This window comes from Melanotaenia boesemani, chromosome 16 (assembly GCF_017639745.1).
Source record: "Melanotaenia boesemani isolate fMelBoe1 chromosome 16, fMelBoe1.pri, whole genome shotgun sequence".
Lineage (NCBI taxonomy): Eukaryota > Metazoa > Chordata > Actinopteri > Atheriniformes > Melanotaeniidae > Melanotaenia > Melanotaenia boesemani.
The window spans coordinates 14,845,947-14,964,623 of NC_055697.1; the positions used below are offsets into that span (position 1 = coordinate 14,845,947).

General features: G+C 39.0%; 7 protein-coding genes across 16 annotated transcripts; 2 read left to right on the plus strand and 5 right to left on the minus strand.

Moving 5' to 3' along the window:
• The first annotated feature begins 442 nt into the window (after positions 1 to 442).
• On the plus strand, positions 443 to 11,727 carry lhcgr (luteinizing hormone/choriogonadotropin receptor). Its single transcript, XM_042010243.1, is given in 13 exon segments — positions 443 to 547; positions 660 to 848; positions 1,179 to 1,250; positions 3,737 to 3,811; positions 4,062 to 4,136; positions 6,046 to 6,120; positions 6,383 to 6,460; positions 6,640 to 6,708; positions 7,140 to 7,214; positions 9,411 to 9,599; positions 9,761 to 9,814; positions 10,559 to 11,570; positions 11,573 to 11,727. Coding segments are annotated over 12 exon segments (2,022 nt in total). The 5' UTR covers positions 443 to 547; positions 660 to 678; the 3' UTR covers positions 11,651 to 11,727.
• Positions 11,728 to 12,152: 425 nt separating this feature from the next.
• Positions 12,153 to 17,854, minus strand: gtf2a1l (general transcription factor IIA, 1-like). Of its 3 annotated transcripts, none has more exons than XM_042010244.1 (9): positions 17,690 to 17,854; positions 16,872 to 16,973; positions 16,628 to 16,751; positions 16,357 to 16,406; positions 15,296 to 15,389; positions 14,695 to 15,197; positions 13,403 to 13,648; positions 13,204 to 13,293; positions 12,153 to 13,131 (listed from the first exon to the last, which is right to left on the minus strand). In XM_042010244.1, the coding sequence occupies exons 1-9, from the start codon at positions 17,813 to 17,815 to the stop codon at positions 13,006 to 13,008; spliced, it is 1,461 nt and encodes a 486-aa protein (XP_041866178.1). In that variant the 5' UTR covers positions 17,816 to 17,854; the 3' UTR covers positions 12,153 to 13,005. The 3 variants fall into 3 exon arrangements, with proteins under 3 accessions (XP_041866178.1, XP_041866180.1, XP_041866179.1); XM_042010246.1 differs by having other exon boundaries at positions 16,872 to 16,992; XM_042010245.1 differs by having other exon boundaries at positions 12,154 to 13,113; positions 17,690 to 17,853.
• A 1,894-nt stretch (positions 17,855 to 19,748) lies between these two features.
• On the minus strand, positions 19,749 to 26,411 carry LOC121655518 (stonin-1). 3 transcript variants are annotated; one of them, XM_042010242.1, is made up of 4 exons: positions 26,225 to 26,411; positions 20,865 to 22,765; positions 20,301 to 20,503; positions 19,749 to 20,201 (listed from the first exon to the last, which is right to left on the minus strand). In XM_042010242.1, exons 2-4 carry the CDS (start codon positions 22,708 to 22,710, stop codon positions 20,136 to 20,138), a joined length of 2,115 nt encoding a protein of 704 aa, XP_041866176.1. In that variant the 5' UTR covers positions 22,711 to 22,765; positions 26,225 to 26,411; the 3' UTR covers positions 19,749 to 20,135. The 3 variants fall into 3 exon arrangements, with proteins under 3 accessions (XP_041866176.1, XP_041866175.1, XP_041866174.1); XM_042010241.1 differs by having other exon boundaries at positions 20,865 to 22,768; XM_042010240.1 differs by lacking the exon at positions 26,225 to 26,411 and adding an exon at positions 25,907 to 26,015 and having other exon boundaries at positions 20,865 to 22,768.
• Positions 26,412 to 29,542: 3,131 nt separating this feature from the next.
• Positions 29,543 to 39,291, minus strand: ppp1r21 (protein phosphatase 1, regulatory subunit 21). Of its 2 annotated transcripts, none has more exons than XM_042010437.1 (22): positions 38,601 to 39,291; positions 37,611 to 37,679; positions 37,094 to 37,258; positions 36,851 to 36,952; positions 36,583 to 36,747; positions 36,441 to 36,499; positions 36,174 to 36,268; positions 35,861 to 35,913; positions 35,538 to 35,687; positions 35,334 to 35,435; positions 35,148 to 35,236; positions 34,917 to 35,053; positions 34,659 to 34,751; positions 34,159 to 34,286; positions 33,476 to 33,625; positions 33,090 to 33,182; positions 32,455 to 32,709; positions 32,031 to 32,066; positions 31,814 to 31,930; positions 31,242 to 31,340; positions 31,013 to 31,141; positions 29,543 to 30,507 (listed from the first exon to the last, which is right to left on the minus strand). In XM_042010437.1, the coding sequence occupies exons 1-22, from the start codon at positions 38,655 to 38,657 to the stop codon at positions 30,478 to 30,480; spliced, it is 2,373 nt and encodes a 790-aa protein (XP_041866371.1). In that variant the 5' UTR covers positions 38,658 to 39,291; the 3' UTR covers positions 29,543 to 30,477. The 2 variants fall into 2 exon arrangements, with proteins under 2 accessions (XP_041866371.1, XP_041866372.1); XM_042010438.1 differs by having other exon boundaries at positions 37,112 to 37,258; positions 38,601 to 39,290.
• Positions 39,292 to 43,368: 4,077 nt separating this feature from the next.
• foxn2a (forkhead box N2a) lies at positions 43,369 to 64,429 on the minus strand. Of its 4 annotated transcripts, none has more exons than XM_042010317.1 (7): positions 64,293 to 64,428; positions 51,574 to 51,671; positions 50,848 to 51,425; positions 48,717 to 48,841; positions 48,442 to 48,491; positions 47,740 to 47,808; positions 43,369 to 46,916 (listed from the first exon to the last, which is right to left on the minus strand). In XM_042010317.1, the coding sequence occupies exons 3-7, from the start codon at positions 51,409 to 51,411 to the stop codon at positions 46,492 to 46,494; spliced, it is 1,233 nt and encodes a 410-aa protein (XP_041866251.1). In that variant the 5' UTR covers positions 51,412 to 51,425; positions 51,574 to 51,671; positions 64,293 to 64,428; the 3' UTR covers positions 43,369 to 46,491. The 4 variants fall into 4 exon arrangements, with proteins under 4 accessions (XP_041866251.1, XP_041866252.1, XP_041866250.1 ...); XM_042010318.1 differs by lacking the exon at positions 51,574 to 51,671 and adding an exon at positions 52,998 to 53,053; XM_042010316.1 differs by lacking the exon at positions 51,574 to 51,671.
• Positions 64,430 to 78,692: 14,263 nt separating this feature from the next.
• On the plus strand, positions 78,693 to 94,124 carry fbxo11a (F-box protein 11a). 2 transcript variants are annotated; one of them, XM_042010042.1, is made up of 22 exons: positions 78,693 to 79,068; positions 80,970 to 81,094; positions 81,231 to 81,312; positions 82,325 to 82,469; positions 84,059 to 84,188; positions 87,627 to 87,710; positions 87,798 to 87,930; positions 88,012 to 88,118; positions 88,251 to 88,362; positions 88,499 to 88,605; positions 88,993 to 89,130; positions 89,290 to 89,507; positions 89,602 to 89,782; positions 89,912 to 90,034; positions 90,303 to 90,388; positions 90,568 to 90,644; positions 90,776 to 90,919; positions 91,074 to 91,184; positions 91,352 to 91,459; positions 91,554 to 91,662; positions 91,759 to 91,857; positions 92,500 to 94,124. In XM_042010042.1, the coding sequence occupies exons 1-22, from the start codon at positions 78,975 to 78,977 to the stop codon at positions 92,627 to 92,629; spliced, it is 2,643 nt and encodes an 880-aa protein (XP_041865976.1). In that variant the 5' UTR covers positions 78,693 to 78,974; the 3' UTR covers positions 92,630 to 94,124. The 2 variants fall into 2 exon arrangements, with proteins under 2 accessions (XP_041865976.1, XP_041865977.1); XM_042010043.1 differs by having other exon boundaries at positions 78,694 to 79,068; positions 82,328 to 82,469.
• Positions 94,109 to 101,010, minus strand: msh6 (mutS homolog 6 (E. coli)). The gene is made up of 10 exons (XM_042010040.1): positions 100,568 to 101,010; positions 99,657 to 99,859; positions 99,347 to 99,531; positions 96,623 to 99,191; positions 95,922 to 96,205; positions 95,694 to 95,811; positions 95,517 to 95,606; positions 95,249 to 95,403; positions 94,373 to 94,572; positions 94,109 to 94,271 (listed from the first exon to the last, which is right to left on the minus strand). Exons 1-10 carry the CDS (start codon positions 100,828 to 100,830, stop codon positions 94,190 to 94,192), a joined length of 4,149 nt encoding a protein of 1,382 aa, XP_041865974.1. The 5' UTR covers positions 100,831 to 101,010; the 3' UTR covers positions 94,109 to 94,189.
• Positions 101,011 to 118,677: the final 17,667 nt, after the last annotated feature.

Here is a 118,677-nt window from a genome sequence, read left to right on the forward strand (position 1 = left end):
TTGTTTAGAGGAAGGACACAGATTACTGTAAAGAGGTTTTTGTTGCTGTTTTTTTTTTTTTTTTTTTTTTTTGTTTTGTTTTGTTTTTTTGTTTGTTTGTTTCGTTTTGGGGTTTGTTTGTTTTTATCCCCCCTCACACCTCTTGTAACCACAGTTAATGTTAACAGCCCTATTATTATCTGGCAGTAAAATTTAAACAGTTTATGAGCATTTGCTCTTTTTACAGTTGGAACGTGAAAAGCTGTTTTAAACTATCCAGGAAAATGCTCTACAGCTGTAAAACCACAAATGTAGCCCAACTTTGCAGTTAATTAGACCGCAGTGACAGTCACATCTCTACATCACTGTTGTGTTTGGTTTTTATGATCTCCTCCCACTAAACGTCACATCTGTGCTGTTCAGCTGTCAAAGAAAATTCCGCCCGTGTTTCACTTTGACGGGTCTCCCTCACGGCGAGCAACTTCAATTACGACAGCACCCGAAGGCAGTAGTAGTTCCTCGCGCTGATTGGGGGAGAGAGCTCATTTAGCCTTGTCTCTTTGCCCTGGTATGATAAAGCCTGATTTCCCCCCCCCCCCCCCGTCAGTGGTGTTCTATCCTCAACTTTGTGAAGACTCAGCTGAGTTTTTTGTATTAACTTTCTTGTTTTAATCCCGTAGTGAGCAGTGGCCTGGTGGCATGGCTCCCCGGGCGGTCTGGCTTCTGGTCGCGCTGTCCGGCGTCCTGAACGTGCGCTCCTGCGGGGCTTATACCTGTCCGGCCATCTGCCGCTGCACCGCCGACACGTTTCAGTGCAGCAGAGAGACTCAGCTGGCCTCCCGAACAGGAGTAACATCTGTGCGTCGACTGTAAGTAACCTGACTTTCTGATTTATCTGTCGCCTAAAGTCACAATAATCCTCCCGTAGAGCGTCTGTGGTGTTTCACACTGAACCTGAAAAGCGCACATGTGCTACTTTATCAACTTTTTTTTTTACTCCTGAGACTTATTGTGTCTGGCCCTATCAGTAACTTACTTTTCCCTCTTTTACTGTTAAATTCCTCTCTTGTCCTTTTAAAACAATAAACGAGGACTCGTGGAGTGAGAGTCAACTTTAAGAGACATTTTGTAGCTTTTTTTTTCTTTTATAAGTAGCAGCATAAATGTGGATTTAACCGCCTTACTCGTGAATCTTACAGAAGGCTCACCCATCTGCCCTTGAAACAAGTTTCCACTCATGCCTTCAGGGAGCTGATCAACATTACCATAATGTAAGTTGCTCTTTTTCCTTTTTTCTTCTCTTTTTTCTTCTCATACAGAAAGTCATCGTAATAAACTGATAATTAATGTTTAATATAGTTCAGAAATAAGGGAGAATAGGTGTCCCAACATGTTCACTGTAAATTATAATAAAATACATACATATAGCTACTTGCAAATTGGCTCAAACTGGTGTGCATGGAGCATGCACATGCTGTTTTGTATTATGGAATAAATACGGGTGAGTGTTGCAGCTTTAGTAAATACAGGACATGTACACGCATATAGCTGCTTATGACGCATTAAAATGACATGCATTTCTTATGCTTAGAAATTAATAATCGTATTTGAAATGTCGGTATAATAATGCTCAGGATATTTCTATTAAAATTCTGTTTTGTGAAATGTTCCAATAACTGTGAATCAACTGATAGATCATGTTTTTACCAAATGCTTGAATATTGATTGACCTGGTATAAGCAGCAGAGGTTGAGGAAATTAACATTTATTTATTGTTTTTCATTATTTTCTAATACAATATGCTGAGGTATTTACTTGTTTTACCCTGCATGTAAAGGGAAATGACCAGACTTCCCAGTCAAATCCACCCACATGGGTACATTTTGTCATTACGTTTTGAGCACAAAGGATCAGAATCATGCACAAACTCCATGTCCTAGCCTCTTTGATCAGCCTTAGACTTGAAAAGTAACAGTGAACTGGCCATATTGAACCTACTGTGACTCTATATAGTTTTTTTCAGCGCTTTTATTTTTAATAAAGATATTTTTTTTCTGTTTTGTACATGCTTTCACTCTCAAATCTTAAATGTAAAAGGTTTTACAGTACGTGCATATGACTTATTAAATTTACAACATAAGGAATTTCATTATCAGCATATTGGCTTAATTACAACTAAAGCTTTATTAATAGTTAATTATATATCAATATTTATTAATTTATTATTGTTTAATAAAAGCAGTAATGTTTGGTTAGTTCTGACCATCTGTCAATGATCCATAGTGAGAAAATGCTGGACATTTACAATTGTATAGACTCTATTAAATCAGCAAAGGATACAATTATTTTAAAGGAAAAAGAAGACTTTGATGGAGCATATATTTTAGCAAATCCACACCGGTCTTTGTGGTGGATTATCAGTGCTATAATAATCTAGGCACACCAGCATCCACTAAAATCCACTAAAAATGGCCTAAATAAATTAAATTAAGGACTTATGGAATGGTCATGTCAAAGCTGAGAATTTAATCATAATTAAAGGCTGTATGGAGATCAAATCAGGCAGTATGTGTAAGAAAACTTTCAAGATATCTTGTAACTATAGAAACTAAAGTGCACAAATGAGGGGGTCATACATTTCAGCAAGATGTCAGAGGCTTGTGGACAATTATATAAAAGTTATATCTGCTCAAGGTGGGGGGGGGGCTAAAAGTAATCCAAGCTTTTGAGACTTGGTCTTTGGAGAAGTTGGTCTTACTTTTTCTAGAAAAACTGTTACATCCAGCCATTTTCAAACTGAGGTGCTCTGTGTTTAGTGTTTGACTTTGCTCTGCTCTTCAGGGACAATCCTTATCAGTCTCAGATACTTACTGCACTTGAATGTGATTGGTTCATTATGTGCAGATTTAGTGTATATCTTGAAACGTTTTGGTTTTAGCCAGTATAATCTGTTCTGTAAGTCTTTGTAAATTTAGAATCTTAAAGCTGTGGTCCTTCATTTTCCCAGCCTGTAAAGCCTGTGTCAAGGTAGGATGACATTAGGAGCTCTGTGATTTGTCACTGGTGATGCATACTTGAAATCACAGCACCGCCTCATGTAAAAAAGCTTTTTTTGTAACTGTAAGCAGTAATTATGACACTATATGTACTGCAATCAGAAGAAAAGAAAAAAAAAGAGTATGTGGCACAGATGGAGTCCTTTAATTGTTTCTGGGTTTGAAATGGAAGTACTGTTACGTGTCCCAGGAAAAGTGTCGGCTGATTACAGTACAGCAGGAGTTGAAAATCATGATTACGAACAGAAGATGGAGAGCATTTTGTTAAGTCAGCTATCAAACAACAAAGTGATCAAGGACAAATTAAGAAGTCTTGTTGACTTTGTTGTTTCTCACCGTCTTTGTTTAGTCCTCTTTTTTTGAGCTGTCTTCATTTTAGTCTTCCTGGCCTGGATGCATCTGTGATGCATGTTTGGAGCCTTTCCAAACATGAGGTCAAGCATGTGTGTGTAGTGCCCTAGAAAGTGTGAATTGTCTGTGGTGGTGTTTTGATATTTCCCTCATGGCCTGAAACCAAGCATAAATCAACTCTGTCCTATTTTTACCCAGAATGCATTAAAACCAAAGCAATCCAAATCCAAACCTTGCACTGCAGATTTAGGAATAATTTAATCTGAGATGCTCCAAGAATAATTTGCTTAGGAGCTTCTTTTTAATTAATTTATTTTTGACTAATGTGGAGTAATTTCCTTGTGCTACAGAGAGATTTCCCAGAGTGACTGCATCACACACATCCAGAGACACGCCTTCCTCTCCCTCCACAGTCTGGCACAGATGTAGGCTAAGTGACACTTTCCCTTTCTTCACATGTCATATTCAAACATGATGAAAACAATTATTCATTGAAGCAGTTTTGCATTTTATTTAAGTTTCATTAAGTTAGTCTGTCAGTTACAAAAGCAGCATGTGTAATCCTTGACTTTTAGAGCAGCAGACGCATGAAGGGGTTTTTCTGTTTTGTTTGTTGACAGCTGCTTTCAACAGTAATGTAATTACTGATGTGTTTCCTCGCTTTTATTCCTGCAGCTCAGTGCAGAATATCAACAGTCTCAGAGTTATTGAAAAAGGTGCCTTCACTGACCTGCCGAGGCTGGAATATTTGTAAGTTACTTTGTTTTACATGCATATTTAATGTGTTTGAACAAGAAAGGCAACCAGTCTAATCCTCTGCTGCAGAGACTTGCTCAAATATGTGACTTTTTTGTAGTGGCGAAGCTAAAGTTTAGATAAATATCAAAGTATTGTTTAAAAATCATTTTGTTTAAAATGGTAATTGTGCATCATCCTCCAAGGGACAAATCTTATTGTTCAGACTTGAACAGATACACGACTATATGCAAGTGGCAGGAACAGTAATATGTAACCAACAGCTGACTGGATGCACCTGCAGGAATACAAACACACTTAAGAGTAAAAGAAATAAATAACCTGCTCTGCACCTGTATGCAAAGCAAAGTAGAGCAAACAGTGGAGATGAAGAAAAATGTGATCTGATCATTTTACTACAAATGAAAAATGCTCAGTTTGTGGTAAGGTTTGAGGATTCTTACATTATTGATCTGTTTCACTTTATCTGTGATAAGGCTTTTCATTTCTATTGGCAAATATGCCGCTGTTTGATGAGCAACTGCACTACCTCCTGCTGTATGAGAAAAAGTAGAAGCATCAGATTTGATAACTGAATAATAACCTTTTTTATTGTAAAAATAAAATGTCAGCCACACAGTCTAGAAAACATGTTAAAACTAGAGCTGTCAAATTATTAAAATTTTAATCAGATTAATCACAGCTTACAAATTAATGATTAATCACCATTTGCAATTATGCCCGATATGTATCAACAGAACAAGCCAATGCTACAAATATTTACTGTTAACTGACCTTCCCTTGGGTAAACGTCAGATGTCCAATGGTCAGTAAATGCAGCATGTAATGTACTTATATATGTTATAATCACTACCATATTCTGGATCATAATTCAGAATTCATATATCATCATCTCACCAACCATTACCATGGTGAAAATATCTCATAAAACCAGCAGATGTGACGACTGAAGTTAAACAGCCAACATTGATGAAGAAACGCTGATAAAACTGATGATCTGGATGGCTGAATATTAAACCAATTGTCTATCTCCAGCCAACTACTGTGTTAAAGAAGGTTCCTGCCAAAAGTAATACTCTGAGGCAAGTCCAGTCCTCAAGATCTACTATCCTGCAACTTTTAGATGCAACCTTTCCCCAATACACCTGAATCTGGAGAAGGGTTGCATCTAAAAGTTCCAGGATTGTAGATCTCGAGGACTGAACTTGGGCACCACTGGTAAATTTGTGACGTGTGAACCATGAACCGCTAGTTTCCTCCTTCTCAACTGAGCCATAAACACACGCAACAAGAGAGAAAAGCTGATCAGCTGATTTGATAGCCGTGTCTTAACTCACAGAAAAACATGAGGAGAGGAAGGAAACAGCCACGCTGCTCAAACACGGAGACGACCAGAGAGCTTCTGGAACAGACATGTTGGTACAAACGTTCCTGCAGGATAAGTTTAAAACAGAATGCGGGAAAAGTGCAGGTGTGGCTCATCTTTTCCATCTCGCCTCTCCCCGTCCCGCCATCATAACAGAGAAATGACGGCTGTATGGGGCTTGTCATGCCGCGCATGCGTTAAAAATATTAACGCAATTAATTACATAAATTAGTTACCGGTGTTAACGCGTTATTTTTGACAGCCCTAGTTAAAATACTTGTTTGTTGGTTAAGCAGAAGCTCTAGGTCTTTACAAATGACTCTGGTCATTACAGGATCCAAAGTTTTGGAACATGACCCATATTCAGACCAAAAAAAAAAGAATATCTGTTATTCAAAACTGCATTATTAATGCATGAAATAATGTGGATCTATTGATGTTTTATTGTAGATAATTCTTATACTCTGTGGCATTTTGTGGGTAGTTTGAAGAGTTATTCTAATCTGTTTATCACCTGTCTGTTGTTCATCCATACAGGAGCATCTCTAACACGGGCATAATACACTTTCCAGATTTCACAACTATCTCTTCCTTGGTACCAAATTTTATCCTGTAAGTAAAGCCGCTTCAAGGTAGAATGTCTTTCAACTGGACCAATGTCCTTCAGCACATTACAAGATTGAATGTTCTTCAGAACTGTTTATTCTGAGTTCAGTTTTACTTTTATTCCATTAATGTCGCCTCAACCCAGCTGGAAAATCGGTCCAGCTGTTCTACAATTCAAACTGCTCTCATTTGTGTGAATATGTATAATTTAGTCTCATTGAAAATGAAACTAAACAGCCCTAATGAATGGTATATCTGGCGCCTGCAGAGAAATGGCAGACAACATGAAGATCGACGACATTCCTGCTAATTCCTTTCAGGGCATCACAAAGAAATATGCTGACATGTGAGTACAAACCAGTAATTCCTTTTTCTTGAATTGTCTGAGCTAAGAGCAACAACGTGGCACGCTTAATAAGGGACGTATAATAATGTGTCTTATGTAATTGAATTTTCAGTTCTCTGACCCTGCTGATAGCTGCTTTTGACAACAAACTAGAATTTATAATGTTTTGTTCTTGACAGGAACCTGGTAAGAAATGGCTTCAAAGAAATAAAATCTCACGCATTCAATGGGACCAAGCTCAACACTCTGTAAGTAGTGTGATTATTAAATTTACCTCAAATAGCATCAATATATTGTAGCAAGGCAGCATCCCCCTATTAAGTACGCTGGGCAAGCTTTTACTGCACTAATCATGAAAACTGAGTGTACCGGCAAACAAACCTTATGTAAGACTAAACAAAGATTGGATGCCCTGTTGTTTTCTCGTCTTGCCCCGTAATGCTGAATGTTGATGAGGACGAGATATGTAAAGACACCCTGCAGTCTAAAAATAATGCTTATCCTCCTCAGTGTCAAGTTGAGAAAACAAAAAGTAGATGAATAATGGTTTGGGGGCATTGTTGGCCATTTTTGTGTCATCTTCAGTTTCCTTTCATGTTATGTTTTAAGTAGAAAAGCACAGTTTGAGCTTGAGGTTACATGTTTTAATTCTTTTTGTTTTTTATTGTGTTTTTTGTAGAATTTTGAGAGACAATACACATCTCAGATGCATTGAAGAAGATGCTTTTGAAGGAGCTACAGGTCCAAGTTATCTGTAAGTCACAATAAATTATATTTAATACTGAGGGGGGGTTATTTATATTCATAGCAAATAATCACACAACATCCCAGCAAGGCCATAGACTTTTGTCTATCGATCAATCAAACTTTATAAATAAAGCACTTTTTCATACAAAACTACAAGACAAAGTGCTTATAATGCAAAAGGTCTGCAGTTAAAAAAATGCACACAAATTAAGTGCTTTCAAGCCATTTTATGAGACGTTTGTAGCCAAAACATCAGTTTCAATGGCAAAAGTAACCATTAGAAGAGTTATAAGGTTGTGAAGGGACTTGCAAACACTAGCAGCTTGAGACTGAAATCATTAACTCTTCTCATAATTTTGAAAATGGCAACTATGACATGAGAGGGGCTTAAAGAGGAAGATGTTTCTGGGTAAAATCAAGTGTTTCAGTGGGTACAGGATGAGAAAAATGCTTTATTTTGTTTTATGAGCCATTTCTGCTCTTTTTAACTGAAGGATCTCAGTGGCGAGCAAAGCACACCAAATGTTTTGTTGTTGGCTTTACGAGAGATCATAATATTCATCATATCTCCTCTCAGCATCTTGAGAACTAAAAACCCTGGGAATTTACCATTACTTGAATTCTTTTTGCTACTCTACTAATCTTTGAGCTCATCAGCTAAATTTTAATTGTTAAATCAGAATTAAAAAAAGGTGTTAGAATTGGTTTATTTCTTTAGTTCCCTATGTCAGTAAATGAAACAAGTATGAAATATTTACTGAAATCCCATTTAAGCTCATTCATCCTGTTAACAGTCAGTAACAGAACATTTACAAGGCTGGTTTTTAGCTTTTAGCATTCCCTAAAAGATATGAATAATGATGAATAATCATCATGTGCATCATAATTTTTAAAATGGCAACTATGACATGAGAGGGGCTTAAAGAAGAAGATGTTTCTGGGTAAAATCAAGTGTTTCAGTGGGTACAGGATGAGAAAAATGCTTTATTTTGTTTTTTGAACATCACTGAATGTAAACAAATGGCAGACAAAAAAATATTAACAATAATAATAATAGTCTTGTTTTAAACCAAACTCTTAATTTCTTTAAACAGAAATGTTTCTATAATTCGTCTTTATGTTCCTTTCAGCTAATGTGCAGCAAAGTGGAGATGGGATGAAAGTTAACATAATGCATTACTGTTAGTTTCAACTGCTTTTTAATAAATTGTAACTTTCTATACTGATTTTGGACCCCAGGAAGATTAGCAACCACTGTTGTGGAAGCTAATGGGGATCCAAACAAATAAACAAATAAACTCAGCACAATAAGAAGTACATTAAGGTATTAATTCTCATGTAAAACATAGAGGATATTTTTGTTTTTTGGTTTTTTGGGGTTTTTTAAAGCACAAAAACTTGCAACTTGTCCTTTAACAGGAACTTACATTTCAACAGTTGCACATTATTAATAAGCTACATTGAGGTGATTATATTTTAACTGGGTCAAAATGCAAGATTACTATTCATAACAATGTTTATTGTTATATTATATATAGATTAGGGGGGTGACAGCCTGTCTGTGTAAACAACCAACAGAGAAGACTGCTAAATACTGATTAGCAAGCCAATAGCAAAGTCTGAAACACAAACAGCTTGCAAGGTCTCTTGATTGCAAGCAGCTCTGTGAGGTACATTTGAAATAGCTCCTTATCTTGCTTGTGAGCGTGTTAAAATGCAAAACACCCTTGATTTGCATGTGCGGGGTCCAGTGTGGGCACTTTTAGCTTAGATGAGAGTGCAAGTGCAGAAGCAATGCTGATGCTTCGTGGTGCTTTGGTTTTTGAAGAAAAGTATTCATTTAAATGTTACATATTCTATTCTGCAATGAAGCAAGTTTTTTGTTAAGATAGCAGCTCTTATAAAAACATGACAGTTTGTTTGCTTCAGTTGTAAACTGGGAGTTTGCTGTCACTAGAAATCAATGAGCATCTGTGGAGGATTCATCAAATTAGCCAAAGCCAGTTTATCGTCAACAAAATACCAAATAGCGTTTCTGTTTAACAGGCTGGTTTTGTAATTCTCCTACTGAATTTAAATTACACATGCTATATCATTTTTAAAACTTAGGGTTTTACTTGAATTAGAAGAGCTTTATTCTGGTCATCATTTTTGCCAATCCTTACTGAAATGCATGTCTACGTTCTGTGCGTGTGTGATTCAGGGATGTTTCCTCCACAGCTCTGAGTTCCCTCCCACCCAAAGGGTTGAAGCAGGTTCGATCTCTGAATGCCAGCTCTGCCTTTGCCCTGAAAAGCCTTCCTCCATTAGAAAACCTGGATGAACTGCTAGAAGCTGAGTTCACATACCCCAGCCACTGCTGTGCCTTCCATACATGGCGGAGGAAACAAAGGTAACCCACCACGGCTCCCAGCAATGCAACTAATCCATCCACATCTGCATAAACAACCAAAGCTCTGTCCCATGAATACAGATTATCTGTAGGCTGGTAATTAGCAGCAGAGTCCCACACTTTGTGCAACTAACCTTTTCTGTTCTTTTTTCTATTTAAAGGGAAAGTACTTCAAAGAACCTCACAAAGTTTTGTGATCTCAGTAAAACAGAAACGTAAGTAACTTCTCATTCTGAATCAGTTATTTATTGTATTGAGTTATCTTTAACTTGGAATAAAATGCAATAATCTCCACAATTATCCTAAAACAGATTAACTGACACAACTAGTATGTAGAAGGAATGAGATGTGTCCTAGTTCTCACTTTATGATTTTTACTTTGTACCCATGGTAAACGGAGGGAGAAGAGTAAGTAACACATGCAAAAACATCAAAAATAATCAGCTGCATGTTAATGTATTGCAAGAGCTGCAACATCCATCAATGTTACTTGGTAACATTCCAACAAGGAGCATTCATTAGTCATTATTATATGAGCATGTAGTTCCCAATCTGTTGCATCGTCTCTGAACCCCATTTTTATTTGTGAATAACCGTGTTGACTAAATTTGACCATGAACAGGCATCAAACTCCAAGTATCATGAAAACAGCACCAGTTAATGACATGTCCTGTTTACTAAATATCATATTCTTTATTCTTAATGCAAAAGCCAAATTAGTCATTTTGCATGATTTATCCAATTCAATGCTCTCTGGTTAGGCAGTTTTTGCAGCTGCTAACAACAACCTTCTATAATGTTTTTTTTTTTTGTCTTACAACTTGATCCTATTAACTCCTAGATGTTTTGGATGAGAAAATAACGAATAAAATTAGAAATGTAACCTTTAAATAAATCATTTTCCCTTGTCCATCTGTTTGATATTTTGATAGTAATATTAACATTTGTGTATTCTTCAGAGAGCGCACTGACGATGGCATGAATTTTATCAATGACATCAACTTTCACTATCCAGACCTGGAATATGATTGCCATAACAACCCCTTTGTCACGTGCACACCAAAGCCCGATGCTTTTAATCCCTGTGAGGACCTGCTGGGTTTCCACTTCCTGCGCTGCCTCACCTGGATAATTACAGTTTTTGCTGTGGCCGGTAACCTTGCTGTTCTGGTCATCCTGCTTATTAGCCACCACAAGCTCACCATCTCCCGATTTCTCATGTGCAACCTGGCCTTTGCTGACCTGTGCATGGGGCTCTATCTGATGCTAATTGCCTTCATGGACCACCACTCCCGTCACGAATACTACAACCATGCCACGGACTGGCAGACTGGCCCTGGATGTGGTACAGCAGGGTTTTTGACTGTGTTTGCCAGCGAGCTGTCAGTGTACACACTGACTGTGATTAGCCTGGAACGCTGGCACACCATCACCAATGCCATGCATGTCAACAAGAGGCTGCGGATGCACCATGTGACAGCCATGATGGGGGCAGGCTGGGTCTTCTCTTTGCTGGTTGCTCTGCTCCCTCTGGTGGGGGTCAGCAGTTACAGCAAAGTGAGCATCTGCCTGCCTATGGACATCGACACTCTGGGGTCTCAGGTTTACGTGGTGGCTGTGCTTATTCTCAATGTTGTTGCTTTCATTGTGGTATGCTACTGTTACATCTGCATTTATCGCAGTGTTCATAACCCAGAGCACTCCACCCGTCACGGAGACACCAAGATTGCCAAACGCATGGCTGTGCTAATTTTTACAGACTTTCTATGCATGGCACCAATCTCCTTTTTTGCCATCTCTGCAGCTTTGCGTATGCCCCTCATAACTGTGTCTCACTCCAAGATCCTGCTCATCCTTTTCTATCCCATCAACTCCCTCTGCAACCCCTTCCTGTACACCATCTTCACACGGGCTTTCAGGAAGGATGTGTGCCAGCTGCTGAGTCGCTGTGGCTGCTGCCATGCCGACACTGATTTCTACAGATCACAGACTCATGCCTCACAACAGGCCTGCATCCACAAAACAGCCCACAGAAAACCTCACTCAGTTAGCTTTTATGCTCATCACATAAAGATGAAGGGTTGCTTTCTAAGCAAGGGAGCCACATGATTGTCAGCATGCAGATCTTTTTTTTAAATTGTGAACTTAAAAGGATCTTGTGCATACTTGCTAAAATTGTAGCACTTGTTCAGAATTTAGGTCAAGGTGGACATATTGTCAAGTCTTGCATTGCAAGCATCAGATCCAATTTTATCCATTTTGCAAACTGAGAATTTCATCAATTGGAACCAGAAGACCTCAAGTTGAAAACAGGTGCTGCATCCTCCATTTTGCCAGATACTGTGATACAAGGATGATGACCAGAGCAGGGATGGAGAAGAAATTAAACAGTTTGCAAAGTACATCTAAAGCACATCACAGTATGATCATTCAGAATGAGTCATTTAAAGCTGCAGCCTTGTAAATTGTTGCATAGAGTGACATTTAATTCTCTTCAGTACAAATTATTCGTTGCTGTGTAAAATAAAGATTTTAAGCTTGTATACTATTAAATAATTTTGATTAAATGTTTTAGCTCAGATGTGTTTTAGTACCCATTTTTATTGTGTTGTACTCAGGAGACATATGGACTGGGATGCTTGAAACTGCAGCCACAACAACTCGATTAAACCTGGAGCCAAGTTAAGAAATCTTACTGTATATAATTTCTTATTTCCTGTACTGTTTTAATTTAATGAAATAAATGTGTGGTCAGTTAATTATGCTAAGCTTTGCTTTTTTCTACAAGTTCTCTCTCAAACAGCAAGTCTTGTACCTGATTCTTACTGGTTTATAAAGCTGCTGTATAACTTGTACCACTTATTTGCAAGCTTACAGTATAATTTGTGTTTTTACGTGCATTTTGATATATTAGATCAGAAAGAATGGTTCAATTTCTGTAGTGAAAAGGACACTTTTTAAAAAAAAATAAATAAATAAGGTCACCCAGGCTTTGTTCATGAACACTGCAGTTCAAAGCATTTAAAGCATAATTAAAAAGAAAAACACTGCAACACAAGGAAGTTTAGGAACACATTAAGAATTTTTTTAAACGCTATGACAGAGGAAAACATTTTGTTTCGCTCTAGTAATAAGGAAAACACATCAGCAAATTATAACAAATATATGCTGTTTGTCTTGGCAAACTGGAGCAAAGTAACTGGCAATAACATCAAACAACTTTTTGCTCTGGTTATTACATAATAAAGAAAAAAGTATTTGTAGACTTGCAGCATCTTAACTTCCTGCACTCCAAACTAAATTACACCACCACAGAGGTCTAAATTGACATTTTTCTTTCTTCCCCTTTCAAGTTGTCTTCTTTTCCAACAAGATTATCTGATTTGTTCAAGAGGATTAAAGCTCATTACCACTCTGCTTCCCCAACAGCTTTGGAGAACACATAGTCCCTGCCTCCGTAACACATCACCCCATCTTTCAGATGGAACTTCCAGCGATTCTTGCTGCGGTGAATCTGTAATATGATGAAAATCTTTATAATATTTACAGTTTGGATTTATTTGGAAGACAAATAATGGTTCATAGAGAGACTAAATGTTCTTACTTTGTCATACTGGCACACGATTAAGTTGTCTGTGTCAAAAAGGTCCGGGATGTCCTGCTCAACAACATCATCACCTGAATTCAGAGGGTCCTAATCAAGACAGCGCATTGAAAGAAATTAATTAATAAAACATGACTCAATGGATGGTCTCTGGGAAGTCAAAGACTTGGAAAAACCTGAATCAAGATCTTTTTCTTACCTCATCTTCTGCAATAGCGAATTCATTTGCTCCCTCGCCGTCGCTGCTGGAGGAGATGCTGCTGCTGTCGCTGCTGGCAATTTCTCCCTGAAGGGCTTTTATGGCCTCAGCATTGATTAAACCCAGAAAGTCACTCTCTTCCAGGGGGACCTCCTCATTCTCCTCATTCTCGTGGTCAGAATTGTCTGCAGGACCATCCAGCTGGACAATGTCTGACAGTTCACTGTAGCTATAGTCCAAGTCCAGCTTAGCACGAATTACAAAAAGAAATGTTGGTTAGGTCATGATTATGTAGTCAAAGAGGTCTTAAACAAACAGAAGTCTGTTCCACAGTTTATATGAATGGAAATCGTGTTTTTTTAAATTCCTTCATTTTACACAGGCTCATGGGTATTTGGACATTTCACGATTAGCAATTTCATAATCAGTTTCCTTGTTATTTTCTAAAAAATTACAATTAAATGTCTGAAATTAAATTAAACTTCATGCCATCTGTCCTTATTCAGTCAAGAGATCTGAATTTGAGTGATGAGAGTCATTATTAAGTTAGTGATTATAAAGTAGGAATCCAGTAGTGAAAACTGCATCCAAAGGCCTTAAAAAATGGAAGAAATTCAATAATGTCAGAATTATTTTCTAATGCAAATTCAAGAGACACTTTTATGTAAAACAGAGGATTTACCTCAAGATAAACCTAAAAGAAATATTACAATTAAACTGTGCTCAGTTCTGGACATATAAAAGCAAGATTATCATGAGCATGGAGGGAGAAAGGACAAGCACATGACCCAAAGCAGACCACATCATCTGTCAGGCGTGATGTAGATAGTGTTGTGGCCTGTACGTGTGCATGACTAGCGGTGAAACTGGGTCACCGGAGTGCATTGATGATGTTGGCACCAAAGCAGCAGGATGAAGTCTGTGTGTGCAGAGGTTGTGCTCCAGTTCAGACAAACGGTGCAAAACTGACAGTACGGCCCCTTACGGTACAAATGAATAATGACCCAAAACACACAGTGACAGTGATCAAAGGACTCCTTAAAGCAAAAGAACAAAATATTCTAGATGGTTGACTGAGTCACCCAATCTCACTTCGAGTGGGCATGGTTTTCATTTACATTTTCACACCACTGAGGACAGTTTGTGTGAAAAGGGGGGAAAGCATCACAAAGGTGGTGATGTTCAAATTAAAAGATTTTGGGAACACATTGTCAGGAATGCTTTGTAAGCATTTTTTTATTATTACATTTGATCTTATTTAAACTTACAAAAAAAAATATTTTAAAATTTACCCCAAGATCAGCTCCAGACTGACGGTCAGTGTTCCCACTTGATAGATTCCTTGTCCTTTGTGCCTTCTTTCTCTCCTCTTCGATCACCTGTTTCAGGATGTCATCTATATCTCTGCTTGGTGACGTTGCTGTGAAATTCTCTTCTGTGCCGAACTGAAAGTCTAATAGTTGAGTGCAGGAAGAGGCAGTCGTGCCAGCATTCCTGGGTTCAGGTTGTGGGCATGGCTCATTGTCTCCCAGTGTGAACTCTGGTTCTGCAGCGTGCAGAGGAAGGATGCTCTCTTGACTCGGGGGTAGACTAATCCTTGGATGTGTGATAGATGAGGTTGGAACAGAGGATGGTTCTGACTCATGAGGAAGAATGGGATTTGGTGGAACTGCAGGTGGCTGAGATGCAGGCGCTTTCCTCCATTCAGCAACTCTCTGTGTGGGATGGGATGCAGGCTGCTGGCCTGCTGGGGCTTGAGTAACCACCACGGGAACATTGACTTTGTAAAGATGACCTTAGTGGAACAGAAGAGTGGAATGTTATTTCTATCAGCTAGTCCAGGCTAGAAATACAAACAGAACTAGGTCAGCCAGAGTTAAAGTTGTTGCGTACCAGAGGCTGTTTGTAGAGTGACACCTGCTGGTATCTGCACAGGATATGCCAACGCATCAGGAATGGAAAAAGTAGCAACCGTTTCTGAAGTGTTCTGCAATTCAACATTATGTCAAAAGAAAAAAAATATAATTCAGCATATTAAATAGCTGCTATGCACAGTCATCGAAAAGAAAATTAACAGACTTCACTTAACGGGAATGTAATTCCAAAGAATTACAGTTCAGAAATGCATTGTTCTTACACTAAGAGTACATTTTAGAAGGCCCCACAAACTCTCAACGGGCTTTAAGTCACAGAGAAGAAGGGAGTCGAGTAATGACTCCATTTTTAGGCCTTAACTGGTTATGTAAGTGGTGGAGTATTTGGGTGGAGGTGATGCAGCATTGTATGAACAGAGATCATGGTCTCCTTAAAAGCTGCAGACATCGTCTTTTAGCTATGGGAGAACAAGGGCCCTCTCAAAAACTGGCTGAAAGGATTGGGAGTTCATCTTTAGTTCATCTTCAGCCTAAAAAGGTTCAACAGTTTCATCAATGACAGCAGCTCATACTAAAACCCTTACTTTAGTTTGCTAGGAACCTCACACAAAGGGGTGTCCTGTGTCCACTAATAATGTAGATGAACTGAGACAAAAAATGATCGCATTGATATTTTTTGGCTTAATCTTGACATTTCCACATTGGTGGGTTTTTGGGGTTTTTATTTCCTTGTGCATTTGATAACCTGTAACTCTCTAGGCTGTAGATTTGGAATATGGTGGCATTAGCTTTTGTTAAGACAATAAAAAATAATCTATTTACCAAGCTACTTATTTTTGTGATTACTTATTTGCAACAAATAGCCTTACAAAAATATGCTAAAAGTTTTTTTTTTTGTTTGCTTTTAATAGTGCAAACAGACTAACATTTATAAATGTTTTTTTTTTTTTTGTAGAAGAAAAGAAATTATTAACGTTTTAAAATAAAAAATAATGTTTTCTTAATGTACAATATGTCTCTGATGTGAGGAACCATGGTGGGGCAGAGAGGCAATGCACTGTAAATCTTAATGACACTTGCCGTGACAGGTAAACTGTGAATATTCTGGCTTGATGGAATGACAGCTGAAGCTGAGAGCAGAAAGCAAAGCAGGTGAAACACAAACACAAAGCTATCTTCTGATTCACTTAGGAAAACGAACTATTGATGTTTTTTTAACATAAATACATTAAATAAATGTGCAGTGAATTGCATTTTTCCAACTCATTACAGTAACAAAATGGCCACTCATACATTTAACTCAGAATAAGAATGTTGTCAGGCAGTTCAGTCTTTTGCAACACTGGTTTACCTGCGAGCACCTGGTCAGTCTGTCTGTAGTCGGCAGGAAGCTGCAGCACAAAGTTGGAAGAGTTTATTTTGTTCTTCCGGATGTCTTCCATTGCTTTAGACTGCATCACCTTTGACTCCCAAAGCTGCACACCAGAAAACACAGCAGTATGGTGTGCTGCATGCTTCAGTGTGTGCTAATTGCAGTCAAGGTGTTACGTTTAAGGTTTTTGAAGCATGGTTATGTTGGAAAAAAATATACTCACATGTCTTAGATCATCCAGGACCCGGTCCTCAAGCCCTTCATCTATGAAAAGCTCCCTCATACTTTCAATCACATCATCAATTATGGACAAGTAGAGTTTGGCCTGCAGTTGTAGGTAAAAGCTGCGGGTCAGAAGCTGAATGTTGTCCTGCCTGACTCACATCTAGTTTGTTTTCATAATTAACACAAATTTTACATAGGACGTCTGTTAAGGTTCTCATTCGTCCAGATCATGGTATCCAATCGAGCTAAAAGTGCGCCCTTTATAATTAAGAACACGCTAAAAAATAAATAGTTTTTTTTTAAAACCAACCTGGTGCATACAGTTAAGTGCAGTGAGGATTGTACTGAGCTTGGGGAAACAAAACAACCACTCCACAACTGAAAGGCTCAGCACAGGAGAGCCAACCCATCAGTCCAGGAGCCTGGTCATTTTCTTTATCTTTAATTATAACAGACACGCTTTCTGAGACCAAAATATTAAAATCTTGGACAAAGAAAACACTGATCACTCTAACGAGATTTCAGGTGAGTCGCGACTTAATAGAAGAGAAGCTTCTAGATGAGAGCGATACGTGTTCCATGAGCTGAGAAATGTAGACTCATATAATTAAGCTTTTTTTGTTTGTTTGTTTGTTTTTTATGCCAACCCCTATTAAATTAAATTAATGTCAGTTTAAACAGATTTAGTAAAAACTGCGTTGGTCTAACGGCTGGTAACAGAGCGCTGGGTGCTAATAAGTACACTGAAATTAGCTTCGTGATATATAAACGGCATTATTTGTGGTGGACACAGCTGCCGACTGGTTTGTCTCTTACCACCGAGCCTGTGTTGGTCATCATATTTCCAAAATGCTGTGTGATAACAGTGGACTTCTGTTTGGAGACATAACACACTGCAAACAAGGATGAAAACGTCACTGTCTCCATCCAGGAGACAATCATTATCAGCTGTGCAGAGGTTGGACATGGACGGATTATGAATCACAAGGTCACAGGGCACAGACGTGTAAAAGCCCCCTCCCTACCTACCTTAAAGCAAACAAACATAATGAACTCTTTAAACATTTTATGCTTCCGAATGTAAATGTTAGATGTTAAAATCCCCAAACAACATAAGACACTTTCAAAGTCCAGTGTTTTTGAGTTAGTTCCAAATAAAAAGTTAAAAGTTGCACCTTTGACACATTGCTGGGAGCACAGTAACTTTCTGGCCCCCTGAATGCACAAGATGAGCAGTTAAAACATTTATCTCCTTTACGAAAGTTCTGCAGATTTTAAACTTTGTGTTAAATAGATCCGTAGCAGCAGCAGGAGGCACGACCCCTGCCTCCTCCAAACATCTAGTTGGCGATGCTGGCACTCTTTCAACGCTTTAGGTCGACTCATACTTTGATGAGGCTGAGAGTACTGCAGCAACATGAAACACCTTTGTGGATACTGCAGTTTACTGTTGTTGCCACTTCACTAGTACAAAGCTTCTCTGAAGTATGACCTCAAAAGGTTCCATTAAAATATAAGTTACTACTTATTATCATAAGTATATATAATATACAGTACAACCACACTTTACCATCTTTTGTTTATTTCAATAGTTTAGACTTACCTTAGAGGTAGAAATTATTAGATTTCAACTTTTGTATTAGAAATAGCTATGGTCAGTTTATTGCCCCCTATGGTGGTAAATACGGTGAAAAAACCCAATATAAAGTACCTGTTGAGTTAAGAATTTAAAAAAAAGCTTTCCAACACCTCAGGTTCAGCACTGCATCACAATCAAATTATATTTTTTTCCCAAACAGGCAGTAACTTGAAGGTTCCTGCAGGATAAAGCTTTGGCTGAGAACACTCATCACTAGATGAGCCAATATGGAAGCCACCACCTAGATCCTAAAATCACTAGCAATACTGTTACATGTGTTTATTTAACATGTTGTAGCCATGTCTGTCCACAATGTGTGGTTATAGGCAAATTCAGTTCATGCTATGATAATCACTCATCTGTTCCTTTATGCTTTCCACCTTAAATAAAGAAAATACAGCACACCGCATGCAGCTCTTAAGGGAATTTCCTGAAAATTACATGCAATTATTTAGCAGGACTGTGCCAGTAACTGATGTCTTAGTCTCTTAACAGAGATGTACACCTGTATAAAACTGGTCATCAATAATACACTCAAGACATTTCTGCTTGATCTATTGTAAAATAAAAGTCATTAAAAGAATAGAAACAACTACAAGAAATTCAGGTTTAATTACATTTTTACTCTTGTACATAATATCCAGCTTAAGCTGGGTACTGCACACAGAAAAGTTATCACTGAAGCCCCTCGCCATATATTTTTTTCCCCCAATCCATCCTATTTACAACCCATAGGCAAAAAGATCTCATAATAAAGATTTGATTTGTTTAAATAAAATTACAGTCCTCCAAAAAAAAAAAAAAAAAAAAAAAAAAAAGACAGCCTTGGTCAGGAATTAAAGATCATTTCAAGAAAAGCAACTAAAGTAATGCGCCCCTATGTCACAACAGCACCCAGTGCTGCACTGCAAAATTCAGTCCTTGTTAGTTTATATACAGCTGCATTAATACTAAATCTATTTTTTTTAAATGCTTGGGAGATCACATTTGGCTTCATTTTAAATTGCACCAGCTGATTCACTTTGTAAACGCACATTTTTCTCATAATTTCATGATGCATGGAGTGAAAACATCAGGATTCACAGGAAAAAATACAATAAAGTTTGCCTGAATTTAGTAAAAATGCAAAGAACTGATCAACAAATCTGTCTGACAGTATTTGTTTTGAATCTTGCTGGACAACAAAAAGGTCTGACCCGACTTCTGCTAACAATTAGCTTAAACCAAAACAGCAGCAAATTTGGCATGCTTTTATTCAGGCTGACTATTATTCTGGAGGACAGTGCAGATGACGCAAGCTTATATACACAGTAGTATAAAGTGGAATCTTACAAGTAATAAATCTATTAACTGTAAAGTGCTAGCAAAAGGACAGAGTTAAACTGTTAATTAGATCTAAAGCTATTCAGTCTCAGTTTAAGGATACAAATTTTTGTTAACCTCCATGAAAAATACTAACAGGTTATGTTTACTTAGATGAATTTGACAGTGAGTAATAGCAAAAAGTCTCTCATCACTCTTATTTCATTCATTTTTTTTCTCCTCCCTTTCTAACTTTAATAAGATTTTGGGCAATATTTCAAACCAAAGGGCTCAAGTCCTCTACAAGAGTTTGTTTAGAAGTCACTGTGTCATGCAACCAGACTGCCTCTCTGATTCTGTCTCGATCCATTTCTTCTCCACTTCCACCTAATAAAAAAAAAGGAAAAAAATACAGAATGTAATCTGCATCAACATTAATATATACTATATACTGAACAATGTATCTTCACTGAGGAAAAATCCTACCTGACAATGATAGCGTGTCCAGCTGGTCACATGTTTCTGCGGCTGGATGTCGTTCACAGTGCCAAGAGACTTCACCCTGGTCTGCGACACAACTGCGCCCATAATTTCACATTCCATTGTGACGAAAGGGTACCAGTCCTTCGGGATCTCCTGATCGGATCCCAGCTCCAGTTTGCAGGAGAACGAATGGGGGTGATCCACCGCTGCAAAAGGAGAAAACAAAAGCCCTCTTGTAGTTACGATTGCTGCACTACAGTGAGTGGAAAACATACAGTGCATGTGCTGAGAAAAGCAAAGGGCTAATGAGAAAATGATGTGTTAGGATGCAGTTTACAGCTGCCCTGCGGTGTACAATAACTTATTGATTAAAAAAAAAAGGAACAAAGTAAAAACAATGTACAAACCAAAACCAAAACTTTGTGAATTGTTTCTTTGTTTCGGTTTCAGTCTGTTGTGAATTACATTTTGTAAAAAGTGTCTTTCATTTTGTTATTGTGCTTTCCACCTCAGTGCCAGTATAGTAGTAATACAAGACTATCTGTTAATCTCTGAGAAATGTGTTACCCATATTCTTGGCAGGCAGTCTATCAATCCTCCACATGATGGCAGAGTATACATTCTCGTACTTGACGGAGCCTATCGACACCTGCATCACAGGCTGTGAATCTGCAGCGTTAAAGGAGCCCAGGCAGGCATTTCTGTTCATCCTGGCCTTCAGTGACCTCTGCCGCAGTAAAGCCACAGTCTGTGTGACTTTGACCCAGTCGCCTGGGACTGGCACACGGATCACTACATTCTCACACACTGGGTAGTGTGTGTCAGACACCCTGAGCGGCGACAGGAAGGTGGCAGACATGTTGAGGAAGGCCTGGAGCTCCACGTAGGCACCTTGAACCGTAACCACAGCTTTGATTGAAAAGGGGATTTCTGTGCAACCCAAGACTGTGGTTTTGTACCGCATCAGCTCCACCCTGCATGCATCAGGAGGAGAGAACTTAATGAGTCGGGATCTCTGAAACTCTGTCTCATTCACACACTTGTGAAAATGGCAGTCGGCAATCTCCATCCAGCGTTCACTGCCCTCCTCAGACTCGTAGCTGGAGTCAAAGTGCAGCAATCCGAGATCGTTGAGGGCTAAAAAACAGTCCCCTTGCCCGTTCAGAAAAGCAAGACAGTGAATCTGGGTGAAGGCTGTCCGCTCTATGACTCCCCCTGACTTATCCAGCTGCATCCAGATGTGGTCGGTGATCTGCAATGACAGTTCCTGCTCCTCGTGGTGCCGCCTCTGCTGGTGGGGCACAGGCAGTTTGAAGATCTCCTCCTCCATGGAGACAACCAGATCCTCCATGTCATCATGCACCGTAGAGCCAAACTTGAGCAGCTGCTCTACCTCTGCTTCATGACTAACCTCCAGCTTTGGGTGATAGCGTTTCTTTTCTGTGTAGGAGAAATGTTCCACCTTGACTGTGAGGACTTTTCGGGGCTCGGTGTAGCTTTCCACTTTGAGATTGGAGAGCCTACACTGAGGGAGAAGCTGAAACTCCTTGAAAGGCTTCTCCAGTCCTTTCTCATAATACATCTGCAGGACACCTCCTGGCAACAAGCAGAGATAGATGGGCCCCCACTGTCTGGAGGACATGCGGTTCTTTTTTTCAGGAATCCTGAGCATGACAGGCCAGCCGTCCCTCTTCTGGCTACGAAAAAGGCCCCGAGGAACAAACTGAGATGACCCCTCACTTAACACCTCATGTCTGCCACTTAGTTGCTTGTCCCCATTGTTCTGTGTCTCTGCGTCGTGGTCTAACCCTGCTTGTAGGTCTCCTAGTTTGTTGCAAACAAAGGAGAAAGAGTTTTGGAATTGGTCACGTGGAGGCTCGCTACCATCTTTGGTCCGAATAAAGAAGCGTGGTAGGCTGTTGTCTGTGTCTGAGTCTGAGGAGGAGCTGCCCACATCTGTGCTGTGTGAAGAATCATCCCAAAAGGGGTTATAATGTCCTGAGTTTCCCTGGAAAGAAGGGAAAGGGCTTGGTCCATCTGAGATGGGACTCACAGGAGCAGGAGAGGAAACGGAGAAGCCTGACGGGCTGGAGAGACTCCGAAAGAAGACATTTTTGTCCCACGATTTGGAGTGATATGGAGATGCACTGTTAGGAACACGGCTAACAAGAGTGGAAGAGGGTGTGTTACGTGGTTGACATGATTTTCCACTAGAACTTGTCTGAGGGGACTCCAGGGCACCACTGAAGCCCAATGTAGTATCTTTGAGAGGAGGAAGCACTAACTTCAGCCCATTGGGACGTGGCACTGATGCTTTGATAAGACCTGGTGATTGCAAGGGCTTCTGAGGCGATGGGAGCGGCGTACTGTCGTCATCGAACGTGACCCAGTTGGAATGCTTCGTGGAACACATGGCTGAAGAGTTTAAAACAACAGCTCCTGGATTATTCGTCCACTGAATCCAAGGACTTCTGGAAGAAAACAAAACCAAGAGTTGGGTAACAAACTAAACTTCAATTTTTAAGATAAAATGTGAATCCTGAACAAATCAGCAGGAACAATTTCACTTATGTCAGCAGAAAATAAGAGCTTGAGGATATCAATAAAACATATTTCCTAAAGGTACTCTATTACAGCTTAATGAGAGTCTGGGAAGATGGAATAAGTTCATTTTTGTTAGAACTTTAATTAGCTGAGACTAAGCTGATGTAAAAACTTAAATAAGCCCTCCTGGTTGATCACACAAGCAGCAGTAGATGAGCTCAGATACCTCATTTTAGAGCTTTTTTTTTTCTTTAAGCTTTAAGAAAATCATTCACACAGGTATTTATCAACTGAAAACTCCCACAAGCCATAACACATCAAATATGGCAGCTTCTAAAATGATTGGAGGCCTCTTCAGTTTTGGGATTAAAAGAATACAAAACATGGAGGATAAAGCAAAAACGGTTCAGAGTTGTGGAAGTTAAAAGGCTATGCAAGTGTAAATGGTGTAATTTAGACATATTCTCCTTTTAAATGAGCATTATCTAAATGTTTTGTGATGAACTTGCTCCAAAATGTGTGAGAAAACAACAACAGCAGCAAGGATCCAGAATCATAAAACAGCATGAAGTCAGCTGTGAGAACGGGTTGTAATGTGGCCCAGCAGCTGGTACAGCATGAAGCTTGAAAGAAAGAAAAGGAACAAAGCTGGTTTAATGTGTACAGCATTGCTAGGGGATGAATAATAACATCGTTGTGGAACATATTTCAAAACAAGAATCAAATCATAAGGCTAATTTGACAGCAGTCAGGGGGTAAATATGCTGTAATCTTAATACAGTCTTGCAGTTAATCTTCCCGCAACTCAATCACAGTCTGTCTTTTGATGAGCTAGCAGCTCTGTTCCCGGGGACATCAAACTCAGAGGCCACAGAAAAGCCACTTTCAAACTGCTGAAGCTTCATTTCCTCATAAAAAAGAGGCAGAGCCTCAATTACAGCTCCCCTCCTCCCTTTAATATCACAGCCAAGACTTACATGGAGACATCCAGTGGAAAGTTCCTCTGTATATTAGTAAACAGGAAAGTAAATTGACAACTCTTCAAAACACTGGAGAACATCTTCCTAAGGAGAGGACATTTGTTACAGCACACACATTTCCACAAGTTCATCCATCCTCTCTGACTTATAGAAACCATCAGCTTTGATTCAAGTAGAGGGATGGGATGTTCACAGGGGGGCGATGGGGGCTGTTCACCCGACAGACTAATTTCCAGTCTGCTGTCTCTTTCTGGCTTCTCTCACGGGCAATACAGCAATGAGACACTGCTAAACCTACAGAGGACAAAAGAATACATTCCACACATTCCTCTGGGACAAGCAGCTTTTCACACAGGAAATACCATCCTGCTCTATTTGTGTGAACTTACAGCAAATATTATCACATTTCAAATAAGCAACTGATTATAAAAGTCATAAATTCAGTTTTGTCTGGCTGTTAGCTGTTAAATTTACAGAGGAAGGAAGCCTACAGGTTCAAGAAGTCTCAAAAACCTATCAGCTAGAAACTAATACAAAGATAAAATGCAAAGCAGCAACACTAGTAGAATCCGTCTGTACAGGTTTTTAAAATTATTATTAAATTTGACCCCTGCAGCTCAGTCCAGGCCACAGAAAATCTGATCAATTGTCATCACTGATCACTCTTAAACCTGCATGAATTAACTCAACTTCATCTGCAAATCCCTTTTTAAACACAAATGCATCTCAAAGCGCTTTACACAGCAAAAGTTAAATACATGCCGTGAGGGACGTTAACTTCTGACTTCAAATGTGTCGCAAAATCTAGCTGCAGTATTTAAATGGGCCAGTCGGACTCTTTAATGTGGAGCCCTTAAAGTTGCAAACTGATACATATGTTCAGCCGTCAAACACCAAGAGAGCTATTGCAACGTCATCTGAAATGGTCCTATATAGCAAGAGAACTTGAAAGCTGCATGGGGAAACATCAACACAACTATCTCTCAGTGATGGGAACTGATCCAGGGCTACTTTTGGTCCGATGACCGAAGGGAAACTCCAGTGGCATCAGAGCAAAACTGCTGAATTTTCAAACAAAAAATTGAACTTTAACTTGGCAGACAGATGCTTCCTGATAAAAGAGGACAAGTTCCTGTTGGATCTTCTGAATATTTCCTGTATATACATACACACACAAACACCATCAAGTGAACTGTTTTCTCTGGGTAAAGATAGAAATAAGCAAAATGACAAGCCACCCCCTTTAATTTGAGAATCAAGTACCACTGCTGTGACCACAATGACAATGTAATCTAGTGCAGCTCCGAAAATGTGATGACCCATTTCCATGGACATCAATGGCAACGTGCAAAGTGGGCTCCTGTCAAACAAAGTGGAAGAGAGAGTTTGGATCCTGCACCTTTTGTCTGCTCACAGACTGAATGTTGGGAGTGTTATAGTTAGTACTTTAACTCTAACATTCATTGCATTGACTAATAAAAAAATGGATTCTTAATTGTGAGTTTGTAACTTGTAAAATAAGTAATGCCACATCATCCTCTTCAAAATTTTAACAATTTGCAGGTATCATGTGTGCTGATTTATGCAGGGTTTGACTACATTTCCAACTAGCAGCTTTTGATTGCTAAAAGTTAGCTGATGTTGTCTAAGCCAGCTGAATTACCTCCTCCGCTCTTAGTAGTAATGAATAAGTGGTCTCAAAGAGTAAAGCACCATAAGAGGGGACTATAGTTGTGCTTTCTTAAATATGCTTTGTTGTGCTTTGCACCTCAGTTTGCGCCACAGTTTTAACATTTAACGTTATTTGTGTTTACTGTCTAACAAAAGACACCCAGTTTCACGTTAGAAGATTTAATGTCACTTTTTATAAAAGTTTCCAACTAAATCAGCAATATAAGCCAAATATCTGCAAATAAATTCAACCAAAAGATTAAATAAACCGTATTCTGTTACACATTTTGGTACGCTGTTGTTCCACACACGCAGATAGGAGGTCAGTAAATGCCACACAGACACACGAGTTAACCGGTAAACAACTTAGTTTTCTCGTCCGTGGGAGTTCGGACTGGAAAAAGCCGTCAGTACCTGCACGTTGTCATCCACAACAGAGGCCCGTGTACCGGACAGAGAGGCCCTCTCCTGGTCTGACTTCTACTTTGTTGTCTTTTTTTTTTTAGTCCCGACGCACACACTCGGAGTAAAGTTGTCATTCCGCGTTACTTTTATCGTACTCTGTTTTGCGCAGAGCCCAACAAGCACCGCTCATGTAGCCATGACTGACAGCACACCGAGTGAACGTCTACAAACAGACAGAAATCACTTTATTTTTGTCTACTGTAACCTTAATGCCATGGCTCTTTAAAAAAAACAACTTGAGTGCAAAAGCAATTAATAAATACTCACAAAAATTTCAGTAGTGGCCCTTTAATTCAGGTCATGACTGCTGTGTGACGGACACGTCTGAACTCCGATGTCGGCCGGTTTTGTTCAAAATGGCAGAGTGTAAATCCTGGGAGTTTTTCACAAGGCAGCGCTTCCACTCCCGAGTTTACAGACTGTCCTCCAACGGGACACAGCAGGACTGAGCACAGTGGTGCTGCATTCAGAACTGTGGGAAATTTAGGCGTCAGCAAAAGGGCGCAAATATTCAAGGGAACAGACTGTAAACTTTCCCCCGTAGGACTAAATAGTCACCATGCATTTAAAATATTTTTAGAGCCTTTCAGGTTTTTCACATTATGTTGTGTTTCACACTGATCTTAAAATGGATTAAATTTTATTTTACATCAGTTACACACCTCAAGTCTGCACACGCATACATTCACCAGACTAATCTAAGAAGACATACAACTGTTTATACAGTGTAAGATTTGACATTTATCACACTGAAAAACACTTCATAGGTCAAAATAATTGTCTTTACCACGGAAATATAGAGTTGTGCTAAAACGCTGATGTAGGAAAGAGTAAATAAACTATTCCTCATAATTTAAATCAGTGTTTCTCAATCCTGGTTCTCAGGGACCACCGCCCTGCATGTTCTAGAGGTTTCCATATATTAACACACCTGACTCAAATGAATGGCTCATTAGCAGGCTTGCAAAAGCAAGTAGTTCAATTAATCTGAATCAAGTGTGTTGGAGTTGGAAAGAACGGCGGTCCCCTAGGACCTGGATTTGTTTTTGTTTTGTGTGTGTGTGTGTGTGTGTGTGTGTGTGTGTGTGTGTGTGTGTGTGTCCAGCATCATAGCAGCAGAATGATGGTCTGGCTGCTGTGATGTGCTGGACAAATTTGCTTTGCCAAGCAGAGCTTTATGGATGTAAGGCTTCTCTTGATAATTGTAAGTATTATTCTTTATTATTCAATTTGTCTATTGCTGATTTTACATATTTATTTATTTATTTTTGATGGTGGTGGTGGGGGTAACGGAAGGATAAAATGAGAGTAAAGAGAAGAAGAAGAAAATAAAGAAACACCAGATATAAGGTAACAGCATCAGCTGTTCAATCTTAGCAGAAAAAAGCAGCTGCTACATCTGTATGAAAAAAACAAGATCTTCAAGAAAACAAAACTGACAATCATCAGAAGCTCCTATAAAAAGACAGACCAGGATTGAGAAACACTGATTTAAGTGGCCTAAAACAAAACAATCCATCATTATTTAATGTGAAAGGCTTGGAACCAGCAGCAGGCTGTTTCAATGCGACTGCCCAGCCAATCTGAGAAATCAGCGATGAAAAACTGATTACTTGGATATGTGAAAAAATATAAAATGAAACAAAATAAACACATTTGTCAGTATGAATGTGATCCATTGTTCCTTTGTGGCGATGGGAGAATTTTACTCAAGGATGAGCATTAGTGGAGGACTCTAAACAGAAGCTATTCCATACCAGGGACTTGTGTTGCAGAGAAGCAAAATCTTCTGATCTGGCCACAGTTCCAAACAGCTGGATGAAACCGAGCATCACCTCATTTACTCCAACCCCACAGTCAAACATTAATAGAGGGAGAGATGGGTGTAAAGGAAGAAGAAAAAATAGTGTGAAACTCAGGACTGTCTTTTTTAAAGTGTTTAAAATCTCACACTAGAGGTAAAGTTTATCATTCTAAAATAAAAAAAATAGCAACCTGAGATGTACATCCAAAAGTAAAAGCTATTGGTTGTTAATACAAATAGTTAGTCAGCCAATCAAATGGGAGCAACTCAATGCATTTAGGCATGAAGACATGGTCAAGACAACTTGGCGAAGTTCAAATCAAGAACCAAAATATCAAAATAGGGAAGGAAAGGGTATTTAAGTGACATTGAATATGACTCGGTTGTTGGAAAAAACATAGTCAGGTCTGATGACTCAATTTCAGCTGCAACATTCAGATGGGAGGATCAGAATTTGGAGTGAACATGAAAGCATGGATCCATCCTGCCTTGTATCAATGGTTCAGGTTGCTGCTTGTAGTGTAATGGTGTGGGGGATATTTTCTTGACCCATTTTGAGCCCTTTAGTACCACATGACCATAATTTGAACACCACAGCCTGCCTGGGTATTGTTGCTGACCATGTGCATCCCTTTAAAACCACAGTGAGCCATCTTCTGATGGCTACTTCCAGCAGGATAATGCACCATGTCACAAAGCTCAAATTATCTCCAACTGGGTTCTTGAACATGACAATGAGTTCACTGGACTCCAACGGCCTTCACAGTCGATAGATCTCAATCCAATAGAGCAGCTTTGGGATGCGGTGGAACGGGAGATTCTCATCATGGATGTGCAGCTGATAAACCTGCAGCAGCTGTTTGATGCTGTCATGTTAATATGGAACAAAATCTCTGAGAAATGTTGAATCTCCGAACAAGGTGTACCTAATAAAGTGCCAAGTGTATATTTCTTGAATATATCCTTTTTATCACCTCAGAGTCTATTTTTTTCTCAGCACTTAAGAAATTAGTAAAAACCAATAAATACATCTTCAAATACAAGGCATGTTTTAAAACCTTACCTGCCACATGGCACTGCATGCCTGAACAGATTGTGGCTACTTTAGTTACTTTAACCTCTGAAGTTGTGCAGAAGGCAACACAAATTCAGCAGATTTTCTCCTTCCAAAACAACAGCATTAACAACTGATCCTCATGCTTTCACATGTCCAGTTAACAGCACTGCGTCATTTCCCTGTGGTTAGGGTGTGTTACAGGCTTCTTTTTTTTTTAATTGCAGACCATTCTCAGCTCCAGCTTACTCCAACGTCCAGAAATGCAACACGTAATGTTTGGTCTCAAAAGTTTAAGAATTATTCCTAAAAGGAATGCACAAAGCATTTCAATGTTGAGCAAGGTCTTTATTTTCCTTCACATATATTATATGTGCTTTTAAAGAGGTTACAGTGTGAGACACTTTTTTTTTTCTCCCCATCAGTTTTTAGGGTGTTGGCGAGTCTGTGATCAAAGGTCTAGACTAGCAAACAAGGTTTGAATGAACTTCTCAGGATTACCGATAGGATTTTTTTTTCCTTTTGTTTACCTCATGTCATTATAAGACAGAAAGGTTGTATTTTACAGTTTATTCTGCCATGACTCACAAATTGTCTAAGCAGTGGTTAGTGTGGCTCAATCTCTGACACTCCCCAGTAATATAGCCACTGACTCAATGCACACAAACTGCAGATTCAATTTTTTTAAAAGTGTAAAGATTTGTAACCTCCAAATAAATGCATATTCTTGTAAATATATTTTAAGAAATTATACAGTACATTATGATTTTAAATGAATGTATATTCACATGAACCCTTTTTAACCTTATATTAGAGCTCTGAGTGCACAGCCACAACTGCTTTGGTGATTTAAAAAGAAAAACTGTTGCAGAGCAACTTTCCAGACAAAGATTGACATAATTTTCACAAGCTTCAGCTTGTCCTTCCCTTTCTATCATAGTAAACATAGTAAGTCAGCACTTCAAGGCAGGCATCTTTTCTTCTCTTCTCTCCCAGAGGACTCAAAATATCTCAGGAAAAAGTGTCTCTGTCAGCTGTTCCTTTAGATTTTACAGCCCTTCTTCCCAGAAGCTTGTGTTAGAAAGGGTGTTATGTTATAGGTGGATTTACAGGCCCCTGGAACCGCCTTTACCAATACTCTTAAACGTGATCTGATAAAAAAAAATTGTAAGGTCACACAATCAAACAACAGTCTAATCACACACAACCACACCAGCATTTACTCTGGGTTCGCCTAGAAAAGCAGTAAGAGGGCACAGTTTGATGTTCTCATACATACATGATGTCAGAAAACTACACACATTAACAGGGTTTGGTCTTCAAGTCTTGATGTCAGTTGAGTATTACAACTTCAGCTGTTTCAGCTCTTCATCTGCCCCCTTTCAGGTAAAAGAGGTTTCACACGTCAGGTAAAAACTTCCATTTGAATCTCGGAAACCACTTTAAGAAAATCATGTTATGTTTTAATAAGTGTTGTGACATGGAAAAGAGAAAAACATTGTATTTCAGTCGAGGCCCCCACACGTTTGCTTGTTTCCGCTGTGTGACATTGCAGAGATGTGAGGCTCTTGTAGTCGTCCTATAGTTTTGTTGTGGCAGGATTCTGTTGAGAGGCTCCTTGTGCAAGTCTTCTCCCAAGGTGGCCAAACTCTGAGGGCAGCTTTAGCGTCCCTTGTTCTTTTTGGCATTTCCCTGCAGGAAACAACAAACAAGTTTCATTTTAGGAAAAATTTCAAAAACAGGTTTGGTAGAAAAATCAAAAGGTCTGTGTTGCTTTCAGGTGCAGTAAGTCAAAAACAGCTTATATTTGCATAATCTTTCAAATTCTGAAAACATGCTGAGGCTGGCTGATGGCCTTTTAGAGAAAATCGCCACCTTCAGATCACAAACATGTTCTGGCCTGTGACTTCCCAACATGCAGCCATCAGTGTGCATACGTGCAGCAACATGCACGCTCAGAAACAGCCCTCTCTTTTATGGCAGCTTCAGCTTAACGACTCTTTCAGATGGCTCCAGCAGGTGCTTTTCCCATCAAACCCCCGGCAGTAACCACACTACACATGACCTCCTAGTTCACCTCATAACTGACAGAAACTTCACAGTCACATTAAAATGCAAACTGATCCTAATCCACTCCTCTTTAAAGGCAGGATGTGTAGATATATTTATATGCGGATTAGCAATACATCAAGACTACCTTGCTGCCCAGTTTGAGCGTGTCAATTTCCTCTCTCTGTTTGCTCAAAGTCTCATTCATGCTACACAGATGGTCGCTCATCATGCTAAGCTGGTCCTCGTAGCTCCTCTTCGTCGTAGTCAGCTCATCCTGTAAGAGACGCTACAGTTAGTTTGTCCACGGTTTGTGATTTGAAGGGAGGTCAACATCTATATTTTGACTGTAAACAGGAAGCTGTTTTGCATTTTACCTGCAAGCGTGTGATGTTTTGATTAGCCACTTTCACCTCTTCGCTCAGAGTCTCCCGTGATTTCTCTGCAATGGTTAATCTCTTCGCTAAAGCTCGACACTATAAAAGGAAAAGAAGACAGTCGTTCCCTGACAGATTCTCAGCTAACAAACTAAACTTAAAACGAAAGGTCGTTTTAGAAAAGAGGGTCCAAGTTTAAAAAGAGAAAAAGCATGTTCCTTATTCTACAAGACAAAATGCAGGAAATTAACCATCTATACATAGTGCATTAAAATAAAAAGAGCTGTGAATTCTCCAGAAAATTACAATACTGGGAACTAGCTGGGTAAAATATGCAGACCTCTGCCTTCTCACAATCAGCCCCTGGAAATTTTCAAAACTGCAATGTGCGTGAGAAAAGCTTTGAAAAGTGTGTGATTTGGGAGCCATTTCCAAATCATAAAGAGGAAGCGAGAGTCTTCATATCTCTTTTCAGAGGTCATGCAATGTTAGAGAGGCAGTGTGGGATGAAGAGATCCATTCTTTGCCATAAGATACATTTACAGAGATAAACATGCCAGAAAGAGCTTCACCTCAGAGTGAAAATGCACAGCTTTGCTGTCTGAAATCTGGAGCTGGGTAGTGAGCTCTCCCACTCTGGTCATGTAGTGAGTCTTTATCAGCTCCTCCCGAGACTCTTCGTCTCCCACCTGCAAACACAGACACAACATCCAGCAGGATAGGATTTTTAACTTCAGGGTTGCATTATTATTTAAAAAACTTTGCATAATTTGTTGTATTGCAACTCACATGTTCAACTGTAGGTGTTGTGCACAACATGCCCACCTGATGTCAAAATAGATAAATACATTAGACTAAATACATCAGAAAGATGTGGAAAAATACATTTCAAGCACAGACAGGTCTCTGCAAGGATGAGCAAAAGAAAACAAAGACTAAAACACAAGTAGGACATGTAAAACGAGACTTTAAAACAAACAGCTCTGGATTGTAAGTTTCCCTTGAACTTTGCACCAACTTGCATGCATGATCTGCCACATCAGCAGATTGGAAGTCTGAGTTTTATTAAGCAAAAATGTTCTAAGCGTGGGAGCTACAAAAAAAGAAAGGCTGATAATACTCCCTTTGTTGAAGCTAATCAGACGCCAGTGCCATGGGCATAAAATTTCCTCTCCAAGTGAAAGACAAACAGCAGCTTGAACAGTGACTGTACCAGGCTGGTGCACAGAGTCGCCTCCTTCCCTGTGGCTTTCTGCTCTGTGTCTGCTACCTCGTGGCTTTGTGAGAGCGTGCTGGCTGCTGCCGTTTGTGCGTTTGGACTTCCCCCCAGAGCTGCTGTAAGCTGTGCTTCCAGATCCGCAATGCGCTGGTTCTCCTTTTCCAAACGCACTTTCCCCAGCTGGGCCTCCAGGAGCCAGTGCTCCTTCTCTTGCTCCAGCCGAGCGATCTTCTCCTGGCTCTGCTGCACCTGCACAAGGCCAGTGGATAGAGGAGAGGAATGGACAGTGAGCTTATGGGAAGAGGGCTGAGTGGGGGATAGGAAAAGCGAAAGGGCAGTTGTTTTTAAGGAGGAAATAAAGAAACTATAACAAAACTGTTTTTTGATGAAATAAATTAAAACAGGTTTGCTCAAGACACAACATAGCTAATCTTCTCAGTTCTTCCCACCATGCCCCTAAAGAGCAACCCATCAGAAAAATCACATGACTGTGTTGCAAAAGTTTAAGGATTTCATTGTTTTTATGACTAACTTTTCTCAGTTATAACCAGTCCTCACCTGGTTATACATTACCTTTTAAAATAATCACTATTAAGATACTGAAATCACTTCTTGTAATTGTGTTTTACCTGCTGAGTGAGACCTTCTCTGCTTTCAGTGGAGCTGGTGAGTATTCGACGGTTTGACAGGGCTTCTCTGTATGGAACAGACTGGGGTCGGGTCTAAAGGGAGAAATAAAAACAGTAATATAACGATAGAGCAGTACACATTCTTAAAAAGAGACAAGCTAAATAAAACAGCAAACAGGCTTATTTTACTGTGGAAAATACAGTTAAAAGGTGTAAAAAGAAAATATCTACAAAAACTCTTACTGAAGACAGTTTTAGGAAGGTTTAAAATGCATCACAAGTGCACTCTTGGTAATCCTAAAGGGCAGAGTTTTTAAAGTCTGGGGGCTTTGAGTTAAAAGGCTTGACACCACACAAGACCTTTAGAATAACCAGCAGATACTAACCTTTTTGATAGCATGGATATAGGCAGCTGCTTTCTTTTTATTGGCCAGCATACTCTCTGCTTGCAAGGGGTTGAGAGTCACTGAGCTCCCTCTTGGACTGTAACCTGGTGATGTGAAGAAGTCCAAATTGTTGCTGAAGAAAGTGGCAATCTGTAGGAAATTATTGAGGTATTATTTATCATGTCATTCAAACAAAAGAAAATTTCTTAAGCTTAAGATACGATTTTTTTTATCTATATTTGTTAATGAGATCCATTAAGTGTGTTAAGCCTTTGAAGTCTAAAATTAACCAAAGCTCAAAGCAGAGAGGTTATTCCACCGTCATGTGTCCAGGATGATAAAAGTCTAAGTAATCAAGCTTTTTCCCTTCCTTCAGTATGCAGACACATCAAATGCCAACATGTTAGAAACTGCTGCCAGGCAGTGCATTTGATTCACAGAGATTCTCTAAGAGATGCTCTAACTGGTGAGCAGCTGTTCTAACTGTGATTTGGAGGGTATCTTCAAACATTTCAACAATGCCCACCTGAGTTCTGGTGTCCTGCATTATCATATTAGCAGTAATTTACAACTGTGGCCCTGCTATAGTGAAGACTAAATTCTATTTAACACTGAGCAACTTTGCTTGGACTGGATGGCTGGCTCTAGAAACCTGGCTGAAGCCTGCCCCCTGTTGGTCATACCTTGCCAGTGCTACTAGTCAGTGAACCCAAAGATCCGAGGAGGCACTCTGTGGTTGTACAGAGCTTCTGGGTGACTGTGGGGAGCTCCTGCTCAATGCTGGCCTTCTGATTGTAATGCTTTGACATCTCTAAACAAAAGAAAACAGTAGAAGATGAATTCATACCAATTTACTTGCTTAAATGCACCATAACTGTTGCATGTTCATCATCTTATAATGTCGAAATGCAACCATCTTGTGTCATTTCTTCACTTAATTATATAGAAATTACATGCAGCAGATTTTTGACAATAATTAAGACTTTTCCATTTGTTGCTGCAGTGAGAAAGACGCTGAGATGAAGCCACAGAATGCTTCTCTTCAAAAGCAGGCTGGTGGTTTATAGTAAAAACCCAAAACAAGTCTGACTGAATAACTAAAGCAGTTCAGCCGATGCGTGAAGGAACTGTCGTGCTGTGTGCAGATGATTCTGGGTCATAAATGGCAAACAGTGCTGCTCACCTTTAATGGCATCATGAAGACTGTGCAGGCAGGCAGCCAGCTGGGTGAAGACAGCTGAGGTGCTGCTCGGTGGCACGGCGTCCTGCTGAACACCTTTGGAACACGACACGCATTTGTAAAACAAACACGTCTTAATTCCTCACAGCACCTCTTCATCATAAAATAAGCAATTCCTCACTTTTCTTTTTATTAAAAAGAGAATGGAATTCTACAAAAATTTAGAGGCCAAAAAAAAAGGTTTTTTTCGTGCAAACTTACTGGGTAAGGCCAAAAGGTTTATGTAGCTCCGCAGCTTCTCAAACGCAGAAGTTACTTTCTTCATGTCGCTCTGTAACTCCTGGTTTTTTACAGTAAGAGCAGCAGTGCAAAGAGGTGCCTCGCACTCTTCCTCCAGGCTGACAAGAGAAGAGACAATAACTATCAGAACAACCTCCTCCACTCATCTCCTTCTGTCTCATACACACACACACTAAAACACACAGTGCTGACCTTTTCAGCTGGTACGGAAGAATCTTTTGTAGAAAGTGGGTGTAGGTGGAGAAAGTTTCAGCAAAATTCTTGAGTTTGACCACAGTCTCCTTTAATTCAACAAAAGCAAACAATAAATAAAAAAAAAATCAACAATTAAATCTGTGCTTTGCGTTCAACAACCCCCTCCCCCTGTCCAAAACTCACCAGTACTGTGACTGTGTCTTCTGTGATACTTTGGTATAACTGCAGAAAGCTTTCCTCCAGGGGGCGCACATAGGCTGCATTCTCAAGTAGATAGTGAGAAAACTAGGATAGGAAAAGAATCATACATCTTACATTTGTACAAGTAGCAATCATTATGGAGAACCAGTGTTACCAACTATCTTCAGACTTGCATGGATGTCTAACCTTCTGGTTAAGAGGAGAGATGGGCTCGAGGGAGGAGTCTAGTGGATAGATGTGTACTCTCTGCTCCGTATATGAGTGAAAGTTCAACAGAGCGGCAACGAGGTCCTGGATGAAGCTCAGTGCCTGGCTGGCAACATCCCGAGCCTTAAGCTGAATGGACAAAAATAAAACATAATCCACACAAAATAGTTCAAGTAAACAAACAAAAAAAATTGTTTTTGCTTTTAGATTAAATTTGAGTCTCCAATACTCTATTTGTGAATACACTAGCACTGTTTTTCTTAAACAAACAAAAAGCTATGAGTGGTAAACAGTTCACTCACCTGGTGCCTTCGATTGTGAGACGGCACATTTAGACTGTTGTAATCGCTAAATTCTGCAGATTACAAGAGAAAAGCAGTTAAACTTCAGCAGAATCTCAGCCCCCAACATGGAATTTTACTCATGTAAACACAATGTAGTTTAATTATTTAGCCAGCTGCCTCTTTCAGTGCAACATTTCAGTTTGGTGCAGAATTACAGACAGCTTACACCAGGGAAGCATGTTGTTAGTGCCAGTGACAAAGAAGTAAATGTTCTCAAATGGATGTGTACACGCAAGCAGTTTGTTTTTGTCCAAGTGGCTCGGTTACTCACTGGTGTCATTGAAGGGCACTTTCTCCTGGATTACACTGCTGCTTTGTTTCACCTGTCTGTTCAGCTCCGACTGGCACCGTCTCAGCTGCTGCTGGCTGCAGAGACACGGCAAAGATCTGCTTAGTGGATTACAGTCTGCACATCTTAACCAAGTCTGAGACTACTTAATCAATTTTACATTGTTATATGTCCATGCTAGAGGCTGTGTGATGGTGATTTGCTAACAATAATTTGGAGCAAGAAGTGGAATTTCTATGCCAGACATACCACTCTTCAGTTCGCATTCTGCACTCTTTTGCTTCCCGCTCCAGAGTTTGTGTTTTCATCTGTCAGAAGATATGAAAAGACCAAACATTTTTATAAACTTTATCAGCATTAAAATGCTGCATCCGGACTTAGAGATCCTCACCTCTAACCGTGCCTTGTCACTCTGCAGTTTCTCAATCGTCTCCACGTACTTTGTGTTTAGTCCGTCTACAACAGTCTGGTGCTGGTCAGCATCTCTCTCCAGCTCTTCTAGTCGAGCCCTCAGCTCAGCCTCCCTCCTCCTGTGCTGTTGGTCTGCTTCATAGAACTTAACGAGTAAGTCCCACAGAAAAAGGGTCAATTCCTATTACATACGACCTCACTTTAACTGTAAACACCGGGAAAAAATGTGTAATGACAACACCGCCTACTTGTATATGAAGTCGCTCATTTTCTTCTATCTTTTTCTGCAGGTCCTCATCAAAAACACTCTGAGTCTGTAGACCATGCTGTGAGGGAGAGTCTCCCTTACTCTGGAGGAAATGCAGATGTTGTTACTCTATTAATGCTGAGAACAATGTCTCATTATCTTAACTTGTAAATATCATAATCACTTAAAGGATATGCTTTCTTGAAACTCATATTTCCTTCTGCCCAATAGTAAAACCACTGACTTTTCCCCTCATGATCACCTTCCCCTTTTTGCCCCTGGCATCACTAGCAGCTAGCTCCTCTTGCAGCAGCTCCACCCTCTTGGCCAACTGTTGGTTTCTGAAGCTGAGGCTGTCCATCTCCTGCTCCTGCTTCCTCAGGCTCTGCTCCCTTTGTTTCAGCTGCTCCTGGGGGGCAAAAAAAAAAAAAAGTTAATTAAAAACTAGAACATATTTCTGTCTCTAAATTATAATTTCAGGCCCACAGAAAAAGGCTCCAGGATTGTTTATTGTCCCCTACCATTTAGGAAACAGAGCTGAAATAATACAAGTGGAATATTCATTGGATTACTGGATGTGTTTTTGCAAATTTGAAAACATATTCACCTTACAACTCAGTGATGCAATTATTCTAACTACCACAGTTTCTGATTTAAAAGATAAAGACATTTAATGTCTTGGCTTCATTGCCAACCTTATTTCAGAAATTGTAGATGTAGCTTAGCTTATAAATGAGTTTTTAATACTATAAAGAATTTACCTTTAGAGAGGCAGAGTTGGCCTGCTCATCTACAACTCCCTTTTTCAGCACCTGATTCTGAGCACGGAGCTGTGAAAACACACAAAGGAAAATACAAAGACATTATGTTGTTTGTTCTCAGGTTATATCACGCTAAGCTAACTGTGTCTTTATAAAAATACTTATTAAACCAAAACAGGAGCACATGTGTGACAGTTACATAGTCAGCACTTCCTGAGCAGGGTATGCTGCTTTGCTAATCGGGAGATAGGGAGCTGAACAGGAAATAATCACACTCCTCGAGGTGTCAGCTGACAGAGAAGCAAAGGGCACATAACTGTCCACAAAAAGACTCTAGCAAGCAACCACAGTTTAACTGTTTAACTATCAACAGTGTTTACAGCCCTTGAGCCCATGTTTGATACTTAAAATTAAAAATGTGGCATGCAAGGGCAAAAACATGTAGAGGCTCATGTTTTCTCAGCTAGGACAGTCCATTTGTTTTTATGTAGCCAGAACACAATGAAGCACATATGACAATTAGCGTGATGAAACACAACATTATAACTCCCATAAAATATATGATCCACCCAGTATAACAAAGACTAACTGTATGATAGTACACTGGGTAACATAAATGATTATACACTGTATATGATTATACACTGGGTCATGAACCAGACAGTTGAAGAAGAGCTTCTACCTTTGTTAGCAGAATTACGGCGTCCTTTCATTCTTTCACTCATGCTTCAACTACTTTAACACACAAATCACCTCAAAGAATGCTTTAACACACTTAAAGGACATTGGCTTTAAACTATACAACTGCTAAGGAATGTGCTGTGTCTGCACTATATATATTATATATGAGCGTGTGTGTGCATAGATAGATAGATAGATAGATAGATAGATAGATAGATAGATAGATAGATAGATAGATAGATAGATAGATAGATATCACACAAACATGTTAACAACCGCTTTAATAACAATAAATTGGCAGTGTTTTACCTTAGAATACTCCTGTGCCAGCTTGCTGTATTTTGTCTGCAGGTCTGTATTAGCCATTGTTGTTATCCGGTGACTAACTGATTGATGCTGAAATAAGCTGTCCTAGCTAACCAGGCTAACTGTTGGCTGTTTAATTTGCTTGTCAAAGACCGTAGCTCACGCGGGCAGTTTCTTGAAGTCTTGACAATGCTTAAGTTAGGATGTGACTTGGCTATTTAAGGCTCGTTTGTCCCCTGGTTTTATTAAATATACCGTAGCGGCTTGTACCATTACGTGAGGAAAAATTACCTAGTAAACATAGTTACGTAGGGACAGTCACAAGTCCCGAAAAGTGACCTGGGTGGGGATCATTTGATAAACGCTACTAGTTCCTTTCCAATGCTGGATGTTACTCCGGCTTGACAGCTGTTTTAAGTTAGCAGTGACAGAGCCTAAATGCTAGCTAGCTGGCTAGCCAACAGCTAACTAGCTATGTAGCAAAACAAATCCCGACACCATGCAGCTCATTTAGGTCAGTATTATCTGACAAGAGCAGTGCAACCAGCGGCGTCAGTAAACCCTTCTTTAAGAGTGAGGATGTTGCTGTTAAGCCAGTGAAGCAGTCTTAATTATCAATTCATCTGTCATTTTCTAGCTGTCCCGAAAAATCCTCTCTAAGCGAGAGCCGACCGGAGATAACAGCACAGGTCAGAGTTGAGAAAAACTGGTGATCTGTTTGAAACAGGGCGCCATCTAGCGTTTGAAGATGAGTGTCGTACTAAGTCCCACTCTCACAGTATAAAACTAGAAGCACTTAGCCAGACCCAAAAGCCCCAAAGGCCCAACAGCCTACCAAGTACCCCCTATATTTTGAACCTTCTGGAAATGTAGGATAAAATGTTAGAACACCAGACGGTGTGGTGTTTTATAACGTTTTGAACATGCACTGAATGCATGGGTCCTCCACCTCCATAGATACAAGAATGATCAGCTGACATCCAGCGCTGTTTCCTTACTTTAGCATTATATGATGCTTTTTTCCTATTGACCCCCCTCAAATAAGTAATAAAAAAGACAAATCCATAAAAAAATATTTAATTTGGTTAGTGAATGTTGCAAGATAGTGAGTATTTGAAATTTTCTATTTGAAAAAGAAGACCAAAGTAATCCCACACCTATCCGGATTCCCCCCAAAAATCTCATCAGTTGTTCCTTATTCCATATGGGAGATTTTCAGAAAATACTTTTTGAGTTATGTTGCTAACAGAAATACAGACAAACAAACAAATGTACACTGCCGAAAACACAACCTCCACCTTGAATGAATGAATAATTCATATGAATAATCAGCCCATTCATCTGGGGAAAAATACAATAAAAATATATCAGTTTATACAAATCTGTTAAACTGTGCTACAGTTGTCTTGGCCAGAGTGCGCTTGTGAATTAGATCTTTAATGTCAGTAACTTTCCTGATTAAATAAAGGTTAAATAAAAAAGAAACTGGCTACTCTGAATAAAATCAGACTATGGTTGAAATCAGCATGTTTTGAAGTTTATTTGACACCAAGAAGTCTTTGATGCAGTAAAGCAAGGTAGTTATTATGTTTCCAGTTAGGGGGACATCAGGTAAATTAGACCATCAGGTAAAATGAGCCATTTAAGGTTTGAGCCTCCTAGCTTTTTAAATTGTAACAGCCACAGGCTGCAAATGACTTAAAAATGTTGCAATATCTGTACCAGGCAATAAATAAATAAATAAATAAATAAATAAATAAATAAATAAATAAAGATTTGATTGGTCTATGGCTGCGGACGTGGGTGGGACAATGTTTTACATCCAGCCTGCTGAGGAAAACTGAGGTGACTGGTCTGGCAGACAAATTCTTCTTGATAAAGTTGATAAATCAGTAATTAACAGACATACATCTAAAAATTTTACCAAGGACAAATGTTGTGAATAACTCCACCAGATGTAATGTAAAACTTTACATTTTTAACTTTTCTTTTTTTTATGTAAAAGCATTTTTGTAGGTGGTTCAATTTACCAGAATACATTGAGCCATTGAGCTAAAATTAGCTATCCTCAGAGATGAGTTTTGATTTTTCCTCTGATTATTAACCATTCATATTGTAACATATGAATACATCACAGGATATTTTACATATCTGTTCTCATTTCCCTTCTAATTATGCATACCCACTGTTTGTATTTGCTAGCTTTGGTGCAGGATGCATCATGAGCTATGCACATAGAAATGCATGGTCACATGTGGTATCTACCACTTATTACCTTGCTTCTGGGTATCTATCAGCGGACAGAAGACAAGTATCAGATTGTGTTCAATAGGATTTTAAGCAAAGTTTATACCATAAATTGAAGCAAAATGTCTCAGAAAGTGTAAATGACAAATATGTCACGTCGGGCTCTCATGGGTTAAAAGAGCTTTGGTCCAGAGAAGAGGTTGGTGTTTCTGGGTTTATCTTCAGATGTATCTTCTTCTGTGCGTGACAGAGCTTTAACCTGCAAACTCTTCACAATTTCACACTGAGGATCATTTTTCTGCTGTTGTTCCACATTTTATTAAACACAGAACCTCTGCCCATTTAATCTGCCTATCTGAAATGCTCCTTTTATACCATGATGACCTGTTGCCAATAAACCTAATTAGTTCTCAAACGCTGATGCAAATTCTAGGGCCATGTTTTATAGTGAAAGTAAGAACATTTCCATTGAGACATAATTTTCACACATGGATTGGCCACCACAAAGTCCAGACCTGAATCCCGTTGAGAATCTTTGACTCTCCCATCATCAGTAAGATCTTGGAGAAAGAATAATGCAACATTGGATGGAAATTAATCTTGTAACATTGCAGAAGCTTTTCCAAACAATGACACAGGGAATGCTGCTGAAATCAAAGCTAAAGGTGTGTTACCCTTTCTGTTGGTGGTAACTTCTGTTTGGCCATGCAGTGTATTTTCCATGAAATGGTAAAATGTCTCAGTCTCAGCATCTGTTATGTTGTTTATGTTCTACTGGGAATAAAACTGATGAAATTTGGAAATCATTGCATTATGTTTTTGTTTACATTTTATGCAACATCCTGGCTTTTTTGGAAATAGGCTAATAAAATATATAATAATTTTTTTATGTAATATTATATTGTGTGATGTGTAAAATCATACTTAAAAAATGCAAAAAAAAAGCATTTATTTAATTCATTTTAGTCAATTAATTAAAATTAAAGGCTTTTAAAATTAGAAATAACTGTTTTGCATTGCAATTTCAGTGGCTCATTTTAGCTGATAAGGTGGCCCATTTTACCTGAACACTGCTCATCTTGAAAATGTGGGACAGCTGATGTTTCAAAACCTGAACAATATACGTTATTGCATAAATTCAACACGAAAATGTTAAAAAAAAAAAAAAAGTCAACCACAAACCACAATTCAGTGCCACATATTTTTTCTTAGTTTCTGAAGTGATTTACCAAAAAGTGGCCCAGTTTACCTGATGTCACCCTAATATTATCCAGTTTTTTGTTTTATATAAATAGATACTGGATGGATGGATGGATGGATGGATGGATGGATGGATGGATGGATGGATGGATGGATGGATGGATGGATGGATGGATGGATAGATAGATAGATAGATAGATAGATAGATAGATAGATAGATAGATAGATAGATAGATAGATAGATAGATAGATAGATAGATAGATAGATAGATAGATGTACTGTTACAAATGGTTGCTGAGTTTTAGAGTTTGCTGTAACAAAAACAAGGTCAGGAATCAGATGTAGGCTGTGTTACTCTGAAGGATAGTCTCTCTCATTTCCCTCTAAAGCGCACATGACCTCATTTGGACTTGAAGTGAAATGACATGTTGCTAATGCATCCATCACAACACAAATCCTACACGATTAATTTGATCTAATCCATAATAATCTGTTTAGATTTTCACCACATCATATTGCTGTTTTATTTCCTTTGCTGCAGACTCTCTGTTTCTGATCTTGAATGTATACAGGCAAAACAAAACTCTCTCACACGCACACCACAGCCAGCGGCTCCAGCATTGTCTGGTTGCCTGGCAACTGTCGGCGTGGCGTGGTTGCTAGGGCCGTGTGGGAGGGGGGTGGGGGGAGGAGGGATGCTGCTCTGATTTCCAGCTGAATTGAAGCAGCCAGTAGGGAGAAGCCCCCCTCTTCCAGTCGACACACAGGGCTCTATTGAACAATAGAGCTGTGCAGTGGGCCTGAGGCTAGTCAGACAAGCCCTTGTTCAGGGTCACACCGTGTTCATTCCACAGTCCTCCATGACTAATTAACTTACAGCAGAGAGTGTCGTTAGCACATTTGATGATGCGTCCATCACCAGCACAGCCTTGGAATTTACATTGATGTGAGGTGGATTTCTGGCAGCCTGCCATGTTGCTGCATTCAAAACACATGCTGAAGAAAAGGGGAAGTGAGGTGGAGTTGCTGCTGGTGCTGCTGAGCACAGCTTGTCCAGTCAAAACACAGCTGAACTGCTGGACTTGGTGAAAAAAATTTGCCAGGTGTAACACTGATATGTGAAAACTAAAACTCCAAGATCAGCATTAGTAAGAATGCCTATCTTGTGGCTTTCACAGAAGGTGGCAATGTTCATCAAAAATTAAGCTAAGTTGCACTACTAATGTAAAGTGATAGCACTCATATGTATGAGTTTGGACATTTAAGAGATAAACTGATCAAAAGAAACTGCATTGCAAACTAGAGTAAAGATACCCACAGCCATAACAAGAACAGGATTTTATTAATATTTTGTAATACCATATATAATGCAATTGCATATCTTTGGCGAAAATAAATCTTATAAACATTTTATCAACAGAGGTTAGCATACAAAAACCAAAAGGTGTGTCAGTCCAATAGACATGGCAAACAACAGACAAACTGATACTGGGTTGGCAGCTTTGTCAAATGCAAGAATTATTATATCCTAAGGAACTGCAACAACAACAAAAATAAAATAAAATAAAATCACATAATCAATGACAGCTGTTGAGCAATTAAGCAACTAGTTTGTTTTTATTTTTTTAGTTGTGTAAGTCCTGGGAGGCAAAATCATTCAGGTACCTTGTCCAAACATTAACTCTGTCACTTTGAGATCAACATATCCTTGTTTTTGCAAGTGCTACAGAACGCATGAGTGAGAGCTTTCCTCTGCTAGTCGTTCCATAATTTCACTGCAGTTGTCGCTATACTCGAATGTAGGTCTGACGCCACACAGCAGCTGCCTGGGGACTGAGTCAATCTGATCCAGTTTACAGTGGTAATCCAAACATTTCAGCAATGATGACTGGCAGAATCTAATCTGTAATGTGACTGAGAGCTAATATTACATTTCTGACTATTTAAGTCATAAAACCTAAACAAAAACCATCCACGTGAAAAATGTAAAAATGATTTAATCAGCCTCATAAAACCTTTACAGTACACGGGGAATGCCTTAGCTTTCATTTCTGTACCCCTGTACAGCAGTTTTGGCAACAAAAAAGTTTTCAGGATCAATGTTAATTAAATCTCTTCTATCCAGCCTAATGGAAAAAAAAAAGCAAAAGCAAAGACATCAAGAAAGTCTGGCAGTCACGGTTATATTGGGGAAGGAGGGGAACCTGCTCAAAAGACAATAAACATTGGCAAAATACTTAATCACTGTAACAAGAAAATAAGTGTATTGCTGTAAAATAAACAAAAAATTCGTAAAAAGAGTTCACAAAGGAAAATAAATGTGCCCAGTCATTTTTTTTTCACATGACCAGTGTCTGATAGAGTCTGCATTCAAAAATCCCATAAATTAAAGTTATAAATAAGGTGATGATTGATGAACAATAATTTGTTCTTTTTTCACAGCTAAAAAAAGACCAGTGTATGCAAGTATCAATTCTGAGAACTGCAGCTTGTTCTGCAATCAACAGTTCCCACTCTAAAGTGATCAAAATAAACCAAAACATTGGTAAAGTCACTATATGGAATAGCCATCTTCCAATCATTAATAAAGAAAATAAAACAACAACAGTATGGCAACATAATGACCATGGCCCTTCGCAATTTTAACATCAGTGGCACATGAAAATGTTTGGCACTGACTGTCCATGCTATACTAACAGTCACAGTGAAACTAGTACTGTTGGAGGAAACATTCGGTTTATTACGTTGTGCTCGTCCAAGCTGCCTTGTATTTTATGCTGAGAATGTGGCCTATCTAAAAGATTAAATGTCAATTGTGGCTAGCCAAACAAGTGGTCCGCAACTTCCCTTCATGCAATCAGCTGACAATAAACCTTCCACTTCGCAGTTTGAGAAGAGAATGTGTACTTCCTTATTTTCTTCTAAGGGGGAAGAGCAACAAACATAGCCAGCCAGCCAGCCAAAACTGAGGTCAGCACCCAAGTGGACTTCTCCCAATTCATGACTAAACTGTCCCACTATTTATCTTACTGTGGATCTGTACATATTTTGAACCATAACAGAAACATTTTCCTGCAAGAAGTGTACAAACTTGGCCCCCGGATAAATCAAATGTAGATCACCTGCATAATTTAGAATTTTTTATAAGTATATGGAACAAAAACCAAGAAGACAGAGAGACATAAACAAACTGCACACCCAAATAATGGTGCAAGACGTGTTAATTCACTATCCATCTCTGTTCCTCATCGTTAACCAGGAGCGAGCAGATTACAACACAGCCCCACAACAAGAGATCTGTCATTATACATGCTCATCATATTTAATGGAGCCATATTTGTAAGAAAAGTGACTATTTAAAGCTATTCCTTGCAACTTTCATCTCAGATTTAGGTTGAAGTCAACATGCACTATGATACACACATGCACACAAAATTAAAATCTATGGAGGATAACCTATGAACACACAGCAAACATCTGGCAGATGTTCACTTTGCATAGGTTGGCACCAAACAGGAAAAATAAGCTGTGTCTCTGCACAACAAATGTCAAAAACACAATGGTGAATAAGGATAAGGGACATGATAAGCACTGGATTTGAGCAAAAGAAAGGGGGGTGAAAAAAACAAAAACAAAAAAAAAACACAGCTTGTACTGTAATGGCTGCACAAAACCGAGCGAAGTACTATAGCTAACTTTGCAACTCAATTTGGCAGTGGCAGAGTAATACTATTTCCTCATCTTGCTAATCCTGAAAGAGCCAAAGCTCATGTGTAGTAAGTGTATCGCATAACAAGATCATAATACTACTCAAGTCATTCTCTTAATTGTAAAGTTGAACTAGCATACTTGACTCCAAAAAAACGCCACCAAGGAATAATGTCAAAAAAGTTAAGGTCAAGGATTAATTATTGCATCTCTTACAAGAGGATTTGAAATAGTGGCATTTTTTTTCTGTAGCACAAAGAGGAGAAACTGATAACACCAGGAGGTTAGATTTTGTCTCTTACAAACATGCACTCATTCGCTTCATAAATAGATTCACTTGGAAGAGGATACAGGTTTGAGGAGGAAGCATGCAACGTTTTGAATTATAAAACCTTCAGATTTTTTTTCCCATTTTGTCTTTCAGAGAAAAATTCTTGAATCACAATCTCCTAATCCGATAGAAGCAGGCAGGTCATTTTGGATAGGTATCTTGATGGTCCTCCATAGCCCAACCCCCCACCCGCCCCAAAGTTACTCTATATGGCTTTGTTCTCCTGTGTGAACGATACTATTGCCATTTGTTTTGTTGGACAAAGATATTCCCAAACAAATAAAAAGGCTCAAAATGGCCAGCAAACGATCAGGTAAGGAGAAGGAGGCACACTGGGATACACGATCAGGGGTCAGAGGTTAGGGTTCACAGGGTCCGGAGGAGTCTAGTTGGGGCAAAAGGGAGCTTCATTTTCTGTTAAGTTTTGTGCTCTTGACAGTGCGTTTGGAGCCCTCCATGCAGCTGCGTATACCAGCAAGGTGCAGCAAAGAGCCAGCAGCTTCCTTCAGCTCCTCATCCAGCTCCGGCTTGACCTCACGCCGTGCTCTTTTGTTAATGGGCCACTTGATGGCGGGCGGACGTCGAGAAGTTTGCTGGATGCCCCTCTCGTCCCAGAGGTCGGAGTCTTCGTCGCTGTGGAAACCCTCGCTGCCAGCGCGGCGAGACTGCCTGCGTTCACAGCCGCCTTCGTCCAGGGAAGAAAGAGAGGAAGAAGAGGAACGGGAGGAACAGCGCTGCAGAGCGACGCTGCTGTAGTTGTGGTCCTGCTTTGGATCGCTGCTAACCAGGACAGAGTCAGGTCGAGAGAGGTCCAGCGGGCTGTCAGAATTGCCTGAGGAAAACAGAATGAATTCAAGCTTTTGTACATTTAATTTCACAATGCAGATTTAGCTAATTCCATTTATAAGAAGCAGAACAAAGTTCTGTCTAAGCTCAGCAGCAAAAACATACTTTAAAAATAGTGCCCTGCATGCGCAAGAAAGTAGAATTAAACAACACAGTAAAAAGCCTGTCATTAATGGCAGCAAGTTGAATAGAAAGTAGGCTACATAATTAATTTTTCTGAATAATGATAGAAATAAGTTGAAAAAGTCAGTTAGGTTAATTAAAAAAAAAGATCTGACTTTGATTTATTCTAATTTCCCCTACTGGAAGGTCATTTTAAGGAGTTTACATTTAAGGAGTGCTAACTTAAAAGTTTTGTACCAGTAAATGCTTCTAGCCAATAAACAATATGGTACATAACCCCCAAAACAGGAAATTGCAGATTGAAACACTTTCTGTTTGATCTTATTTGTTTAATCAATACAAATTGTTTTAATTGTGAGCATTAGATGAACTGTTAGGTAGATTTTACCACTTTTAAACAAGTAGCTAGTTTCATTTTGCTAAGCTACATAAACAAGCTTCAGTCACAGAGACTTCCAATTAGTCTGCCAGTCTTTGAAGCAATAGCTACAGGAAATGTTACATACAATCAAGTCATTTTCTTAAAATCTTTCCAATGCAAGAGCCAAAATTTTGCTTTACATACAGGTGACATATAAAAAGCACACAAAATTAAAAGAAAAAAAAAAAGCAATGACAGGGTGGTATGTCAGAGGTAGGAGACAAAGAGCTAAAAAAAAAGTATGGCTGCTTGTGGATTCTCTTACATGGGTCAACGTGGTGCCCAGGGGCAGAGTTTAAGAGCATCATGGCAGTGGCAGCATCAATGTCAGACTCTGGAAGAGGAGAGAACATGCATGATGGTCAGTCCTAAAGGTATGAAAGCATGGTAGCATGGTATCTCTACTAGGACTGGGTGGCCAAGATTCTTTGGTAATTTTTAAAGAGGCACAAAATTGCCCAAATGATACTTAAAGAATGGACGAGATTTGAAAGGGATTCACAGAAACAAACCAGAGGATAAATTTAAGCCACTGATTGCAAGAGTGCATCCAATCTCTTCAGACCTGACAAAGTGTCTGAAAGCCTCATAGCTCACCTCTAGAGCTCTAAATTATTAATGATTATAGTGAGACTGAGTGCTCGACACTGAGCACCAGCAGAACCTCTGCCTGTTGTCAAGGTTACAACTTCAAGAAGCAAGAAGAGGAGGCGGGGGGAGTTGAGACATCAACTGCGACAGAGTTCTCAACGTTATGGTCTACATGAGGCATCAATGACTTGAAAGCAACAAATCAAACAAGGAGCTGAGGACAAAATGATGCTGAATGTTTTGGGACTGAAATGTGCAAAGGCAACATAAATAAAATACTGCACAAACACAACTGCACCTATACACTGATTCTTGCCGAGCAGGCAGCCTTCAATGTGCAAAGTCACACACTGAGATAATTTTTCTTCGGTCTCACCTTTGAAGGAGCATCCTTGTAGAAAGAGGTGACGAGGGGGTGAGGAGGCACTGCAGACAATAAAACAAAGACATGGCGGGTCAGAAATTAAGGTTGGAGAGGAGATTTTTCAAAAAGTGATATTTAAACTCCACGGGTGTTGAGTTTTGTAAGAGACACAATACTGAATAATAAAAAATTGCACATAAGTCTATTCAAAAGTTCATATTTGAGACAGAGCAGATCAAATTAAAAGCCAACACAAACTGGCAGCATCAAGAGGGTGATGACAGTACCTGGGTGGGGAGGCGGGTGGTGTGCAGAAGGCATGTGCGGCTGGGAAGTGCTGCTTCTTAAGAGCTTGGATTAGGTTGGGGCGGTACTCAGGGTCAACACACCAGAGAGAACCTTTTCCACTGGCCTGCAGAACACAGTGGGATCAGTCAAATTTTTATACCCAAAGTAAGCTTGAAAATTTGTTTTGAATGCTAGATTTAGGTGTTCTCATGTAGGGCAAGAAAAACCAATAGTACACAGAGTAAATTTAGTTTTCTGGCAAACTAAACTTCGAGTGTTTTCCACTAGAACTTACAGCATGCATCACAAAGGCTTAACAAATATTTTCACAGCATTTCTGTCCTCAAAAAAATTTGTCATATTTTTTTTTTATTATTACTGCATGCCTTCTTTATATTCAAATTGGTTGGCCTGCAATCGTTTAGCCTTCATGAGTGTATTGCTGCACTTTTTTATGTTCGACGGCTGCCAACTGTTCTCAGCATATAGATGGAAAACCAGCAGCAGGACTATCTCACTGTATCTCACTGCATAAAAGCACATAATCTTTATATATGTAATCCCTGTGCATGATGTAAACATCCCCCATCGTATTACCAGTGGTGAATATACTACAGAGTACCTTTACAGATTACGTGGGTCAATTTTAGTAATCTGTGCAGCGAGTAACTGCACTGTACTGAAAATGACAAGATTTTTTTATCCTTAAAAAAAAAAAATCACATATGACCTTAACCGTTTGCAGATTAGTCACCGTGGAAACGCACTACATTTCACAAATCACTTTCTCTAAACATAATCTTCACAGCCCCTTTAAAACACGAGATGCTTGAACCAGAATAGTGAAACAGAGTTTCAGATTAACACTTGCTGGCAGTCAATTTTACTGCTACATAAAACATATTTACACATTTTCCAGTAGTCTCTTTGCATCAACTGCAATACAAACTAAGGATTCTTAAAACCAGCCACTACAAACAGGGAACATTTGTTTGACAGCATAGTGCAAACAACAAATGTGATGCGAATGGGAGTGTGTGCCATTTTATCTGATGGTGGTGTATTCTTGCCCAGTATGGGATAACAAGAGTGAGAGAGGGAGGAGAATAACCTTGACTCAGATTACCAACCAGCCTTGATGCAGGAAGAAGGAAATGTCTCCATGGCAACAGAAACCACCAGCCAGTGTCATGTGAAACTGGTGCTGGTGTCTCAGCAGACGAAGGGCTCACACTGTGCACCTGCATGCTGAGCAGCCTGCAGCGCACTATGTTGTTACTGAGTTCTAAAAGCCGTCCCCTCTCAGGGTGGGAAAAAAATCAGGACTTGGCCAGGCACAGTCTTGGAACCACAGACTCAAACCAAATCCCCAAACTTCCAAGATGTGTTTCCAAGCTTTAGCTCTAAATCCTGCGTAGTCGGTCAGGTATGTTAACCATTATTTCCAAACCATCTTTACCCACAAAAAAAAAGGCAGAAACTAAATGACAACTGCAACCATCAGACAGAAAAAGAACATTTCACAACACATATTTGCCATTCTGTTTACAGGAATGCTTGCGTAGCCAATGTGGTAGGCATTTCTCCTTTAGTCACAACCATATGCGGCTTCTCTTTCATCTACACGGGAATGCATAAGAGATTGTCACTCTGTCGGAAAAAGTAAACAGACTTATTTCTGCACTCAAAGTTACATTTATTTCCTTCTCACAGTCTGTCATGGAGTCCTCTAATTCTCCAACCCTTTCCTCTGCTTAAAATAGGTGCGCTACCTTGAAGTACTTCTGGAGATAATGTCCTTTCTTAGTGTGCTGTGTTTGCATTTCCTCTGGAGGAGTATCTGTGACCTTGACCGGATTCCACTCTTATCGCAGCAAAGTTGGAAATCCCTGCAGCTGTGTTCAAGTCCTGAATATTGTCACATGAAACTGCTGCAGCTTTGCATGAAACACATGGTTAACCTGCATTGTTCTGCTGAACCAAGTGGACATACTTTTGTCTGCTGAATTGTTAATATCTCATTGTGAAACTAAATAAAGACAAATGATGTGACTAAAATTCTCTGTGCAGTTTTCACAGAGTGACTCTGTGTGAAGTACATGAAAAATAGGAAACACTTTGATGACCTACCTTCCCCAAACTCCTGTCAACCTTGCGGAAGCATTTGTTCAGAGACAAGTTGTGACGAACTGAGTTCTTCCAGCCGGTGGGAGCATTGGAGAAATAAGGGAAGTGCTCGAGAATCCAGCCATAGATTTCTTTAACAGGCAAAGACTTGCTGGGAGACTGCTCAATGGCCATGTAGATAAGCAGAGAAAATGAAAAAGGGGGTTTTGACTTCAATGAGTCCCGCTCCCTGCTTCTGCTGTGTGAAGAAGACAAGGATGATGACGACGGGCCTTGGTTTGACCCGTAGTCTCCTTCTATATCAAAGAGTGGACTGCCGCTTGGCTGGGCCTCGGGACCCCCCAGAGTGAAGTTCTGAAGAAGATTCTCGTGGAGCCAGTTGAGGTTGGTGAGTTCCTCATCCTCTGTACCTCCAGTACGATCCACGCTTGTCGCCAGTGGACTGGATGCGCACTCTGCCTCAGGCAGTGTTCCCACACCACAAACACCTCTGAGTCCTGTCCGCTCCTCTTGCATACCCGGAATTTCCGTTTTCTTGTCTGGTGACATCCCAATGATTGGACCCATTAAATCAAAGAGGTCTGGAGAAACAGAAAAAAGAGGAGATTGTTAATGTTAAATGGCTTAAAAAGACAAAATATTAAGTTTGACAGCCAAGACAAACAAAATTGGCAGTATGAATAACTGAATGTGACATTTTGGTATGATGTGCGCTTCCTAAACATTGACCTTGTTTTCTTAAGTTTCCCTAGAGGCGCTTCGCTGCAACTGTGACTGTCTGCCTCCACTGCACCTCTTAGCTGCCTCTCTGTTCCTCTTCTCCATGCCTGGTAAGGAAAAAGAGGCTCTCAGCTCTCATTCCTCTTGACTGCAAGCGAGGACCTTCGAGGACATCCTCTTAAGCAACTGAGCTGACTTAAGGCTCCACTCCTCAACACCCACCTCATTTCATACAAGACCCAGCTGCTCGTTATGTGTAAATGAGCATGAGACCATCCAGTGACTGCAGGAATGAGTAAAAAGCCATCTTAGAGAGTGGATGGCTCTTAAAGACTGAACCGCATTCAGGAAGGATCAAGTCTCAATTTGTCACATGCCAAATTAAGTAGCATAAAGAGGCTACAAATCCAAGAGATACCGGCCTTTTAATGGCAAAAAGAAATTCAATACGCCAGCAGTGATGTATCATTAACAAATTCCACACACCATTATTATTTAGACAGTGACAGTTTTTTTTTAAAACACAGCAGTGATGAACCATATAATCAAATCAAACCAATTTTATTTATAAAGCACTTTTCCTGCTTTACATGATAAATACGCACAAATTGAGCCCCACCCCCCACATTTACAGAAACACGAACTCCCTAACTTCTGTCTCTTTAAATAAATAAATACATGAATGAATGAATGAATGAATGAATGAATGAATGAATGAATGAATGAATGAATGAATGAAAGAAATAAGTTAAAAGTAATAAATATCTGGCTTGACACTGATGTGAGGAAACAATGTCTTGGGGATCTTATCACACCAGGAGCCAGCCCACCCATGTCCATAGACACCTGCCACTGCAACCACCCAAACAAGACGTAACATTGGAAAGAGGCCTCGCCGTAGGTTTTGGTCCTTACTCTTGGACCTCAGGGTCCGCGAGGGTTGACAATTTAAAAGTAGGCCCGATAAATAAGAAGGCTCATGACTATCAAGACATTTATGAACCACTAACTGAACCTTAAAGTCGATCCCGAAGCACATGGGGAGCCAATGCAACGATTTTAAAACTGGTGTAATGTGTTTGTCGCCAATATCATGCCCCAATTTCACTTTGAAGTTGCACAAAAAGAGCAATCTCCACATGATCCTGTTCACAAAGACACCTGTTTTGCTAAATATAACAGATTCTCTAAACCCATACAGTATGAGCAGTGGTCTTGTGCACTGCTCACAGAGACCAAGAGCATGAAGAGATCACTCTTTGTCTCCGCTCACAACAAGCTTTATGTCCTGGGTGTCACTATGACAACCACGCTGTCCTTTCAATTAGAAGCAGAAATTCCACAAATAAGATTCAGTTAGAAAAATCAGCAATCCGTGCTGGCTGACTTTGCCACAGTTGACCAGTACAAAGCCACACATTCTCCTGCTGTACCTGTGTGTGTGAACACCAGATGTCCAGGTTTTGAAGTGGGCTTGCGTGTTCTGGATCTGGATTGAAATTGGACGGTTGGAGAGGTAAAGAGGCACAGTGTGGTAAATAGGCACATCTTTTCATTTTTCTGATAAGAAAAGAAGTGGGTCAAAACTCAAGTGTCTGCACAGTGGCTGAGACAGGGGGATAGAGTGTATACACACATCAATTTGTCAAAGCCAGTCAGCGAGAACAGGAAGTAAAGAAAGGAGGCATTAGTGAATTTACAAAATAACCCTTAACTCTCAGTAAGGGGCTAAACATACAGAAAATATATTCTTTTTAGATTAAGAGCAACACTTAAATCTAGAATTTTTTAATTCTTTAAGTTTATCTTATAATACTACATCTTGCCTGATCAATATGTGGCATTTTGTCATCTCCCTTTATCTCTGATTCTGTTGATTCTTTGTCATTTGTGAATTGCATATACATCAGTAATTTTAATCACCAACAAAAAAGGAAGCAAGTCAATAACTTTCTCAGACCAAAGACAAAACAACAACAGCCTGAGCATAGGGTGAAAAGAGGCATGATTAATTTATAGATGGAAGCTAAGCAAAAAGAAATAAAGAAAGATGGAAAGACAGAAAGAACAAAACTAAGTAGCAAGGTGATAGGCTTTGCAAGTTACCCACAGACTAGGATGAATCACAGCTCTTAGTAAAGTAGAGCAATCAGATACGTCAGGCAGCACGAGGACTGCCCATTTATGTCAGAAGAAAATCTCCGCTCAAGACACAAGAACACAGACATACTTTGACATCACAGTTTCCTATTCTGATTTCATTTATTGACTGTAATGAGACCAAGCACAGAGACAAGTCTGCAGTTCCATATGAATTCTTTTGTTTCTAAAAACCTTTGTAGGCTATGTTTAGAGTGACTATACTGTACCATTATAAAATATTGAGATGAGTCATCTTCCTTTCATTGAATCCTAAAAAAAATCACATTTGCAGTAGCTGTGTGTACAGGCCAAAGGTTTGTATGAAAAATAAAACAGATTGATACAATCTGGAAAAAATTGTATAAACACATACTTTATGGAAAAGGACGATACAAAAAGTGTCCATATGAATTCCATGTTATGCATGAGAGAGAAAGAAAAAAAAACCTAACAAAAGCAAAAACAAAACAGAAAAATACAATCTGAGAGGTATCCAAGGTTCGTCTTTGTGAGCTTTAGTAAAGTCTAAATCCATGGCTTTGTTGCCCAATCTATTCTGATGACAATTAGGTCTCAGTAAACCATGAGCCCTAACAGGTGTGGTCAAATCCGGCCCAATACAAAATATGTCACCACGGCGGGTCATTTGAATAAAAGCTGCAGCCACAGTGTTCTCCAGAGTCAACTATAAACAAGCCACATGGTTGTCCCTTCTACTTCAGTAGCCCATAAATGACTGCCTGTAAACTTTATATGAGTTTTATGGCTGTGAGATACAAAGAAATCAAAAGAGGAGTGAAGGGATTGCCTTAAAGCACAAGGAAGCATTACTTCGGTCCTTCTGTCCAAACATGACTTCTCTGCTGGGTCCTTGGGTACCAAAGAGACTTTATCCTCATCCAAGTAGCTCATCATTTGAATATCAACAGAGGATGGAAGGATGGATTGATGGATGGAGAAAAGCTGCATTGCATCCAGCCAAACACAGGAAGTATTTTACTGTGATTGCAGCTGGTCAATTACCACTGCTTCTGCAATGATCGCAGTTATCATTGCTTTTATAAAAAGGCATCAAAGAGAGGCGGCTGAGAATGCAGAGAATAATGGGACACTGGTGAGTAGAGTAGATGGGAGAGTGAGCTAATAAGCCGGACCAGCCTGTTGACTGCTGCTCATACTGGAAAATACAGCAAAGCTGCAATAGTGCTGACCTGATGGCTCATCTGCAAGTTAAAATAGCCCTGTCCACAGCCAGTTTCATCATATTCATGTGCAAACAGGCAGGCTAACAGCAGGTGCCAAGGCACATTTCCCCCCCTTCCAAACTGCTCTTTTATCCTCTTAAGCACTTACCCTATTCAAAAATACACAAAGACATATGGAGATGGGTGTAAGTGGCAGATCAAGCAATTGATGCATCAGATATGTACAGGAGAATGTGTAAGGTGAGAATTGCAGCTTTCAAATAAAGAGGTACTGGTTTGAGATGTTTTTTCTGGGAGTGAATCTCATGATCAGGACTCAGTTGCCACGGCAGCCGATGTTGTAAGGGAAGCAATTGTGCTCATGTCTGTGCATGAAGAGAGAGCTAATGTGGGGAGATCAATACAAGCGGAAAATGCTGAGGCCAGCAGTCTGCTGCTGTTCTCCACAAACCTGTCTGACAAAGAGCAGTGGGAAAGGCTGTTGCCAACCTGAATGTCATGGCACTTCTGACTCAGTGCCATTAAAACATAATTATAACGTCTAATCCATGCACCAAAAAAATAAGCTTTGGCTAAACTAACTTTAACATATCAAACTTTTTTTTTTTTTTTATTAATCAAAGCAAAAAGATCCTGGTATTATGGAGGTAACTGCCTTTAGTTCATGTGCTCACACCACACCCTCTTCACATGAAATAAGCCAGTTGACACAAACCTGTTACACAAAGGTGTGTCGCAAAGCTCCATAGTGATGGCTGTTATTTGAAACCCTAACTGATATTTAGGTGACTGCCTGGTCTGACTGGAGCTCTAAAAATGTGAATGAGACAAAGGCAGATTGAGTTAGAGTGGGATAGAGGGAAAGGCTGCTCCAAAGTAAAGCTTACCAGTGGCCAGTTCTTTTATTCTACAAGAGGGTTAAATTGTGTCATTATGAAGCAAGTATGCATTCATGTGAAAGTTAATCAAGCTTTGATTAAAACATGTCTGAATACTATAAAAAAAACTATTTCGTAAATGCAAATCGTTTCATCAATGTCTGAGGTGAAAGCAAATGAAATGCTTGCACAACGCATTAACAACTGGCCCTGCACTCGGCCTAGACAATGGAGCAGTTGTTTTTACTCTAATCATGTTTCCGAAGTGCTCAGTATTCATCTCACAGTTTCAAACAGAGGACTAGAGGGAAGGAAACACCTCCTGCCTGTTGAGGAAGTTCATTTTCAGAAAACAAATTCAGACTTAACACAAAGATAGTTCGGCTTGCTCTACACCAAACAGAGGATTCAGGCAGTAAGAGGCCAAAAGGCTGTTTTAACTGAAGCAAAAGGATTTACTTTGGCAAACTATGAATTCCATCAGAAAGTAGCTTAGAGACTCCCATTCTGCCTTTAGCAGAATGCTATTAATACAATCACTCAGAGAAAAACAAGCCAAAAAAAATAAAAAATACAGAAAATAATTATTCTGTTCACCCACATCAGTTACATTAAATTCATTGTGGCTTCGAACTCAAGCACAAGACTGAACTTTGACTGTAAACAGAGGTGAGGCCATCCAAAGTACATGCCAGCCCCCAGCCAACACTGCAACCTTATCTCTTTGGTCATATGTCTGTAAGTTTGATGTACCCGCACTCACCACTGACCAATATACACAACAGCTTCAGCTGCCTGTAAATTAAGATAATTTTTTTAAATCCACAGAGGCCTTTTTGTAGAGTTTCTATATTTGTAAAGGAACAACAAAAATGCCTTCAACAATTTAGTTAAGGTTTTACCATAAGCCCTTGCAGGAATGTTCTGTGCACACAAACACTACAAGTGTTTCTGTGTGCAAGGAACCCAGAACCAAGAAATAAGGCCCTGCAACAAAATCCTTCTTTTGTGCATAAGAGAGAGAGAGAGAGAGAAAAGAAAAAAAAAAAAATCAAAACTGGGGGAAATATAAGCTCCTCCAAAGACCCAAAACAGATAATAAAATGAGGCACCTTGATTTCAGAGGGAAAAAATATTTACTGTGGCTAATGATATGAATAAATAAATGCAAGCAGGTGAAGCATATAATGAGCATGCAGTTAGATGCAGCAAATAAAATAAAATATAACATCCTGAGCTAGTTGATTTTCTGGCATCAGTAAATAGTTTATTGTGCACATTATTGTCCATCATATCGGTATTAAAATAAATTTAGGATGAACATCAAGCATTTTATCCCTTTTTTTTTTTTTTTAAATAAAGAACACTATGCTGTCTTGGTGACAGACAAGTACACAGTTCCTGTTATTTTAGATTTTTACTGTAAATATGATCTAAGTGGTGAGCTTTCAAGTGCAAAGCCAAGTGTAAAAAACTGTCTTGTCACTTTTAAGTTTACTTGTCATTTTAGCCAAACACCTAACCGACCCATTTAGCTGCAGCAGTTCTTTAATACTTTAGTTGGTATTGGTTCCAAAAAAAACAAAAGCTGGGGCAATAGCATATTCATTAATGTCCACATATCATAGAAGAGCTTCATCATTTACACACAAGCTGGTCAGTCTGCAGTGTTGTACTGCCATTAATTAAATAAATCCTGTTAATTCAGCCAACCGTGATGAGACAAAGACCCATTGTGACACAGGACACAACTGGCCTTCTCTCTTCCTTTCTCTCAATCAAGGAAACGGTCACGTCACTGTTGCTTTCACTGAGACGGGCCCTAATGGGCTGTGTCTTGAGTCCACCCCATCAGAAATGAGATAGACACAGGAACAGTCGGGGGTTAAAGAGAGGAAGGAAGAGGATGGAGAAAGATGGGGTAGCAGCTTGCCATAACCAGAGAATGACCACCAATCAAAGATGTAAAATGATAGATGGAGTAGATGGAATAAAACCACTTTATGGAAATAAACATTCAGAAATGCACATGTTTAAAAAGAAAACGGTTGATTTTCATATTTAAGGAAAAACTTCCTTAGTTCTATTTTTTTTTGTCAGTGTCTCAATAGGCTAATTCCAGTTTAAAATTAGTGTCAGCTGTGAAAATAAGTGGAAAGTTTAGAGCATAAAATAGATACCATTGCAAGCACTTAAGCTAATATGAAACACCCACAAAAGCAGACAAGTTAATCAGCACAGATACACAAATCCTGACAAAACCAAAGAAGAAAGGCAACACAAGGTTGAAAACATGCAATGTTTCTGGAGGCGTTCAGATTTGCAACTCAAATTCAGAGCTACCACCCATGCTTGATTAGCAGAATGTCACAGACAAAATGACAGCAGACTACATCCTCCTGGGGATGTCCCTTCTTAAAAAAAACAAAAAAACATGAGGGCTGTGTGAGTGATTATTCAAGCTAGCTGCAACAAAACTGCCTAAAGTCAGAGAGGTCAATGTCAAGACTCAGAACTAAAGCTTATTGATCAGTGACTGATCTCAAGTAAACATACAACTGTTTAGTTCAACAACCTACTCTGGAATAATGAGAAGAAGAAATTGGACTTATCCTATCCTTATCCACTATAAACTGGGGGTGGGGCAATTCACTATTTAATCAATTTTAATCAGTGCAACACATGATGATTATGATTTGTAAATTTTCAAAACCGATTATTTTGAATAAAATAATTTTAAAATAATTAAATGGCAGGAACACAGAACACAGAAAGAGAGTATAGGGCATGTTGGACAGTTGGAAAAAACTTTATAGCGATGCATTACTGCAGCCAAACTGTGTCTGAAACTGATGTCGGCTCGTGGGGTGAACTCTGAACTTAGCACTGCTCACTAGTGGAAGAATTTACTTAACAACCATGGCTATTTAATATTTTATTTGATAACGCAAAAGACGTCCAGAAGTATGAGGATGGCGATGTATGACAACGTTTAAAATGGACGTCTCAAGTTATATACGAAAGGGAGCACAAATGGGCCTGAAGTGTGGCAGGAATATAGAAGTTGCGCATGTCACCCGGACATATTCAGTGTCCAGCAGCACAAAGTAAACAACACAGTTACCAAGAAGTCAGCAGCTAGCCTTTCAGCCACTGTTACTGAGCGTGAGATTTACTCATCGGGGTTGAAGTCTAGCATTTGGAAACATTTTGGTTTTAATGGACATGAGAACGGACAAGCCCTGGACAAGACTAACTCCATATGAAAGCAGTTTAAAGCCAAAATAAAATATAACCGTAATTCTACAAACATACAGCTCATGTGTTCCCAGCCCAGGTTACTGGAGGAGAAAAAGCTGCAGGTGTTGTTAGCTTTACATACGTTGTCAGAATAACAGACCATAGCCTTGTAGGGCTGGGTAAAAAAAAAAAACAACAAAAAAAAACAAAAGACAATTAATCGATTTTAATTGATTCAGTTGATATAAATCAAATATCAATTCATAAAACTTTTTTCGATAATGTGAACCTACTCTTGCGTGACTGACCAAGCCTCAGTGAGATCTTAGCATATATATATATAAAGACGTCCAAAATCAGCATCTCTTGCCGAGATAATTTCAAGTTCAGATGTTTTCATTCACCAGTGTGGATCCATCTATAGTCGTTTGCAGTGTATTACTGCTCACATTAGCAACTAACGCTAAGACCGTGGCACTCATATTAGCAGCTAATGCTAAAGGACGCCATCACGTTCAACAACAGGAAATGGTGTCACCATGCACGTAGTTTAAAATAAATCTGATATGGTGATAATTTAAAGTTAAATTTCCCCTAGAACAGGTTTACACTTTGCCCATTTATCGAACAGTAAATAGTCTGATGCTATTTATCTGATTTACATCACGGCATGTCATAGCTGCTCTCTGTGTCTACTGCAGTAAGCACACACACACACATATGTGCACACACGTCAGAGGACAGAGTGCACACGTCAACCAGCTAAACCGATCCAATGTTCTTTGTAGGTTTTATTAACATCAACGCGTTATCTGAGATCTGAAATAAGACTATTTAAAGCGACTCCACTGAATGAGACGGTTTCATTAGAACATTTAAAACGTTTAACTTTTTCTCCTGTCCTGTGGATTTTTTATTTTTATTAATATATTTACTTATTTATTTTATCTATTTATTTATTTCCATCACAGCATTTCTAGCTCTGAATCTGGGGAAACACTGTATTGTTATGGAAATGAATGTAGATGTGTCAGATCAGATTATGACAGTAATCTGATTACTCAAAGATAACAGATTTTGATTGTCAAGTAAATGCACTCAATGTTTTTTAAAAAATTGTTATCGGAGAATGTCTTTAATATTCAAGAAAAATAGGTGGTGTTACAGAGTTAGCTGTAAATTAATCAATATTCAATCGAATTTAATAGAATCGAAATAGGCTGTTGTGAATCGAATCGATTCAGGAAATTAGTGATGATACCGAGCCCTATTGCCTTGTCCGTTTAGACTGCTTTATCAAAACAATATAGCTATGTATTCCTCTTTAATAGATAGGCTACAATGACATTTAATATTTTATTTGACAATTGTTATTTAAAAATTAATCACTACATGTTCACCCTCGCAGTTTGGGAGAAGGCACTGGATGCTAATAATACAATCCATGTTTAAAGGACATTAAGACCTCACTTGCAAAAAGAGTAACAGAAAGAATGTGTGATAAAAATAGTTTCGTACACTTCCTTTGGGTTTTAGGTGCATTTCCCTTCAAGTTTAGTCACACAAGAGATGAACTTGAGCAATGTGCAGTTATTATGCAATATAATACACTAAACTAACTTGTGGGTTCACAGACATTGCATTTGCAGATTTTCTGTTCTACGCGTCTTCATTAACCAAGGATAGCTATTCTGACACCTGTTGTTGCTCCTAACTAACACATTTTTCCTGTAGATTCCATGGAAAAATATGAACATAATATGAAAATTTTGTTTGATATGTGTTGGATTTATTTATGGTTTGACATAACTAAAAAGGGAGTTGAGATACTTTTGTTTGGTAACTTGAATTAAAGGATACTGAATGGATTAAATCGAAGCCCCCTGAATCTTAATCGGATCGTGAGGTACCTAAGATCGCACACCTCTACAATAAACATTTTATGAACTCTTCCTTTGACTGATAAAAATTAAACAGTAGCAAAGATGGTTATTCTTGTTGTTATTATAACACATCAATTTAAAATATTTCCCATTTCTAGAAGCTATTTAAAAAAGCATATGTCAAGATAATTATGGGAATATGTCACTTCAACAGAGCTACGACCAACTTCCTTATTCTGCCAACCTACACATTACAAAACTAAGACTTACTAGAGTGCAACTAATAAAACAGTGCAATCAAAGGTACAAATGACTATACTGAGAGGGTTTTCTTAGAACAGGTTATGAAGCTTTATGCCAATCGAGGAAAAAAAATGGTTTAGTCTGTCTCAAAAGTTTCTGCCACATGAGATCAGACTTCATAATGATTTCAATGCCACAGTTACTCCAATATCTAGAAAGAGTTTGGTGGATTTCAGAGAGCCTTTCTTTTGCCCCAGGTCAGAGTACACAGCCTGTGATAAGACTGATAACATGACAACACCATTTAAACTGCTGATTGTGGCCCAGTCTTGCGTGAACATAATGTCACAGTCACATGATACAGTTCAACACCCCTCCATTTTTTATTAAGCTCTTTCTGCCTAATATTTAAGATGTTTGCGAGACAATTAATTTACTATGTAAGTGTTCAGTTGTCTGGAAGTTGCTTCTGTGACATTTCATCATCATATATCAGAAAAACACTGCAGAACTCCTTCCTGTTCTGCCATCAGGACAAAACAAAAGAGCAACTACTCAGAAAAGTGCCACAAATGTGTGGAGCTGCTGAATGTAGTGCAACTTGAGATAGATTTAATATGAGGGAGTCTACTAGTGTGCTCTGTTGGTGAGATATACCAACATTGTGAAGGAAACCTACACTGGAAATTATGCATTATACTGAAGTATCAGTCTAACAGGGCATTATTCTCTAAAAGAAAAAAAAAAAAGAAAAAGAAACAGCAGACCTACACCCCAAGGCTGTCATACTGAGTAGTTGTAAATTTCACTTTCAAATTATCTGTAAAACTTTACCATTCTCGAGTCTGCCATTTTACCTTTCCAGACGTATGACACTGTGAACAGATCGGTAAAAAGAGACTGAATATTTACTAAACTGAGCAGTCAAAACTCCTATTTTACCTCTTACGATATAGAAAAGAAATTTAAACCATGACGTGATTTGGGATATGGTATCTACAGCACCTTCAGTGGCTGTTTCAAAACTTAAAATACCCAAAGACAATTAAACTTTACTGACCATATTTTGCATCCCTGTGCTCATAAAAGCCATTTTACATCTCAATAAGTACTTTATATTGGGTTACCACGAGTCTTATTTATAGAAATGAATGTCAGTAAAGTTAGCACACCCTTGTCTATTCTGGGAGGCAAAAGCACTTACCCTTCAGATGCTGCTGTACATTCAAACAAGTTCTCTGGTGGATATACCACAAACAACAGCAAAGACAACAGATGGTTGGACTTACAATATAACCATGGAAATTCTGCCCGTAAAATAATGGCAGATTGACAACATCTGTCTTTTTTTGTGTTACCCTGACCCTCAAGCTCCTGCTGCCTTTGTCCTTCATATATAACTAATGTTTTAGTAACTGGCAAGCCCAAAGAGAGGAACAACACAGCGTATGTTTTAACATAGATATTGAGATATGTCAGCACATATTGAATTTTAGATGTTTTGTGCAGTCTGATAAATGCAATACTGAGAGACAACAGGAAGAAAGACTCAGAGATTAAAACAGTGGACATGTCATATATTAAAGTATATGCAGTGTAAGAAAAAAATACTGTTTGAATAAATAACATAACCACCTGAATAGCTCCAAGGCAATGTATATTATTAAATTCATTACATTTTTATGGCTTTTAAACTAAATGTTTTAAACAGAGCTTTAAGATTAAAAACTCCTACAGGCTGTTGATGTTTCATTAAGATTTTTATTAAGAGTTGTCTGACTACTCAGCCATCCACCTTGGTTCATTTTGCAGGAATAACAGAGATGCTCTAAGGAGGCATTGATTTGATTGGCAGATAGGAGGCGGGGTTTATCAGAACAAACAAGTCAAAACAACTCTAAATATGAGAACAAATTGCCAAATAAAGGGAACTTCTTCATGGTTAAATAGTTTAACATTTTTCCCCTTGGTATTGCCTGCCAGTGTTGTCTGTCAAAGAATGTATTTCTGTATGGTAAAAATATGCAAAACAACAGTCCTTTCTTTTACATATGAGTTGTTTTTCTTTAACCATGAACTGATTTGACTAATAACTGTAATTCAAATACATATTTTCAGTCACATTTGTTTTAAAATTTAATTGGAGAGCTCTATTACACTGAACTGTTTACCTCCAACTATTTATATGTGAACACCAATTCAGCATTGATATCCAAGTATATCCAAGTGGAGCAGACAGATATTTTTCCTACACTCCGACATTGTTTGTAGAGCACCGTATCTGGGACAATCTTGTGATAATCCATTACATCATGTGCTTAGCTAGCCAGTGTACGTCCTAACCTCTGGTGTCGTCAATATATACCATTAAAATTTACACTATTTATAGATAGTAAGACAGGACGCGTGTGGTTTTCATAATAACCACCAAAGATTTGATTCAGTAAGGCTGTGTACTACAACTTGAGAATATATTAGACGACCAACGCCATTTAAGGGAAAAATTTGACTAAAAGCTAGAAGAGAAGCTGAAATTGCTGCTCGCATAAGAAACTAATGTGTTGTAGCGCCTATCTTTAAGACTGCACCCACAAGCAACCACAACAGTGACACTACGAACATTACAAAGTTACTCGTAATGACGTGGACTATTGCACAACATTTCCTGGCATAAGGGACACGTTACGATGTAACTTATCTCCAGCTAGTTACCGACTTTTGTTCACTACTAACTGGAGTTTAATATATGCTTCGTTACCAGCGTTAGCTCTGCCAACAGTACCGTGAGGCAGAGTAGCGTTAGCAGTCGCTCGATGAGTCAGTGAAGGTAAACCTGCCGCTAGCTTTAGCATAACATTTAAACTATCTAAAATAGTGTCGTTTAATTAATGTTTCCATTTATCAAACGATAGACATTCTCTGGTTCTATAAATTCCCATATAGTCTTTAAGTGGAGGACACAGAGAAGTAACATTAACATGAGCTAGCTGGCCACATGCTGTCGCTTTTTCTGCCATGCTGGCTGCTCTAAGCAAAGTCACTTGACCAATTTTACTTTTAGCTTGTTCGCAACACTACTCGTTTTCTACCGAAGACCATTTAATTAAAGAAAACTGAATAAACCATCAATTACTTACAATCATGCAAGTCGTGCCCCGGTGCGGTATGTTTGAAGACACGTCTGCGCGCAGTTTATTCAGATGTCTGTTCACACAATGTCAGAGATCAGATCAGCAGCTGCTTCCTCCATACACGCAGCGCGCAGATCACACAGCGCACGGCAACGCTACCAAACCCCTTGCCGTCGTCATGGCAACAGGTCCACTTCAGCCAATCAAAACCCCTCCCCTCCTATCTCCCCTGGCAACTGCCGCAGCGCTGGAGCTCCGGGAACGCGCACGCCATCCAATTTTTTTTGCATCGTGCAATGTGCTTTCAGTTTTATCACCAACCGCTTGTAACGCACAAGAGGGAAATATGCTTTTAGTGTTTTAAACAGATAATTTTAATAAATGACCATTTCTGGTGAAGTAGAAGTGTAATTCATTTATCAGTTAATAAAGTGTCAGAGGAATGAAACCGGACGGGTCCCACAAAAACACTCCCGCGTTATTCAGGGCAGGCTGCACAAACACCTCGGGGCGGAGAGAAAGGATGTGTCACCACACCCAGCCTCGTGACGATAGTGGACCCTCAACAGGGCCCCTCCTAGAGTAAACGGTGGTACAAGTGGCCAACATGACCCGTGGGTAAACAACATACGCATGCTGGATAGTGTTTGAGCATATAGCGTATATAGACAAAATACTGTGAGAAAAGAAAAGTTCCAATTAAAACTCAGTCTGTAACAGTGTGTAAAGTGTGAAGAGAAAATTGCATCCACTTGTTTATTTACATGGCTGTACAGATGTGCTTTTTAAGCCAACATGTGTCTCAGTGAGCATGGCAGTTTGCTCTTATATCTTTGCCTGGCAATCTGTTGAGTGCAGCTTTACAGGCCAACTGACTTCACACCAAACTGTAACTTTCACATAATGGTGATACCTAACTCATCCCAGTCACACCATTTCATAAGACCACCATGAGTAGCTCTCTGTGAACTGATCTAATAGCCTGTCTGTTTTCTTTTAAACCCAACTACCAGTCCAGTAAATTCTTCATCAACAGTGCAACAGCTCATTTTGTTCTTCCCCTTCTTTCAACCGGACAAACTGGCTCAGCAGTGGCGTATGGTGGGTGTTTTTGTTTGTCTGATTGAATACCAGCGTGGCAAACTGAAAGTGTATTTATGATACCTATTACTGCTATTAGGCATATTTAGTTTGTCCCTTTTCTGTAATGACCTTCTGATAAAGTTGGCTTAACAGAAGTTATACTTTATATATATTATGCATACTCAGCTGATTAAAAAATTTGAAAAAAATTGAAAACTCTATTTAACCAATAAAGAAACCAGTGATGTGTTTTAGCTAGATGCTATTACATTGTATTAATCCACTGGTCCATTCATGATTTTGAGCTTTTACTCAGGTTGCTGTTGCAAAAATAGCTATTTTTAGGGCTGGCAAGCTGCATGGACTCTGCCCCATTTTTCCTTCTAGTATCACTCCTAGGGATGATGAAGTTGCAAAGCTAGCAAATGAGAGAGAGGAGAGCAAGATGCATTAATCACCACGGAAACAGCTGATTGAGGATGCCTTAAAAAGACAGACCCATTAGTCTGTGTGCCTGCATTGGTGCTAATTTAATTGTAAAACTGTTAGGCTAAAACAACATAACCCACTGACCACCATCAGTGATTTTCATAATGGTGCCGGAGCACTTCCTGATATGTATAACACTGTGTAGATGACATACTTAATCCTTTTGGTGACACGAAAGATGGACAAAAGAGTTCACGGTAGAGTTGTTGGAATTGTTTTGACCTATCAGCAGAGGAGAATAATTACAGAAAACAGTTAAGTTTCCATCAGAGGACGGAGGTAAAGGATAGCAGAATTACAGACTAAGAAGAGTTAATGCAAGGCAGTTAAAGTGGTGCTGATGAAGGGACGAACAATGAGCAAGCTAGCCTGTGAGGGAGGGAAGTGACCGTGCATGAATGAGGGCGCACTGTGTCTTAGCAGCCAGCCCTGTAGTGGCATAGTGGTCAGGAGGCCTGCTGCTTTAATGGTCCATAAATCTGTGTGGACTGGCTGGTCTGATGCCGCCCCTGTGAGACCCTCTCATGCGGAAAATGAATCAGACCATTTTTACGGATTGTAAGTGTAAAAGCTCTCACCCTCCCCTGCCTTGCTGCCAGCGAGCCGATAAGAGCTGCTGCACACGCACAACACTCCATTTCAGCAGGTCTGGAGCTCATAAAACTCTCTATTAAGGAGTACCTTTGTTTGTATGCTGCTCTTCATTTAATCTACCCTCTTGGCTTTGTTGTTCTCTCTGTGTTTTCTTTTTTTTTTTGTCATTACACCTTTGGTTACTGAAGTGGGAACACAGGCGCTTTGGTACACAGCCAGTAAAGGAGTGTAAACTGTCAAGATAAATCACATTCCAGAAGAAACTAATTCTTTGTTGTAGATATATTCTGGATTCAAAACAACCAAATATTGTGCATATAATGCGTATATATTACAATATATATGCATAATTACAAAGTTAGCATGCTCATTATAAGCTTGTGTATTCCTGCTTCTATCTGTCTCTCACATGCCCTTAAAATGGTGTTTAAAATAAATTAAAACAAGCAAACAAAACATCCTTTGTGATATAAGATGATGTGGTATTGCCTCAAATATGGAGTTTATGTGTTCTTTATTCATTTATCCTGTACTTTCTCTAGTCATACATTTAAAGCATCAGCACATCAACAGATAATAACATCCCTGAGCTAATTAAAGCATTTTTAATTGCAAGTCATCAAAAGAATTATTGTCCTAACACACGCTCACAAGTAGGCATGCAAAATCACATACATCTGCATGTGTGCATGCATGGAAATTTTGTTGCATTTAATTTTCCTAGATAAGTACAGTGATAGTGGTGCTGTAGGTTACAAGTTATATTTGCATTCTGCTCGTGACATGAAGGCTGCCAACTGACTGTGGCGCTTTCGAGGTCATCTGTTGTGTTAAGACACACTCTAGAAGTCCAGGTCCATATTTAATTGCTGCTGAGGGAGCAAACCTCCCTTGTGTATGAAGATAGCACAAAGCAATGCTTATTTTTATCATGAAGAGTTCCTCATTAAATACTCAGGGGCTAATTTTATATCTTAACTGCAAAAAGAGTATACATGTTTCTTGTCCACACCCTCTAACTGTCAGCAGAGCAATCAGGCGTGGTCAGCTTGTTTTATATGCAACACTGTCTTTGTTCTTCAGGTTTGTTTTCCCAAGAGGGTCTCCGAGCTATTGCCTGCAGTTATTCTCAACTGAAGTGAGTGTTTGCCTACAAAAGCCTTTGTTTGACAATCCTTTCTGCCAACCAGGTCTGATGAATTGTGTCAGCAGTGTGCTGATTGTCTGTTATCTGGCAGCTGATAAGTGCCTCCTTTAATGCACAGGCAATAAAATTCAACACGCTAAGGCAGACGAATGATCATTTCAACTTACAAACAAATGTGCTGTAGTTCTATATTGATTCGGTCTATTTACTGAGATTAAACCGGGTAAACACATGTGGTAACAGATCCAAATGTCAGTACATTCCAGAGGTGGATTAAGCAGGCTAGCATGAATTAGGGACAGTAAATTAAGTTTTATGACACGTTGGTGAAAAAGGACACTACAATGTAATGGCAGTGTAACTAGCTTGGTAGTAATTTTTGTTTCTTTTGCTTTTTTGTGATTTTTGCTAATTGTTGCTCAGAAAAAAAATTATGTAAACATCTGAAACATTACCAAAAGGATTTAACCATTTCAAATGGCTAAACCTGCTTCACAGCCCCCCTCACAAGATAAGCTTCTAAATGTATGTGCATAATTAGTAGAAACCCACCCTACATGTACTGAAGGGTTACTTAAAGCCTTCATTACAACCCTAAATGTAATAAACATGCATTGTAAATGTACAAGGAACTTATAGTCAACCAACTAAGAAGCTGTAGTAATCTGATCCAAAAGAATGACACTGCATTGTTCAGAACAGGAGATTAAGTTCCTTGACAGTATCACAAACTTCCCTGATGCTGTGCTTGAACACTTTGTCAGATAAAGCCACGAGGAAAATATATGAGAAAATGGACACTGGCTCTGATTTGGCTGGAACTTTGTTTTAAGACTTAGAAGTGTTGAGGAAAAAGGTTTTACAAACTTATAGTTTTCATAGATTTCCAAATCAACGACAGAATTTTCTAAATCATATGAGTAAATGCAATTTCCAGTTAAACCAAATCTAAAAGAAACAGATTGTGTTCTCCTGCTTGAGTTAATCATCACATGATCAAAGCTTTAAGCAGACAGTTGTATTACTGCATACACAGAGACGTCTCTTTCCATAAATGATCTATGACAAGTGAAGAGATGTGCCTTTTCAGCCAGTTTTACATAACATGGTTTAATTGTCACCACACACTCGCTCTTTTATTTTTAATTGCCTTCCTGCTATCTCTTTGCACTTTCAAGCACAGTAAAACGGCATGAGTCTCCTATAAAGAACTTCAAATTGCCCTGCTATACAATACACCACATGCAGGGGCAATTGAATTAACCCATTGATCTCTGGCTGCTCTATTGCTGAGCTAAATTTTGTTATTCAGCCTTAATGACTGCTTCTCCAGGCAAATGAACACTTGCAGTCAATTAGCTGTGAAGTAGTAGGAGGATGAAGGAAAGACAACTCAATCTGACATGTTATATCCTACCAAGAGTCGTGACGTCTGCTGAAACATTGATGACTTTGCTGTAAACAAGAACACAACACCAAAAGGCTTTGTTCTATGACACTCCTTAATCTTTTCACAGCATCTGGCCCTCCCCGCCTTTCCTTGGTCACAAGCGCACTTTCTCTTGTGGGACAATAGTGGTCTTGTGCCCAGTAGTGCTGTCTGGCACTACCAGCTCCATAGTGGGCAATGACACGCTCTTCCAGCAGTGTGAATAAGTGGGTGTTGTGTTTTCTCATGTACATACAGCACAATAAGCTGTGTGCCTGATGCTTGGCAATAACAATTTCACACAGATAAACAATTACATTATTTTTCAGCTGCTCTCATCAAAATGAAAAAGACACTTGGAAAAGAAAGATCATACTCATTATATTATAAGGCTTCACATAACAGGAGATAAGCTCATCTGGTCCTTTGCAGGTCTTATAATTAAATAAATACAGTGATGAACAACAATCCATGAAACATTTTTTTCTTACGAAAATCTAAGACAAACTTCAGAACCAGTGTGTGAAAAGTTAAGGGCCCACTATGACTGGATGGCTTGTGAACTCACCTTTGGCAGCAGTCACTTCAAGTAGTCAAGCTGTCATTTTGAAAGAAATCTGGCAACTCTTCTTTATAATGCTGCTTTCAGTTCATTAAGATTTTTGGTTGTTTATGCAAAGCTTTCTTACAGACCTGCCACACCTTTTTATTTAGGTTAAAGTCTGATCCTTTTCTTTTTCAGACACTCTATTGTAACTCATTGCCTTGCTGCATTACCGAGTTTTAGCCAGTCATGGCCTCACATTCAAGTCTAGAACATTTTGGTATACTGAGGAGTCCATGGTTGACAGTGACTTCAAGGTATCCAGATCTATGGGCTGCAAAACAAGCCCAAACCACATTCAAAACTATGACAAGGTTTTGGCTAAATGTGGCGGTGCTACGCATTATGACTAAACATCTCCACTTCGGTTTTGTTTGCCCAAAGACTAATATTTCAGAAATATTTTGATTTGTTCAGATGGACATTTGCAAACCTTAACTGTGTTGCCATGTTCTTTTTAAAGGGAAAAGGGATTCTCCCTTTCATACAAGCCATACTTGCTCAGTCTTTTCTAATTGTACTGTGAATAACTTTAAATAAGCCCTGCGCAACCTTGGCAGATTTTCACATCTAATTTCGGCATCCATCTTGGTACCTAACTGTACTCTGAGCACTCTCAGGCAAATAAAAGTCAAGTCCTTATCTTATCTTGCTCTGTCACTCTCTTTCTTTTCCTCTCTTTTCTCACCTTCTTTGCTGAATCAGCCACGATGTGTCTGGTTAAAACAGCCAGTGTGTTGATATTCAGTTGCTGACGCAGTGCAAAAAGATGGAAACCGAAGTTGCAAAGTGCCGTTTCTCAGCCTTGGTCACTGCTGGGCAACAGCAGCTGAAGGAATGTACACAATAAATTTCACCGTGTCATCAAAATGAGGCAGAAACACATATTTTTAATGTCATAAAGTTACATTGCTCTACTGTAAAATCCAAAATGTTAACTGAGGCCTGCAGAGTCTGAGATGTAGCTCTTAGGTCCTTGTGTAATTTGGGCCTCGTAAAGTCTATACTCCTGGAAAGATTGGCGAGTATCTTGAATGTTTTCCAAGTGTTAATAGTTTTTCTCTCAGTAGAACAATTAATTAAAACTAGCTTGAAAATGACCATATAACTTCCCAGATTGATTGGCAGCTGGAAATACTTATCTGAGTGCCTTGCTTATGTCTCCCCACCTTGGCATTGTGTTAACAACTTGAATACTTCAAAACAGCAAACTCCCCAAATTCTCAACACATTTACTCATGATCAAGTGTTCATCTCTTCTCAACATCTTTTTTCTTCAATCATAAAAAGCACGTTATGTTGCCTTTATAAGTGCTTTATAAATAAAGTTTTATTTGATTTGATTTGCACATAAAAAGATGCAAAACATGCATGTACACTTTCTTTCTGTTTTTGTTTACGCCATGTTATTTATGGTATGATAAGGCTCAGTAGTTCAAAGAAGCCTCTACATGTTTGTCCCCACTTGCATGTTGTTTCATAATCTATTAATATTCACATCCAAAATAAACACTTATAGACGTGTTAGTTAATATGTTGTTAAAAAGGGTTCAACAAAGCACACCTCACCCCAATCTACGTTGCAACATAATTGGAACGTGATACGTGTCAATGAAAGGATTTCACCTGTGACCATGGAGGTACATCTGATTAAAAAAAAAAAAAGGGATAGAAACCACTGTTTAGGATACAAGCAAAAAACCCTCAGCTGTTGTCTCTGCATCTGAAGTGAGTGTGACCTGATGCCTGAGGGGCAGCATATAGCCTGCCTAAGTCTGGGGGAGCCTGGTTGTTAGCGAGGCTGTGAGCGGGCACACAGGCTGCAGTGAGGAGAAAGTGGTGCAGTGCCTTTTCGTGCCTGGCTGAACACTGGGTAATGAAGCGTGGAAGAGGAGAGAGGAAAGGAGTGTGTCTGCAGGGTAGGCATGGCCCTCGTGTTCCTATGCAACCAGGGCGGCTGGCGAGGTGATGCAGGACCATCTCTGTTCTGCTTACTTGTCATGCTGCTGCCATGCTGTCTTTGCCTCATTTTGAATTGTAATCCTTTTCACCTTCGTTTCCCTTCTTTCTACTCCCAAGATATCAATGTGAAAATGCCACACTTTTGTCTCTAGATGAATAAATTCTTAATCTCTTTAAATTAAATTGTCTTGTTTTCCCAACTGATCAGTTGACTGCACTTTCACTTCAGTCAAAAGTTCAAGTGAGAGCAAATCTGCCATTGTTTCATAAGGTGTCTTGACTGAAACACTCCAAATGGCAGAAAGCGTCTCCTCACACCAACTTAGCCTATTTTGTTTGCATATGCGTGGAAACATGTAACAAAGATGCCAATAACTGATAAAAACAAAATCAAGAAAATTATTACTATATTTCCCAGCAATAATTAAAAGAGCTTATTCCACCTTTTGCCCAGTGTCTGCTGCAATGGACTCCAAACCCTTTAAGGCCATAACTGAACATGTGGGTATAGCATGGATAGATGGATTGGAAGTAATCATAGATGGGAAAGCACTTGCCTCTTGCTGAGAACATGACAAATGTTCCATAAAAGTCTGAAAGCAGGGACCATAAGACTTTCTATTAGTCAGGGAGTTTGTTTTGGGAATGGCAACAAGTGTGAAAGTTTAACTCCAGGCTAGCTTGCATGTCAATTTTCCAGTTTGCCCTGTAGTATATCTGCTGCACCAGAGGTATGAAATTGTATGTTAATTCTCTACAATCTGTCCATCAAGCTGGATAGTGTCAAAAATAAATAACCATGTGAGCAAATCCTCCTGCTTTACATAAGTTTTTGGTTGGACCACTCCTCTGATCTGTTAATGGCTCTGAAAAAATGTTGATAAATATTTGGGTGGCCACTAATCAGGAACTACTCTGAAACCATTGATGCTATTTAATCTTAATCAGCTGTTTGGATTTAACCTTCTTGATGTGTTCTTCTTACTCGGTCCAGTGGGCAATTCAATTACATCTTTAACAGAAGAAGAAACTAAAGAGCATCAACAGAGAAACAAGAGAGAGCTGTGATTACACTTACTGAATGATTTCCTCCTTGAGAGTCTATAAGACTACTACAAATTTTTTACATATTATTATCTATTGTGCAGCCACACATTTCCTGTGGGCAACAAGTGTGGATCTATTCTTAGCTGATGGCTCATTTTCCACTCCTCCTTCTCATAGGTTGGACAGGATGAGGTGTGATGCAGTCCTGCCAGGTCTCACTGTGTCAGAGCAGCCTGTGTCCAGCTGTAGAGACGGTGGGGCCCGTCGACCATCTGTCCCCAGCCAGCAGATTCAAGGCTCGGTCCCCATAGCAAGAAACAAGGGGGCGGGAGTGAGATGAGCTCGATGGGGGAATGAGCTTTGTGTTGCCATAAAGCTGTCTTTCCTCTCCCCTAGCAACGGACTCCCATTTCCTTGGTTTTTGGGCAGCATGGTCCTGTTGGTTAGTGTGCACGGCCCCCTTACTCACTCTCTCTCTCTGTGTCCTATTTATGGTAATGAGCCATCTGCCCTCTCTGTAACAGCCGCCCAAATGGAGGAGAGGCTGGGAGCGGGTAGGGGGTAGTGGTGGGGAGGGGGTGTCTATGACAAGCAGGAGTCTGAGACAAAGACACTTATCCTGTTGTGTCTGCCTCTGCACCAGTAGATGCCTTTAGACGTGGACTCAGTGAGGAGCAAGAATGGAGACAATCGGGATCAGGGTTTTAAAAAAAGAATATAATTTATGGAAGTGAGGCTGATGGAAAGGAGTTGAATTTAGACTTAGTGTGTGTGCACCTGATAGAGACAGTAAAAGTGACACAGAAAGCAAGTGCTACCACCTGCAGGTTATAACATTAGGTTATTCTACACAAAGTAAAATAGTATGTGTAATACCAGTGTCTGATTGGGCAGATCCAATCACACACACACACACACAGGCACAGACCATATTGACACCTGAACTGAATTTTACACAAATCCCACTATTATTACAAGCTGCTTTATGGATGTGCCTCTGTGACTTGATGACACAGGAGAGTGGTGGGCACACCAGCCAATACAGAGCCACCCAGCATTCAATAGACCTCTGTTGCCACTGGATACTAGATTGGTTACCAAGCCAACACATGTTCCTCACTGTCATATCTCCAGCAGATTAGTGTCAAAAATAACAGACATCTTTCCAGCGAAGCTGTATGTTTTAAAGTCTTAGATAAACTAATATTCTTCATGGGTGACTCAGTCTGAAAAATAAAACTAAAAAAAAAAAGTGGAAAATTCTTATTAAATTGAACAATAAGCTTATTAAGAGCTTTGATAACTTGTTGTATAACTGATGATTTATCAGTGAAAGGTATGGGACACAATCAGCAAGAACTCTTTTACACTTTCACTTGTTGACAAAGACTTTCTGTCTCTCTCCCATTTTTTTAGGTAGTGTCAAGGTCAGTCACCTATAACCCCGTCAGACGGACACCCAAGATCACAGATGGATCAATAACCCATCAGATCACAGATGGTCCTGCAGCTACATCTGTCATTTGCTGAAAACAAAACAACAACAAACAATATTAAAAGAAACACGTGCATGGGCAAAAATTCTAAACATAATAAATGTGTAAAAAAATTTCAAGATGTTGAATAAGTAAAGTTGAAGGTTGTGATCCTTATGTTGTAAGTTAATTACATTAATTACCATGTTGTCATCAATGGAAAATATTGACAGCCTACACTAAATACTGAAATAATATAAATATTGGGACACACGACAAACTTATTATCTTTCTGTTAAAAGGAAATATTTCTTTAGTGTCTTTGTCCATGTCATAAAAACACTGTTTTCATAGTCGTATAATAGGACAAAGAAAGTAACTTTAATCTAAATTACATTTACTGAAAAGACTGAATCATCAAGGTGTAACATAGAAGTTAATAATTTATCATTACTGAACAAAAACAGGAACAATCAGAAACATCATTCAGACAAAAGCAGCAAAAAGCCATAAAGACATCATGTGATTCTCTCAGCATGGAGTGAATCCTCACAGAATGACATGAGGTGACATCTAGTGGGCAATCACAATACAACAGCCACCCCTTTATTTAGTAAACTGGCAAATTATCTCATTTTTTTTCTCTGTCAGTGTAAAATATAATTTTCATAGAAAATATATGGACATGTAACTGCAGGGCAAAAAAAGTAACAAAAATGGCAACATAGATATGAATTATAGGTATTGTGGTTGGACAAATATGTTGACATTTATAAAGATTATTATTATTATTATTATTATTATTATCTGGACAAACACTTAATTCTCTTTGAAAGTGAAAGTATAAAAATGTCATTTACTGTAAAAAATAAATATATATAACACTAGATGTTTATCTTTTTTTAAATTTATTTATTTTATTAAAACTCACATCCTTGGTGTCGGAAAGTTGTACTGCAGAAATTACTTCCTGCTGGCACTTGGCATAACTTTACGGCAATCTGTGCAGAAAAATCTGTGGCAAAATTCATTGGAGAATGTTTGAGACTGTGATATTTCCACACAACATTTTTAAAAACCTGGTCATAGATGTCCATAACCGGCTTTTGAACTACTTCATTGTGGTTGTCTGATTTTTTTTTGTCACCTCTGCTTTTAAAGAAACTTTGGACAGAAGATTTGACAGTCTTCATGGCAGTAAAGCACATCTCTACCTGCATGTCTTTAAGATGGTGTGAGAATTTTATCCTGAAAATATGCATTTACAAAAAAAGTATTGCTGTCAAGGTCTTTTGGTAAAGCAAAGATCTATCCTAGACACACCTCATGCAGCTAAAATTGTGCAATCTCTCTTATTTTAGAGTCATGAACTTTGACTAGACTGCTCCAGGAGCTAGCTGCAGATACTGTGATGAAATTTTGGCAGCTCTTGCTTCTACATAAAATGGTCTGCTCTTGAGCGTAACTGCTGTTATATCCAGCCTAGGGTAAACCAGTAATCATTTGAAACCTATAGCAATTAATTTTCTATTACAGTAAAATTATTCATTTCAAATGATTTGAACAGCTTTTTAAAAGCCAGACTCCCAAGATTCCACACTATTTTATTCCTGAAGCTTTGGTCAACATTTCTTGATATGACACCTCAAAGCAAAACAACAGACCCTTGTTTATCTGTAAAGGGGTTTTATTTGTGTCTAATCTGGAAATTCTGATGGAAATTCGGATTGCAATAATCTTAAAGGTGTAACAAATGTAGGGATGCACAAATTATTTTAATGTCCTCTAATTGCTACAACTCAAAGCTTAATTCCACAGTATTTACTCTATAATTTTTCTTTTGTTGTCATAATATCATACTGCAGTCATTTTATGAGAAGCATTTGTAGGAGATAATGAGGGGGGTATTTCGCCATCACACACACATATATATATATATATATATATATATATATATATATATATATATATATAGATAGATAGATAGATAGATAGATAGATAGATAGATAGATAGATAGATAGATAGATAGATAGATAGACTCCTTTACACTTGGGGTGAAGCAGTCTGTTGCTGAATGAGTGTTCAGGAGGGGGGGTCGGACGGGTAGGGGCGCTGTACTTCAATGTGGACATAAGCTGAGACATCATCCTTCTTTCTCCCACCACTTCAACTGGGTCCAAAAAGCATCCTAGTACAAAGCTATACAGTACTGGAACACCAAAGTGCAGCTAAGCCAGCAACAGATGCAAACTGAAAATGTCAGATCGAAGAATGTCCATCATGTTTGGGGAAATGAATCATGATCTGCAGATTATCTTCTGCAGATCTCATCTTATAAGTCAGGCTGAAATCGATGTGTCTGATACATGTTTTTACAGATCATTCATGCACAGAATTACACACATGACTTGTAGTCCTCCCCAGCGGTCAGTTAAATTGGGTGTAACACAGTAACCACTTACTTTTGACCCGACCTAATTATCTGGTGATGACGAGATAAATGATCCTGTTATAACAAAAAAAACGGACCTTGTAATCCCGAGGTAACAAGAAAATGAAGTCATTATATTTAGATGAAGATTAAAAAACATGGCATCTTCTGCCATCAGTGTGTGAATGGGGTATTATTTAAAAAAAAGGGCTGCACGGTGGTGTGGTGGTTAGCACCGCAGCCTCACAGCAAGAAGGTTGCTGGTTCGAGCCTTGGATGGGGGAGGTTTGAAGTTGGGGGGTGGTGGGCTTTCTGTGTGGAGTTTGCATGTTCTCCCCGTGTATGCGTGTGTTCTGTTCAGGTTCTCCGGCTTTCTCCTACCATCCAAAGACATGTATGTTAGGTTAATTGGTCACTGTGTGAGTAGTTGTTTGTTCCTGTCTTTGTAGGCCCTGGTGACCTGTCCAGGGTGTACCCTGCCTCTCACCTCTCACCTGTTAAAATGCTGGGATAGGCTCCAGCTTCCCCACGACCCGTAATGGACTAAGTGGTAAAGAATGAAGATGATGCTTCCATATTTGTGTATCAGTGATGTGACGTTCATGTTCCGTTCGAAACAAATGATTTCTAACATGCTCCATTCATGCTTCTATGGGCAGAAAGCATTGATCGGAAACAAATACTGTGAGTTCTATCCAGAATATTTACTAAAATTTTCACTGATGCCGCTTTAAACACTTTAAAGCTAAGCTTATAAATGCTGCCAACTTAGCTACTTTGGCGCTATATTTTAGTTTTCGGACCCAGCTAGTGACTCTGTTTTAAAGAAGAGGCTGGCAAGAAATCTATTGACTTTATCTGGTGAGAGTGGAGACTTTTGGAAACTGATGTGAAAGCACGTTTACTTCTTCTCAATGAACAGCGCATCCATTAGCACTCAACTGCAGTCAGAGCAGGAGACGTTCACCTCTTCTCCACCATCAGACTGAAAATGAAACGTGCAAAGCTGCTGCTGGCTGATACCACTCTGGCTTACAGTCAGATATTACTGTCTATTATGAAGAGTGTGGAGGAAAACATTAAAAAAGTTAAAAGTACTGTAACATGTTCTAAACTTAATTAGAGAACAGTTGGAGCAGTTAGTCAAAGTACTTAAAATGTCACTTTAACTTTAGGTCTTTTCAGTTTTGTTAAAAGACATTTTCTATTTCTTTTAATACTGTTTTGAACTGAAATGCAATTAAATGTATTTTCCAGACATTAGCCTACTAGAGCTTGAGTTTACAGTAATAATGTCTCTGTGTACATTTGATTCAGTCATCCACATACATTTTTAATTTTTTTTACCCCTAGTAAGTACACATTTATTAGTATTTATTATTCATATATATTGTGTGTTTTTGTTTTATCATTACTAAAATGTTTTTTGTGTGGTAAATCTTACCTTATAATTGCTATCAGTGATTATTTCCTTCATAAAAAATGAGTTACCCCTGACTGAATTCTAAAATAAATTAATAGAAAAAAAGAACGAACCAGTCTTTTTAATGGCTCTTTTAAAGGAACGGCTCCTCAAGTCCAGCTCACTCCACAGTCAGAAATTCCATCTCCACTGTGCATTATTTTGCGCCACTCATTGTTACTTATCACTTTTTTCTTGCTCTCTCTAGATTTGCATTCATCGCATCTCTTTGTAATAATGTTTTGCCGGCCTTAGTTTTTTTTTTTTTTTTCTTCTTCTTCTTCTTAAGAACGTGCCTAAGACAATTTAGCTTTTCATCCTTTGTGGTCAGTATGTGGTTTTGGTTTATCTTTCTTGCATAAATGTGTGTGTATATATATATATATATATATATATATATATATATATATATATATATATATATATATATATATGTGTGTGTGTGTTTCGGGTTTTACCTACACACAATTGCATTTTCCAACCAAAAGCCCCCTGATTTTTATCTTTAACCTGTGGACATGAGCATAGTATGTTTAATAATTTGTCCATGACATACCCAAGACGTTGAGAGGAGTAAAGTCCTGTAATCACTTCTCTCACTCCCCTTGCCATGGGAGCCTGACTGTTGCTGTGGTAAATGAGCTCGAAAGTAAAATTCCTGTTAAATCGACCGCCTTTAACGGGAGAGGCGACGAGATGACGAGAGGTCGTCCCATGTGATGCCACTGAGGTCTGACAGACTGTGCCTGTCTGTTATGGCTCCTCCTGCTACAGTAGAGCAGAACTAGACGTAACACCAGTGCAGGGGAACGGGAGCAACACACAGCGAGACATTTCTCTGAAGCCTCAGTTAAAGATGGCAAATCGTGCAATGCTGAATAGAAAGACATAGACGGCGGGCTTAGAGTCGCCTCTTCTGCTGCGAAGGCTTCCGACATTTCCTTCAGATTAACAACACCCCAAATGAACTCCGTCAGAGCAAGTAACGTTAGCAGAAGACCTAGGCGAGTATCGAGGCCGCGCCCGGTGCAGCCGGAGAGGAACCACCAGGAAAGAGGTAACGGCAGTTCAGTTAGCATTAGCATTGTTGAGTCGCTTGTCGACTCAACAATGCTAATGTGTGAGCCGACTATATTGTTTATTTGTGTTTCTGCGTTCGTATCTGTTCTTTTTGCAAATGTTTTCTGTAGAGTAAGGTAACGCCGGTTGTTGTCATAAGACAGTAGGGGGGCTAATGGCGCTCTCAAAGGGTTGCAACCGTTGCAAGGAAACACCGAGGCTTTTGTGTTTTTACTTTGCCTTAAGGCCGCGCTTTGTTTTGCTTGATTTTATGCTCAGAGTCGGCCTTTCTGTTACTTGTCAAACATTATACGGCTGCTATTTTTTGTTTGTCATGGAGGTAAAATTGCAATAGTTCAGAAAATAAATGATAGGCTTTGGCTTGCTGGATTCATGGATGACAAACGGAGTGAGGGATACATTAAGTGGTTTTGTTGTAGCATGCTAACGTAGCCCGTGCTAGTTAGTTGTTATTATTAGCACGTTTGGCTAGCTACCTGCGTCCTGGCGTGATCAAAAAAGAAAATGAGTTGTTCACTCGGTAACCTCTGCAATGCAATAACGTCAACCCGGAGTATGTTTCTTATAATCACTGTTAAAACGTGTCGCTAGTAATCTTTGTTCGCTATGTTTTAGTTTCTTAGCAGTGCTGTGACATCAGATGGTGTAATTTGAGCGATTGTTGGCTGCATATTTAGTAATACAAACTAATGACGCTCTTTAATTACAGCTGCTAGGGGTTGAAACCCGTTTGAAAGTATACTATGTTAGGGACACAGATCAGACACATTAATGGTTGGTTGCCTAATCTAATCCAGCGTCTTTTGCTGGATTAATGGGACGTTTGATCTCGCGGTATCAATTGAATGCCAATCAGATGAAGGTACTTAACTCTAAATGCTTTATTCTTCTTTTGAAAGTAGACCAAGAGGACAGAGCTAACAGAACAACCAAACAAAAAATAAATAGTCATACTCACCATAATAATTTTTGATCAGCACTCATTTGTACCTGGCTGTATCTCAGTTTTTAGGCAAGTCACGTTTATTATTACCTCTATTCATGGTTTGTTATTGTCTAAGTGTTTGCAGGGTAACATCTAATCTATGTGATTGATCAGATCCCATATTATGATATCAGATACACAACAGCATTTAATTAAGGTAAGAGATTGGTCCTAGTCAAATAAGGTAAGGAGAACCTACATGTTTTAGTTTACACTTAAAGTGAAAATGGTTGTTGCACAGACTATTTGTAGTGGTTACTGGTCTAGTAGATGGGGAAAGTCATCCTTGCAACCGGAGTAACAAACAAACATCGTTGGCATCTTCCATCAAGGGTATTAGCTTATCATGGTGAACAGACAGGCATATGGATTGTTTAGCTCAGTGTTGATGGTTTAGTTTTTGTTTTTCTGTTTATTGATTTTCCTCTTGATAGATTTGTGGTCAGGTTGTTGCTTACAGAGCAAGTTAAGAATTGAACCAGGGAGTTTATGTTTCTGTGTTTTGTCATGTGTCCTGTCATGAATACCGCTGAGCCAGTTGCAAGTGTTTGTTTTTAGGGCATTATTTAACTCTCAGAAACCCTTTTGTCAGTATTGCTGTCAGTTATATTCTAAAAGACATCTTAAACAAACATTTAATTTAACTTGCATTTTTATGGAATAAAACTTAATATGCTTCAGAAGAAAATGTAAGAAACAAGATGAAAAGTGCACAATTATTTATTATCTATATTGTTTACTATTTGGTGATAGACCTGAAATATATGAATACATAATTGACATAGGTTTGTCCTAATTATCTTCATGATGGAAATTGTAAAGTTGTTAGACCTGATTTAACTTTGCAGGGCAAGTCATTTTTTTATTTATTTTTCCTCATCCACTTTTTGTAGATGAGGACGTTCCTGCAGATATGGTTGCAGAAGAATCTGGTCCAGGAGCTCAGAATAGTCCCTATCTACTTAGAAGAAAGTCTCTACCCAAGAGAACAGTGTGTCCGACAAAGACAAACATGGAGGTACGTTTATCAAGAATCTTTAAAAGATAATAGAATTTTGACTTTAAGATTTATATTTTATAACAAAGATATACATTAATTGTTAAGATATTTAATGTGGCTTTTGTTTGTGTTTTTTTTTTAATAAAAATTGCAGGGTGCTTCCACTTCAACGACAGAAAACTTTGGACACCGACCTAAGCGCCCCAGAGTTTCAGGAAAGTGTCAAGATTTACCGGGTAAATAGGAACACATTATTTGTCTTGTTGTATATCTTCCATAAAATGCATTATTATTGTTTTTACACAGATGGTGATGTGCTAGGGTAATACTTTTATGTAGCAGTGTGTCATTTAACCTGGCTAAATGTGAAGTCTCGTGTTTGCTAGAAGTGGGTACTTTTTTTATACAAAGTGTCATGTTTCTGCCTTCAAATGCTGCCATTTTTTATAATTTAAATTTTATAGATAAAAAAAATACTAAGATTTGTATGCAGGCACCTTAATACTCAAATAATGTAAAATTAAGCTTTGTGTGACACTTAATCACAAAGCTACAGATCTCACCTTTGATTTTTATTTGGAAAAATGATGATTTGCTTTCAGCACTAGTGTCACTGGATTCAGCACTTTTATTCATCCATCAGTGCAGGATTTTGTTTTGTTTTTAAGTCAGTTTATTTGTGGGACGTTAACTCAGGAAATGTAGATGTGTTTATAAATCTTTATTAACAGATTTAGTGTCAATATCAGCTCTTTTGACTTATCACATGAAGTTGTGCTGTGAACTTCTTAAATGGCAATTATGAAGTCTGTTGTTAGTGGCACGTGGAGTCTTTTTCATACATTGCTAATCTAACCAAAATCCAAAACAAAAAGATTTACCTGTTACTTGGCTTTGAGGCGCTGAAGGCAACTGTCAGATTTTCCCAATTTGTGCTTACTAAAGCTCTATATTCTAATATTTTTAAACCCAGTTACTTCCAAATAGAAAATATTCTTTATGGTTTTGTGTTTCATCATCTTCTCATGGTTGAAGATCACAAAGGACTGTTTTTGTTAATAGTGACGTTGTCTTGGGACTTAGCTGCTTTCAAGAGTACTCAGATGAATTTTAAATTGTTTTGGGTCATGAAGTAAAATGTGTACCTATATTTGAAACAATAAATAAATACACTGCTTATCCTTGCTGTTGTTAACGCCAACAAAACCTTTCAATATATTCTAATAACATGGGTTATTCTCCTCCCAGCAGCTCCAGCAGAGCAATATTTGCAGGAGAAGCTTCCAGATGAGGTGGTGCTAAAGATCTTCTCATACTTGTTGGAGCAGGACTTGTGCCGTGCAGCATGTGTGTGCAAGCGCTTCAGTGAGCTGGCCAATGACCCCATCCTCTGGTGAGATGTGTTGAAGTTAAAAACTTTTTCTTTAGACTCCTGCTTGTTTGATTTATTTTGGTCCTTTGTCCGTGTTAAATTAACACAAATCAGCTTGGATTGTAAATTTTTTAATGTAGCTTTATGTTTTCTCAGTATTTTTTAACTCGATTTTATTGATTAGCAAGGTAAGAGAACAGAGAACTGCAGTGTCAGTAGAGTGCATGTCATTTGTTAGAATGATGCAATGCCTTTGACTTCATTCAGTCTCCAGTGGCGTCTCTGTAGTGAGACATGTATGCTGCCCATTTGTCCCAATTGGTATTAAATTCAGTTTGTTTTAGTCTCAGTTTGTATGAGATTAGAGGAGATTTTTAACATGGAAACGTCAAAAATCTCCGCAACTGTGTCCACCCAGTTCCTCATAGTAGGAGGGCCTTCTTCACACCATCTCCTGGTGATTCCTTTCTTGGAATTTCTTGAAAAAAACTGCAGTTAGCAAGATTTTAACCAGATATCTGTCCTCACACTGTACATTTTCCTTTGACAGGTTGCATAGATATATCTCACATGACACTGGCAATTTAAAACCCAGCATCTTTTTCAATGTAATCCATATATCATACATTCCCCAAAAAAATCATAAGTATGATCTGTCTCACACTGTCTCCAGCACGTTTGTTGTATTGATGAAAATTTGTTTTTGGAGAAATAAAGAACTTTTTCCAGCTAAATTCTTTCCACATCCTGGAGCTGGTGGCTTGCTAAACATCACATACGTTAAACTAATCCTTTTAAGTTAGTGGTATTTTACACTCTTTTACTGAAAGAAAGTAACTGCAACATGACGCTATTATCCTACCCTTTAGTATATACGGTCATTTCATCTGGGTCAGCTACACGGACCCGACCTGATGCAGACACTGAGCCTTTACTCAACATTGCAGTCAGTTTATTCAGTTTCTGGAGCGGAACTTTGTTTTCACAAAGAAATCTCTAACTTGGAAGATTTCAGCCAATTTAAGTACCTTCAAGTCACATTCTTTCTTCAGATTCTGAAAAACTTTTAATTTTACCCCTGTCAAAAATTGTGCTTAGTGTTGTATTACTCTTATTGATTCAGTGTTGAAAACTGCTATTAATTGTCCCAGGTTTTAATTTAGTGTCATAAGCCCCCAGGTCAAAATTTAGATTTTCCTCTCCAAATTGTATTTACTAATGACTATAAACCATGTTTTCATGGTGAATCTGATGATTGAATCAAGTATACTTTTATATTTCTTAAATATATTGCTATTGTGCTTTGGTTATTATATTCCTGTTTTTAATTCAATTTCTTTTCACCTAACTATATATTGCACAAGGTCAAATCTGTGTGCCGTAGTAACATTTGGTAAGGGTATCCTCATTTGTCTTTGGGAATCTACATATATATATATATATATGTACATATGTACATATGTGTGTGTGTGTGTGTGTGTGATAGTAAAAAATCATCAGGTCGTAATGGGTTAATTGGTACTGACTTGCAGCCTGTGAGCTTTTGCCAGGAATTCTGACATAAATGAGAAGCTGAGGGTTTTTACTGTTGATATGTATTTTTATTTCAGGAAGAGGCTATACATGGAAGTTTTTGAATACACGCGACCCATGATGCACCCTGAGGCGGGGAAGTTCTACCAGATAAACCCAGAAGAATATGAGCAGCCAAACCCATGGAAGGAGAGTTTTCAGCAGCTGGTATGGAATCTTGTATATAACTTAGTATGTAAATACTGTAAAATAAAAATTTAATTTTAAATGATGTGATTGGGGTAATGACATTCAGGCAATTTGTTTGGTAGGATGGATTTTAATGTATAGTAGCCAAAAACAGCATCTACAGCTAAATGAAGCAGATCATTTGAGACCTTTCTCATGCTGCGAGGTTATTGTGTAGTGTAGGAATGTGAGACTATATGAATATATCATATTTATATAATGTATATTGCTATTACAGTGCATCCGGAAAGTATTCACAGCATTCACTTTTTTCACATTTTATTATGTTACAGCCTTATTCCAAAATGGAATAAATTAATTTTTGCCCTCAAAATTCTACACACAATACCCAATAATGACATAGTGAAAAAAGGTTTTTGTTTTAGAGAGCTTTGCACATTTATTAAAAATAAAATACTTAGAAACCACATGCATATAAGTATTCACAGCCTTTGCCATGAAGCTCAGAAGTGAGCTCAGGTGCATCATGTTTCAACTCATCATTCTTGAGATCAGGGTTTGAATTACGGGGGAGCTAAAGGGAGCTCGGCTCCCCTGAAAGGCACAGGAGCTCCCCTAAACACATTCAGATGATACTTTGAGGGGGTGCCCTAAAAATAGTTCATTTTCAGATTATATTTAATTTTTTCAAGAAGGTTCCTGATGTGTCTTGAAAAGAATAGCAATAATTTGTCAACTTTGTTTTTTTATTTATTTTATTTTATTAATTAAATCCTCCAAATGTGATCCGTACTTTTTCCTTCAGCACCGCAGTGTGTGTTTGTAGCGTGCTGTGAGTGTCCATACAAAAAACACTTTATATGCTTTTCTTTTGTGGTTATTAAAATAACTTTCTGTCCCTGTTTCTGATTAAACAAGCTACTTACAGTAGCAGCAGAGTTTTTTTTTTTTTTTTTTTTGTAGTAACCATATTTTTGACCACGCTACATGAACTAATGTATATGCACGTGCACATGATGTACAAAGTCACGGTGCACGCTTGACAAAGGCTCCCCCAAAAGCGCCGGTGTAATTCGAGCCCTGCTTGAGATGTTCCTACAGCTTAATTGGAGTCCACCTGTGGTAAATTCAGTTGATTGGACATGATTCGGAAAGGCACACACCTGTCTATATATAAGGCCTCACACTTGACAGTGCATGGTAGAGCACAAACCAAGCATGAAGTCAAAGGAATTGTCTGTAGACCGCCGAGACAGGATTGTCTTGAGGCACAAATCTGGAGAAAAGTACAGAAAGATATCTGCTGCCTTGAAGGTCCCAATGAGCCCAGTGGCCTCCATCAACCGTAAATAGAAGAAGTTCAGAATCACCAGGACTCTTCGGTGTGAATGCCAGGCGTCATGTTTGAGGCACCAGGCACCACTCATCACAAGGCCAAAACCATCCCTACAGTGAAGCAAGGTGGTGGCAGCATCATGCTGTGGGGATGTTTTTCAGTGGCAGGAACTGGCAGACTAGTCAGTATAGAGGAGGGAAAAGTAAATGCAACAATGTACACAGACATCCTGGATGAAAACCTGCTCCAGAGCACTCTTGATCTCAGACTGGGGTGCCGGTTCATCTTTCAGCAGGACAACGAACCTAAGCATACAGCCAAGATATCAAAGGAGCGGCTTCAGGACAACTCTGTGAATGTCCTTGAGTGGCCCAGTCAGAGCCCTGACTTGAATCTGATTGAACATCTCTGGAGTGATCTGAAAACGGTGCACCGATGCTTCCCATCTAACCTGATGGAGCTTAAGAGATGCTGCAATGAGGAATGGGCGAAACTGCCCAAAGATAGGTGTGCCAAGCTGGTGGCATCACATTAAAAAAGACTTGAGGTTGCAATTGCTGCCAAAGGTGCATCAACAAAGTATTGAGCAAAGGCTGTGAATACTTATGTACATGTGATTTCTTCGTGTTTTATTTTTTATAAATTTACAAAGCTCTCTAAAACAAAAACCTTTTTTCACATTGTCATTATTGGGTATTGTGTGTAGAATTTTGAGGGCAAAAATTAATTTATTCCATTTTGGAATAAGGCTGTAACATAATAAAATGTGAAAAAAGTGAAGCGCTGTGAATACTTTACAGATACACTGTATATATGCTGCCAGTTACTGATATTGTACCACTTTAAAGTAGGGTCACAATACTAAAATTTTAAACTTGATGCTGATACTAAGGATAGTGCTCTATACTCGATACAATTTTTTTATTATTATTATTATTATTCTTTTAATGGAAGTCAGAACACCACAGAAATAACACTATCCAAACAATAAAACAAAAATATATTAATAAATATAAGAAAAGACATTAACAGTGTAAAATTAATGCCTTACTTTATAGCTCTATTAGTTTGTGTAGAGATACAGTTTTGTACAGTGTTCTCAGACTGTGGTGCAATATATACAAACATACAAAACTAAAAAACTTTAACCATTAGTCAGTGTACTTATTTACACAAGTGTCCTTTTCTTCACAACACTTGAGAGGAGATCAAGTAAACAATAGAAACAAATAAGATATCTACTTTTTAAATCTAAATTAATTGAAAGCATTTTAAAAGATTAGCTTTTTAAATGTTTTTGTCGACAGTCTACATTAACATCAGACTGTAAGCCGGGGCGTGATCAGCGAGTAGCAGCTTAGTATTTTCAGGCTGTTTATGGAGCAGAAGAGAAGTCTGCTCTTCCTGCAGCTCAGAGCTGGGCTGCTGCTGCGCGTGGACGAGCCTCCTGTGCGCCGTTCTGGATGGGTAGCGTCTGCAACTCATTGAGGAAACTAAATGAGACGTTTTCACGTTGGTCTCAAAGTCCTGTAACTCCATACTCACTTAAAAAAAAAAGTCGCTATTTATATCGACAAGTTGCTAAGTTGGCAACACTGTAAACAATGGGTCCTCCAGGGAGATGCTGTTGGGGCCTGCTGCGGTCCCAGTTTAAAATGGGTGGAGGCGGCTGGCCCTTTCCTTGAACCAGTAGATGCCAAAGTGGCATTTAGGTATCAATACCCATGCTGATTAATATCTAACTAGATACTAAATTTTAGAATTGACTAGTATCTGAGAATCAATTTTTTTTTAAATGCTACTTCAAAGCTAGTGTTGACGACACCCTCTTTTCTATCATTTAATCTCTTGTGTATATAAAGCTAATGTCATGTAAAGGGCAGCGCCACAGGCCACAATGTGACACTTGGTAATTAGAGTTTAGAAGAAAATGTGTGTAAACATTGTATTGCCTTGTAATTTGCTGACCTTTAGGAATGTTTTCCCTAGCCTGATCATCTGAGACATATTATAACCATTTTCTCTTAAAAAGTAATGTAATTTGCTTGTTGTAAATAATTTTCAAGGTGTAAATAATCATGTAGTTCATTCGTTTGAGCTGTATTGGCTTATTTTTACAGTACAAAGGTGCCCATGTGAAGCCAGGCTTTGCAGAACACTTCTATAGTAATCCTGCCAGATACAAAGGGAGAGATAACATGTTTGTAAGTGAATTTTCCAACATTTTTTTTATTGTTATTCTTTGAGAATTATGCTCCAGTAATTCACCACACTTATTATGTTTTTTCCAGTACTATGACACCATTGAGGATGCCCTTGGCGGGGGTCAGGAGCCTCACTTTGATGGCTTGATATTTGTTCATTCTGGTATTTACACAGATGAATGGATCTACATTGAGTCCCCTATAACAATGATTGGAGCTGGTATGTCTGTTAAGTCATGGCAGCAGTTTATTTTTCACTCATTTAGTCTTGTCTCTAATAAAACCATTTTGACTCTTGTAGCTCCTGGAAAAGTAGCAGAAAAGGTGATTATTGAGAATACCAGAGACTCCACATTTGTATTCATGGAAGGCTCAGAAGATGCTTACGTTGGATACATGACCATTCGGGTGAGAATACCTCTTTTTTTTGAAGGTCACATTTAGTGAATACGTATTTTAAAAAATGTCACTACTTTGACTGACATTTATAGTTTTATTTATTGCTGTCACAGTTGTTAATAACCATTCTGTCTGCTGTAGTTCAATCCTGATGATAAATCTGCCCAGCACCACAATGCTCATCACTGCTTGGAGATTACAGTAAACTGCAGCCCCATCATTGACCACTGCATCATACGCAGCACATGCACAGGTAAATGCAGCCTCTAAACACACTACATTGCTGACAGAAATGGGATTTTGTGTACTTTTTGATGGAACAGAGAATGTTTCTGTTTGGTTTGTCATAGTAATTTGTATGTCAATAAATGTCATCCCATTTGTTTCAGTGGGGTCAGCTGTCTGTGTGAGTGGCCAGGGTGCTTGTCCCACGATCAAGCACTGCAACATTAGTGACTGTGAAAATGTTGGTCTTTACATCACAGACCATGCACAGGTAAAATTCACTTTTTACTCATGCTGCATAACCTTCACACTTAAATTGAATATGAGGCTATATCTTTGTTTAGCAGGTCACTCACCTTTACAGAAGCTAATTATGTGTGAATTCAAACATGCTTCTGATAGATTTGCCCTGCATGTTGTACATTTTTCTCTGCGCTGCCATACCCAATTCCAATGAATGGGTCATGTAAAACATGCAGGGGAGTCCCTTGACCAGGATTGGAACATGCTGGATTCGGAGAAGTCTAAAACAAGTTAGATGGGTCATGTTCCCGTTTAGAGAAAACAGCATTTTGCATACGAGGTTAAAATGATAGTATGATAATACAAGTAAAAGATTTAATAGACTTCCTCCTATTCAACATTTGTCACTATTCAGGGAATATATGAGGACAATGAGATCTCAAACAATGCTCTGGCTGGGATCTGGGTGAAGAACCATGGTAACCCCATCATCAGACGGAATCATATCCACCATGGCAGAGATGTAGGAGTTTTTACATTTGACCACGGCATGGTAAGAAGCACTTTAGAGGCGTTTTGTTCTTGATGAACTTTAAAAGTCATATTCTAAAAATATATATTTAGACAAGGAGGGAATATTAATATATAATGAAATTTGAAAAAGCACTTTGATAGGATGTACAGTAATTTGGTATCACTCATCCATTTCCAGGGTTACTTTGAGAGCTGCAACATCCATAGGAACCGTATAGCCGGCTTTGAGGTGAAAGCCTATGCCAATCCAACTGTGGTTCGCTGTGAGATCCATCATGGTCAGACTGGGGGCATCTATGTACATGAAAAGGGGCGTGGTCAGTTCATTGAAAACAAGATCTATGCAAATAACTTTGCAGGGGTGTGGATCACCTCAAACAGCGACCCCACAATAAGGTCAGTGTGGGGTGGGTGTCAAATGATCCAGTGTCAATGAGCTTCAAGGTTACAGTTAGGGCATATATTAACGTGTTATTTTGTCCAAAAACAGGGGCAATGCCATTTTTAATGGCAACCAAGGTGGCGTCTATATTTTTGGTGATGGCCGAGGCCTCATAGAGGGGAATGACATCTATGGTAACGCCCTAGCAGGAATCCAAATCAGGACAAATAGCTGCCCTATTGTCAGGCACAACAAGATCCACGATGGCCAACATGGTGGCATCTATGTGGTAAATAATTTTAAATTATTAAGCTGTTGCAACTATTATTCTTCTATATTTGGAATTTATCAATTTACTTTTTATTACAGTTTTATAATTGGAAAATGTATCAGTGACAGGTGTTTTTGTTCCATGTAGCATGAAAAAGGACAAGGAGTGATAGAAGAGAATGAGGTGTACAGCAACACATTGGCAGGAGTGTGGGTGACAACGGGCAGCACGCCAGTTCTGAGGAGGAACAGGATACACAGCGGGAAGCAGGTGAGATTATAAGCTAGTTGCACTTAAAGACAGCAAATAAATGTGAAAAAAGTAATGAGAGTAACTTGTGCATTTTGATGTGACACATTTTCTATAAAATGTAATGACATTGTCGTGTTTATTTTAAAAGTCTGATCACAAATTTCAGCATGAAACAAGATTTTTGTATAATTCTCACAATTTACTTAGATGCTTACTCATAGAAACTGTTAAAAATGCATTTAAATGCTACAAATGAATAATGGCTAATGTGTGTTTATGTAAACAGGTTGGGGTCTACTTTTATGACAATGGCCACGGTGTGCTGGAGGACAATGATATCTACAATCACATGTACTCTGGAGTTCAAATAAGGTTTGTTTTAAAAAAAAAAACTGCAAGCATTAAATATATTTAAAATTCAATGTCGTTAAAGAGGAGTGCTGATGCTAGCAATTATAATAAATTCATGCAAAAGCATTAAGCAGTGGCTTACCTGTCCCTCGTGTGTCCTTGTTTTTGTCTTTTGTGTGTGTGTGTTTTTTTTTAAACAGGACCGGCAGCAATCCCAAGATCAGGCGCAACAAGATCTGGGGTGGGCAGAATGGAGGCATTTTGGTTTACAACTCGGGTGAGAAACGGGGACAGCTTCAAATCAGGATTGTTGCTTTAGACTAGCTCACCAATGTCACTAAACCCATATTATGGTGCAATAATTAGAAACATTCAAATGTTTTTCTTTTCTTTCTTTTTTTCCCCCAGGCTTAGGATTCATTGAGGACAATGAAATCTTTGACAATGCAATGGCCGGAGTGTGGATCAAGACAGACAGCAACCCCACTCTTCGTAGGAATAAGATCCACGATGGGCGAGACGGTGGCATCTGTATATTCAATGGAGGAAGAGGTAGCTGGCAGATTTATTCTGTGTAAATCAAGCTAATACTCATCATAGTTTGGTCTATAATCAGTAGTAATACAGACACAAGGCATTTGATGTAATTGCTGCATGTTTTATTGCCAGTAATTTTTGGGATAATGAGAATGTTTGCTCTGATCAGGTTTGCTTGAGGAGAACGACATCTTCAGAAATGCCCAAGCAGGTGTTCTCATTAGCACCAACAGTCACCCCGTCCTGAGGAAAAACAGGATATTTGATGGCTTCGCTGCAGGTGGGTAACACCTGCACAAAAGCTACCATCAGTCACTACTATAAAGTGTTACGGGGTTTATTAAGCACTTTTTATATTCTTTTAAAAATGTCTATTTGAAATTAAACAAAAGATAAAGAGTATGCCTTTCATATGGGAGTTTGAACTATTTTTGTTTTTGCAAAAAGGTATTGAAATCACCAACCATGCCACAGCGACTCTAGAAGGCAATCAGATCTTCAACAATCGTTTTGGTGGATTGTTTCTTGCATCTGGTGTCAACGTTACAATGAAAGGTATTCTCATGGTCAAAGATTTAGCAACAATTTTCCTGACAAATTCTTAATTGTCTTATTACTGGCAAATAAACAAAATTCTTTACTCCTTCAGATAATAAAATATCAAACAATCAAGATGCCATTGAAAAAGCTGTGAGCAGAGGTCAGTGCCTGTACAAGATTTCAAGTTACACGAGCTACCCAATGCACGATTTTTACAGGTAACTTTCATTTATAATCACAAATAATGTGATTACAGTACACATGCAATAGTTGTTTTCCCTGATTGTTAACTAATTAATTTTGGGTCCATATAGGTGTCACACCTGTAACACAACAGACCGGAATGCCATTTGTGTGAACTGCATCAAGAAGTGTCACCAAGGACACGATGTGGAGTTCATCAGACACGATAGGTTAGTGTTATTGTTGGATATTTTTACCAGAATAATTCATAAAAAGAGTTGCTGTGCAAGTTACAGCAGGTCCTGTGTACCGGTGTTTAAAGTCCAGGGACTGCAGTACATAGATACATAGATTCTTTTTTCTGTACATTCTCTATTGTCTGCCCTAATTGTAGAAGATCATACAGATCTCTGCAAAACAAGCCAAATTGGCATGCACAGTGCAGCCATGTGGGAATAATTCAAAGCAGCATTCAGATGACCACCAAAACTCGGAAATCGGCCTCACTGAAGATTACCTCATCACCATGTTTCAGATCTCAGACCAGTATTTGAATGTAAACATTTGTTTGGTGATGTATTTATTTTATAATGGTAATGGTATTAATATGCACACAGAAATTATGAGTGCCTAAATTTGTGTTAGAGCAGTTAAGTCTCAGTTTAAGGCAAATGGGGTAAAGGCACATGGGAGTATGAATGGTGTCTGTTGGCTTTTAAATCAAGTTTATTCAGATCTTATGATGGTTTTTCTCAGGTTCTGAACACAAGGTTGGTTTTTAGTGACCTGTAAGTAGAGAATGTATATGAAATTATTCTTGTTCTTTGATTATCTGAATATATTCATCCCTCTTCTTTCCCATCTGCCTCCAGATTCTTCTGTGACTGTGGTGCAGGGACATTGTCAAATCCTTGCACGTTAGCTGGAGAGCCGACACATGACACAGACACACTGTATGATTCTGCTCCCCCTATAGAGTCCAATACGCTGCAGCACAACTGAGCTCCTGACATCCCTTTGTGCTTTAGCAGTAATGGACATAAGACACTTTTATGTTGTGCAGTGGAGGAGAAAATCCAAACTAAAATACAGATTCAGACAGAGCATATACAGAAACTTTTAAAGAAACATTTGGGACATGAATATGCTAAAAGGAGACATTTAGGGGAAAAAAGGTCTTGATAATGGATGCCTCGCTTTTGCTTTTTCTTCAATCATTTGACAAAAAAAAAAAAAAAAAAGACGTAAATCGGACAGAGGAGAGCAGCTGACTCAGGGTTTGTGGGTGGATTGATCTTGTCACTTAAGTGACACTGGAGAGATGGACAGAAACCAGAGGCTCATCTTCTACAAAAAAAAAAAAAAAAAAAAAAGCATAAGAACAAGATTCTGCAGTCAGTCATGTACAGATTCATCGTTGACAGACACCAAGTCAGAAGAGGCAAACTGTTCTCATGAGAGGCAATGGCCCCAAATTCAACAATGCTTCCATCACTGGGCAACTGACGTGCTCGTATGATGCATACGAGGAAAATGACCTGGCACTTCAGCTTTTTTTGTTTTGGTTTTCCCTCAAAACAGCTGTTGAGATTTGATTTTAATGCTTTTTGTGTAGTTTTGTATTTTCATGCAAAAATTTTACTGTACTTGAATGTCTTTATTTTATTAAATGTGTTCATTTTTTTTTTTTATTTCCCAGAATTGCTGTAATTATACTTAATGTCGCAGTATCTAACTTCTTTCTGTGAAAGAGATCAGAGCAAAGAGAGGAAAACACTAACAGTTTTCTCCAGCAACGTTGTCTCATTTAGACTTGTAATACAGAAAAATAGATGTTGAAATGTGCTTTCGCAAGACTTGGATGTTTCACGAGACATGAATGTCTAAATTGTAATATTAATTTTCTTTACATAATCTATGCATATTGTTTGTTTATGTATGTTGGCCTCTTTCACATCATACAGGAGAATCTGAAATTCAGGATATGGGGCCAAAGGGATTTTTTTTATTTCATGTTAAGCCAGATAACTCAATTATTTTAAACTCTGCCATTAGGCCATTTTAATGTCAATTGAGTAAATCCACATACCTTTGGTCCTGTATCAAATGCTGCTTCATGGCCTAGTTTTTTTTTTTTTTTTAAACAATCAGTCTTGTGAAAGCATAGTTCCTTTTTGATGGTTTTCATTAACTTGCCAACATTGCTGGAGAATGTAACAGCTTTTACTCTATGGAAGCTGAGACAAGTATCTATATACAGCGCTTTATGGTTTAATTGCCTGACCCCCCCACACCCCTTCCTCCCCATTCATTCATGTGTACTGGTGATTGTGGGTTCTCATACAGACTGAAATGTATGCATGTATCATAACATTTAGACTTAATATATTGTGAAGTATTCAATAACCGTTGTGTAGGAGATAGTGTGAATTAAAAGGGTTTAATTTCCTAGATGAAACATTGTCATTTTTTTTTAAAAATAAACTTTATTAGATCATTACAGTAGTGTTTTTTCCAAAGGCTGAGAGAACAAAATCAGCAACAGCAAGGTTTGTTTACAAACTACAGGGTGTTAAGCAGCTGAACAAGTGACGTCAAGTGTGTGTTGTCCAGTGTAGCATCTTCAGCAAACTGGCAGAGCTTCCTGTAAAAGGAGAAGAGGCAGAAATGATCTAACAAGCTTTGCATCTATTATTACCACTTCAGATTCTTGCACTGCACGATATAATAATTGTTTAAACTTGCTTGAATAGTCGGAGGCTGATGGTGCTCTTCTCAAACTCTCTGGCCTTCCTGTGTCCTGATTGGATGACCTCCTCTGGTAAGCTGGCGAGTCGCGCAGCATTAAATCCATAGCTCTTTGGACAAGCGCCACTGATGAACTTGTAGAGGAATGTGATTGTCTCTTGACTTGGATCCTCACATTCATTCTCCACCATGCATGCCTGAAAATTGATGAATTGACACTACAGTTAATTTAAAGGGCACTATAATGCAGAGTAAACAAAATACTGTCAGCTAAATGTCAGAGGAACAAGGTGAAATTCAAAACCAAAAACTAGTATATCCTGTACCAGACCAACAAACCACATGCAGCTTGGAATTAATACTTTGCAGGAAAAAAAGGAAGCATGTTCTATGAACTGCATGATTCAACTCAAGTTGCAGAAGGCAGCAGGTTGGAGGAGCACCCACAATGCTAGCACCAGGGAAGCAGCTGTGCTCTAGATAAGACCACAAACGGCTGAATTTATTCTTTCAAACAAAGATTATCCAAGTTACTGCTTTAACTTTGTGTTCTCTGCTACGTTAACACTTTTAGCACTGCGTATCAGCTTTGGTGTCTAGCTTTGCAATGTAATCATTAAAAATAAATTTTTTTTTTTATTTGAAGTTATACCAGAAAGTTTCAATTTGATTTTGAAGACCAAAAAACGTCTCCCAACAGTAGCCCTTTGCAGAAAATTTTACAAGCCAACATGTATTTAAGCAGAAATCTACAACCAGACATAATGAAATAAAACAGTCAAGAATAAAGTACCCAGAATGGTTAATTGGATCAAGCTTAGGTAAGGTAATGTCTGCCTCTATGTTTAGCATCATTAGGATTACTGGGCTTACCATGTGGCCTAAGCGCACAGCAGGGTTGTTGGCGTAGTCCTCCACTAGAGAGTGGTAATGTGTAGAGAAGAGTGTGCGACAGCAGATCTTCTCAGCCAGTTCTTTCACAACAGCGCTGGCGATTGCTGTGCCATCATATGTGGCTGTGCCCCTTCCTGCAACACACAATTACAGGATGCAAAACACTGCACCACCAAAACAACAAAACCGTGCTGAGGAGGATGTGCCTTATTTTCCACAACAAGTATGAATTCATAAACACACTCACCTAATTCATCAAGGAGCACAAGCGAGTGTTTAGTGGCATGGTGCAGAATGCTGGCGGTCTCATTCAGCTCCACAAAGAAGGTGCTCTCTCCTACAAGAGGCACAGCAAAGACTTAAGGCTATGAAGTGCCAGCTCAGACCATTACTGCATGTGTGTTAAAGGCGTATGTTGTATTACCAGCCATGATTCGATCTGAGGCTCCAAGCCGGGTAAAAACTCTGTCGACTGGTGTGAAGCTGAGACTCTCGGCTGGAACGTAGCATCCCAGCTGAGCTAGAATGATCACAAGTCCGCACTGTAGAGAAATAAAACATTAAACCACTAATGCCAATGTGGGTACACTTGAAGGACCCAAAATATGATGCATTTTAAGCATGACTCATAAAAATATTTTAAATGGCTCACCTGTCGCATCAGAGTAGACTTTCCACCCATGTTCGGGCCTGTGACAAGGACACAAGAGGCACAACCTTCCACCTCACTACTTTCACCGCTTCCAGGGCAGCCGATAAAGATGTCATTAGGAATGAAGTCGTCACCGAAAAAGGTCTTGGTGACACAGGGATGACGGGAGCCGGTGAGGTTAATGAAGGGAGCAAACTGGTTGTCATCCTCAGGGAGGAGAACCTGTGGTCTGGTCATCGGTCCATCTCCACCCTGACTGTAACGTGAAAAAGCCAACAGCACATCTGGAAAAGGGAATATATACTGGTTAGTAATTTGACCATTTACTTTATCCCCCACCCCCCGCCCCAAGTGTAATTTATAAATCCTTTATTTTAAAACCTGGCCTATGGCTGAGAATGGCCCGATAGTACAAAAGACACATTCCAGCAACAGAGATCAGTGATAAACTACACAATCATCTCTTCCTTGAAGGAGCACTCAAGATCAATTTTGCCATTACAGTTAAACGTCCTGCTTTAACCCAAGGCCAAAATTTATTTGGATTATTCTGTCAATGACTGCATTATTCCCACAAACACGTTGTTGCTCTCATTACGTCACATAGCCCAAAAATGGATGTTCAGACAGGTAATACAGATGACAACAGTACTACATTGATGAGGACAAGATGGATGCAAAAAATAAAAAAAAGCCATTACCCAGCACTGCCATGCATTCCACACCAGTCTTCCAGTCTCTGTAGTTCTTGTCAAAGTTGTAGAAGAGCCTTCTCATGCAGTCTTTTAGTGCAGCATCTCTCTTCTCCTCAAATCCTTGCAGCTCTGAGAACAGTCGCTCAGTCTCCTTTGTCACATAACGCTTCCAGCCCTTCTTTGTTGACTTCACTTCATACTCCTCAGGAATATTTCTCTCTGAAACACTCTCAGGTACTTCCATCTGGAAGCGGTTTCTCCCAGTTCCCCAGTAGGCCATGTTTTTACAACCAAGTCTCTTCTTCTGTCTTTCCAGGTACTCCTGCAGCTCTCGATCACAGTTCTTGATTCCTGTAAGTGCCTGGTCGTACTCGGGGTCGAAGCCGGCTTTTGGGGTTATGACACCAGTAGTGCGGGCTTTTTGGTGGTCAAAAGCCGTCTCCCAGCGCTTTAGCTCGGCAGAGAGGTCAGGAAAGAGGCCATCTTTTTCAGTTTTCAGACTAACAATTTGTCGCAGCAGTGTGGAATTAAATTCACCCAAAACTGCAGCAAGGACAGAAATAATCTCCTGCATCGTTTTGAAACCTTCCAGTGCAGAAAGGAAATCTGCTATCTTGCGTTTGCTGTAAGTGACCTCCTCATAGAGAACTGCTCTGCTGTCAGGGTGGTCCTGGCCCTTCAGAGGAGTCCCAATGCTGTGGATTTTACTCAGGAGACGCTCCAGATCGGGGAGCTTCTTCAGCAGATCTGAAACTTCAGTTGCTTGACCCTGAGCTCCCATTAGATCCTCAACTGCATCCAGTCTGTCTTTGATGGATGCAGGGTTACACAGAGGAGCACAGAGCCACTGCTTTAGCAGCCTCTTGCCAAATGGTGTAGAGCATGTGTCCAAACGCTCCAACAGTGTCCCTTCTGTTCCTCCTGATCCATTCTGAAAGATTTCCAAGTTTGCCAGAGTCACTCCATCAAGAACCATACGCTGCCGGGTCTGGGCAAAAAAACTGATGGGTCCGGCAGCTTTCTCCATCTCAACATCAACAGGGACATATTCTTCAAAGTTGGCCATGGAGAGCAATTCTTTATCTACCAGACATTTCTTCAGGTAGAATATGCATCCACCCAAAGCTGACAGTGCCAGTTCATGGCCATCTTTAGGAGTTAGGCACAGTGAGTCACTTTCAGAGGTCATCTTTTTCAGAAGAGCAGGGAGAAAACTGCTTCCAGTCCCCTGCTCCTGTCCAGCAGTCTCGTTAAAATAATCCTCTTCTGAAAGAGTTTTAAGAGTCTTCTGAGCATCCCAGAACTGTGATCCTGCATTAAGACCTTCCTGCAGAGCAGAGGACAGAGACGCCTTGAGTATTTTGCGTGTTTCCAAAGACGGATTACCCTTTTCAAAAAGCACTTCAGCAGGAAGATAGTGTGCAATCAGGGTGCGCAGGCGTGAGCAGTGACGGTCATCTGGGAACTGACCAATGTGGAAATATCCCACAGAGGTGTCTACAAAGCAGACGCCGTAGGTGCGATAGCAACCAGAGCTTTCTTCTTCAGCCTTTTCTTTCAAACTCAGTAGGAACTTACTCTGACTCTCTGAAGGAGAGCCATCCAACACGCTGTAGGTTTGGGTGCCACGTGTGATAATGCGGCACACTTCTCTTCTCACTACACGGTCAAATTTTGTAGGTTTAGCTATGGTCTTGCAGCGTGCTTCCATCATTTCTGGAGTCTCCGTCTGCTCCACACGAGCCACCTTGTAGCCTTTCTGGACCAAAACGTCTGAGAAACGTGAAAAGCCAATCTCTGGAAAACCAGAGTGTGCCCAATTTCCCCTCATAAATGTTAGTCCCAGCTCATTGACTCCAGTGACAGCATCCATATGGTAGAGCTCATAAAACTTTCCAACCTTGTAAAAAATCACTGTATCAAACATCTCAGACTTGAGCTGCCACCACCGACGCATACCTGGAGTGTTTTTGTTCTGAAAGTCTTCGGGCACATACAGAGTTGTAGGATCATAGTCTTCCTCTGTCTGTCGTCGCCTCTTGCCATCTTTCCTCTTGCCTTCCTGCAGCCACTCCAGCTTCTCATGATCCCAAATTGTTGCACCCCCAGAAGACCCTGATGCATTCGCCTGGCTCTCAAAGCTGTCAGGAGCAGAGAAGGCAGACAATCGAGACTTTGTATTGGCTGTGATGGCTGTTGGTGCTCGTTTAGATGCAGCAGATGGGGTAGCTGCTATCTTTGCTTTTACATTTACAGACTTCTCTGCAGGGCGTTTTCGCTTTACAGGCTTGACGGGGCTTTCTACCTCTGACTCCTGGGTGCTCTCTTCCTTCTCTTCACTACTCACTGTCCCTTCTTCCTCATCTTCGTCACTGCTAGATGCAGCCTGTTGAGGCTTGAATTCTTCATCTGATCCATCACTGTCAGAGGCTACAATAATGCGACGGCGCTTGGGCTTGCTCCCCTTATCTGCCGAAGCACGAGATGAACGCAGACTCACTTTAGACAGCTTCACCACCTCACTTTTCTTTTCATCAACATCACTGACCTCTTCATCAGTTTCTGATTTGCCGAGCTGAAATTTAAAGTAAAAAACACAAAGAACTTAAAAAAGGAACTCGTTATTAACATAATAAAATTTAACAAATACACTGCATTGAAAAAAATAATGCTGCCATTCAACACTGCAAGATACAGACCTTAATGCCCCCATGTGTATGACAATATTACCTCCATTTCTTCTTCTTCTTCTTCTTCATTCTCTTCCTCATCAGATGGATCCATGCAGAGAGGAATCTTTAACCTTTTTTCAGGACTGTCAAATATAACTCCATCTGCAAGCTCCATAGCATGGCGGATTACAGGTTTACCACTAAAGAAAACTCCTCCAGGTTTAACATCACTGCTATCAGAGCCTGCAGATCATACAATAACATAACAGTCAAACTTGGTCTAAAAACATACAATGATACCAAAACAAGCTTAATCATTATCAAAATTTATAGCATTCTCATGAACATGACCAATAGTTGAGGCCTACCTTGGTATGCTCTAATATACTTGGTGCTAACCCATCCTCGAGTAGGAGGTTCATCAAAGAAATGAACATGTATGCGCTGGTCCCGACCACGCCCCTTCATCTGCTCTCCAGTCACAGGTTGGGGTACCACCATGCATGGCCACCAGGGGTGTCCTTCTAGTTTTGCCCACACAAGGGCACCAGCACGGAATAAGCATGTGGAGCTGTTGAGGGAAAAAAAAGCAGAGCTACATATAGGAAGTGAAATACTGTAATGGACAAATACTGACATCGTTGACAACAAACTTACAAAAGAGATCATAATCCGTGTACTGCAGCCATTAAGTAAAACTGCAGCTTAGCAATGACTGTCAGCATTAATTAGTCAGCCACTGACTTCCCTGATGAATCAATTAACCAATAAAAACTTACTGCATAACTCCAAACTCAAAATAGCCCATTTCAAATGACAAATTAAACAATAATTACCATGGCTGAAAAGTTGGACCAGTAGTATAATAAACCTTTTGGCTTTATTTTAAATACTTGCCTGTTTATCACAACTATGATTTAGTTCTAAACACATTCATGAGATGACAGTAGTGAGCATTGCAATCAGGGTAATCTTTTGACAAATAATAGTGATTATCCCATTTACCTTTAAATCTAATAAATTATTGAATCATATTTTTATTGACATACAATATTGTAGTTAGAGATTACCGTTAGATTCTGAAGGGACTTGGCAGTAAAGAAGCAGAGCTGAATAATATTTGTAAATTTTAAACAAACTTGTAAAGGTGTACAAGGAGACTATTCTAGCTTTTGGAAATAAGTGAATAAATGAATTAAGTCTTCTTGCTTAATGTCTTCGGCAAACAAGACAAAAATTCAAACGTGACTCCAGCAATTACACGGCACCCAAAACTAACCTGTCTTTAGTTTGAGGGATCTTGTCGCCAAACAGTTTCTTTAATCCCTCGTTCGCAGACTTTGAGTTACTTTTCTGCTTAACTTTGCTGGTTTTACTAGGCTGCTGTTGCTGTGTCTGCTTAGCTTCCTCTTTCGGAGACGAGTTGGATTTCTGGACGGAGGAAGGCAGGTCTGCCTCGGCCGGAGAGGGACTTGACTTCGGCTTAGTGACCAACGGTGGAGACTTGGTGAAAAAATTGAAAAGCGAGCTCTGCTTCGCCATGTCAGCGAACTCAGGTCCTGTTTTAACTGTATTTCTGAGAAAGTCTTAATGGCGCTGTCAGTGTAGCTTCCTCGCATCGCCTAGCAGCTAGCTAGTAGAGCATCACCGCGCGAGGACCCGACGTTCGCGGGAAACACACGCACGAGGTGTTGTGGGCGTTGACGAAAGCCTTGTCCAATCGCACCCGACAACACTCTAACATGGAAATCACATGATGCAAAGATGGATTCTTTTATTGGCTACATTGTTGGCGCCCAGTATTAACATTTTTTCCCTCTATTGAACTTTATTTCTCAGGAGCTTCCGCACATAAAACAACACACGAAATAATGGAAAGAGAAATGTCGAAGAGATCTACCAGGGAGATGAAAGCTCGGTGGAGATTCGTGGAGGAGGATGGACGGGAAGAGATGGGAGTGTCGTCATTTCAACCACCGTGTCCATTTATTGTCAGCTTTATTACATTAATGCTTTTCGATAGGGCGGTTTCACAAATTAGATGTACGTCAAGTCCCAGATGCTTGTAGCTGACCTCACTCAAGCACACTTGAAGAGAATTGACTTAAATAAGTCCCACTTTTAACCTATTCTGGGTAATGAGTCCATATAACATATTGGTTTACCTTTTTAAGTTGAATTACTGAAATAAATTAAGTTTTGCTCGATATTCTTTTTTTTGTTTGTTTCACCTGTATGCCTAGAAATCTTTGGTCAGTAAGACACCAATATACCACGCCATGACAGCCACAAGATGTTGAGTAACTCATTGATTTATTTTGATTAAATAACTTTTTATGTATATTTAAATTCAATAGATACCTGTGTATTAAAGTGATTAATCTAACAGCGTCTGCATATATTATGATTGTGTTCAGCTGCTCTAAACAGTAGCTAAAGTTATGTACCAATTCAACTCCTTACTACATTGTCCTTATTTGTTAAGAGACCTCCAATGGACACTGTTACACTTTGCAGACTACAGCCTGAAAAAATGTGTGCAAAATGATAAAATTATTATTATTATTAACTTTGATCGAAAAAATGTATGCATCCTTTGTTCTGGTAAATTCTCTTTCTGTCTGCAAAAATGCTTTTATTGCCCAGTTGTGGAGATGTGGAATGTTTTTATTTATTTATTTGCTTGTTTTTTTCTTTCTTTCTCTCAGTGGCAGAAAAGGAGCAAACCCAAAGACTAACAAGGACTTGGTAGTGGGAGATGTTTTCATTAAGCACTTCAATTTGGTTGTATTATGTAGAAAATAAAAATTTTCCATGTAGTTTGTAGTCGTTGAAACACACTCATGAGTATCTAAATTAAAATATTTATTTTTACTTTTCATATTTTCCATTATGACGGTCAGTTTATTTTCTGCATCATACGTAGCTTTCAGTTGCAACTTCATTTTCAGTTCAACCAAATTTTTAAGCCGAGTTCTTGTGAATGGTCATCTTATTGGGTCTCTGCTAAGAGATGGAGGACAGATCTCTTGTTGCAGGAATGGAGGATACGCATTCACCTTGGGCTGCCTCTTGTTTCTTGTTTCCTTTCTTCTAGAAAAAATAAGTAAAAATGACTCAATTCCCAAAAATAAAATAATAGTTTAAATATAGACACATATACAAAAATAATGGCAACAAGGGAAAGGGAAGATTTAAAAAAAAAAAAGGAAAAGTAACCTACAGTTTGTGTTGAGTTCTTAATTTTCACTATGCAAACAGTCCTCATCAGTTATGCCATCAGGAGGTTCTTTGTTCTGTATTATTCCAGACAGGAAGTCAATTTGTCAGTCTTGCTTTGTCTTGGTGGTCCACCACCAGTATTAAACTGCTCCCTTCTGATTTCTACCTTTTAAATGCCATTTTCAGGTTCTTTCACCAAGTCTGTAATGGTGGGTATAATTCAATGGAAGTGATGTCATAGTATAAATATGAGAAGGGTGGAATAGATAATAGTGACATACATGAAGTTGTCGCACAACATTTTCATTTGTGTTGCATTCGCAGCAAATTTCTGTCAAAGTGGGTTTTTTCTTTTAGTGACAGTTTTATGGTTTAGGCTTGTAATAAATCATTCCTTAAAGTTTTTTAAAGCTTAATCCAGGACTCCATAGTCCCTGATAAACTAAAACAACCTTAAACCAAAATTAGGAAAGCTACTTAAATGTGCCAGTTTAACTGTTACAGATTGAGGCATATTCATGGTTTACTCAAAGCCCTGTCTCTGAAACCGACCCCTACTGCATTTTTTCTTATTTGCTTAACTTTGTTTTTACTTCATTTATTTCTTTTCCTATTCTTATACTGTCAAACCTTTTTTTTTTTAGAGATATGAGAGCTTATTTTGGATAAGTTATATGTAATCTTGTGATTTCATTTTGAATATCTAGAGATTCCTCTGATGAAGGGCCATCCACCAGGACCAGCAGTGGTATAGAACGAGGACAGAGTCAGATCAGAAACAGGAGAAATGCTGATGCTCGTAGCCGGTCACCGCTTTGCCAAGAGGCCTGGACAACGGAGTCAGACCCTGACACTGCCAACTGTCATCCACCCAGATTCCTCCCCAAACGCAGCCCTGGTGTCCAACCCCCTCTCACCATGGCACACATACACCAGATGATGTTTTTGCTTTCTTTTTTTATGCCCAGGTACTCAGGTTTTAGAGAAAAAATTGCAGAAAGGAAAAAAGTTTGCTTCTCACCCAAGCTTAAAAAATACTTGGGCATCTTGCTGTTCGTGTCCGTGTGCAACCTACCAAAAATGCCCGACTTCTGGAGGGCGAAAACCATTTTTCATGTGCACTTTTCAGCTTCAGTCATGTCAAGAGAAAGGTTTAGAGCAATCATCTCCAATTTGCACAATATAGGACAATATGGTCAATGACCAGAAAAAGGGGTTAGAGGATTATGACCCCCTGCAAAAGGTCAGATCTCTTGTGGACAAAATCTGAAATTGCTGCAAGAGCATTTACCATCTAAACCAACGCATCTCAGTGAATGAGAGGCTGGTTTCCACGAAGAATGGCCTCACAATGAACCCACAAAAAACAATCTGAAGAGTGAGATCACATTTTTTTGTGCTGGCTACACAGTTGACTTCAAGCTTGCATCAGAGTGTTTCAAGGGAGGATCTTTCATTTGATGTGGTGGCACAGCTGGTGAACAAGGACTCTCTGGGGAGTGGCTACATTGTCTACCGTGACAGTTGTTACACCAGCCCTCTCCTGTTTCATTATCTGAACCAGCAGGGGTTTGGGGCATGTGGAACCTGCAGGCAGGGCAGAGCTGGTGTTCCAACAACTGACAGAAAATCTAAGACAGGCTCCCTGACCTGCTCTTTGTAAAATGGATGGACACCAGAGAGGTCTCTATTGCCACTACTGTCCATCCTGTGTACACAGGAGAGACTGTCCTACAGCGGCAGAAGACTGATGATGAGCATGTTCATGGTCCCTGTCCCCAACCCACAGTTGTTGGTGAGTATCACAGGTACATGGCAGGAGTGCATACTTCAGAACAGATGCAGGGAACAAACTCAGTACAGAGAAAAACAAGGAAATTGAGAGTTTTTCAGCACCTTTTGGACATTGCTGTCACCAACAGCATTACTGTGCACAAGGAGCTCAGCATGAGTCAGCATCAGAAGCCAAAGACATGCCAGGCTTTGCACGAGGAGGTGTGTACAGGACTGCTCGGCATAGCTGTCACACCTAAGCCAGCAAATCAAAGCCACTTTCCTGTCCCCACTAACAAAAGAGGACACTTGTAAAAGACAAAAAGCAAGCCTGGGGAGGAAACAGTGCAGTCTCTGCAAAAGAAGCACACCGTGGATGTGTAAACACTGCAGATTCGGGCTCTGTCTTCAGCTGGACAGGAATTGTTTCACTTCCTACCACTGCAGCTAGAAAATGCCCGAACATGGACAAGAATAACAACCCGGAGCATGAACAACAAAAGTTTGAGGCAAACACCTGTTTAAGACAATGTAAAATAAGTTAAGTTTCTATTTTTGTGATCTCAAAGGGTTTTTATGTAAATTTGACATTGTTAAAGACAAACCTGATTAAAACTATTATTTAATTTTTTGTCATTACACACTGTTATGAAAATCGAAACTGTTTTATAATAATAGTTTACACAACAAAAAAAAAAAAAAGGGATCAGACATCCTGTAATAATCATAATATACCCACCAGTAACATTAGGAAGCTCTTGGTCACCTTCAAAACCACCAGAAAAAGAAGCAGAATGACTAAAATAAACATAGAGATAACACTTACTTACTGATATATAAAATAACTTCAGATACGCACTGCTGCATGATTGGTCATTCTTTGTTCCTTAAGCTTTGAGGTTTGGTTTGTGGGGTTTAGGTTTTGACGTCCAGATGTGATGATTATACATTCATGGAGACAGCAAAAAGTCATGCAGAAAGATTTTTTAAGGATATATTAAGGATACTTAAAATGAAACAATCCTTGAATTACTGGCGTAGATTCTCTGCCATCTAGGTCATGGGAATCATAATAGCTAGAATAAAGGCAACTGGAGAAATCTCATCTGAGAGGGCTTTTTAGTTCTAGGTGGGAGTTTTGGCTTATAAGCATTAAAGAAACAATACCACTTAACTTGTGTTTGGATGTTTTGTTGTTAGAAACCAGCTTCTGAGTGACGTATGCAGTCAATGCTGTGAGGAGTAGCTCAAACTTTTATATAGAGGAGACCACAACACACACAACACAGGAGAGCCAACTCTAATCAAATCAAATCAAATCAAACTTTATTTATAAAGCCCTTTTCATGTCAAAGTGCTTTACATGATTAAGAAATTTAAGCATAATTAAATTCAATTCAAGTCACGTGTGAGGGGAGGTGAGGAACCAAATGCAGATAGATCATGTAGAAGCTGAACTGTGATGAACAAAGCTGTTTTTTTTCCACCCCAAAACTCAGGGACAGAGAGCTACACATCACAGGGATGAACCACAAATATCTGCCAAAGCAAATTGAAAACCATGGGGTATTTGTAGACAGAAGGAGTAATTAGGAGCAGGTGAAGTGAATGAGAAATCAAACCAGGTGAAGTAACGAGCCAGGAACTGGAACTAAGCACACGAGGGAAAACAGGCAAACTGAACTAAACATGACAAAACTGCAAACCTAAAGGATGAACATAACGGAACCTAAACATGACAAAAACCCAAAAACCTAAACCATAACCATACTTAGCTGAACACAACACCAGAACTATAAACCAAGATCAAAGCATAACAAACCAAAACAGACAAAAAACAAACACAAGAATCAGGAACCAACACGGCGAACCACGACAAATTCATGCATGTTAAAAACAAAACAAGCCTTTACACATCAAAACAGAATTACATAAAAATTAAAAACACTCATTAGGATCTTTTACACAGTCGCACACACACAAAGTAACCCCCCCCCCCCCCTCCACACACACACACACACACACCTCATTTTGTACAAAAATAACTCTCGAACTTCTGTCTCCAAGTTGAAAGCAGGTATAAAATATTAAAAGTAATAAATACCTGGATTGATGCTGCTGTGAGGAAACAATAATATGGGGATCCATCCACACCAGGAGCCATACCACCCATGTCTTACAGCAACCGCCGCTGCAGCAACCACCGCGATCAGGGCAGACCGGGCCCACAACACAGCCACAAGGCTGCAGTGCAGGTCCCCAGCCAACCAGACAAGGGCAAGCAACGCGGCAACAACCCCCAGACCGAGCACGCAAAACCCCCGGCGTGGAGGATCCCCGTGAGGAAAACACTGGAGTTAAAACGAAAATTAAATGACCTGAAGAAACAGTAATAACAGCTAAGAATGAATGAATAAATGAATGAATGAATGAACAAATACATAAAGAAAGAAAGAAATAAGAAGTAATACAATTGAGTAAAATTAAATTAATGTAAATAAAATGATGTAAAATAAATTAAGATCAAATAAAATTTAGTTAAAAGCTAAGCTAAAAAGGTAGGTCTTAAGCCTCTCTTTAAAACCATCAACGGTCTCTGCACCCCTGAGGTTCTCTGGCAGGCTGTTCCACAGATGAGGGTGGAAAGAGGCCTCGCCGTATGTCTTAGTCCTCACCCTTGGAACAACTAAAAGGTCGGTACAAGAGAACCATAGGGTCAGCGAGGTTTCATAATTTAAAAGAAGGTCTGATAAATAAAAGGGGCACAAGACCATTAAGACATTTATAAACTACTAAAAGAACCTTAAAATCAATCCTGAAATGCATGGGGAGCCAATAAAGTGATTTTAAAACCGGTGTGATGTGTTCCCGCCCTCTGGTCCTCATCAGAACAAGGTTGCTGTAGGTTTGAGATGGAGTTTTTGGCAAGACCAGAGAGCAGGGCGTTGCAACTCTGGCAACATTTTTAAGATAATAAAATCCAATTTTTTCACAGGTGACAGTGACTTGAACAACCTACAGATTGATCAGGTGAGTCTGTGACACCATGTGACGTTAACGACCTTCAACGTTCCTTTAGAACTAAAGAAGCCATTTGGATAAGAGACGACATCTCTTCAAAAACCAAGAAATATGAGTCCTGTTGTCTTTATTCAAGCTCTTAATAATAATGGATTAGATTTATATAGCGCTTTTCAAGGCACACAAAGTGCTTTTCATTGTGTCCATTATTCATTCGCTCCTCACCATACCTGGTGATGGAATGCTGCATGTGTAGCCACAGCTGCCTTTGGACAGACCGACAGAAACATGGCATCCAATCCGCGCCTACGGCCTCTGAAGGAGGCATGGACGGTGAAGCGTCTTGCCCAAGGACACAATGACAGATAACTGGGGTGGGAATCAAATTGCCAACCTTCCAGTTATTGGATGATCTGCTCTAACACCTGAGCCTCTTGCAATTACTCTTGAATTGGATGCTGTTTATTATTAATGAACTTTTGCTGTCTGTAGTTACAAGAAAAAAAAATGTGTGCATGTAATAAAGTTTGGACAAGACTTTGCAATTTTCTTTTCAAGGAGTGTGTACTGTGTGAAGAGTCATATGAATACTGAATTGATAAGAGCAAGAAAACACAGTTAAAAGTGCTGTATTATGTAGTGTATTTAAATTTTAAAGCTAAGTGTCAATTGATAAATATTAACAGTCTGATGTCAGACCTTTGGTTTCATCATTTTAAGTCAGCTCAGTGTGGCACACATATTTATTGACTTGACAGCAGGGTTACCCAAGCAGAAGTGTTATTTGATGACATTATTATTCATTCTTACAAAATGCAGATCAGAGAGAGCATTCATGATATGTTCCAGACAGCCTGTTTCTCAGTGTGTACAGTGTGATACAAACCTGTTAGAGGTTAAACATTGTTCTTAAAGATCTTTTTTTTCACAATGATAACATGATTTTAAGCAAAAGGTTGTTGCAAGAACAGTCACTATTGTGATACTAACAGGCATCCAACACAGGTTTATTAATTTGCATTTTTACCATAATGATACATAATTGTTCTCACTGAGATATTTGTATGATAATACACAAACCGATGGCACATTATGGGATAAACATAATTAAATGAGTTTACAAACACCATGAATGCTTCCAGAAAGGTTCACTACAGGTGAGGAATTGATATCCAGTTATCCTCTGTGGTATTTCTCAAAATTAATTTGGATTTTGTGTCAAAATGGCAAAAGGGAAAGATCTTTAAAAGATGGCTTGTTATTAGGACACTATGACAAAAGCTTTAGTCAATGGTTAATTTGCTAGTATTTAAATAGGAGCAGCATTTAAAATAGTGTTGGCATTTACTCGTGTTGGTGACAGAGTGATTATTATTACTTATCACAATCCACATCATAATTATACTGATGTTTGTGTGTTATTACAGTAAGGTGACTAAGAATGTAAGTACCAGATTTGATCATACTGAGGCAGAGAAAACTATTTGTGGACATTTACAAGGAAAATTATTTTGTTGCAGGGTTAAAGAGAATTAGAAATTTGTTAAAAAATCTACTGGACATTTTAGAGTGTGTTTGTGCCTATACCATAAACACCTACAAACAATCTACATTGACGGATAAAGGTGATATGATCAGATGAGCAACCTCACCAGAGTGCTTGACCCCCACTGTGATAAGATCCAATGATTCTGTCATGTTGTGCAGAGAATTTTGCTGGAAAGCTTGGGAAGTCTTCGCCCTCTTCTACAACCAGATCTGAGAGATTATCTTGTTGTGAGGCATTTCTATCCTGATTTGTGTTTTTCCTGCCATAACAATGTCTGCATCCATAGAACAAAAAGGAAAATGGGTTGGTTAGTTTGAAAAATGATGCTAATCATGTGATATGGCATTTAGATCTTTATCCATAGGTAGGCCCACATTAACCAATCACTGTGCCCCTCGCTGGACATCACTGCAGTAAAGTGGTAGAAAGGATGGTAGCAACTGTACACACAAAATGAAAGACCCCTTGTCAATGGAGATTAATGCTGCAGGTACAGAGTTACAGATTCCAGTTTTCCCAGCTTTACACAGAGTTTGTAATATGCACTTGTCACTGACCACCAGCAGAGTGCAGCACAATACTAGAAACTTCATACACAACTATAATTCTTTGCTCATTTATACTTTAAGTGCAGTTCTTCCACATATTCCAATTTTCTTTTTACAGACACTTAATGTAGTATTTGACACATTACCAGGCTTCATTCACAGCTGAGTTTATTTACAGTGAGATTATATATGGATCTTTGTATTACATAACATTTTTTGCTGCAACACTGTTTAATCAATAGGAGCAAAATAAGGACCGAGCTCCTGGAGCTTATAAAGAATCAGCATATTGTCAGTGTGTTTATGTCAGCAAAAATCTTCAGCAGTAATAACAGAGTCTTCAATCCACATTGTGATGTACTGAGATGCTTAGCCACATATGGTTATGTTACTTTCAAAGTGTAAATAAAGACTCCAAAAACCAGCAGAAATAAGGATGGCCTTAAATATTTAAAACAACCAAACATCCACCCACATCTGACTTTTTGGCATATGGTGTGTGGGTGATAGAAAGCATCTGATTAAGATGGAGCTGTAATAAGCTGTTATGTTTCAGTCCAGTAAGACCAGATATACAACTACTTGCTAAGCAATACAGAAAGTTTGTATTTGACATGCAGGTAATCTCTTGGAAAGTTTATCCCCTAGTTATAATAAACCCACCATTAATAGAGTTTCTTTCAGTGGGATTAATGCTGTTAATTATGTTTAAAGTGGTGCATAATTAAATATGTTTTACAGTCAGAAGAAAACACAGGAATTCTTTGTTGCTTAGCTTAGTTCTGACTTTGCTCTCCAGGGAGCAGCTGTCTGATCGGGCAGCTAATTAACAGGGACAAATCTCTTAAAGCCAGCAAAGGCAGACTTTGTCATTTGTCATTGGAAGAAAAATCCAGGTGTTTGCTAAGATTAACAGCGATCACAATATAAATAGAAGTGCCCCAGCGAGACAGTATGTGACACAGAGGAAGCCCATGAAGCAGAGAAACAATCTTTCCTCATGGTTTTCTCATTTAGTTTCACCTGTTTAGGTTCTGTGACATATTAAAATATTTTTACTGAAAATGTTTGACAAACATGTTTGCCACTTTTGTAAAATGTCACTCATTACTGCAAATGATAGGAAATGGTTTTTAATTATTTCAGTTAATGCAAGCTGTTGGTATTTGCACCACGTTTCAGTGGTTGTTAAAATCTAGCTGTAGGTTGTTGTTAATTATGTGTGTGTGAGGTTTTGCTGTAGATCCATATTTTTAAGTTGCAGCTATATTCTTAGTGTTATAAAGTAGCATCAGTTGTATCAATGGATCATTCCTGGGAGCCATGCTCGATGGAAATTAGTAAACCCTTAAAACTATTTTTATAGGAGATCAAACAAGAAGAAGAACATGCATGTACATACATGCATATGCAAGGAAGTGACTATTTTGAATGCAGCATTAACTCTGATAAACAGGAGCAGTGAGACAAGATTATTTTTGGTTAACAAAGATCTCAGATGCAATAAATCTCTTTATGGTGTACGAAACAAGGTAAAGGAAAAAATACTGCTTTTATTCTGTGCTTTTGAAACACCTGCTCTTTCCACAGCAACTGTTTGCATGTAAGCAAACTGACTAGGCTGATGCAACAAAAGCAGCGATGGCAGACATGGTCAACTTCTGTGGTCAGTGTTAAACTGTGTTTTATAATGTCAACCATCTCACCTTTTCACCCTTTTGGTAAACTGAGAGCAGCACACACCAGACTCATTAAGCGTTTATATTCCAAGCATGGATGAGACATTTTTTTGCAAGCATGCTTGTCTGAGCTGTGTTGAGTGTTTTATGAAATTAAATAGGCAAGAAGTTTAAAAGGTGCAGCTTTTAGTAAATCCACCGTCTTCTGCCCTTAATGATTTGGCCCTCACACAGTCTTAAAGCTGCTCCAGGCAAAAATCAGGTGTACACCCTCTTCATCTGCCTAAATCCTGCTTGTGGGCTGCAAAATAAAAATATTGGTCCTTCCCACATTATGGAAAGATGCAGGTTGAAAGTGGTAAGTACACAGAAAGTATCCAATTGAGCCTTGGTGAGTGGCAATATTTTTTACTATATGACAGAATATGCCAAACAGTACAATGTGGCATGAACTTGGCTCTCTTAATCATTTCCACTTCTGCCAATCAACTAGATGTACAGGCCATGCAGGGTTTCTGGATGAAGAGATGCTGTCTGCTATCATCATCATACCTTGTCTCTTGGGACAACCAAATTGCAAAGCCATGTTGTGCAGCCTCGACAGAGTATATTTTAACTGTCTTTGTCATTTTGGGTGATTTTAAAATTCAAGAAACAAACAGCAGGAAACATTTGTTTTTAAAATCTTAAATGTCATGTGCAGCCTTTTCCCCCAATATACTGGAAAACAAAGCAGTGTGAGGACTGGCATGCACCAACTATTGTAATGCTGTTCAATATCTAAATCAGTTGTTACTGCTGGCCCTACATCTGAGAATACAAAATGCATGCTATTTATATAAGACACCACCAGGATGTGCATGCCAGAGAGCAATTATGTCTTTGGAGTACAATGAGAATGAGGCTGTTTGTCAAAATAGTACCACCAAAGCAGCATCATAGATTATATCTGAATTTAAAAATCTTGTTTGCAACATCTTTCTTGTGAATTCTGCAAAAGCAAGAAAGATGAGATGCATTTATATCCCTCTTTTTTAAATGATTTCCCTTTCCTTTTAATGGGTGACATCTCCACTGCTGCTACAGTATTTTTATTTATTGATTTCTTTATCTACTTTTTTTTCTTCCTGTGGGTCTCATTTCCCCTCCAACCATTCATGTATTGCTGCTGTTAGATTGGGACCTCTATGGAGTTCCTCAAGGATAATGAGGAGTGCACAACAAGCTCATGAGGAGAATAATTCCCAAAGCATTGCTGAGACTTTATAGAGAGATAAACAGCATAAAATAAAGCTCAGCCCCTCCCTTCTTCCTCTTGGCTTTTTTTTCCTCTCTGTCTTTCAACTTCTAGGGTCGCCAGATAAACATAGATTCTCTCTTGTTGTTGCTACTTTACATTCGACATAAGACAGATTTTAAGATGACAGGGATTTATTATTTCCTCATACCAAAAGACAGACTAATTAAACTTCCAGATACAAATAACTAACATGTCTTACTCAGCTCCTTCCTCCTGTTGCACCTTATTATTTATACCATAAATGTGTAAGGTTCATTCACATATTAATTCAGCTGCTCCTGGGAAAATTGAGGCCAGGGCAGCCACTGATAGCGGAGTGATAGTGCAGTCAGCAGATTTAATGCCAACTGCAGTATCTTTTTCTTTACACAAAAGAGAATGATGCATTTGTGAGTAAAATGGGAGAGATCATAGGGGATGTTTCTGTGCAAAGTATTGCCTTTTTTAATGTAATTTGTTATAATTAGATGTAATTTCTAAGACATAGTAAACTGTGCTATTTCAAGCACCAACACCAAGTAGATATGCAAATATGGTCCATTAACTACCCCCACCAAAAATCCTGGTATTATTATAGTTTTTCAACATCTCTGCTATTTCTGCTCCACTTGACATGTACCAAAGTTGTGCAAACTGATTTGCAATTCAAAAGCTATTTAAACACCTTCATTTTAAGAATAATTTTAGCAGCCCTATTCCAAAGTGATATATTTTCTGCTTGACTGAGTAAAAACCACACAGTGCACATGCTTTAATTTCAGTGTATAATTCATTCACTTTCTCAGTCTTAAGCAGCAGTTCAATCAAAATTGTTCATGTTGCTGTTCTTGACAGACAAATCCTGCAGCTGTTTTGTGTGTTGCGCCAGCTCACGGTGCTGCCATTACTGAGGTGGCCAGTTCTACTTACATGTATCTGCAGACATGAACAGCAGCATGGATATCTAGGCTGTTGACGTTAGAAGGGGTCTATGGTTATTTACAAGTGCATCTTATCTGGAGACCTCAAAGTTTTTCTGTTTTTCATACTAGTTAGACATCAGTGGATTCACGTAAACCATTATTAAGATGACAGAAATGCTTTTAATAACTGGCAATCTACACTGGACTATAAAACTAAACTATTTTTATAAGTTACCAAAACTTTGTAAAGAAATAGTTTTGAACTTTTGCAAAGGCTGTTAATTTTCTGTTTTGTTTCTATTATAACTAATTTAGAATCATGGACACTGCGTACGTGATCTGTTTGTGTTACTGACTGAATGATTTTTATTTTCTGGTCACAACGTTGCCCTGATTATGAATGAATGAATGAATGAAAAATACTTTATTAATCCCAAAGGGAAATTCAATATTGTAGTAGTAGTAATTTTTTAGTAAAACAATCACATTAATTAATTAAGGGCTTTGTTCTTCAGCCCGATAGCTGCTGGAAGGAAAGATCTTCTGTATCTCTCTGTCTTGCATCGGACTTGAACAAGCCTCCCACTGAACACACTCTGTTGTTTCGTCACGGCGTTGTGTAGAGGGTGTGAAGGATCTTCCATTATCTTCGTCAGCTTGTACAGAATTCTTTTTTTGATGATCAACTCCAGCGGCTCCAGAGTTACTCCAAGCACAGAACCGGCTTTCTTGATCAGTTTGTTAATTCTTTTCAAGTCTCTGGTTCTGATGCCGCTGCCCCAGCAGATTGCTGCAAAGCTGATTGCACTTTCAACAACAGACCTGTAGAACATTTGCAACATTTTGGTGCAGACGTTAAAAGATCTCAGCTTCCTTAAGAAGTAGAGTCTGCTCTGACCTTTCTTGTAAATGTACTCAGTGTTGCTTTTCCACTCAAGTCTGTTGTCCAGCTGAACTCCAAGGTACTTGTATTCCTCCACCACCTCCACCTCCTCTCCCATGATGGAAACACTTCTATGTGTGTTCTTGTTCCTCCTGAAGTCAACAATCATCTCCTTTGTTTTCTTGGTATTCAAGATGAGATGATTGTCACCGCACCATTTCACAAACTGACCGACCAGTTCTCTGTACTCTGCTTCTTGTCCATCACTGATACACCCAACAACTGCTGAGTCATCAGAGTATTTCTGCAGATGACAGAACTCAGAGTTGTACTGGAAGTCTGAGGTGTACAGCGTGAATAGAAATGGTGAAAGTACAGTCCCTTGTGGTGTTCCAGTGCAGCTGACCACCATCTCAGACACACAACCTTTCAGTCTCACAAACTGTGGTCTGTTTGTGAGGTAGTCGTAAATCCAGGTGGTTGTGGAGGGATCCACCTGGAATTTCTGCAGCTTCTCACACAGCAGAGCAGGCTGAATTGTATTAAAAGCACTTGAGAAATCAAAGAACATGACCCTCAAAGTGCTGCCTGACTGGTCCAGATGAGAGTGGGCTCTCTGAAGCAGGTATATGATGGCATCTTCAACCCCAAGCCCATTACGGTATGCAAACTGTAGTGGGTCCTGAAAGGTCTTCACCTGCTTGCTGAGGTGAGCCAGTAAGAGTCTCTCCAGGACTTTCATGACGTGAGATGTCAGGGCGACTGGTCTGTAGTCTTTTGGTTCAGCTGGTTGTGGTTTTTTAGGCACTGGAACAAGGCAGGATGTTTTCCACAGCACCGGGATTCTTTTCTGGCTCAGGCTGGTGTTAAACAGGTGCTGGAGAATCGGACATAGCTGTTTTGAGCAGGTCTTGAGAACTCTGGGACTGACACCATCTGGACCTGCAGCCTTGTTCTGGTTCAGTTTCACCAGTTGTTGCATGACTTGGTTACAGGAGACAGACAGAGTGGAGGTGGAGGCAGAGGAGGTTTCAGGAAGTCCTGATGTGGAGGGAGATGAGGTTGTGTCCAGAGTAAATCCTTATATTTCAGAATATCTCACAAATGAGTCTTTTAATTTACTCTTATCAACATTGCAGCCCCTTGTCTCTTAGTGCATTAGCATTAACTACCTTAATAAATGTCATACTTTGCGTCACGTTCAGCTGGATGGCAACATGGAAATGTATAGTTTAGTGTCATATTGACGATTGTTCACCAAAATTTACTGTGTTTTTGTTGTTGGAAATAAAATCCAGTGTTTCCTCTGCCATCACAGTATGTCATTTGTCCTCTGGCTTCTGTATGTACGATGTTCCTCCCATATGATTTGTGCTTTGGATCTCAGGAAGAGGAACTTCTTCTCAAACTCCTTTTAGTTTATTTTTCGATTCTCAAAGTTCTGCAGTTAATTTTAACATAGCTTTAGTATCCTAATGACACACTTTTCACCAGATTCACAGATCCACAGTAGCAAGTGTGCAAAGGCTCATGGGAAATTCAGCAGGAAGTTAACCTTTTGTCACTGTTTACTGTTGCTGTCTCCCTCCCTTAATCTTTAAGTAAATGTTTGTGATCTTCACATTCACATTATTACCACAATTAAAGTTTTCCACTGCTGTTCAAACAGCCTAGAAATCCAAAAGTCCTTCCAGATTTTTTTGGGGCTTTGTTAAAAATAAGTTTGATTCTCATCTATTCTGCCTTGACATGCACAGAAATGCCTCCTCAGCAATGGCAGAGGGTCTACTTCTGGTGTTCTTTATGGCCTTAACATAAGAATCTATAAGTAAAATAATTCTGTTGAGTTGCAGTCAGTTTGACATTAACTTTCATTTAGATAACAATGCAAACTGAAATCCTGTTTTTGTTTAATTAAAAAAACATTAAATCAACATCTTAACACAAACTAAAGTTTATTCATTTTGCAGTTCTGTTTTTTCAATTTTTCAATGTCTCTCACTGATCAACTGATTGTTAACTGAACAGCCATTCATTTTGTTTAATGAATAAAATAATTGACATGTTTTGAGAATTTGGAGCATTTTCTGAGAGTACATACTCTGTGAAGACCTTTTCTAATGAAGCAGACATGAAGGAGACTTGTGAGCGTTAGGGTGGTTGTGTCCCTTCAATAGAGAAAGCAATTCTAACCATGATGAAGGTTCATTTTGAAATCAGTCATTTCTCCTATAGACTCATGGTTCTGTTGGTGCTTTCCAAAGTGTCACTGAGAGTAAGTGTGTAGTGGGTGCAGCCCTGTAATAAGCTTCAAAACTACACATTTCTCTATTCAAATTGCATCACACTGAAACTCTGAAACTGAGAGGAAGACGAGTTAGTGGATAAAAAGATACATGTCATATCAGTTTTACCAGTCTGCACTATGGCTCTCAACTCATTCAGAGTCTTCATGAATTGACCATGGTCCAATAAAAAATGATGAACATTTTTTTCTCAGAAAGCCCTGCTCATTAAACCTGTAGTCCAGCACAACTTGTGTAGATGAACTCCATCCTGTCTTGTTGATACCTGCTGAGATGTGTCTGGTAGCATTAACTAGAATGTAGGTAGTAGTGTACACAGGCTAACTACTATTAGCTGCATACTGGCAAATAAAGAGAAGTATGTCACCTTTAGGTGTGCAGCACCAATGTTTAAAAATGCAAGTGTTAACTTTGGGTTTTGCAGAATAAAAATGAATAATTCTTACTCCAAATGGCAGTAGATATGATTTCAGTTCATGTTAGCTTAGATTGTGGTTTTAAATAGAGCTATGAATGGAACTGGGTGTACTAGTTTATTTCAATTGCAGCAACATGTAAGTAATTACATGTAATAACATGTAAATACATAATATGTGATCAAGTTTGAACAGCAATAATGCATGAGGTACTGTGATTATTTTAGTTTAAACAAACTTAAATTTATTGCAAATTTAATATAAGCCTGTTTTTTTTTCATCATTTGTTTTAACAGGACCATTTTTCATGGATTATTTTTGCTTTGTACTGGACAGCTGTTTATTTGAGCATGAGTGAGAACTGATTAAAAGGTTCTAACCTGCTGCTTCTTTTATTTTTAATTGCTTTACACAGAGTTTCAAGCTATACTGCAGGCAAATACTCAACCTCATGCTGGACCACATATTTTTCTAAAATGCTTCACTCAGCTAAGCTCACAGCATCATCTTTCTTTAACTTTTGACTGTACACATATTTCTTTAATCATCAATCAGCTATAAATTAATCTTGTTTATAGCTGCTTTAAAATATCTTTAAAATGTCTCTTCCAAATGCCGAATACTTAGCATTATGGGAAACCAGCAGGAATCTACTAAAACTAAAAAAAATTCTCTTTTGCCATGCAATTCTTAAAAGTGAAAATGTGAAAATGTCCAAATGTGTGTTAAACTGCAATGAGAAGATTTTTAAAATAGGCATTTAGGAGATGGCAGTTTCACTCTCTACACTCTAAGAAAGATTTCTGTAAAAAAAAAAAAAAACAGAGAATGTCCATGCAAAAATTACCAGGACATTTAATTGTACGGACAATTGTGTTAATCCAAAACCTGAAAAATCCTCTTCTTCCACAGTACATGCCCTGTTGCATTCATGGACATGCCTGTTAGTCCAAAAACACAAAATTCTGTACTTTCATGTGTTGCTCACAACACTTCCTGTTACATTCATGGAATAATACTATACTGAGCAACAAAGAAAGAATATTTGAAGCCATTTAAAACATTTAATTGAATAATTAACAAGTGATTGAATTTAGTTAATCATCTATCTATCTATCTATCTATTTGACTTACTGCCCACCACACTCATGGTGCCGACATTCAACAACTTCAACATTCAAACACAACTAAACATCTCAACAAATTTATATAAATATAACAAAGGCAGTAAAACAAATAACTCAAATTTAGAGAGTAACAGTCACAAAAGGTTAAATTTCTGCTAAATATAGATTTCCCATGAGCCTTTGTGTACTTTCTGCCGTAGGTCTGTGAATCTGGAGAAAACCGTCATTAGGATACAAAAACTACGTTAAACTTAACTGTAGAACTTTGACAGACTTTGTTTTCTCTGTTTGTAGGGACTGTTCTTAGAGTGTGAAAAAAAGCAACATTAAAGGTCTAAATTTGAAGTTGTGCTTCCTTCCAGCTTTTCAGTGACATTTAATTTCTTTCTGATTCAAAATCTGAATCGCCACCCCCAACCCCCCCCACCCCCCCACCCCTCGGGAAGTTGCTTGAAATTTTTCTAAAATCTACTTTCAGATGCACAGAAGGAAAATGAAGTTTTGATATAATCTCAAGCATTTCCAAAAAAAAAGCTGAACGCTTTTCTTCTCGCCTTCAGATTGGTTCACTTTTTATCTTCTGTGAACTCTGTGGGTTATTAAGCAAGCATACAATGAAGAAATTCCTGATAGTAAACATCACTCCATTTTGTTTGGCAGAAG

Coding starts and splice junctions, on each gene's coding strand:
- gtf2a1l (XM_042010244.1), bottom strand. CDS start 17,815: ATGATTGTCTCCTGGATGGAGACAGTGACGTTTTCATCCTTGTTTGCA. Junction 15,198..15,295: donor CACTCTACAAACAGCCTCTG/GTACGCAACAAC, acceptor TGTTCCACTAAG/GTCATCTTTACAAAGTCAAT. Junction 13,294..13,402: donor TCGCTATTGCAGAAGATGAG/GTAAGAAAAAGA, acceptor TGTCTTGATTAG/GACCCTCTGAATTCAGGTGA.
- LOC121655518 (XM_042010240.1), bottom strand. Junction 20,504..20,864: donor ACTGCCTGCCAAGAATATGG/GTAACACATTTC, acceptor CTCCTTTTGCAG/CGGTGGATCACCCCCATTCG. Junction 20,202..20,300: donor GGACACGCTATCATTGTCAG/GTAGGATTTTTC, acceptor TTTTTTTATTAG/GTGGAAGTGGAGAAGAAATG.
- ppp1r21 (XM_042010437.1), bottom strand. CDS start 38,657: ATGGCTAATACAGACCTGCAGACAAAATACAGCAAGCTGGCACAGGAG. Junction 35,237..35,333: donor AAGACACAGTCACAGTACTG/GTGAGTTTTGGA, acceptor GTTGAATTAAAG/GAGACTGTGGTCAAACTCAA. Junction 35,054..35,147: donor CTTCCGTACCAGCTGAAAAG/GTCAGCACTGTG, acceptor TTCTCTTGTCAG/CCTGGAGGAAGAGTGCGAGG.
- foxn2a (XM_042010316.1), bottom strand. CDS start 51,411: ATGGGTCCAATCATTGGGATGTCACCAGACAAGAAAACGGAAATTCCG. Junction 48,492..48,716: donor CCACCCGCCTCCCCACCCAG/GTACTGTCATCA, acceptor TATTGTCTGCAG/TGCCTCCTCACCCCCTCGTC. Junction 46,917..47,739: donor TGGGCACCACGTTGACCCAT/GTAAGAGAATCC, acceptor TGTTTTCCTCAG/GCAATTCTGACAGCCCGCTG.
- fbxo11a (XM_042010042.1), top strand. CDS start 78,975: ATGAACTCCGTCAGAGCAAGTAACGTTAGCAGAAGACCTAGGCGAGTA. Junction 84,189..87,626: donor AGGAGAGTTTTCAGCAGCTG/GTATGGAATCTT, acceptor TTATTTTTACAG/TACAAAGGTGCCCATGTGAA. Junction 90,035..90,302: donor GGATACACAGCGGGAAGCAG/GTGAGATTATAA, acceptor TTATGTAAACAG/GTTGGGGTCTACTTTTATGA.
- msh6 (XM_042010040.1), bottom strand. CDS start 100,830: ATGGCGAAGCAGAGCTCGCTTTTCAATTTTTTCACCAAGTCTCCACCG. Junction 99,860..100,567: donor ATCCCTCAAACTAAAGACAG/GTTAGTTTTGGG, acceptor TTCCCTCAACAG/CTCCACATGCTTATTCCGTG. Junction 94,272..94,372: donor ATCAGCCTCCGACTATTCAA/GCAAGTTTAAAC, acceptor CTCCTTTTACAG/GAAGCTCTGCCAGTTTGCTG.